Source organism: Miscanthus floridulus, chromosome 1 (genome assembly GCF_019320115.1).
Source record: "Miscanthus floridulus cultivar M001 chromosome 1, ASM1932011v1, whole genome shotgun sequence".
Classification (NCBI taxonomy): Eukaryota; Viridiplantae; Streptophyta; class Magnoliopsida; order Poales; family Poaceae; genus Miscanthus; species Miscanthus floridulus.
In genome coordinates this window covers 55,066,139-55,210,317 of record NC_089580.1, presented here as the reverse complement: position 1 = coordinate 55,210,317, position 144,179 = coordinate 55,066,139, and the positions used below count along the sequence as shown (strand labels likewise).

General features: G+C 44.9%; 4 protein-coding genes and 2 pseudogenes across 5 annotated transcripts; 2 read left to right on the top strand and 4 right to left on the bottom strand.

The window, feature by feature from the left end:
- The first annotated feature begins 20,297 nt into the window (after positions 1 to 20,297).
- On the top strand, positions 20,298 to 26,599 carry LOC136521233 (putative E3 ubiquitin-protein ligase RING1a). 2 transcript variants are annotated; one of them, XR_010775525.1, is made up of 11 exons: positions 20,298 to 20,562; positions 20,694 to 20,775; positions 23,014 to 23,072; positions 23,555 to 23,636; positions 23,827 to 23,947; positions 24,024 to 24,065; positions 24,993 to 25,523; positions 25,602 to 25,709; positions 25,780 to 25,953; positions 26,027 to 26,141; positions 26,239 to 26,599. XR_010775525.1 is itself a non-coding variant. In XM_066514963.1 (10 exons), exons 1-10 carry the CDS (start codon positions 20,367 to 20,369, stop codon positions 26,057 to 26,059), a joined length of 1,428 nt encoding a protein of 475 aa, XP_066371060.1. In that variant the 5' UTR covers positions 20,298 to 20,366; the 3' UTR covers positions 26,060 to 26,599. The 2 variants fall into 2 exon arrangements, 1 of the variants encoding a protein (XP_066371060.1); XM_066514963.1 differs by having other exon boundaries at positions 26,027 to 26,599.
- On the bottom strand, positions 26,330 to 33,118 carry LOC136521334 (probable sodium/metabolite cotransporter BASS1, chloroplastic; annotated as a pseudogene).
- A 1,608-nt stretch (positions 33,119 to 34,726) lies between these two features.
- Positions 34,727 to 36,465, bottom strand: LOC136484286 (dormancy-associated protein 1-like). The gene is made up of 3 exons (XM_066481537.1): positions 36,273 to 36,465; positions 35,853 to 36,072; positions 34,727 to 35,229 (listed from the first exon to the last, which is right to left on the bottom strand). Exons 1-3 carry the CDS (start codon positions 36,376 to 36,378, stop codon positions 35,193 to 35,195), a joined length of 363 nt encoding a protein of 120 aa, XP_066337634.1. The 5' UTR covers positions 36,379 to 36,465; the 3' UTR covers positions 34,727 to 35,192.
- Positions 36,466 to 53,133: 16,668 nt separating this feature from the next.
- On the bottom strand, positions 53,134 to 54,808 carry LOC136521154 (F-box protein At5g07610-like). The gene is made up of 2 exons (XM_066514878.1): positions 54,478 to 54,808; positions 53,134 to 54,393 (listed from the first exon to the last, which is right to left on the bottom strand). The coding sequence occupies exon 2, from the start codon at positions 54,330 to 54,332 to the stop codon at positions 53,478 to 53,480; it is 855 nt and encodes a 284-aa protein (XP_066370975.1). The 5' UTR covers positions 54,333 to 54,393; positions 54,478 to 54,808; the 3' UTR covers positions 53,134 to 53,477.
- A 76-nt stretch (positions 54,809 to 54,884) lies between these two features.
- LOC136521060 (uncharacterized) lies at positions 54,885 to 57,987 on the top strand. The gene is made up of 2 exons (XM_066514811.1): positions 54,885 to 55,674; positions 57,432 to 57,987. Exons 1-2 carry the CDS (start codon positions 54,968 to 54,970, stop codon positions 57,679 to 57,681), a joined length of 957 nt encoding a protein of 318 aa, XP_066370908.1. The 5' UTR covers positions 54,885 to 54,967; the 3' UTR covers positions 57,682 to 57,987.
- Positions 57,988 to 60,442: 2,455 nt separating this feature from the next.
- On the bottom strand, positions 60,443 to 135,246 carry LOC136457084 (ABC transporter G family member 50-like; annotated as a pseudogene).
- Between the last annotated feature and the right edge of the window lie 8,933 nt (positions 135,247 to 144,179).

Here is a 144,179-nt window from a genome sequence, read left to right as displayed (position 1 = left end):
CGAACACCACGATCTCACCTGGTTGTGGATCAGGGTACCCTTCGCCCTCCGGCACATGCCATCCTGCGAGCTCCTTGTTGTGGAGTACTCCCATGGCGACAAGGTCTTCAATCGTTTGCTCGTTGCTTCTCGATTTCCACCACTCCTTCGCCATGACTCCTGCTTTCTTCTGTGCGTCACTTTTTGCATGAATCTGGCCTTACTGATGAACGAGGAAACTATGGAGGATTGATTGGTGGTGATTTCGGAGGTGTTAGGGTTGGCAAGAGGAAGAAGAAGGCTACGGTTGCGAATGGTAATGAGGTTCAGTAAAAAGTAACTTCCAATTCTATACTGTATTTAACCAAGAGTTCTGCTGTTTTGTCTGCCCAAGATTCTTGGGAGACGTGCGCACGCGCCGCAGATGGTTGTTTTCATAGCCTCGAGATCTATGCCAATATATGCGCCTCTTCGTTATCAGTGTATGCGCCTCTTCATTACTAGTGTGAGCGGGCCCATGCTGACGCACCTACTTACAGGTGCTAGGTAACTGTTTGCTTGAAAGGACAAGAAGGCAGTATGACATGCTATACCCGTCTACTTTTTTGACCAGACATGTTAGACTGGACTTGACAGAGCAAGTAAATAAATAAATACACAGAATAATAGTACAAGTGGCATTTGGTTTTTCATCGCACCTCTTGTGCTCGGGGACTGTCTAGACCACCATCATGCTCGGGGACTGTCCAGACCACCATCATACTCAGGGACTGTCCAGACCACTATCGTGCTCGGGGACTATCCAGACCACCATCGTGCTTGGGGACTGTCCAGAACACTATCATGCTCGGGGACTGTTCCGACCAGTATTGTGCTCGGGGACTGTTCTGACCACTATCGTGCTTGGGGACTGTTCCGGCCACTGCTCGGAGACTGCTCTCCTCGGCTACATGTGATTTGTACTCACATACAGTCGACAGACATTTATTTAGACCTTGCTACAAGGCTTATACTTCGGCTTCCAGCAAGCTCGTGGACTATATCGGTACGATGCACCTGCCGGTGCATCTCGTATTGCTTGTACGACGATTGGATTCTTAACTTCAGTGGAAATTCTTTTTAGACCCTAGCACCACGTGCCTATGTCACCTACTACCAGGCTCGGGGACTAAGTGGGCACACTTCACCTTGTGGTGAATGTGCTTATTTTATCGACCCCTACGCTTTGACTGTTTGCCAGAACTACTATTGTCCAAGGGTCACTTACATTTCTTTTCAGAAATACAAGTGGGCACACTTGATAAGGAAAGAAATCTTTTTCTTTTTTCTTTAGAGCACCATGCATTCTTCGAACAACTGGAATCTTCGGCTATAATCATGGTCTACTGCTCTCTGTTCTGATCAGAATCCTGGCACATTCGATTGGTCAATGTTTCAACCAGTTGGAGATGACATGAAGATGGATCGCATTAGTCGAAGGAGATCGAACGGCGTGTCGCAGCATAATACATGGTGCTCGGGGACTAGCTGTGGGGGTATTGACCCCTATACCCTTACGGCTAGGCTTGGGTCAGCCCAGATCAGGGGGTCTGGCCTACTAGAAGACGACGCGCAGACCGGCCAATCTGTTCGGAATCCCACGCAAGGAATCAAGACAGATTTGGAGGTCAAGCAAGATCCTGGTCGGTTAGAATATGAATCCTTATCCGGCCACCTATGGTAATTGTAACTGGCTAGGATTAGTTTCCAGATCTGTAACCCTGCCCCTGGACTATATAAGGTGGGTAGGGGACCCCTCTAAAAAACATCTCTTATTGACATACAGCAATACAATCAGACGCAGGACGTAGGTATTACGCCTTTACGGCGGCCGAACCTGGATAAAACCTCATATCTGTCTTGCGTCACCATCTTGTTTGTAGCTTGTGCATCTGTCTGCCGACAATCTACTACCTTGGGCATACCCCTAGGTAGACTGTCGACCATATTTCGTCGACAGCTCGCGACAATCCCCTCCTGCTGAGCATCAAGTTGCTCCTCCTCTATAGCTGCTATGCTCCTAATGGTCTCATCCTGTTGAGCTGCAGTCTCTAGCACCTCTGGATGTTAGCTCGGCTGGCTAGGTGTCCTCACTGCACTATGTCAGATCATCTGAGTCATGTTGTATGCAGGGAACTCTGTAGTAGCACCACTATACTCTACCAGCATCTCTGGTGGCCTCATAGTAACTGCCCTGTGGATAAGGAATGTAATCCAATGAGCATATGGCAGCTGCCTATGACCCCTAAACCTCTCTGTAATAGTATCCTCCATCTCTGATAGAAGGAGATCCCAAATGTCAAACACTGTCTGCTGCATTAGAGTGTTCAGTAACCATAACTGTATGCGAGTCAAGCCCTCATGATACCCCATCCTCAGAAGCAATGTCCTCCTCATAATGGCATCAAGCACTCTAGCAGTGGGAGTGAGATCACAGGGTGTCCTGCTAGACTCCTCGCCGAATGGCTCTGTGAAGCAATAGCGGACTAGATCTATAGGGGGCACCATACCGCCAGAAGGGCATCTAGGGGGCACTGTCTGTCCATAGCAAACCTCATGTAGCTGGACGGGCTGCTCCTGAAGCCTGAGTATCTCTCTAACCCTAGTGCTCGTCAGCCTGTAATCTCTGCCTCTAAATGCAAAGTGTATAAATCTGTGCTGCGGGTCAATCCAGAGTGTAGCATAGAACTGACGAACCCAAGATGGAACATATAGGCCTGTCCGTCCAAGTAAATCTATTAGCCTTGACAGGTAAGATAGGTAAGGGCAAATATGCTCTTCAGCTGCTGCTACAATGGTCTCAATGTTACACACCCTCTAAGATCTAAATACTACCCCACTGTTAAGATATGCATTATAAAAGTCTTCCTATAGTGGTGTGTAGAAACCCTCTGAAGCACAATCATCCCGCCTCGGTAGAAACCACTGCTCAAAGTCCACAAATCTGAGCTGCTAAATCTGCTTGGCCGTGGCGGCCCTCAAATCCAAGTGAGTCACTGGAGACAGACCCTATGGTCTAGGCGGTGGGCAAGAACCCCTTCGCTGTGTCTCTGACCTCAGTGTGACTGGAGCACGGGTACGACCAAAGCAGCGAAGCTATGGCTGAGGTGCCTGCTCTGTCTCCTCGGCCTGCTCTCCCTCTTGAGTCTGCTCTGCTGGCTGTGGCTACTGCTGTGACTCCCCCTGAGGCTAACTCTCATCAATAGCCACACGCCGTCCTTCAACCATGAGGGTCCCAGCTAGACCACCATGACGGCACTCAACCTGCTCAAGTGTAGTCCTCGTAGATGGAGAAAGCTGATCTGCAATAACAACACCACTCCAAGTTCCTCCTCTCTCTGCGCGCTCTGCGGCCTCTACAACTGTGGCTGCTCTCGCTATATCTGCATCAGGGTACTTGCGCTTCCTCGTCGCGAGCTTCTTTGTCGCCTTGCCTTTTGCATCTGTAGGCTGGTGAGGTGGGGGCCTCGGATCCTCATTATCGGGACCACCTCTGACATTCTTGACACGAGCTGTCGATGAAATATGGTCGGCAGTCTACCTAGGGGTATGCCCAAGGTAGTAGATTGTCGGCAGACAGGTGCGCAAGCCCCAAACAAGACGGTGACGCAAGACAGACACGAGGTTTTATCCAGGTTCGGCCGCCAAGAAGGCGTAATACCTACGTCCTGCGTCTGATTTGTATTGCTGTATGTCAATGAGAGATGTTTTTTAGAGGGGTCCCCTGCCCGCCTTATATAGTCCGGGGGGTAGGGTTACAGATCTGGAAACTAATCCTAGTCAGTTACAATTGCCATATGTGGCCGGATATGGATTCCTATTCTAACCGACCAGGATCCTGCTTGGTCGCCAAATCTGTCTTGATTCCTTGTGCAGGACTCCGATCAGGTTAACTAGGCCGCACGTCATCTTTCGGGTGGACTAAACCCATCGATCCGGGCCAGCCCAAGCTTAGCCGTAAGGGTATAGGGGTTAATACCCCCACAGCTAGTCCCCGAGCATCATGTATTATGCTACGACACGCCATTTTAACCTTCTCCGACAAGCAAGGCTTGAATTCTTGACGCCTCCGACCACCGTCATCACCGGAGAAGTAGGTTGTTCGAAGAATGTATGGTGCTCTTAAGAAAAAAGAAAAAGATTTCTGTCCTGAGAAGTGTGCCCACTTGTATTTCTGAAAAGAAATGTAAGTGGTCTTGAAGCATAGCATCCTTAAACATCAGAAGCGTAGGGGTCGAAAAACAAACACATTCACCGCAAGGTGAAGTGTGCCCACTTAGTCCCCAAGCTTGCTGGAAGGCAAAGTATGAGCCTTGTAGCAAGGTCTAAAAGAAAAGTCTCTTAACTGTATGTGAGTACAAATCACATGTAGCCAAGGAGAACCATTATTCAAGCAGTGGTCGGGGCAGTCCCCGAGCATACTAATAATCCTCATAATCATTCAAAACACAAGGGTCGATTTAAACAAACACATTCACCGCAAGGTGAAGTGTGCCCACTTAGTCCCCGAGCCTGGTAGTAGGTGACGCAGGCACGTGGTGCCAGGGTCTAAAAAAGAAATTCCGCTGAGGTTAAGAATCCAATTGCCGTACAGGCAAAACAAGATACACCGGCAGGTGCATCGCATCGACGTAGTCCCCGAGCTTGCTAGAAGGCGAATTATGAGCCTTGTAGCGAGGTCTAAAGAAAAGTCTCTTAACTGTATGTGAGTATAGATCACATGTAGCCAAGGAGAACCATTATTCAAGCAGTGGTTGGGGCAGTCCCCGAGCATACTAATAATCCTCATAATCATTCAAAACACAAGGGTCGATTTAAACAAACACATTCACCGCAAGGTGAAGTGTGACCACTTAGTCCCCGAGCCTGGTAGTAGGTGACGCAGGCACGTGGTGCCAGGGTCTAAAAAAGAAATTCCGCTGAGGTTAAGAATCCAATTGCCGTACAGGCAAAACAAGATACACCGGCAGGTGCATCGCATCGACGTAGTCCCCGAGCTTGCTAGAAGGCGAATTATGAGCCTTGTAGCGAGGTCTAAAGAAAAGTCTCTTAACTGTATGTGAGTATAGATCACATGTAGCCAAGGAGAACCATTATGCAAGCAGTGGTCGGGGCAGTCCCCGAGCACGGCCGTGGTCGGAGCGATCCCCGAGCACAAAAGTGGTCTGGGCAGTATCCAAGCACAACAGTGGTCTGTGCAGTCCCCGAGCACATTAGTGGTCTGGGCAGTATCCAAGAATAGTAGTGGTCAAGACAAATCCACGATCACTTGCGCTGCTTGTACTATTGTTTTGTGTACTTTTCTCTATTCTCTGCCAAGGCCAGTCTGACACGTCTGGTCAAAAAAGTAAATAGGTATAGTACGTCATTCTGTCTTCTTTTTTTTTTTGCAAATAGTCGGTTGACACCTGTATTGAGGTGTGTCAGTGTGGGCCCCCTTACACCATCAACAAAGAGGCGCGTACACTGTTAACGAAGGAGCGCGTTTATTGGCGCAGATTTCGAGGTTGTGTGAACAACCGTCTGCGGCGCGTGCGCACGACTCCCAATATTCTCGGGCGGACGAAATGACGGTGCTCTTTGTTTTATATAACGCAGATCTGGTAAGTTACTCATACCATTCCCCATTGTCATCCGCCGCCGCAACCTTCTTCTTCCTCCGGCCGAACCCTATTCCCCCAAAAATCATCACCAATCCCCTCGGTCTCCCGCATCCACCCACTTAGTAAGTACGAACTAATGGCGAAGAGAGACGCCCAGAAGAAAGGCGGGGTCATGGCGAAGGAATGGTGGAAATCGCGGAGCAACGAGCAGACCATCGAGGACCTCGTCGCCATGGGAGTGCTCCACAACAAGGCACTTGCGGGATGGCGTGCACCGGAAGGAGAAAGCTTCCCCGATCCACAACCAGGTGAGATTGTGGTCTTTGAAGATTTCTTCAAACGGGGTTTTGGGATTCCAGTGCACCCTTTCCTTCAGGGTCTCTGCTTGTACTACGAGATTGGGATTTGCAATCTGCATCCCAACTCGATTCTTCTTGTCTCCACCTTCATCCATCTCTGCGAGGCTTATGCTGGCTTCCAGCCCCATTTCGACCTCTTTCGCCACCTATTCTGTCTTCGGAAGAAAGGGAGCGGTGGCTCGAAGATCGCCGGTGGTGTTTACCTGAACCTGCGTGACGGCATGAAGGCTCAATACCTGCACTGCCCCTGGAACACCTCATTGGACGAGTGGTACAAGAAGTGGTTCTACATCCGTGAAGAGCCAAACACCATCACTCTGTGCGATGTGGGACTGATTCCAGAGAAGAAAAGCAGCTGGTCGGAGAGGCCCGAGAACTTGGAGCAGATCGCCGAACTGCTCGGGATGATCCCGTGGGGAAGGCTTGATGGCCCGAGCGTTGTCGGCAACTTCATCAGCCGAAGAATCCAGCCCTGCCAGAAAAGGATTCACCCCGGCTTCGAGTACCAAGGAGGCGCTGATCCGACGAGGACCAGGAAGGAGCCGCTCGACAAGATGGAAATCAAGGCCAGGATTGGAGAGCTGTTCAACCTGGCCGATCCCAATTATGTTGCACTGAACGCCATCGAACATGCCTTCAAGCTGGCTCGCCCTCCCCCAAAGGTAAATGACGCCTCCTTTTAACTGTAGAGTCATGTTGCATCAAGAAAATAACTGTCTTTTCCTTCATTTTGTGTCTCAGTGTAATGGCCGTGACCGGGCAGGAGTGTTTGTGTCGCCTCCCCCCGGTGTAGAATGGCCACAAGCTACTGGGCCAGCCGCCCAGACCAGCGCCAGGACCGACGACGTTCACTGGGCGGTACTCGAGACCGTAGAGGACGCCTCGACCAGAGCCGCTGGCAAGCGTCCGGCTGCCAGCAAACGATGTCAAGCCATCTTCCCCCTATCGGACGACGAAGCAGAGGATGCGGACATCTTCCGGCTCGTCCCCCGAAAGAGGAGAAGGCAGGTGGGACCGTCGGAGCAGGGTGGCTCCTCTGTGCCAGCAGTAGTCACAGCACCGACCACTGCAACACAGAGCACAGACGAAGGGAACATGCCGCATCACACTCCGACGCCCGTACCGGAGGTTGAACAAGTCCCGGTGGAAACTGCCAAGCAAGCGGAGCAGGGGCGGTCGAGGAGACGTTCCTTCGCCACATCCTTCCGCAAGTCAAAACTGTAAGTATCTATACTTTTGATGTAAGCTTTGCGTTTTGCATTGGATGCTATTATCTTCTGAATTTGTCTCTGAATGTATTAGATCGGCGTCCACCGAAAGCCCCGACCAGCTAGCTGGGTGCGGAACGTCCTTACCAACAACGGCGGGACAAACTGCTCAGCAACCAGCCGTGGAGGAGCCCATGGCAGGGACTCTGCCTGGGCCTCAGTAGGTGGACGACCAGACGCCAGTCCCCGAGCAGAATACAAGTGCTCCAAGCACGAACCCTGATGAGGCGGATACCACGGCGCCAAGGGAGCTAGATCTAGCCGAGGGGCAGCAGCCAGAAGTTGCCTGGAACATGGTTGCCGACGCGACGGCTCGTGGGAAAGCCCTGGTGGTCGTGGAGTCTGCGAACCCCGAACCAGTGCCGCCTCCCGAACAGGAGGCTGAAGAGGATGAAGTGGAAGAAGTCCTGGGCCATCCCCAAGATAGGCGACAACATGTATATGTGTCGCGCTATCGGAACGACGAATGGGTCATGCACGAGGAAATCCTAGAGGTCGAAGAGACCTTAAGAGTCGAACGGGCGGCCAAGCGTCTGGTGACTGAAGTCCAGGTATATTTGGCTTTAGTCCTTGACCCTGTTGTGTAGTCGAACTGTCTGACGTAGCTTGTCTGTGTGCAGGACTTGATGAAAACTGCAAGATACCAAAAAAGGTGCTTCGACCAGATAGAAGGAATCGTGATGACCAATAAGGAGCTGACGGCTGAAGTGGATCGCCTACGGCGCCAACTTGAAGCCGCCGACCAGGAGAGGACAGACCAAGAAGCACAGAACCAAAACCTGGTCGGTCAGCTCAAAAACAAAGAGCAGGAGAAAACAGGTAAGTGTTCACCGTATCATAGCAAGTGCGGGACTTGTGTTATTTTGTTCTTGACAGTAATAGCTGTAATGCAGGTTTAGAAGCTAAAGTGACCCGCCTCCAGGGGGAGAACAGTCGTGCGCTTGCAGAATGTGGTCGCCTGAAGGAGGACAACGAGAAACTGGCACGCCGCCAGTCGGAACTCCAAGACCACACTAACAGAATGAAGGACGACCTGAAAAGTAAGCACTCCAGACCACCTTTCTCATTCAATTGCCCACATTGCCTTGTCGTGTCATCACGTTTGATGTCTTGTACTGTTTTCAGTTTTGAAAGTCAACGCCAAGAGGCACCTTGAGGCCGTGATCAAGGAGCGTGACGACTGGAAAGCACAATGCCTTAAGGCCACCGAGGAGCGGGACACGTGGAGCAAGCGGTGCCAAGAAATGGCAACTGGCATTGTGCCCGTCCTCGACCTTATCGACCCGGCGCTCACAGAGGAAGAGCTAAGGACGCCTCAGCTCAGACTGGTCGAGAGATGCAAGCAAGCATGGGGATGGTTCCAAGACTTCGTGAAGGAGGCGGGTGAGTACACGGGTGCCCATGTGCTAAGCATGGTGCGTGCTCACTACCCCCTGATCAATCTCAAACGCTTGGAGGCTGGGTACCCGAAGGAGATAGACCCAAACAAGGCCGAAGAGCTTCGGACGGCCCAGCTGGACTTGTCGTCAAAGATAATTGGCGATATTAACCTGTGCGGAGGTGGGACAGCACCTGTGCAGGGTATGCCATCGACAAGCCAGCTGGAAATGCCATCAGCTGCAAGCCAACCAACGAAGCCTGCGGTCTCGACCAGCCAGGCACCGGCGGGGCCATCCCCTTCAGCTTGACTAGCTCTAGAGTCCCCGAGACTCGAGTAGGGTATCAGAGGCGGCGAGCAGTAAATGCCATGCGCCCCGACCGGCCAATGTAATAGGCTTAGAGCTGTAGAAGGAGGACATAGTTGTGTTATTGTAAACTTGAGCCTTTTCAAGCAAGCTTGTAATAACGTAACTGTATATCATTATAAGCTTGTTTGTTTTATACAAAACGCACTTTAAGCTTGAAATTTTTTGTTGGTGTAACTAAGTGGGAACGTGTTAACGTTCTGTTTAGTTGTACCGTTTTGCTCGACACGTCACCCTAAAAAGTTTGTGCGGCCCTAGTCTGGCATGTGGTCGGAGTATGAGGTACTATGACCTGTGCACACGTGGACGCAGACAAGTCAAACCAGGGGGGGACCTGCCGATCACCCGCAACGTAGAGAGCGGATCCTGTGCACGTGTTGGGAGGAACCGGAGACAGGGCCTGCTCCGAAAACCGTAGAAGGAGTGGTGGTCGGCTTGTACTGGCTTAAGTTAGAATAATCATAAAATTCGGAGTGACACATTAGAGTGGTCGGAGAAATCATAGTTGCTTTAGTAAAGTAAATCGAAAATACAAGTAGAGTACATATCTCAGTAGTTAAGCATAGAAGCGTCTAAGCTTGTCGATGTGCCATGAGTTCGGTACGTCCGTGCCGTCTAGATGAGCTAACCTGTAAGACGTTGGACGTGTGACTTCCTTGATCATGAAGGGTCCCTCCCATGGGGTTGCGAGTTTGTGGACACCAGCCTGGTTCGTCTTCCACTTCAGGACTAAGTCCCCGACCACGAAGAAACGCTCTTTAACGTTCTTGTTGTAGTACCTGCACAAAACAGCAAGGTATTTGGCCGTGCGTACGCAAGAATCAAGCCTTTTCTCTTCTGCGCTGTTGACCTCTAGCTCCCGTACTTCGTCGACCTTGCCTTCGTCGAAGTTCTCTACCCGTGCTGATATGAAAGCTATATCTGGTGGGAGGACTGCCTCAGCGCCGTAAACCATAAAGTATGGTGAGACGCCGGTGTTACGACTGGGCTGAGTTCGGAGGCCCCAGACAACGGCTGGTAACTCCTTGAGCCATCTTCCAGGAGCTTTATCGTTTTCTCTGTACATCCTCTTCTTCAATGCGTCCAAGATCATGCCATTTGCCCGCTCGACTTGTCCATTAGCTCTAGGATGCGCCACCGAGATGTATTTTACAACTATGCTCCTTTCATCGCAGAAGTCCCAAAAAGCGTTCCCGGTGAACTGAGTACCCAGATCAGTAATGATGCTGTTGGGCACACCGAAACGGTGGATGACCTGGTCGAGGAATGTGACAGCTTTCTCTGAGGATGCCTGTACCAGAGGCATGTATTCTATCCACTTAGAAAACTTATCAATTAGAACGAAGACGCATGTAAATTTCCCAGGAGCTGGTTTGAAAGGCCCGATCATGTCCAGTCCCCAGCATGCGAAGGGCCAAGAGGCTGGAATCGTTTGGATCTCATGTGCTGGTACATGGATTCTCTTGGAGAAGAACTGACAACCTTCACAGCGGTGGACTAGCTTCTCTGCGTCGGCCACTGCTGACGGCCAATAGAACCCGGCTCGGAAAGCCTTACCGACCAGTGTTCTTGAGGCCGCGTGGTTGCCGCAGGAGCCAGAGTGGATTTGGTCTAGGAGATGCTTGCCTTCCTCCTGGGTTATACACTTCATCAAGATTTCCTCCTTAGCATTTTTGCGCCATAACTTGCCATCGACGAGCAGATACTGCTTACTACAACGCATCAGGCGTTCATTTTCTGTTCGATCGATATAACCGCTACCGTCTGTTAAGTACTTGATGAAAGGTGTTCTCCAGTCCGGCTCATGAGTGGTCGGAAGCGGCTCGGTTGTGCTCGGCGCCGGAACCGTAGCCACTAATTGCTGGTCTGAAACTTTGTCGGTCGTTGAATCTTCGTCTTCAATGGAAGGCGTGAGCAGGTCTTGGACGAATACGCCATGTGGGATTTTGGCTCGGGATGATCCTAACTTTGACAACGCATCCGCTGCCTGGTTCTTGTCCCGAACCACGTGTATGTACTCGATGCCATAGAACCTGCCTTCCAGCTTTCTTATCGATTTGCAATATGCGTCCATCTTTTCACTGGTCGTGTCCCAGTCCTTGTTGAGTTGGTTGATGACCAGAGCCGAATCTCCGTAGACATAGAGACGTTTAACTCCAAGCTCAACCGCAATGCGTAGACCATGTAGGCATGCTTCATACTCGGCGGCATTATTAGATGCTGGGAAATAAATCCTAAGGACGTACCGGAGCTGCTCCTTGGATGGTGATACGAAAAGAACTCCTGCTCCCGCACCGTCAATGTTGAGAGAACCGTCGAAGTACATCGTCCAATATTTGTCGGATCCCGGAGAGGCAGGCGTGCTTAAGTCTGTCCACTCGACGATGAAATCGACGAGTGCCTGAGACTTGATTGTAGTACAGCTTGCAAATTCCAAGGAAAAGGGGCATAGCTCCATTGCCCATTTGACGATGCGCCCGTTCGCATCCTTATTGCGAATGATGTCCCCCAAAGGATACTCGGTCATGACCACCACACGATATCCGTCAAAGTAATGTCTCAACTTTTGGGATGTTATCAGTATGGCGTAGAGCAGTTTCTGAATCTGTGGGTACCTGGTCTTGGATTCGTTGAGTACCTCACTAATGAAATAAATTGGCCGCTGTACCTTGTAGGCGTGGCCCGGCTCGTCGCGCTCGACCACCATTGTAGTGGAAACCACCCGATCGGTTGCCGCAATGTAAAGTAGGAGAGTTTCGTCTTTTCTAGGAGCAGTAAGTACCGAAGGTGACGTGAGGTATTGTTTCAGCTGCGTGAAGGCAGCGTTTGCTTCCTCCGACCACTCAAACTTCTCGGACGATTTGAGCAGTTTGAAGAACGGTAGTCCTTTTTCTCCTAATCTTGATATGAAACGGCTTAGAGCAGCCATGCAGCCGGTGAGCTTCTGGACATCCTTCACCTTTTTTGGGGGCTTCATGTCTAAGACAGCTTTGACTTTCTCTGGGTTAGGGCGTATGCCGTCGTAACTGACGACGTTGCCGAGCAATATGCCAGAAGGGACACCAAAGATGCACTTCTTTGGGTTTAATTTCCATTGGAACGTATTAAGGGCTGCGAAGGTGCGTTCCAGATTGTCAACAAGGGTATGTGCTTCCTTGGTTTTGACAACTACATCGTCGACGTAAGCCTCGACGAGGCCGTCTTTTATCTCGTCGTTGAGGCAGGCCTGTATAGCGCGTTGGTAGGTAGCACCGGCGTTTTTGAGCCCGAACGACATAGTTGTGTAGCAGTAGGCGCCGAAAGGCGTGATGAAAGATGTCTTGATCTGGTCGTCCTTTTTGAGAGCGATCTGGTGATAACCAGAGTAGCAATCGAGAAAGGAAAGCAGCTCGCAACCGGCGGTTGAATCTACGACCTCGTCTATGCGAGGTAAGCCAAAGGGGTCCTTAGGGCAGTGTTTGTTGAGATCAGTGTAATCAACGCACATTCTCCATTCATTATTCTTTTTGCGTATAAGAACTGGGTTGGCTAACCATTCCGGATGATACACTTCTTTGATAAATCCGGCTGCCAAAAGCCGTGTAACTTCTACCCTAATCGCCTCATTTTTGTCGCGAGCGAACCGTCGTAGCTTCTGCTTGATTGGTTTGGCTTTGCTGTTGACATTTAAGGAGTGCTCAATCAAGTCCCGAGGTACACCGGGCATGTCGGAAGGTTTCCATGCAAACACATCCATGTTGCCCCTCAAGAACCTAACGAGCGCGTCTTCCTATTTGGGATCCTGGTCGGCCCCGATGAGGGCCGTTTTGCTGGGATCGCCCTCGACCAGCTGGATCGTCTTGTGCTCCTTGGATCTGATGTTCTTGCGCGGAGCCTCGAGCTCTGGGATCTCCAAGTGGTCGGCCATGGTCTTCTTAGCGTCGAGCATGGTCTCGGCCATGCGAATAGAGAGGTCGTGGGCCTCTGCTATTTTGAAGCTGTCGTCCTCGTAGGTATAAGCTGCGTATACGTTGCCCCTGAGGGTTAAAACTCCTTTCTCAGTAGGCATCTTGAGCACCAGATACCTGTAATGAGGTATGGCCATGAACTTGGTGAGCGACGGTCGACCAAGAATAGCATGGTAGGTGCCGTCGAAATCAGCAACCACGAAGTTGACGTAGTCAGTGCGGAAGTGGTCCGGAGTCCCAAACTGCACAGGTAGCGTGATCTGCCCAAGAGGTGTGGAGCTCTGTCCGGAGAGAATGCCCCAGAACTGTGCCTCGTACGGCTTCAGGTCCGCCTGGGCTATTTTCAGAGCGGGCAGGCTGTTCTTGAACAGTATATCAATGGAGCTGCCGCCATCGATCAGTACCCTGTCGAACTGAACCTTGTTGATACAAGGATCGAGGACCAGGGGAAAATGCCCTGGCTCGGGTATGGCGGCCCATTGGTCCTTCCTGCTGAAGTAGATTTCACGGTGAGACCACGGAGGAAGCCGCGGATCGGTAAGAAGGTTGTCGTTCTTTGCCACGTTCAAGCAAGCGTGGGCGAGCAGCTTGCGTTCTCGTTTGGTCTCAATGGACACCTTGCCGCCGATGATGGTGTGCACGCGATCAGTCGGCTTGACGTATTTATGACGAGGATCTGCATCGTCGTCGTCGTTGTCCTCGTTGCGCTGTTCCCTCACGTCATTAGGCTTGTCGGACATATCCGGAGCCTGTTGGTGCGTGTAGATAGTCTTGAGGACGCGACAATTCTCCATGGTATGGTTCGACTTGGGATGGAGCTGGCAGGGGCCCTTCAATGCTTTGGCATAGTCGTCCTCGTAGTTACGACGTCCGCCGCCCTTTTTCACAGTATTGACCTCGCCGTCGTCTTCCCGAGCACGCTTGCTCCTGTAATCGTCACGGCGGTTGCGCCGCTGATTACGTTGATCATGGTGGTCGCGGGAGTCATTGCGCTGGTTGCGGCGGTCAAAATTGTCGTTCCGACCACGGTTGCCGCGGTAATCGTCGCGGCGTGGAGGGTGGTCGGAGCGTGGAACCCTTGCTGCTTCTTCGACGATTATCTTTTTAGCGTCGTCAGCGTCCGCGTATTTCTTAGCGGTGGCCAAGAGCGCTGTGACTGACTCAGGTCTTTTCCAGAGGAGCTTGTCTCTTAGGGCGTCGTGGAAGCGGAGGCCGGTGACGAAAGCCTCGATTGCTTCGTTGTCGGAGATTGATGGGACCTTGATGCGCATCTCCGAGAAACGCCGAACGTATTCGCGCAGTGGTTCGTCTTTCCGATCTCGGATCCGTTGTAGATCGTACTTGTTGCCGGGTTGTTCACAAGTAGCGATGAAATTGTCGATGAAGGCCTGCTTGAGCTCCTGCCAAGAGTCAAAATAGTTCGCCGGCAAGCTGACTAGCCATTGGTGACCTGCATGACCAACGGCGACTGGGAAGTAGTTAGACATAACGTGCTCGTCAGCCATGGCTGATCGGCACGCGGTTTCGTAGAGCATGACCCATAATTCAGGGTTTTCCTTGCCGTCATACTTCTGAAGTTTCTCGAGCTTGAAATTCTTGGGCCATATGACTTGGCGAAGGTGTGGAGTGAACTGCTTTAGACCCGGCGGGCCATGGGCGGTGTCATACTCCATACGGCGATAGCTTTCATGGGATGCATGATCGTTGGCTCTCTGGTTGATGCGAGCATGCATATCACGTCCACCGAGGTAATGGCGAAGATCGTTATTGCTGTCGCGGCGATCTCGATTGCCATCTGGACTAGCCCTGCGACCGTGGTTATCACGGCGATTGTCGCGGTTATCTCGACGGTTGTCACCTCGAACGTCGTGACGGTTATCCTCTCGGCGACGGTTTTCGTCCCGACCACCATCATGACCACCGTTTCCGCCTTGACGATTGTCCGACGGGTCGTTGTTGCGCGAGCCACGTCGGTTGAGCGGCTGTGAGTGACTTGAGTATTGGCGGATGTGCCTTGATTCCACTGAAACGGATGGGGCCCGGGCTTGATTCATCTCTGCGGTCTGAGCCATAGCAGCCGTCAGATAAGCTTGTATGTCATCACGGACTGCTTGGGTTTCTGGAGTGTTGGGCAGCCGCTGCATTATCGCCATGGCAACGGCTACGTTGGCGCTTGGGGTCTTGAAGACTTGTTTGTCCCCCACCCTGTCGAAAGCATTGTTGAGGTCGCGTGGTTGGATCCTTATGCGCCGTGCCTCCTGGTCTGCTTCAGCTTCGATTTGCCGGCGATTAAATCGGTCAATGTTGCGTGCTTCGCGTGCAGTCTTTTCTTGTTCTGTTTCGCCAACTGCTGGCGGCTCGTCGTTGCTGACAACATGGATCAAATCCCCTCGTCTTGGCGGGAAAGACGGAAATTGGGGGAAACCCGAGGCGTGGTCTGGTAGATCCAGACCGTATTTGACGCCTTCATCTTCGTGACGCTGAAGCTCGGTGTGGACAGATGCGTTGGATGCGATGCCGGATGAGGAGCTAGAGTCACCCTCTCGGACTGTGTGGACAGATCCTTCTTGATAATCTTCAATCCGGACCATGTTGACGATGTTGCATGGCTTCGGACGAGATCGGTGTATAGGACATAGATCCGAGCGGCGTCGTAGGTTGTACGCATAGCTGAAGGCGGCGTTTCGCAAGCCGTAGGGCTGGACCTGGTGGTTCTCCATCGGGACTTCGTACTCGCAGAGTCGGAGGCCCGTCGCGAAGGCTGGCTGGCGACGAGCGGAGCGCCCCTCAGGAGTAGACACGACCACAAGATCTGTTCCAAGCCGTGCAGGACGACTGGCCCGAGCTGGTCGGATAGATCTGTTGTGGGGAGCTGTTACCTGCTCGTTAGGTTGGCTTTGAATCGTACTTACCAGAGCTAGGGTTTCAGCGAGTTTGATGCCAACCCGATCGATGGAGTCGAGCAGGTCGGTGTCGTCGATCTGCTTCCCTCCGTAGCGGGGAAGCGGATGACGGGTTGTCGGCGTGGCTGTAGGCATGGTCGGAGCCAGATGTACCGTGGTCAGAGCCAGATCCATCGTGGTCGGAGCCGTGTTCGTCGTGGTCGGAGCCGTGTTCACCGTGGTCGGAGCCGTGTTCACCGTGGTCGGAGCCACGTTCACCGTGGTCAGAGCCGTAGCCGATGCAGGTGAAGTAGTCGTCGGCGCGGGTTGAATACACGCCTCGGTCATGGTGATGGAGACGTCAGGGCCGGTGGTCCAAGTGATCTAGCCGATGGTGAACGTGAGGCCGTTGGGCGTAGCCATGGAGCCAGAGATGATGACCATCTTGTTTGCTTGGAGAGCAGTACGCACACCCCCTACCTGGCGCGCCACTGTCGACGAAATATGGTCGGCAGTCTACCTAGGGGTATGCCCAAGGTAGTAGATTGTCGGCAGACAGGTGCGCAAGCCCCAAACAAGACGGTGACGCAAGACAGACACGAGGTTTTATCCAGGTTCGGCCGCCAAGAAGGCGTAATACCTATGTCCTGCGTCTGATTTGTATTGCTGTATGTCAATGAGAGATGTTTTTTAGAGGGGTCCCCTGCCCGCCTTATATAGTCCGGGGGCAGGGTTACAGATCTGGAAACTAATCCTAGTCAGTTACAATTGCCATATGTGGCCGGATAAGGATTCCTATTCTAACCGACCAGGATCCTGCTTGGTCGCCAAATCCGTCTTGATTCCTTGTGCGGGACTCCGATCAGGTTAACTGGGCCGCACGTCATCTTTCGGGTGGACTGAACCCATCGATCCGGGCCAGCCCAAGCTTAGCCGTAAGGGTATAGGGGTTAATACCCCCACACGAGCCATCTGATGGATCTAAAAAGAATAGCTATCGCTGACGAAGATCAATAACCAAATGTCACTTCTGAGGCTTGGCCTCGATCCGTACTCGCGAGCTTGGCCCCGAGTTAACTGACAACTGCCAAAGGGACTACAACGGCATCGACTCGCTGCACGATAGAATAGATATGATATACAAATAAATACAATATATCTAAAGATACAAAATCCTAGGAAGCAAGCAGTTAGGAACGAAATTGGAAACGAGGGCTTGCTATCTAACGAACCGGCGAACCATAAAGCAGAGGAACGACACGCGGGGAACCACCAGGACGGCTGGGGTTGCAATACGGTGAGGATCGGCGATAGAGGATGCAAGACACTGCAATGTGGCTCGAGCACATGAAGTAGAGGCACGGGCATGGGCTAGGGCAAGAGCACGACGACGCTTGAAGCAGTGGCGCGAACGAGCGCGGCGGCGATGCTAGGGCATGGCACAGGCGAGCTGCGGCGGCGCGGGTGCTCGGGCAGGGCACGACAGCGGCGCTAGGGCACTGGAGCACACGGGTGAGCAGGGCACGGGGTGAGCGGTGATGTGGTGGTGCTTGGGCTCGGCAGAGGATGGCGCGGCGGAGCTTGCTGCATGGCTAGGGCTCGAGAGCGCGGGCACTACGGCGTGGACAGGCGGCGCTGAGAGGTTGCGGCGGCTCGGAGATGACGGCACGGCGAGGATAGAGATTAGGTCAACGCGCGCGGAGATTATATGGTGGCTCCCACGGAGTAGAAAAGGAAACGGATGAGAAGTCCTGAAACCGCACGTTTCCTATTGACCGAACGCTCCAGTGGCAGCGACCGGACGCTGCCACCCAGCATCCGGTCGATTCCAGAGAGGTCCAAAACCCCTGGAATCATGACCAGACGCGTCCGGTGAACCCCGACCGGACGCAACCAGAGTCCTGTGCAAGCTGTCTCCTTCGTCTTTGATCGACCAGACGCTAGATCACCATCTGACCGGACGCTAGGAAAGCACTGTTTCAGCGTCCGGTCACTCCTTCTCAGCAGCAGTTCACCTCCTGTGAACTGATCAGACGCTGGACTTCAGAGTTCGATGCAACGTCCGATCACTCTTTTTCTAGCAAATCTTCAAAGTCCTAAACTACTCTAAGTGTTTCTCAACTCCAATCGACACTTAGAACTAGTCCATCCTTAACCTTGTCGTCCATCCTTTAAAAATCGAAATGATTTCCATCGTAGGGGCATAACCACCATGATAGCCCAATCGATCTCCATTACCATGACCTAACTTAATTGCCTCTGCAAAACACACTTTAGTCATAGTAATCACGTATTGTCATTAATCACCGAAACCCAACTAGGGGCTTGGATGCTTTCAATCTCCCCCTTTTTAGTGATTGATGACAATACCACCTCGAGTATGTGAAAGAGTTGAGATTTTTAACATGCTTGGTTCATATAAGCTTTTGACAATAAGAACAAAAGAGTTAGGCAAGCTTATATGACCCAAGGCAACATGATGTACTCAAAAGATATGAAATAAGCATGAGTACAAGTAATAAAGCTCATTTGCATCGGAGTAAAACACGGAAGCAAAGCAAATGAGCATAACACAAGTGATATGACATATACAAGATTCAAAGTAGAGAGCACACATGTCAAATATCACGATCACGTAGATATCACTATCACATAAATATAGTTTGATGCACAAAAGTAAGCACACGAATGCATAATAGTGTATCACACATAAAAACCAAATATAATAGATAAACTAAGCTCCCCCTAAGTCGCTCCCCCTTATTCTAACATACTCGATCCCTTATAGCGGTAGAAAGATCACCTTGATGAAGCACGGTCACAATATACCCATATTTGTCAATGGGGAGGACACTCAAGATCTTTCTTACAACATTAGATGGTTGCATTTGAGTGAGTCCAAGCCCATTGACTTCCTCTACAAGAACATTCAAGCGTGAATATATTTCATTAGCGCATTCTTTGGGAAGCATCTCAAAAGAGTTAAGCTTTTTTATGACAAGATGATAGCGTTCCTCATGCTCACTCTTTGTTCCCTCATGGAGCGCACAAACGTCCGGCCATAGTGCATGGGCGTCTTTGTGGTTCCTCACCCGGTTGAACACATCTTTGCAAAGGCCTCTAAAGATGGTGTTTCGAGCCTTTGCATTCTATTTTTCGTAATTTACCTGTGCAGGTTCTCTGTGTATAATGTCATCTCTAGTAGGTGCCTGCAGTTTGGTTTGAAGATAGAAATCGAAAGAAGCAAGTTTGGGACTGATCTGCAGAAATCGTGTATACCGAACACGTCCGGTATTAGAGTTTAGGGCTGAATATTATTTGATCTCTGTTCTAACTTTGTGTTACAGGGTTGTAGCTTCTAGATATATTCTTTATACCTTGTTTACTCTGTGGCTAACTTGTGAGGAGTGGTATTACTCTTAATTTGGAGTTTCCATTTTTGGAACTCCCTTTTCTAATTGTTTCCACATTTAAAGGTGTTAATTTTCAGAAATGCATATTCACCCTCCTCTAGACGGCATCCTAGGTCCTTTCAGAGGAGGAAGAGATGGATGAGATGTTGGCCGCGCTCGGGTACAAGGTGCGTTCGTCGGATATGGCGGACGTCGCACAGAAGCTGGAGCAGCTCGAGATGGTCATGGGGATGGGCAGCGTTGGTGCCGCCGGTGCTACCGCTGATGACGCTTCATCTCCCACCTCGCCATGGACACCGTGCACTACAATCCCTTCGACCTGTCATCCTAGGTCGAGAGCATGCTGTCCGAGCTCAACATGCCCCCGCCGCCGCCGGCCCCAAGGCTTGCGTCCACCTCGTCCACCGTCACAAGTGGCGCCACCGCCGGTGCTGGCTACTTTGATCTCCCGCCCGCCGTCGACTCGTCCAGCAGCACCTACGCCCTGAAGTAGCTCCACGGACTCGACACGGGGGCCCAAACAGATGTGGACTGGCGTCGGCAACACGTCGTCTTCCTCTTCCTCGTCGTCATCCATGGATGGCGGTCGCACTAGGAGCTCCGTGGTCGAAGCTGCCCCACCCGCGACGCAAGCGTCCACGGTGGCAGCGTGAGAGGGAGGTGATGAGTGGGTGACGTGTGGGCCCCATATGTCACTGAGATGGAGGTTGGCATCCTACGTGGCGGTCAACACTAGCGTGCCGTGGTCAAACCTGCTCCACATAGGACAAAATATCCATGCCCGCGTTCAGATGCTAAAAGTAAATGGTTTTAACAGCTAGGGTATTACTGCCAGACGATTTTGTAGTTAAGAGTTAAAATTAGACGAACCCTATAATTGAGGACAAAGTGAACTTAATCCTATAGTTTATAACGACACACACTTAAGAGGCTCAAACCGCTCAAACCGGTTGCACCCACCCACATCTGCACCCACTCCGAAGCCAGGAGCCGTAGAAAAGCCAGCCCGCAGACGGAGAGATCCCCGTGCCAGCCCCGCCCCAGCGTAGCAACGCGCGCCCGCCCCCGCCCGCCCCCACCTCGCCGCCTCTCCACGCGACCCGCTCGACGCTGCCTGCCGCCGCAGCCCAAATGCCCGCCCAGAAGCGCCCGCCCCCGCCACCCTCGCCCTCCCCCTCCGCGGCCGCGGGCGCCGGCTCGCCCCCTCCCGCGTCTCCGCCGCCGCCGCCGACGGCCGAGCCCGCGGAGAAGAAGCCCAAGCTGGAGGAGAACGGCAGCGCCGTCGCCGGCGCCGGCGCCGGCGCCGAAGCCAACGGCAACGCCAACGGTGAGCGCTCGTTCGTTCGCCCGCCCTGCCGCCCCTCCCTCCCACGTCGACGGCGCTCTTCTCCTCGATCTCCACGCGCTGATGCTTGGTTTATTTCCTCTTCCGCCCACGTTGTTTGGCCTTGCTCGCAGATTCCGGCGCGAAGGCAGCGGCGGCGGCGGCGGCGGAGTCGTCGGAGTCTGAGTCGGAGGACGCGGACGCCGCAAAACAGGAGTACGTCGGACGCTCGCCAACCGTCCCGTTGCTTGCTTGCTTTACCGCTTTCCTTTCCCCGTCGTCGTGGTTTCCTTCCTGATGCGTGTGCTCCAGATGCGGCACCGCTAAGCGGCTTTGATCAGCTCTCGTGCCTAGGCCGAGCCCGTGGGTCTTTTCCTAGTTGACCATGGCTGGCTGCGGATTTCTGGGGGCTGTATGCGGGAAGGGAGGCGGCGAGCCATGGATGTTGCGTGCTTTGCCCTATTTTCTACTTGTAAGAAGCAGTATCTCTGTGATTTCCGTTGGTAGCAAGCAACACAAGTTGTGCAGATGCAAGCGCTAGCTGTGGTCATCGTCATCATCTGATTCAGAATTCTTATATCTTATTATTAATAGAGCCAGGATGCCTAATAAGAGGGTAATGAAGTTTGAGGCAGTCGTGAACAGTGCTAAAGTTTCCAATCGTACAGTCCAGTGCGGGTTAGGGATGACACTGCAGATCTTTCCATGCATATACAATCAGAAATGAAGTGGCTTAATTGGTGGTTAGATATTGATCATGTTCCTTATTTAAGAAAACCTGTTGACCCTGCCTCTCTCCAGCAACAAGTTTCAGCTCACACATCATAATGCCCTTTATTTCATCGCTACAGTGAAACTGAACATGGAGGTGTAGCTTTCAATGTGTACTTCATCATCCATTTATTTACTGCTTAATAATTAAGGATGCTATGCTAGTTGTAATATCTGAGCTCCATCCACCTATTAATTGAAACATACATTATGAACTTGGCAGCCTATTCAGAATTGGTAGGCTGAAGCTTTTGGCATACTGGTAGAACCCACCACCCCTAATTAATTAGAGCTTTGAACTAAAGTGTTTTTAAATGCATACATCTTTAGTCTAATTGCTGATATGCATACTGATGTACTGTAGTTGCTGCTAATGCATATAGATTTGGTACACAGATTGATTATGATAAGAGTATAGATCACATGGCTATTTCTGCCTAGTAGTGAAAAGATATATCAATAAACTTCTATAACTTAGATGTTAATTATTCTGGCAAAAGATAGTGATGAGGTAAGTGAACATTAGCCTTTTATTTTGTACTCTCGTTTCTCTGTGTTAGTGACGAGTAATGCTCTATGCATGTCTGTTATGGTATATGTGTCTGGCTGTTGCCTTATTTTGATGTCACACGACCAAATGCAGAGGACAAAAGCAAATGAAAGCCAAGTTTGCTTATTAGTTTGTAACATTCATCTTCAACTCAGCATTGGATTGTCATTATGTAGCCAGGACATGGCCTAGGCCTGAATTTTCTTGTCAGCAATATCATAGTGCAAGCTGCCTACCTAGGATTTAGATGGATCATTCCCAGAAAAATGAAAACAAGGTTAACTTTTCGATTTTGACATGTAATTGGGGCTGAGCTTGAGCAATGTTGTTTGCCTTTGGACTTTAGACGGCAGATTTTACAATGTGTTTGCCTAGGATATTCAGCCTGTTCGCTTGTTGGTTTCAGCTAGGGCTTATCAGCCATGGTACAGTGTTTTTCTCTCACAACAAACCAACACCAGCCGGGCTTATCAACCCAGAAACCAACCAGCGAACAGGCTGATTAGCTTCTCATAATTTCTAGCAAGTTGATGAACTATTTGTTTGCCTCAGTCATTTTCACATGCATCAACTGAAACGGCAGGCACATGCAGTGTTTCAGGATACATTATTAGTCCTGAACATACAGCGAAAGGGCCTCTACCTGAGTTGGTTAGGTGGCTTGAGTACCACTTCAGGTTTGACTCCCCGTGGGAGTGAATTTTAAAGCTGGGGTTAAAAAAATACCCTCATCTCTCCCATGCCAAAGCACAGGTCTAAGGTCTGGCCCTGGTCGTGGTCGCTCTCACATGGGCTACGGTGCCGTTGTTTATGGGTGGGGAAGGGGTTCGGGGGTTTTCTCGACCTGCGTGAGAAGGTTTTCTTCTTAATGCAATGCCCAGGGGTTGTCCTACCCCCCCGTAGGTCGAGTTTTTTTAGTCCTGAACATACAACTCCTTTGTAAGCTCTGACTATTTCTCAAATTACACCTTCAGGCTTCAGCACCACCTTGTGTAGCATACATGATCTATACTAGAGTCATCTAGTGCTTCACCTCATTTTTTTATGATTCTTATAATTTTATTACAGGATGTTCATTTCTCTTGCTTTCCCACCCATTTTAAAGAGATTGACACTTGCACTGACACCTGCAGGTTTGTACCAGTAAAATTGCTGGATGTACGCAAAGAAGTGCAGTGTCCCATATGCTTAGGTACCTACACTAACGCAGACAAACCTGTAATCTTTTGTATTGCACAAAAGAAGCTGCCATTTCTATATGGTTAGATTATTCATATACTGTACATTGCAAACACATAATGTTGACATTTCAGTATTTTGAAACCCACCTATACTTTCAGTTGGAGAGAATCCTTGTTACAAAGATAAGTATTTTCTTGGACATGCCATATATTAGGAGCTAGAGCCAATGGATGGTACATATTTTAGTCATGCTTAACTAAAACTAACTTTCTTCATTCCAGCAGTAAATAATGGTTTCTGTGAAGCTTTTGGTTTTCCATTTTTACTTTTGTAGCTTTTTTTAGCCAATATGTTTTTAACAGAAAGATGTTGCTTGCAGATATAACTCCTTGTCAATTTCATTCTTGGTGTCATACAAAAACTCTATTAACATGTTACATAACTGAATATCAACTTTAATTTACTGATTGTGGAACCATCTTATGCTGCTAGGCATCATCCGGAAGACTAGAACAGTTATGGAATGCCTACACCGGTTCTGTAGGGAATGCATTGACAAATCCATGCGACTTGGGTAATATATCACTACTTTATGGCATTGCTGTTGTGTTGCTTTGGCTTCTGAGTCAAGACTTACAGTTCTCTTCTTTTGTTCTATATTGTAACATGCATCCCTGCATGTTTCTTTGCATGTACACCAGACATTTTGTCAGCCCATGTTGAGTAGCACAGTATTGTTACTAACATATCCCTTTGCTATAAAGGAACAACGAGTGCCCAGCGTGCCGCACACACTGTGCGAGTCGGCGTTCTTTGAGAGATGATCCGAACTACGATGCCTTGATTGCAGCTCTATATCCAGATATTGACAAATATGAAGAAGAGGTATTGTACTTGGTATTTGTTTATTCATATTAAGAGATTGATCCTAAGAAATGTTTATGCATTGTCCCATGTCCAGGAGCTAGCGTTCAACGAAGAGGAGAATGACCGCAATAAGCAGGTTCTTTTCTTTTTCTGTTTTGCTGATATCAGTTTTATATCCACGTTCATGCGCATCTGTTGTGGTGTTCCGCATCAAATATTCCCTATCAATTTTGACTTAGATCTCTGAACCTGTGTTACAAATATGATTCCCCTCTGAACCTGTGTTACAAAAATGGTGTGATATGATTCCCTGCTACTTCTCGTAGTCGTAGGATAGTTTTGTCCCATGTGGACCTCCCTGCATTAGCATTTTCTGGATGGGTAGTAGGAAAAATCCCAGCTAAATTTCATTTCTAAGGAATCAAATTTGGTCAACTCTGTTACCCGTTTTCTGCTCGTTTCAAAAGAAAATGTTTTAACGTGTCCAAGCATCAATAGACAGGTGCCCTGGCTAAATTTCATTTCTAAGGAATCAAATTTTTGAACTAAGTTGACATCGTAGCATTGAGCAGGTTGTTTGGTCCAACTGCACTTATTGCAGAAGGATAATAATAAGTTAATGACAGAGAACTTCATAAAGTTCTTTGAAAGTAAAGAGAACTTCATAAAGGAACAAAAATGAAATAGAACAACTATTTTCATGTTAACTTTGTTAGTGCAGAACTTCATTATATTATTTGGAACTGTAAACTGTAAAGCCTGCTCTTTGTTCCAATGAATGGAAACTTATGTCAACCACATGAATAGTGGAGTCATGAAACTGCCAACTATGTCCTACCCTGTCAACAAAGTGCAGATAAGAATATTTAGAAGCCTTTTTCTTCAAGAACCCAGGAACATTGTTTTGATGTCTGTGCATATGCAAATGCTCTTGTATTCAAGTCTAACACCTATAAAGACCCGAACTAATGATTGACATATTTGTGTGCATCTGCCATTTTGTTTCCTCTCTTATTTTTACATTGAACTCAAGTTCATTTTCCTGATTAATGTACATGTGAAGATTCAAGCATCCATTGCTGAGGCTTTTCGGAAACAATCAGAAGTTATTGGGCGGAAGTCTACCGCCAAAGCTACTGCTGCTGCATTTGTAAGAAGATCACGCCGTAACATTCGGCCTAATGGGCAGAATACCTATTTTCGTGGCCGAGGTAGAGCCAGTTCCGATGATGTTGCTCTGGCCTGTTCTGAAGATGAAGAGGATGGAAACGGTGAAAACTGTAACAAAGAGTCCTCATCTGCTGAGGAGAGTTCCCCAGAGAAAAAGCAGAAACGACTGCCAAAATGGCCAACACCACGTTCTTCACCTGCCCGAGGAGCATGCAATGACGAGTCCGCTTCTGATGAAAAGGATGATGTAGGAATCTCCAGGGAAAATTTTAGCACATCTCCTCTACGAGCATGGGGAAAGAATGGCACTCGCAGTCAGACTCGCCACAGTAGCTTCAGTGGTTCAAATGGTAGGATGGTCAAGGGTGGGCGCATGATCAAGTTGGTTGAGTGCCTGCGAAATTCTGACGACAATGACAGCGAGGTGAACATAAAAATGCTCGTAATATTATGTTTCCTTATTCATTGCAGTGTTGCATTAGTTGCTGACTTTATTTGACAGCGTGACGTACATCTTTGTCTGCTTCCACTTGATGGACAAACGGCACCAAATCTGGAGAAGTCATATCTGTGCTGCGGCCCAACTCTCTCCATCAAACAACTTTGTCAGGTCAGTACTTATTGAAACACTTGTGTCCATTGTCAGAAATCAGAACTTACAGACGGATATCTTTGTGTAGTTTGTCGCCAGTCAGACATCACACAAAGATGAAGAAGTTGAGATGTATGCGCTGAAGCCTTCTTATAGCAATCCTGTCAGCACTAATCCATCTGGTCTTGACAAAGCAAGGCTCGCAGGGGAGGAACGCCTTTCAGACTTGCGCTCCTCGTTCACATTTCCTAATGGGGTTCTGGTGAGATCAAACACTTTGATTATCTGAATAACCTCGTTCACATTTCTTCTAAATGTTTTGCTCTTCATTTCAGGAGCTGGTGTATGCCATAAAAGTGGCGAACTAGATGTTGAATAAAGGCCAGTTAGTTCAAATGGAAGTATTTTGTTTGTACATATCTTCATCGTGATCCCTTGATGAAATGACAGGTTTGTGCTCTTGTATACAACTGAGAAGGAACAAAAACCTTGGGGGAGACCAATTGGTGTATAATTAGCATGTGAGATGTGAGATAATTGTGTGTAGGTCTGTCAACCAGTAGTTTCAAGAGTCAGATTGGCTTCTACAGTTCACCTCGCTGTCAACCCAAAATTCGGTCTGCACTGCCAGTATTCGGGGAGTTTCTCGGTTGGGTGAAGGCTGAGTTCTTTCCTCGTCTGGTTAAGTTCTTCTGTTCACCAGTTTCAGCTTTTGGAATTCATCCGTTCATATTCTTCAGACGGCAGCCAGCCCGTGCTGCGAACGACTTCCCAGCTATATGTAACAGAAATCTCATTAAAAAAAGATATGTAACAGAAATTACTTTTTGGTCGTTTCTTTGTATGACAAAAGGACAAAGTCGTATTTAACCTTGAGATGATTATACCAGAGCGTTACTGTTTTATTATGTCTGTACTTACTACAAGGCACTTGCGTGAGGTGGAAATGTATTGGTCCTTTGCGTATTTAACCTTGAGATGGTTATACCAGAGCGTTACTGTTTTATTATTGTTCCTTCAAATAAAACAAAATGAAGACTTGCGGCCCCACAAACACTGGTTAGCTGGAGGGGGAGAGTCAACAACTCTGGAAAACAGTATGCTGCTACGCCCTTGAGAAACTGACGTTGCACCGTTTAAAACCGAGATGCTGGACGTTGAAGTGAATGTGTGATAAACAAGCTGCCATGGTAGCATGGTGTATATCCATATCCATAGCAATCATGTACTCCTTCTGTTTCAAATTATAAGTCGTTTTGATTTTTTCTTTTCTTATTTTGATATGTTTCTAGACATATTATTATATCTAGATGCATAACAATAGATGTACCAAAAAAAAGTCAAAGTGACTTATTGTTTGGAACAGAGGAAGTATTCACCAACTACACTATCCGAGTCCAACGAAACCCTCATCAACAGACCTCCAGAAAACAAATGAACCACTAGCAGTCTAGTGCGAGCCTAGTTGTTTTATAGCGCACTCCACTATGTGGTGTTTACTCTGCAATAGGTCATACACAAAGTGCTGCTGCTGACAGTGCCATCCTATCAACGGTTTACTCCCACGGGTAAAATCCTTCATCGTTGGAGACCAGAGAATTCAGATGGTTGACATGATCATCGCATCATTCTCCCTTGTCCTTGGTGGGCATAGACCTCCAGATCCCAGCCAAAATGCTACCGTAGACCGAGTGGCAGATGCTCGAAACAGCACATGGAACAGCCGTGAGAGGGTTGCCGAAATGCTTGGTTGCAAGGACAAGGCCCAACACTGAGTTCTGCAAAGAAAGGAAATTCATTGAAATGTACAGCCGATTATACAATTGGAAGGCCATAAACTGATGGCGGTGTCGTAGATCCTTGGAAACATGAGAAAAAAAAGGGGAAGAACTTGGTTCACCAAGAGATCAAGAGTTGCTTAAATAGAACGAGATAAAAACTTTCAAATAATCTTTATCTTAGATAACATGATGATACAATATTTCTACATCAGTTACCTGCATGCCAACCTCAATAGAGATTGTTCTTGCTGAAGAGATATCAATGCCAAGTAATCTTGAAAGAACATAGCCGAAGAAAAAGCCAGATGCATGCAAGCAACCAACAAATAAAACCACTTGCGACCCAGATGCCAGGATTGCTGAAGCATTCTGTGCAATAGCATTGCCACATAGAACGGCTACTGTTGCTACAGCAATGAAGGGCATCAACGGGGACACTAATTGAACCAGACCATTGCAATACTGATTAAGTAGAGCACCCAAAAGGACAGGTGCGAGGACAACCTGTAAAAGATATATCAACATTAGCCAGGGGTCAAGAAATTAGATGTCAGGCAGACCAAATTTGAAATTTGCAGCACCTGAGATGTGGACACAAACAGTCCCATTGGATCTACTGCAACATATTGCCCAGCAAGTTTGGATGTCAGGAGAGGGGTCATGAACTGCATCAGGGAGCAACATGTGAATAAAAAGCAAAAGATAACAGCTAAGTTGAGGATTGGAGATGTGAGAGTAGCACATTACCGCTGCAGCGAAAGTGCTTGCTGCTGTCATCAGGACTGAAAGAGCAACATTTGCCTGCAATTTGAATATTAATTTATCTAAGTCTCTTTACTTTTTCAATACACTTCCCTATTCCTGAAATTTTGATTATTTGCCTCCATTGAATTTGAATTAGATGCAAATGCACTAACTTATTTCAAGTTAATTTTCAATACTAGTCAGTTATATCCACTGAAGAAGTCAAGATATTCATCACCTTGACATTCATTAATAATCACTTAAAATATATCATTCTGCCAACATTTCATGAATTGTCACCAACCAGAAGATTATTGTTTTAAGTTTTAACAAGGCTTGTGATGCCATTTATTCTTGGCATGACACTTTATTTTTTTCATTACCTTGCTAAATAGGTCACAATGTTGCTCGCTGTGCCTGCAGATACATTTTCCTTCTCAGTTCAAGTGCCAGTAGCCAATCTATAGAAAAAAAGGAAAGGAAGTGCATACACACCTCCAGGGCAACAGGCCACTAAAATTAGTCCAGCAGCATAATGGGATGGCAATTTCAACAGCTTGCTCACAAAAAATCCTGACAGTGGCATCACCTGTACATAAATCACTCACTCTGGATTTTTGTTGCACATGAAGGGAAAAACATAAAATACATATCCATGTCATCACCGATTAAACATGCTTATAAACAGAAGATGCGCTAGGGACGACTCTGCAGTTTTTTTTTGAGCCACAAATACAGCAGGGGAAGCCCCCACTGTTGGTATATAAATTCAAATAAATAAACTGTACAGAGAGAAAGGGAGATAAGCAAAGGACTACAGTCTACAGGCTGTACAACTGTACAGAAAGAGAGGGAGAGAAGAGAACAGCAAGAGGGAGTCAGCCTTGGAGTCCTAAAGAGGACAGAAAGGTTGCTCTTTTAGAATCACAAAGTCTATGGGCCTGCAATCTAGCTTCCTCCACAAAATTTTGCTTCCAAGAAACAAGGGAAGGACGTCCTCGGTCAAAGATAAAATTGTTTCTTTGTTTCCATATCTGCCAGGCTCCAATGATGAAGATTTCCATGAAGAAAGTGCTCGAGAACTGCTGCTTAGCTTGGGTTATCATTTGAAAGAAATCTGCACCAAGATTCCAATGTATGTCAAGTTGCTGCCAAGCAGCTTTGGCTGAATGGACAACCGAAGAAGAGATGAAAGGCTGTTTCTTCCATGTTTCTATTGCAGAGGCACACAGTTGTAGTTGTCCCCTTCTAATTTCAGCTTCTTTCTCTTAAGGATGTTCCTTGTGATCAGTCTATCCATTAGAAGTAACCAAGTGAAGACTCTAAGTTTATTACAGCATTTGGAGTCCCAAATCCAAATGAAGGGCTTAGGAGGTTGGATATTTTTGTAGGGAAGGTTGTAGAGCTTAGAAGAACTGTATGTATTATTTCCCCAGATGTACTGCCAGGTGTCTTTATCTTCTTGCTGAACCTGAATGGTTTGTAAATAATCTTGGAGACTTTGATACTCATGATAAGCTTGTTCAGAGAGGGGCAGGTGGAACTGAATTTCCAAAGTATTACTTGTCAGGAACTGAGCAACTGAGATGTTCTTGTTTTTTGCAAAGGTATAAAGCCTTGGATACTTGGTCTGCATACTATTGTCATTCCAGAGGTCAAGCCAGAAGAGGACAGTTGATCCATCACCCACCTTGCATTTAGCAATTCCACGAAACATATCACAAAGTTGCAAAACATCCCTCCACCAGAAAGAGCCTTTGTCAGAAGTGACATGGCTGCAGTTGTAGTAACAGTCTCATATATAATGAAGATGTAAGCAGTATGGTTTAATATTTTATATGGTTTTTCATCCACTTAAAACAACAATAATTATGATATTTTTAGTGTTTAGATAATTGCCAAAAAGTTTTTTCAGGATGCAGTAATGACTCAACCATGATGTCATATGTGGGGACCTGGGTGAGGCTCCAACTCGTTGAAACTTCCGCATAGTTCATGCCACAAGGAAAGTTTTTTCTTTTCTTTTTTGGTCTCTGTTATGCAATTCACTATAACTTATTTTAGGTTTTGCGAATTGTTCCCAGTATTGGGAACAATCAAAACAACCATGTTTCTTATACCAGATGTTGTGGAGTAGGTTTGTTGAACCGGCAGGCGTGGAAACTAGATATGTAGGTAACATGATCAACTCTACAGTGTGTTTGGTTTGTTGGATTGACTGGTCCAGAACCCCAACCGTGCAGGACATCTTCGGACGTTTTTCTTTGGGGTTGGTCCCCACAAAAGGCTCGCTGGTTGGCTTCAAATGGACGGGTCCATGATGGACACACGGAACCATGGATGCAAACCAAACAAAGTTACTAGGACTGGATGGTTCGATGGATCACCTGGTGACTCAATCCAAATACGCCACTAGTGAAGGGCTACATTAGCACTACAACATGGACTATGTACTGTAGCATACTATCTGACTAACTTCATTTGATTCCCTCTCTTCTAATCTGCTAGCCTCAATGATCAGGATTCAATCTTCACCATACCAAGTCACCAACTCATGTAGTCATGTGAGTTGAAAAAAGTCATGTAGTCATGTTGACCTCTAATGGAGCCTGCGACAAGGAAAACTCTAATCCTAACTACCAAATATACTAACATTATGCATCAATAGCGTAAATGTATGTGTATTTTGAACTCAGAGAATATGATTACAAGGATTCAGACATATGAAGAACAAAAAAAGGGGGGAACTGACCGTGTATTGCAGTATAAATCCAGCAGCTAACTTCCCTCGGCATCAATAATGCGGTTTTGAGGTCATCCAAAGTCAATGTCATTCCCATTCCTGTAGGTATAAATTATATATCAATTACCCAACTATAAATACAACGGTCCCCAAATGAAACCAGGGGTGAATAATATGTCCAGGTCCAGACACACGAAAGTAAACACTCCTCAGTTTGCACATATAAACTGACAACAGACGTGAGTAGGTTATGTTAATCGTAGCTACAGCAATTTGGTTTAATCCATGAACTGCAGAGTGCTCGAGAATTTGGTCCTGCTTCCTCCATCGTAATGGCACAGTAAAGAGAACATCTTATATAGAAACTAGAAAGCCAAAAACTCGTATCAAAGTGAGAATATGCAAAAGATGCCATATTGTACTAGAGTACTGAAATTGTACGGTTCTTTTTTAAATCTTCATCTTCTTTTCTCCTAATCACTTGTCTGTCCTTTTTCATTTCGGGATATACTTTCCTGGTATCAGCTTGTGCATTTAGTCAGCGATCTCATTGCTAGCAGCTGTTCTAATATCGTATAGAGGACATCAACAGAGCTAATAACCCCACAGGGGAAGTAGAGTTTGAGTCCACTTGGAAGAAGTGGCAGGAGACAGCACCATGAGGGGTAGAACAAGTACTAGCGGGGGAACGGAACTACGGAAGGGAAGGAAGGCGCCAACCGAGCATTGTGAAGGAGAGGCCGAGCATCTGCGCGGTGGGCCCGACCCAGAGGAAGGCCGGCGGCCTCCACAGAGCGAGCGCGCAGGCCGACGCCACCCACACCGGGAACCCCAGCGACAGAGCCTCCCCAATGCGCACCATCGCGCCACGCACGCCACCATCGCCGCCTGGAACTTGGGAGGGCGCTGCATCGGCATCGGCAGCTGCCGCGCGGCACCCGGTCTTTGACGGAATGCCGCGGAGCGGGGCCGCGGGGCGAAGGCGGAGGCAAGGCGAGGCGCGGTGGGGTGGACGTAGCCTTGAGGCGCCTGTGGGGAGTAAGGAGGATACGACGGGGGACGGTTACCGCGGCGGCAGGAGCCGGCGGCGAGGGGCTGAGGAGAAGCATGCCGAAGGACGGAGAGCGGGGAATGGAACTGAACGGCCGTTGACTTCTGATGACTGGGCAGAGTGAGAGCTGAGAAGTGGGGTGTTGTACGTAGATCAGGGGCTTAACTCATTTTTAGCTTTATTAATGGTCCGTCAACCGTGAAAAAATTAATATGAGCTACGAAAAAGCTGCTATGAGCTATAATTTGTGGTTAGAGAGTGTTTGGCGAAAACACTTTTTCCCTCTGTTTTTCTTGAAATAATTGTGAAATAACTCTCTATCTATAGCATTTCGAAAAACGGAGGGTTAAAAGCAGGATCAAGGTGTGTTATTTATGAAAAAGTAGATTCATATTTCATCTGTTTGGTTAGCTTTACGTTTTTTAATAGCAAAAGCACTCTTCACAAGCTCAACTAAACATAACCTAAGTTATTGGATTCAATATCACTCTAGGCCTTTTATCGCCGTTCTTTTCTTTCAACATAGGTTACCTGTTATTGGGCTCAACCTCACCACTTTGGGGCGGATACTAATATTCTATAGCATCCTTCCTCTATGAGAGCGAGGACGTCCAGTTAAAAAGATCCATCGTAATATTATTTTCTCCATTTCCACTTAAGAATCTTCAATGATTTCAGCAACCTAGCAGGTTTACAATGCTTAGCCGTCACTTTCTGACAATATCACATTATAGTCTTTTATCTATTTTCACAAAAAAAAGCTGTTTCAAATCTCGATATATCTTATACCCTGTTTGGAACAACTTTTCTAGACCTCCCTTGGAATCAAAGCTACACTTCTTCCACAACGAACTTTTATAAGAATCACGCGGAGAAAAAGCTTAGCGTTTGGTATGGCAGATTCTAGGGGGAGAAAGAACTCGACATGCTCGAGCTCTGACGAGGACGCAGAGAAAGAGGAGGGGCTCGATGAGGAGGATGTTGCGTAGGCCCATATGATGTCACACTGTAGTGCCGGCTTCACTGGATTCAGGTGCCACCACCAGCCTCGTCTCGCGGACATCACCCACCACAGTATCGTCGCCGGAGGCGGACATCACCCACCATATCGTCGTCGCTGGAGGCAGATCTGTCGGGTTCGACTGCTTTTGCCTCCAGTGGCAGGGGGGGGGGAGGGGGAGGGAGGCGGAGGATAGGACTCAAGGTGATCAGACATAGTGCCGAGCGAGGGGAGGAGGAGATGGGGGCTCTAGCGAGTGGAGGCAGACGCTGGGCTCGAAGCGATTTCGTGTTTATGTTGAAACGTAGCGGTGATAGAAACAGCGGGCAAAATATGCCACTGGAGAATCACAACGTTTGGCACCCTTGGACTTCTTTTTGCCAGGAAGCCGTCTAGAAGTGGTCCCAACCACGACCTTAGTCTCACCTAGATGCACCAAACGGCGAGTTTCCTTAAAATCCATTTTCACTCAGCATTCTGGGCATTCTTCAAGTCATAGTCTGATGGTAGCTAAAATCCATTTTTACCTCCGCATTCTGTAACACGCAAAGGTGGTCTCTGAAACAAGGGGGAATTCCTCGTGTGCCATTAAAAAAGATCGCAATGCCCTATGAGCCTCTTAAAAAATTCATCGGTCTTCAGCGCCACTGCTCCAACTTTTTTGTGCTCTTCATGCCATCACCGTCAGTTTGGGCACTAACGGTGTCAAGCTGCAGGTGTGAAAAGTCGAAAATACCCTTAAGTCTAAATATGTTATTAATTTTTTTAGCATCTTAACGACTTCAAATGAAAAAACTTAAAACAAAAAAGTTGTAGATCTCGTCGAGATCTATAATTTTTATATAAAAATTATCTTCATTTAATTCCGTAAAAAAAGAGATATGATTTGTTTTTTTACGGAATTAAATGAAGATAATTTTTATATGAAAATTATAGATCTCGACGAGATCTACAACTTTCTAGTTTTGAGTTTTTTCATTTGAAGTCGTTAAGATGCTCAAAAAAATTAATGACATATTTAGACTTAAGGGTATTTTTGACTTTTCACACCTACAGTTTTACACCATTAGTGCTCAAACTAACAGCAGTGGCATGGAGGACACAAAATAAATTAAGCAGTAACGCTAAAGACCGTTGAACTTTTTCAAAGATTCGCATAATATTACGATATTTTTTTAATGGCACGTAAGGAATCCCCCCACCCCGCACACACACCACCACACCACACAAACACACACGATAAGCAATAGTCAATTGACTAGTACTAATGCCACCACCCACTAGCTAGCCGATTTCGCTATCGAGGTAGGATGGCATAGCCGGATCTGATTGAATCCTCACATGGGTGCCCGATTGCGGTTACAAATGGCAAGTCACGGTCAGCACAAGCCCAACACGGCAGCCTGACGACGACGTGTCAACCATTTTTTAGTGATTAGTTAAGTTGAGTTAACGGGGTAACTTTTACCAAGGAGCCAAAATCGGGCCCCGTTACCCATCACGGTGCATTTTGTTCGCATTCCCCTGCCGCACAGAACATAGACCGATACAATACTACCGTGTCTGTATGGCGCGTGTATGTGTTTAGGCTAAGCAGCGAAAGAACGGATCCTTGTCTGAGTAATTTTGTTGTTATCCATGTCTTCAGCGCTGGTTTACTAACTGATAATACTATTCATCAAGATTAGGAAAATTAAAATGCAAGAAACAGGCACGTAGAAGTACACTCATCCATTGCTCACCGGCAAAATATTTACAAGATGGAGAAAAGCTAGCACACACCCACACGTACCACACACACAGAGCTCCCTTCACTGGCCAAGCCGAGTCAGAGGAGCTACTCAGTACTCACTACTAGGAGTGACTGCATATCATTCTCACTCCATAACATGACATAACATATAGGACAAATTAAACGGCAAAGTGTTTCGTCCTGTTGGCTTGTCTTAAGATATACTTTTTTCGAGCTAACGAAAAATATTTTTCTCCACCGACAAATCTAACCGTCATGACTTATCAGCCATACAATCAGCGCATTTATCAGCAAAAGCAAAGCAGAAGTACTACAATAGAGCATGCATGCGACTTTTAGATAACCACAAGGACCAGCAAGCATGATGGCCTGACAGAGACCGCCGGGCCCTTCATCATCATCCACCATGTCCGATCTCATCAGTCCGATCTAACGGTGGTTGCTCCTGGTCTCGTCGCTGTACAGCCTGAAATGAAATACGTATTATACACATGACAACATTCTGTGCCACGATATTCGTTTGCTAAAAGTCCAAATGACACCATTGTTTAACTAGCTAGTAGTACTAGATAGTTTTCACAGGTTAAAATATTACTATATTAGAGAAACAATTCAAGAGGAGTTTATTTATGATAATTTTGGCCACCAGCGTGTGTGGCCTTATCCGTTCCAACAAACACTCGAACATAGCACTCGATCTATGTCACTGTCTCACTCTCCTCGGTCGTGCTTCTGGATTGGCATGCCATGTGAGCAAATATCATCATGTGGCGCGCTAAGTGGATCCAGTGTTGCTTTTGTTTAATATTTTTTGTGCTAACTTCACTAGTGCATATGTATCGTCTTGATTATAGATCTTTCTGGGTGCTTGGAACAGAAACTAATTAAAATCAACCATTCATTTAGTTAAACAAGACTCGGAGAGCAGGAGTGCAGTGGGAGCAGCACAGCAGCCAAGTCTGTGCTCGATTAGTTCGATGCTGGATCTTGCTGTTGAGCAGATCACGTAGCCACGTAGGTTCTTTTTTTTAAGCTATAACCATGCAAGTGAGAGATGGAGGGATGAGACGATGCATATATGCGGCTTACCAGTCGTAGACGGTGGGGGAGTTGGGCTGCGGGCGGTCGAAGAGGTTGGCGCCCATGCCCTTGGTGGCCAGGTTGCTCCCCGGGTGGAACACGCTGCGCCACACGTTGCCGGCGCCGCGCGGCGTCGTCGTCGACGACGACGGCGTCACCGGCGTCGTCGGGGTCGACGGCATCGACTGCGTCCGCTTGTAGCTCCCCGCGGCTCCGGCGTCCGCCGCGTCTTAATAATTTATTAGTAGTAAAAAAACGGCGGTCAGTACGTTCTGAGTCAGTGAGCGAACCGGGTAATAACTTGTGTAGTGGATTTAGTTTACTAGAGCACGCAGTATGCTTAATTTTAGACCAATCTTGATTATTTCTGACTCTCTGTTCCCGAACAACGTAAATAATGAGAGATTCATTTGCTTGCCGCTGGTATACCTTTGTCGATGACGAGCGGGCGGGCGGTGGTGGCCTTGCGGAGCTTCTCGAGGCCCGTCTCCGGTTGAGGCCCTGCCACCACGTCGTCCCACAGCTTGTCCAGCATCTTCGCTCGCCGCTTCTTTCTCTCGAACTCACTCACAGGATGGATGGATGGATCTAGAGCTCCGGCGAGAGCAGCGCGGCGTACAGGTGCAGCGAGCTGATGGGCCTCTCTTAAATCACGGAGGGGACGAGTGTCCCGACACCGGCCTGGTCAAGGTACCACGGGTCCACCGCCAAGGGCGCGATGGAAACCGGACAATGCGGTTGCGACCTGGCGTGGCCTCTGGATCTGGACTGCAAATTTCAGCTGGGGAGCGCGGTGAGCGGACCTCCCCAGCCTGCAATGACGCAGCAAAGTAGATAAGGATGGAGCCATTTTTTTTTTCCAATCAATCAAACAAAAACAAAAAGATGAAGCGGACTGGCGCCGGGTCCCGCATCTCCAATGGATGATATGCATCTGGCCACGCCAAAATATCCTATCCCCAGCAGCAGCCCAACCCGATCTTGGGCAGCGTGCGTTGGTTGGAAGGCCTTGTTTAGTTGCTATCTAAATTCTAAGTTTTTTCACTCTTTTTTCATCACATCAATTTTGAGCCACTTGTATGGAGTATTAAATGTAGGTAAAAAAAAACTAATTACACAGTTTAGTTGGAAATCACGAGATAAATTTTTTGAGCCTAGTTGGTCCACGAACAATATTTACCAAATAAGACGAAAATGATACTATTCATCCCCTACACCTCGCAGACCGCCACGCGTCCCTACCCTCGCTTTGGTGCTTGCACCCGCCTGCCTGCGACTGCGACTCCGCGAGCGCCAGGTGCCAGTCTGCCGGACCGCCAGGCTACAGATTCCTCCGGTCGCCGGACCGCTAGGTGCCAGTAAGCCGCTAGCCAGCCCGCTCTTGCCCGGCATCGGGCATCCTCCGTTGTCCGTTCCAGTTCCACGGTGTTGGCTGTTGGGCCTGCGGGTTTACCACCACTGTGTAACATCCTCCAGTAGATGAGATTAGTTGCACTTTTGGGCCCAGTGGCGCCTCTTCCAGACCAAACTACTCTTAGAAAAAGCCCACGCTTGTATCACATCCTCAGACGGCAAATAAGCCTTTTCTTATCCAAATAGCTTTTGTAATCTACTCCGTACTATCATTCTTGGAGATAAATTCTATGTACATCCGGACAAGAATACTAGTAGATTCCAACAAAAATCTACCACCCTTGAAAGTAATTGTTGGAATCTTATTACTTGAATAAGATTCAATTTCATATGATCCAAATGGGCCCTTGGCATAAACGTCTTCATCCTCACACAAACACATCCTTGTTAATCTCATGGCCTACTGCCTGGCGCCTGCACATGAATGCCATGAAAAAATGACAGAGAAAGCCAGCGAGAAAAGGCCACGTGAACTACTTTACCTTCCTTCTTTTCTATCTCTTCTTCTGAGACAGCAGTCTTTTGATACTGAATAAAAGTAAAATTTCACAAATGACACACCATCTGTCGTAAATCATTCTATCGGAAACACGATGGTGTTATGCAAAAAGTCCAATCCATGTCTAGATGAATGCCTAGCGGAATAAAAAAATATGACAGAACACAATTGTCACAATTTATTTACCTATTCAACATTGACATCCTAAACTCAATTGATTTACTTCTACACTTGTCCATTCCTTAGTTATTATTCTTAAAAACAGAAGAAATAAATTTCCACTTAGCTTGTCCACGAATCATCATCGAGTGTTTTGCTAATACCATACCTTGAACTGAATATCATCGTTAGGTACTATTCATGAACATTGTTGGATAAACCACTGCTAATTTATTGGGATTTTTCTTTGAAAATATCAATTTTAAGAAAATAGAATAGAATTGGGCTTTCCATATCAGAAATAGCAACCTTTGTTCTTTCCTTAGAAAAACAAGAAGAAAAACCGCATCACTGCAGTCATCACAAGGGAGCACTATATTGTATAGAACAAAATACCCAACAATAAGGTCCTATTTGGGACAACTTATGTCACTCACGCCTTGAATCAAAGCTGGATTTCTTCTACCACAAGCTTCAACAAGAATCTCAGGGCAAAGAATCTTACCATTTGAAGACTCTGCGGCCGTGTCTGTCTACAATGCCATAGGTGATGCACTGCTCAAGCTCGAGGGTGACTCCTCCGACGAGTCCTAGTCACCACGCCCCTCATCTACCACATTGCCACATGCTCCCATACCCCACTGCCACACGCTGCCATGTCGCTCACCACCACCCATTGTAATGCAACCGACACAGGAAGGGTGATGATCGGCAGCGACGTGGAGGTAGAGTGCAGGGAGGAGACCCGACGGTGGTGTGGATGAAGAGACCGATCGCGATCACCCAGAGGAGCATGAGGAGGAGCGCCGCACAAAGGACAGTTCTTGGCGGCGGTGCTGAGGACAGGTGCCGCACAAAGGAGGAGCTCGGCGTTAGGAGGAAGAGCACGAGTGATGGAGAAAAGCTGGAGACGAGCCTCGATAGAAAAGCCCCTTTACGTTGTATTTAGGAATCCACTAAACCATAGTGTGACGAGAATCTACTCCGAAGCGGTGCGTTTGGGGATGTGAATCGCTTTTTCTCACTACAATCGAGCGCACAAGACGACGTAAATATTAGGGGCATTATTGGTTGGGTGAATCTATACCAACCTGGCTCGCGTGATGCTGGCCGGTCGAAGGCTTGGGCATGGCATCCTAGCTCCACGGAAACATAGTTTTTTTAGAAACCGGGGATATATATTACATAGACTTCTTAAAGTTTACATTCCACGTCTTATAAAGACACACATGAAGACAACAAAAATTGCAGCTTAGTCCTTGCAAGATCCTCCCGGTCATCCTCGTCACCGACGATCGGAGCAGCCAAGTGCAGCTTGAAGCCGATCTCCTTCCAGACGATGGAACTTCATAATTTTTTGATGCCACCAAGATCCGCACGCCGAAAACATCGACATGCTGTATACTTGCTGAACGCCGGCTGAAGAAGATGGCCACCGTCCATCACATCGCCGGGAGACAAGGGATCTGGCGCCTCAAAGACCGCCAACAGCCCTGACTCACCGGAGAACGACACAACCCGAAGGGGAACAAAACCACCAAAGAAGGTGGGAACTAGGCACCAACCCGGAGCGAGTTGGTAAACAAACCCTAGCCAGGGGAGAAGAACAGGCCCCATCCCAACCGCACATAAAGATAAGCAAAAGGTACCTCGAATCCGTAGCAGCAACGACACCGGAGGTCATCACCGATGGCAACCAAGTTGAAACCGACGCCATCTCTGCGGATGACAGGTACGGAGCTGGAATCTGCATCAACACCACCACCGATGCGGAGAACATAAACCCTAACCTAACTAAACAAACACTAATAGGAGAGGGTATGTACAACGGCCGTCGGCCATCGATTCTGCGGCCCCTCCTCCTCCGGCACCGAAGCTAGGGATTCCGCGGACTCCTTAATGTTACTTCTAATCTCACAAATTTTGTAGAAGAACATGTTTGCTGTGACATAATCAGTTCCAGAAAATAGTGTTGATATGTCACTAAATAGTTTAAGCCTTTCTACAACATAACCAGCAAATTCCCATTCTTGCTCAATAGGGCAGCAAGTGTATTGCCTATCCACACGACTTGCTCTAATGAAAACAGCCTTGTAGGATAGTGCAGTACTAAGCATTGTATAAGTTAAATTCCATTGTGTTTTGCAATCAAGGCCTATCTTCTTATCAATCTTGACATGAACATACTTTGCTATCTCCTCAAACTTCTCAACCCTTTTTGGTGTTGTTGTCCAGTAAGCTACACTATCACAAAAGTTTTTAATTGCATCTTTTAGCATTTCTCATCCATCCTTAACAATCAGATTCAAGATATGAGCACAACAACGTATGTGTAAGAATTTCCCTTCACCCAACAACTTACTTTTTTCAATTTTCCTGACCAGATAAGGAATTGCACTATCATTTGTACTGCAATTGTCAAGGGTGATAGTGGATACATTCTCATCAAGATTCCAATCAACAAGGGATTCATATAGTTCATCGCCAATGACATCATGAGTGTGAGGAGCTGGCACATAAATAAACATGTACAAGAATAGACAACATTATGAGTGAATCAATAAAAATGCAAACAAATTAAACTGTGCGCTGTGATCTAGATCCAGAATGCTCACCTCATGATAATGTTTCTAAGAGTCCAAGATTCATCGATAAAGTGTGCTGTGATGGCCATGTAACCTCTCTTTTGGTTGTCAGAGGTCCACATGTCACTAGTGATGGCCACTCTAGATTTGATTCCAGCCATGTACTAAATGGCCTTCTTCCTCTCTACCTCATATTGATTAATGATGTGCTTCCAAAAAAAAATAACACCTTTAGATATGCATTAACAGAACTTTAGCAACATAAAAAAATAACTTGCACCTATATACCTTAGTGTGTTTCTGGTCCCAATCTTGAAGAGTGGTTGGAGTGCATGTACAAATCTCCGAAAGCCTGCATGATCAACCATAGAAAGAGGGTATTTATGCAGCACCATCATAGCACCAAATTCTTTTCTTGCTATATCTTGATCAAATGTGTAGTTCTCCACTGAAACTTTCCTGAATCTGTGGCAGTGAACCTCAATGACGCTTGTGACAATGTCTTATTTCCGGATAGATGAATCTTTCTAAGTGTACAAATCTTTAAGTGATCATGAAGGTGCTTAGTTCCACTCCTTGTTTCTCCTACAAGCTTGCTGGAGCAATACATGCACTTCGCCTTTATTTTGCCATTCCATCTCACTCTCTTGAATTCCTTCCAAACAATTGAGGTCAGCTTCCTCTTCGAACCCACCTCGACACCATCTTCTTCTACCTCTTCAACCTCCTCTTCTTCGTCATCATCTATTTCAATTGCTTCGGATTGATTTGCTTCAGATTCATTGAAAGATTCAGGATGTGAATCAGTTTCTGGCTGTGAGCCAATAGAAACTGGAACTTGGCTGCTACTACCTTCTGACATCTTCTTTTGCTTCTGCAGCCTGCAGTTAATTAAACAGAAAATACCATTAAAGGTGTTTCTACCAACAATATAGTTCTGTTTCTACCAACAATACTCGCTAATATAGTTCTGTCTCTACCAACAATATAGTTCTGTTTCTACCAACAATACTCGCTAATATAGTTCTGTTTCTACCAATAATATAGTTATGTTTCTACCAACATATATCAAATCAACAATATAGTTATTTACTTCTATTTCTACCGTTTCTACCAACATATATCAAATCAGCCTATTAGCTATATCAGGATAAAGTGACATGAATACCAATTCAAAACAAACAATATGGGCCATTCAATCAGTTTCTAGTTGCCTAACTATTTAATTAAAATAAGTAACAGAGTAAGTAATAGACAACAAAATAAATCAAATGCAAGCTTGTGTAGTGTACTAACCCTAGTGATTGAATAATATTGCGCCCTCTCTACAAGCGGCGGCGCTTTGGGTCGGCAGGTTTGGCCACAGGTGGTCGAGGAAGCCGCTTGGGGTCACCTGCAACAATGGCAGCTTTGATGCACGACAATGTTCTGGTCTTCTTCGCTCCGGCGCCGACGGCCTTCACTGCATCCTTCACTCCCGCTGCAGCGACCTCCACTACATCCTTCGCTCCGGCGACAGCGGCCTCCACAGGGTCATCAAATCCAGCGTCGACGACCACGGCGACCACACCCTTGCTTCTCTCGGTGGGATCGGACGGCGGCCGGTCGGAGGTGTCGTCGTCCCTTGAGAGGTGGGTTCACGGTTGGGAGGTTCTGGGTCAGTAGACAAACAGGACACTCCAATGGGAAGGGTTAACGATGGGAGAAAAGGAAGAAGGAAGAAGGATTCACTGGCAATACATGGTGCATCCTGTTATTCCTGTATCCATGGGGATGGCCGCCGTCGGGCCGGGAGAAGAACAGAAGATGAGCGTAGCGCACTAGTGCTAACCGCTGGGCACCTGCGGATGATAGGGATTGAGATTGACTGACAGAGTACGGACTACGGAGAGCGGAGTCGCCTGCCGGTCTACCGCCTGCCGCGTGCGGCGTGTGGGAGCGGGATGGCAATGGGGAGAAGAAGAAGACGAGGGACAGAGGAAGATGGAAAAACAGCAACCGGTGGCAGGGAGATGGAAAGTCGCGCGACGATTCAGGGATTCGTCAACTGGCGGCGGCGGCGGGCGGACTCGGGGAGGCAGGGCGTCGCGAGTCGCGACTAGCAGCGCTAGTAGCGTGCATAGCGCTACGCAGACAGGACCACCAGATGCTAGGGTTGGTTTCGTGGGCTTGGCTGAATTGTTGGGCCGGTATTGTTACTCGGGCCCCCGACGGGTAACGGGGACGGTGAGGAGTGAAACGTTCTCTGATCCGCTTCACCCGATGGGGATCAAAATTGGCCCATTAAGCTCCCCGTGGGGGACTAAAAACAACCCATTTGTATCCCCTAATGGATGAATTCTCCACCGGGGATCGAGTATCTGGGCCCCATTGTCATCCCTAGTAGCGGCGTAGCGCTACGCAGACGGGACCACCAGACGCTAGGGTTGGCTTCGTGGGCTTGGCTGAATTGTTGGGCCGGTATTGTTACTCGGGCCCCCGGCGGGTAACAGGGACGGGGAGGAGTGAAACGTTCTCTGATCCGCTTCACCCGATGTGGATCAAAATTGGCCCATTAAGCTCTCCGTGGGGACTAAAAACAACACATTTGTATCCCCTAATGGATGAATTCCCCACCGGGGATCGGGTATCGGGGCCCCATTGCCATCCCTAACCGAAGCAGCCACCGGGGGCAAGAAGGGACCAGCGAAATCGACGCCGGAAGCAGAATCACCTATCGGTCGCCCTATTTTACTGTATCGTGGGGAAGGAAAGGTTGAGAAGGTTCTCGGCTGGACAACTTGAGCCCCACGGAAACATAGTTGAAGTCCGTTTCCCGCGAGCCGGCTCGGGCGGTCCAGGTAAGGCAATTGATAGCTAAATCTAGCCCACAACCCGGCAACCAATTCCCTGCCAAATCAAGCCTGGCCCGAGTGAAGCAGTTTAACCAAACAAGCCTGCTTGCATGCGCATGGGCTGGCCACATTTAGCCTGGTTCCCAATCCACATGCACGCTGGGCCATGTCACGCCCTAGGTCAATTATGTAGAGAAAAAGGTCAGGTTCGGCTTACCCCATATTCGGCTTGTTTAGCTTCTTTTTTTAGCCGAAATAGCATTTTTCTTTCACAATAATTCAGTCGGAACAGTATTTTTCAGTCAAGTTTCAGACCATCGAACGGGGCCAAAGAGAGAGCCCGTTATGATAATACGTTTTATAATAATTGAATAATCAGCAATAAAATTAACGTTTCCTAAAAAAAAAGCAATAAAATTAACGATACTAGATGCAGTTAGATCGTACGTGAGTTGCTGACTCCCTGTGTCTTCCTTGGCACAGTCAATTCACTCTGCAAACCCATGTCATGCATGTTTTCGCTCCAACATCTCCACTTTTTAGATTGACAATTTTTAACTCTGACTTTGTATTTATATTTAGCTATGAATTGACAAAAAAAAGGTGAGTTAGGAAACATTTTTTACACTTTCATCCGATTCTGATCATTGTCACCTCTACCTTTCCAACACCAAATCTTAGGTATAAAGATGTGCTATGGACCTATGGTCCTGAAAATGATTGTTTCTACAGAATACGCAAATGCGCATAACTATCCTAGTCCCAACAAATATAAATATATATAATAATTAGTTAAAAGAAGCAGAGACAAATTTATAAGTAATTTTTGTATACTTAAGCTGCAGAATCTTCATGGTTGACAACAGCTGTATTTTAATGTCCATTCTTCACAACTAATTACCAATTACCATTTGTAAAACTGAAAATGCAACAATTTGGTTCTTCTAAAATGATTTCACCTAGTGAGGAACTGGGGATACATCTTACTCGAAAATGTAGGTGGTCAAATATATCCATCAAATGGACTACTCCCTCTGTTCTATAATATAGCGCATTCTAAAAATTTTAAGACAATTTAAGTGAATATTCAAATGACGCATGTACCTATAGATGAAACCCATTTAAGGAGTTTCTCCTCAAATTATGGTTTCTGTTTTAGCAAACTTTGCGAAATTTAAGTATGGACACCACATATAATGTATTATATACCCGTACAAATTTTAGAAGTCACAACATACTATATTCCAAGATGGAGGGAATAGCTATGATGGAGAATTAGATGAATGCAGTCAAAATATGGCACTGCAGACAACCTCTTTGTGATTGTCGATTCATAGCAATTCTTCAAAACAAGACCAGGAATGTATCATACCACCATAAACAGACTATGAAAAGAAGAGAAAATAAAGTAGATAACCTATCCTCATCATTTAATTTGGTCACAACCGAAGTCCCAGCTCATGAGAAGACATCCATAGCATTTTGTAGCCACAATTGTTGATCTTTGTTACGAAATGGTGCCTGTCTACCGACATACATCTATTCAACAGATGATCTCATCCATACAAGCAAGCAGTTAGGATTAGAGATTAGATTAGCAGTTAACTTTCCCGAACAGTCATGTCCGTACGACGTCCGTACGACGTCCGTACAACGTGACCCTTCACTTGTATATATATCTAAGAGATCAATGAAATAAGTTGTTGTTCCCAAATCTTGTTCATTTTCATTCACTTTCAACACGTTATCAGCACTGCTCTACTGGACAAGAGAATAGAGAACGACGACGCAGAGGCGACAAAGGCCTCTGAACCCACCGGTAAGCATGACGAAGATTGACTTACCGTCGCATGTTGTTCGTCAACTGTTCTTCGCCCTTCGCCGCGTCGGTGGAGTTCGCCGTGGCCCGATCCGCCACCACGGCCACCATGGACAATGTCGCAGCGTCTTCGAGCGCCTTGGGCCTCGTGTTCGCCGCGATAGTGCCCATGGTCATGGCCATGGTCCTTTTGGCCGCATCTTCGACTCTGCTGTTCGTGGCCTCCGTTCCAATACGGTGCCTCGCCGCCGATGGATTCCTGTTCGTGGCCGCCATGCTTCTCTTCCACGCGATCTTCGTCTGCAGAGCCAGCCACCATCTCCTCGCCTTGGCTTGGACGGTGCCGGCCCCAGCAACGCTGCGCCACCAGTCCAGGAACCCCCGGCGCCACCAGTCGTTGAAGCCCCGGCGCCGTCCGTTGACGAAGTGGTTGCCGAGCCCATCGCTGTCCCCGCGTACATCCCAATGGAGCCGATGTCGCCGGCACCGTCACCGCCTCGCTTCTGGTGCGACTTCTGCAAGGAGTTCACCTCGATCGCGCACACGCTCGAGTACTCGTACTCGCTGCCGACGCCCACACCAGCCTCTTCGACTCCAGTGGCGACAGGCAATAGCGTTTCCCCGCTCGATCCGTGGTTTCTGAACACGCGGGCTGCTCCCGCGCTTGATGCCACGAAGATTGAGGAAGAGGACGAGGATATGGTGGCTGCCCTCGGCGTCGGCAACCTCTTCAACCCCGGCGGCACGCTCGCCGCCAGCACCGGTGTCCCGTAGTACAGCTTCTTCGACGTGGCTGGCCCCTCAGCTCCTCCTCCGACGGCGACCCCGACACCGGCTTTTCCGCCTGCGACTCGCGCGGAAGCCACCGCTCGCATGAAGGAGCAGGCACTCCCGGCGGCTCCTCCAACTTCTGCTGAGGGCAGCGCCACCTCGCCCCCCACGCTCCGGCGCCTCTTCGGCCACAGGGTGGCGGTAGTTGACCGGCGCCCCGGCATCCGTGTAGGCTCCTGGAACCCGGTGGCCCTTGGTCTCCAGAGCGCGGAGGTCCTCAATATGGCGCTGGGTGGCGGCGGCTTCTACTCCCCCGACGAGGGGGAGTCTTCGTCGACTTGAAGATGGCCAGCACGGGCGGCGCAGGGGAGAGGAGCAGCGAGGTGATTTTTGCGGCGGCGGCGTCAACCAGTCAAGCGACGGCGGTGGTTCCTGGCTTTTGTGACTGCTGGAAACCCTAACCGCCCGACCAGGCTTTTCATGGCCCGTGCAAATGGGCTGGCGGCCCAAGGCTTGTGCCCTGCCCCTCCATCCACTCCCTTGTGCTTGCCTGCATGGGCTTTTCTGGGCCCGAATTCGATGTTGGCTTTATTTCCTAGTTCTAATCGGTCCAGAAGACATAGTGTCTATTTTATTTATTTTCAGCATTAATTCATCAATGACTATGTTAGTCTCTTATAATTATGTGCTGTAAAATTAAGTACTCTTATGTTTAGTCACTGACTTTAACTATAGTTGTACTTGTGATATTTTATCATTGTAAAATATCCTATTTATGATATTATTCAAAGTATTTGTCCCTGTAATGTATGACAAATCCAATAAATAATATCCTTGTTATTACGACCATGATCTTGCAAATTATTTATTCATTAATCAATTTTGCAATCGATCATTTTATTTAAGCCCCTTTTATGCTTTTGACTTTAAAGCACTACGCGCTTAAATAATGGATGCGATATTATATATATATATTTTCTCATCAATTGTATAACGCGCATGTTCCCTATTTGTTTGTTGGCCATACACAAGGTAGCACCATTGTTGCTACTGTGGGATCTACACTAAGTAAACACTTAGTGACTATCCTCAACGTGCGTACCCAACATTACAAATGAGAACATTTGGTCTACATCTTTTCACAAAGATGACTACCATTAATTCGCATTCCTATTGGCCATACACAAGGTAGCACCATAGTTGCTACTGTGGGATCTACACTAAGTCCATAACTTAGTGACTATCCTCAACGTGCGTACCCAATTCGTTTGCGAATTGACTAAGGTCTACATCATTCTTGATGACTACCTTAAGACGTGTTTATACAACTTGCATAATTACTTGGCATCTACTGTTAATACAGACTATGCCCAATTTGAGGTCTACACTTTTATGGTGACTACCTCCATTATTTTATTATGCACATGAGATCTTTACACCATTAATAATACAAGATTTATCTTGTCTCTATCTTGCATCCCATAATTACAACACACCACAACATTTTAATAACTTAAAATGTTTTGATAGTTTGCCTCGTGTAGGATCAATGACCAGTCAAAGAGTTTGATTCGCTTGCTCTAGACGGCCACAATTATCCCACATGGGCTGTGGACGTAAAGGTTAGTCTTGCGTCCCGTGGACTTTATCGAGCTGTGTTACCACCCGAAGATGGTGTTGCACCTCTTGATGATCAACATGTATACATGGCCCTATATCTCATTAGGAGCCATATTCATCCTGATCTTAAGGCTGAATACTTGTTGGAAGAGAACCCACGAAATCTATGGAATTCTCTTAAGCAACGCTATGAACAACAAAAGGCACTTGTCCTGCCTGCGGCCAACTATGAGTGGACGCAACTTCGCTTACATGATTTTAAAACTGTGAGTGATTACAACCATGCTGTTCATAGGATTTGCTCAAAGTTGCAATTCTACGAGAAAGAACCTACAGACGCGGATAAAATAGAAAAGACTATGTCTACTATGCTTCCCTCTGAAAGGATTCTTCAACAACAATACCGTGAAAGGCGTTTCCAGGTTTATTCTGAGCTTATACAAACTTTACTTGAGGCCAAAAAACATTCTAAACTTATGGTTTGGAATAATCAGCAGCGCCCCAGTAGGGTCTGCTCCATTGTCTGGAAGTACATGCTTACACTCAGAATAAACCCAAATTTGATGGTGGACTTTCTAAGACCCATCCTCAGGGAAATCCTAAGAAAGGTAAAAAACAACGTAGACGCAATAAGAAATCCCAAACTCGTGTTCCCAACAAGGGTAAGAACATTTCCAAAAACAGGAATGACAAACCTGTCTGTCAGAAGTGTGGTTGTTATAGCCATACTACAAAGAAATGTCGTACCCCAAGTCATCTTGTTGATCGCTACTTAAAGTCTGTGGGTCGCGGACGTGCTGCACCAGGACAGAAGTATGAAGCCCACTTCAACATTCGACCTGACACCACCAGGAATGAGGCTAGTTGTTCGCAACAAGTTCCAATGGAACCAAGCAGCAACAACATACGAGGAGGCGAGGATCTTGTTGATACGGGGAATATGATCGTGGAATATGCATCCAACGACATATTTGGAGACTTTGAATAGGCTCCCAATCCCTTAGATTCTAGTGTCTTTATGTCCTAGTGATTATAATAGTTAAAATAATTCATGTCCTATGTGTTGTAAATATTTAATAATGTCATCACTATTTGGTTTGAATATCCAATAAATGTAATGAACATATTTGATATTCAATAAATAAAGTATGTATTCTATATATTATCAAAGAGTTTCATATCAAATTCTTTATTTATATATAGTTTCTACGGGGGTCAATCTGATGGAGGAGGAATTATGCCCTAGTGGACAGTGGTACCACTAATTCTATACTTAGAGAAACAAAATATTTCCAAACTCTTACAAAAAGACAAGGAAATGTTTTGACAATCGTCGGGCGCGATGCTACAATAGTTGGCTCTGGTCGTGCCACTATTGTACTCCCCCATGGGTACCCAAATTACAATTGAGGATGCATTATTGTATCTCGATTCAAAGCGTACCTTATTAAGTTATAGAGATATCCGTCAAAATGGTTTTCATATTGAAAACCCGTGATGACAATAATGAGGAAATTCTCCTCGTTACTAAGAATAGCGGAATATGGCAAACGAATTGTTGAGAAAATTCCCTCTTTTCCGTCCGGATTGTACTACACATACATCAAACCCGTACCGCATGTTGCGTACAAGGTAATTTTTCAGAATGTTGACGCATTCAAAATTTGGCATGAACGCCTTGGCCATCCTAGGTATAGGGATGATGCGAAAAATTATCAGCAATTCTAAAGGTCATGAGTTAATTACTGCTAAATTCCCGAAATCTTTAGATTTTATGTGCACTTCATGCGCTACAGGGAAATTGATCAGTACGGCCATCGCTCGTTAAGATCCAAAACGAGCCACTAAAATTTCTTGAACGCATTCAAGGAGATATTTGTGGCCCCATACAACCAACGTCTGGACCGTTCAGGTACTTCATGGTTCTAATAGATGCATCTACTCGATGGTCTCATGTGTGTCTTTTGTCCACACGTAACCATGCATTTGCAAAAATTATTGCTCAAGTTATTAGACTTAGAGCACATCATCCTGAACATCAAATTCAATCAATTTGAATGGACAATGCTGCTGAATTTTCCCCAAAGGCTTTCAACGATTATTGTATGACTTTGGGAATTCAAGTTCAGCACTCTGTCCTATATGTCCATACACAAAATGGTTTAGCAGAATCTCTTATTAAGAGAATTAAACTCATTGCAAGACCGTTATTACAAAATTGCAACCTACCAACTTCATGTTGGGGTCATGCAGTCTTACACGCTGCTGACTTAATTCAATTACGACCAACTGCATATCACGTAGTCTCTCCATTGCAATTAGTATGTGGGAATATGCCAAATATTTCCCATCTGCGAAAATTCGGTTGCGCTGTATACGTACCGATCTCACTGCCTAAGCGTACTTCTATGGGTCCACAGAGGAAACTTGGTATCTATGTAGGATATCAATCTCCATCAATTATCAACTACCTCGAGCCTCTTACAGGGGACTTATTCACGGCCCTGATACGCTGACTGCATATTTAATGAGGACCATTTCCCGGCATTAGGGGGAGATTTCAAGTACCAAAATGAATGCCAGGAAATCATCTGGAATGCCCAAGGCATTTCCCCCCTCAGATCCACGTACTCTAGAGATTGAACAACAAGTTCAGAAAATCATAAACTTGCAACATATTGCAAATAACCTGCCAGAAGCATTTACTGATTATAAGGGTGTCACTAAATCCTCTTATTCCTGCTCGCAATGCGCCCGAAAAGAGTGGAGGTACCAATAAAAACCATTCAACTCCCACTTCCAAAGAAGAGGGGGAGAAGTACGGCCGCTCCTAAGGATAATGCTACAAGTAAGCGTCCGAGGAGACCGAGGGCTAAATCCTTCAAATCAGTAAATCCAAGCCAACCTCAAGTTGGTAGACACCCAATAGTAGATAAAAATCCAACATCAGGACCAAATCCACAACCCGGATCAACGGTGCATCCAAATTCTGATCCTGGGATATCAGAACACCCTGACTCCATAGTTTTTGGAAATGTTGAGTCAAATAATGGGATGAAAGAAATTTCCATCAATTACATAGATTCTGGAGAATCATACGATCGTAAGACTACTGTTGTCAACATATACTTCTCCGCAGTAATTGCAGAAATCTTTCTCAATGATCCAGATCCCAAGACCATGGCAGAGTGCAAAAAGCGCTCGGACTGGGCTCAATGGAAAGAAGCAATTCAAGATGAGATAGCTTCGCTCACTAGAAGAGGGGTATTCACATTTGCAATACCTACACCTTCCAAAGTCTTTCCTGTAGGCTTTAAATGGGTTTTCGTCCGGAAACGGAATGAGAACAATGAGGTGGTGAGATATAAAGCGAGGCTAGTAGCACAAGGGTTCACGCAGAGACCCGTCATTGATTACAATGAAACCTATTCTCCAGTAATGAGTGAAATTACTTTCCGATACTTAATATCATTGACAGTTCAAAATCATCTATCTATGCAGTTGATGGATGTGGTGACAACATATCTATATGGGTCACTTGATTCGGACATATACATGAAGGTTCCCGATGGAATCCAAATTCCGAATCCAAACGCAAATCGCAACATGTATTGTGTAAAACTACAAAAGTCATTATATGGCTTGAAGTAGTCGGGACGAATGTGGTACAACCGACTGAGGGAATTCCTTCTAAAGAAAGGATACTCTAACAATGATGATTGCCCATGTGTTTTCATTAAGAAATCTCGAATGAGATTTTGTATTATATCCGTGTATGTTGATGATTTAAATATCATTGGCAGCCCAAAGGATATAGATGAAGCACGTAAACATCTAAAGAGAGAATTCGAGATGAAGGATTTGGGTAAGACCAAGTATTGCCTAGGCTTACAACTTGAGCACCGTCCTTCAGAGATTTTAGTGCATCAATCAGCCTATATCTAGAAAATATTGGAGAAATTCAATATGGATAAATCATACCCTAATAAAACTCCGATGGTTGTTCGTTCATTAGAAATAGGGAAAGATCCATTTAGACCACGGGATATTAGGGAAAAGATGTTGGGACCAGAGATCCTATATCTCAGTGTCATTGGCGCACTTATGTATCTTGCAAATTACACCAGGCCTAATATCGCATTTGCAGTGAACTTACTAGCTAGGCATAGTGCGGACCCAACTCGTCGTCATTGGACAGGAGCGAAGTGTATCCTCAGATACCTTAATGGCACAAAGGATCTTAGTTTATTCTTCAAGAAAAATCATGATCCCAGTATGATTGGTTATACTGATGCTGGTTACTTATCTGATCCTCATAACGGAAAATCTCAAATAGAATTTGTATTCCTACATGGAGGTACAGCTATTTCATGGAAGTCTTCTAAGCAGACTCTAACAGCGACCTCTACTAATCATTCTGAAATTATTGCTCTATACGAGGCATCACGAGAATGTGTATGGCTTCGCAGAATGATTAACCACATACAACAGTCATGTGGTATTGGTTCAATCGAATCACCTACAATTATCTATGAAGATAATTTCGCTTGTCTTACACAGATACAATCAGGTTACATAAAGAGCAATATCACTAAGCATATTATTCCTAAACTATTTTATCCTCATGAATTACAACCAAACGAGGAAATAAACATCTTGCAAATCAAGTCATGTGATAATCTCGCTGACCTATTTACTAAGTCCTTACCAACTTCTGTGTTTTAAAAATTGGTACATGGAATTGGTATGCGGCGACTTCGAGATTTGCTAGAATCAGGGGGAGACATCTCCTAAATGTTGACCTGTACCAGCATCATATTATACTCTTTTCTTTCACAAGTTTTACTTATAAGTTGTTAAAGTTTTTAATGAGGTAATATTAACATAAGCATGTGTCATATTTCCTATTTTCCCCACCGGGGTTTTTGTGGGAAATATCAAAGACACATATTATCCTCATAACTCATACATGGTTTTTCCCTGAAAAGGTTTTTCATGTGAGTTATCCAAGAGGCAATACCAATAATATGTCGTCATATTTTCTCCTAATTTTTTCCACTGGATTTTTACAGGAGTTTTAGCGACGCATCACTTTATATTGCTTCTCATATTTTTCCTGAAAAGGTTTTTGGGGAAGTAATCTATATGTGGTATCTCCAATATTTTTCCCCACTGGGGTTTTTAATGGAATACCAATGACATAGTGATTTATTTAAATCACTCATATATGTTATTTTCTCCTTATTTTCCTATAAGGTTTAAAGGAGTTTTTATAGCGTATCTATACATACATATTCCTCAGATTTTTCCCACAGGGTTTTTCGAGGAATTCAAACATACAACTACATTGATCTCAAAGAAGATTCGATCAAGGGGGAGTGTTACGAAACGGTGCCTGTCTACCAACAGACATCTATTCAACACATGATCTCATCCGTACAAGCAAGCAGTTAGGATTAGAGATTAGATTAGCAGTTAACTTTCCCGAACAGTCACGTACGTACGACGTCCGTACGGCGTCCGTACAACGTGACCCTTCACTTGTATATATATCTAAGAGATCAATGAAATCAGTTGTTGTTCCCAAATCTTGTTCATTTTCATTCACTTTCAACAATCTTCACCTTTTGTGTTGTGCTTCTAGTTTTGATCAGCCAGTGAGTCTGAGAAAAAAGGAACATATGGAAAATATGGTAGAAATGCATCATAAAAAGGCTCTGTGAGACTACATATAACACAAACTTTCCCATGATCCATGTCATATGACATTAGCAGATTCCCACATTTCCAAACAACGAAAATCACATTGCACTCTGGGTGGATTGCGATTAAAGAATAATCCCGCTCGAACATGAGATCCGCCTCTCCGCAAAGCTGGGAAGTGCTAACATTATACTTAAACATCCATTGACCCGCACTATAGTCTTCAAGAATCTAGACTGATATTTTAGAAGTGAGATGTCTCCTAGTATTTATATAGCACAAGCGCCCCTGTGATTGACCAATAAAAGCAACAGGGCCCTTAGCAAAGTTTTCAAAACTTACTTTCCAGCAAAGGAATGGTCCTCCATGCCTTCCCTTGTCAATTGTCAGTATAGTGGAATCAACGGCGATCAAATGGAGTATTCCATTCATAAAGACACCTCTTTCCCCGACCGGCACAACCTCATTGCTCCAACCATTTTCCTTGTGACTCCACGCTCCAGTTTCCGATGAGTAAATTTCCAGGCCAGTGATATATCCGTACTGATCTTCCTCTAGGAGCCAGAACACATGGAAGTGAGAGGAGACAGCCGGGTCGAAACCCAAACGCATTGTAGACACTGGGCTGTTGTTGTCAAGGGGCTCAGGCAGGACCACCCATTTATCAGCAGCAGGGTTGCACACCACATAATTGAATTCATCTCTGGGATTCATCTTCCAGCACATGTTGAGGAGAAGGCCACCGCAGCAGTCCTTAGGACGGATCCACCTGTAGCTAGGCAAGAAAGGCAACGAAGGGTCCAGAAATGGAGGTTCTTCGGTCCCCCTGATGCCGATGAATTCGGGAATTGCTGTGATCTCGTTCTCTTGGTTCAACAGGTAGTGAGGGTAGAAGAAGCCAGATACTGTCTGGGGAATGTTCTTGCGGTGCTCGGGGTGAGAGATGAGGCCGTGCCAGTGACGGGAGACGCACTTGAATCGGCAGATCGATTTGACCGGCAGGCGAGACAGTATCTCGACGACGAGGTCATCGGTGAGGTCGGCGGCGGCAGTTGCGGCTCCGGCCCTCTTATTGGAGGAATCCATCCGTTCCGTGGGGCACAGGTCAATCAATAATCAGGCACCACTCACCACCAAAACTGCAGACCTGCTCAGTTCTACGTTTCAGTAAAAAGAATCCAGCAAGTCAAACTGAATCAACTGATAAAAACACGATACCCTATTTTCTTACCTGAATGAAGACGCATGGCGATTGGAGGCGGCGGCGCCCCCAGCATCAAACTTGGGCAGCCAACTACGACTACCGCCGTTTGGACATTCGCCGTTGCCCCCGACGCTCGGCGCTCGCCTTTTCCATGGCCACGACACCCACGATGACGAGTCGGACGGGGCGAGTTTTTCCGGACAAACTCCAGCGGCGGCGTCTTCTGTCTTCCGTCGAGGGGAGGAAGACCTGGACGAGTGCTGGCGAAGGGCACCCTACCGCCCGCTGGCCCAACAGCACAATAATGGGATTCCCGTTCCCCTTCGGCAAGGAGCCTGGGATGGGCCGATCCGTCTGGCCCATGTGGCCCATTAATGATCCAACAAGGCTGCCCCGTCTCCACACTGGATAACGAAGGGATAAGCTGGGCAACGGCCACTCCCATCCCCGCACTTCACCGGCCTCCGCCTCCCCCCTCCCCTCCATCGCCGTCGCCGGGGCGTCCTACAACTCCAAAATGGCGGCCACTGCCACCGCCATGGCCATAGCAACTATCTCCCCCTCCGCCCTGATCCCATCCGCGCCCTTCCCCTCTCTCGGCCTCCGCCTCCGCCCTCAACCCCTCCTCCTCGCTGCCTCCCGCCGCCTCCTCCTCCCTGTCCCAAAGGCCTCCTCCTGGGACGACTCCGTCGCCGAGGAGGGAGGAGACGCGGAGGAATCTGCCGCCGCTGGGGACGAGGAGGAGGACGACGAGGACGAGAAGCCGCGGCCGGAGCCGGTGTCCTCCTCCGAGTTCCAGTTCGCGGCGCCCCCCGAGGGCTACGTCGAGCCTGCGGCGTTTGACGAGCTGCCGCCGGAGTCCCCAGAAGACGTGGCGGCGGCGTACGAGTCTCTCTACGGGCCGGCCTTCAGCGGCGAGTCGTTGCTGGGGAACAACGTCTACGAGGTCAAGGTGGTCGACCCCATCGACATGGACCGGGAGCAGCGCCCCAACGACGATTTCACCGAGCGCGTCGTGCAGGTCAACCGCGTCACCAAGGTCGTCAAGGGAGGCAGGCAGCTCTCCTACCGCGCAATCGTCGTCGTTGGAGACATGAAAGGCCACGTTGGCGTCGGCGTGGGAAAGGCCAAGGAGGTCACGGAGGCCATCACCAAGGCCGCCATGAACGGACGACGCAACCTTGTCACAGTGCCGCTCACTAAGTACTCCACGTTCCCGCACAGGTCAGTGACATTGTCCAGCACTACTTAAGATTCGCTTGTTACTTGAATTGCTCCCAAGTCCCAAGATGGTTAGCCTACACCTAATCCTTGTTAGTTTGAATTTAGTGAGATATTCCGTACATTGAGCGGTCAAGGTTAACTGTGCCTGCCAACTGATAGAAATAAAGCTGGTTTTAGACTTGCTTTCAATTTATTGCACTATTCTTCTACCTTGACTGAGGCCTAAGAAAAACATACAGTAAGCTGTCTTAAGAAATGAGACTAGTGGCTGTAACATCAAGTGTTACTGGTTCTCTTGTGGTACTATTCTTGACCCAATGTGGCTATTTTGAAGCTAACATGACTTTTGAAAATTGTTCCTACTAGTCCATTTCTATTTGACAGATGCACTAAAGTGTCATGGTCATTTATCTTTTGTTTGATCTTGTTTGATGGTAAACTCAATCTGAATTTTTTCTTCACTAATTAGTAATTCTTTGCATTGACAGCAAACTCCATGCTAGCTCCACTACTGTAGTTGTGTCTCCTTTTCTGTAGTCTGAATGTTCCTGTTGTGTGGATAAGCCTATAGTAATTCACTTGTTTCAGATTAGCATGGTGTCATAATCATAATTATGGTGTCATGAAGGTTGCTTGCCATTGATGGAGTTCATTTTATATTGACAGATTTGAAGGGGATCTTGAACAACATGGCTGAGAAAACTTAAAATAAATCATTTTAATTTACTTTAACAGTTTAATGCAGAGAAGTTAAATTGAGGTTTATACAGTTCTTAAATGATATACAGCCACGAACTAGTATGATTTGTTTGTAACAGTGTTTGTCAGCGATGAATATTTAAGCTATCATTTTTATGAATCCAAAATGCACTAAGTAGTTTAGCCCTGTTCGCTTGAACTACTTCAGCAGTACTTTTCAGCGAATAGTGTTTTCCTCTCACAACAAATCAGCATAAGCCAAATTTCAGCGAAACGAACAGGCATACGCCGTTTCGCTGAAATTTGGCTTATGCTGATTTGTTGTGCACATACATCTTTGTTTTTAGACAATTTAATGCACTGTTTTGGTCTTTCATTCTGTTAGTACTAATTATCAGAAGAAGTTTCTTGAGCTGTGCTTTTTCAAGTATTATTTGTACTATTTGCAAGGTCGCATCAATTATATCTGTTCTTTGTGCTAATTCTATTGGTATGTCTTACATTTTCAAATTCAAAACATGAGTAATGCTCGTGTTTGAATTTATGCTTCTATAGAGTTTTGAACATGTCTTGGAGTTAACTATAGCACTTTGTGGTTTTAGAGAAAAAAAGCTTCTGAACCTGGTTTTGATAATAATGGAGCAATGCTACAAAGATGCAGCCTACCTTTCAACTGTTCCATGTTGGAAAATAATGAATATTGCATTTTACCCTGTCATTTTGATGTTGGTTTAAAAATTAAAATCGACATGTCGTGCCATAATTTTGCAAACTCTTTAGTCACTACTGAAGTCTGTGCTCAACTTATTTCAGTTTTATGCCTCCTGAACTTACCATTTTCTTTTTTCTCTTGGGACACATTACTGGTACTGTTTTATTCCCCTTGAATGTTTGCCATGTTATGAATTGGTGAATCTTGTGGCACCCCAAGCAATAATAGGATTCTCCCACTCCTTTTTCTATGATAGATGGGTCTATATATAACTGTAAAAGTTGAGCATGTATTGAAGTTATTGCAATCTGAACATTTGTCTTGGTTTTTGCTGCAATGCGAGCAGAGCTGATGCGGACTATGGAGCAGCCAGGGTGATGTTGAGGCCTGCTTGCCCTGGATCTGGTGTTATTGCTGGTGGAGCTGTGAGGGTTGTGTTGGAGATGGCTGGTGTTGAAAATGCTCTGGGTAAGCAACTGCGCAGCAAGAACCCCCTGAACAACGCACGAGCCACCATCAAGGCGACGCAGACGATGAAGCAGTTCAAGGATGTCGCTGAGGAGCGTGGTATTCCAATGGAGGAGCTATGGAAATGATAAAAACAAATCGAAACCAAAACCAACTCCTTTTGTAGCATTCTTTCTCCTTTCGCTGTATTTTTCTTAAGTTCTTCGTTTTTTCTACTAAAGGGCGGGCCTGGTGCAAGCGGTAGAGTCTTACCGCCTGTGACCGGAAGGTCCCGGGTTCGAGTCGCGGTCTCCTCGCATTGTACAGGCGAGGGTAAGGCTTGCAACTAACACCCTTCCCTAGACCCCACACAGAGCGGGAGCTCTCTACACTGGGTACACCCTTTCGTTTTTTCTGCTGTATCTATCTATGGGATAACCCCGCCTCATGATTTCTTTTTTTGCATATCCCTTCTGAGATCTGTGAGTAGTGGCAACATTTACACGCAAGTTTCCGATGAAAATTGAATCCATGGAATCTGACCCTGTATGCATACTCTTCACATCTGTACACTAACTCCTGGTAGAAATTCAGACCAAATAATGAACAGATTCAGCACAAAAATGCATCTTTGTCTGTACAGTCCATGTAAGTCAGGTATCTAGCTTCATCTGGCACACCGACTACTAGATGAAATCCGTATCAAAGAATGAACAAATTCAGCACGAATGTGTCTGCCCGTATAAGAGTACATATCTATGTAGCCTCGCACGCCGCGCCGACCATCTGTTGGAACCGGTCGACGCCGCATGGGATCCTCAGCACGCCTGGCTGGGCATAGCCGAACCGCTGCGCGGCCATCTCCAGAACGGCCGCCATGCATGGCTCCTTGAGCATCTCGACGTGCACCATGATCCTCTCCTCGCTGCCCTCCTCATCGTCGCCGACGAGCACCATGGGGACGTAGCCTCTCGGGGTCCTCCCGTGATCGCCGTCGCCGGGCAACAAAGCTGCTAATAAGGCTTGCCGCCGCGACGGTGCTGCGGCGGACCTGGGGCTCCCGTTCACCGGTTTCTTCCACACTGCCGCCATCGCTATTGTCGCAGACACAGGATCGGAGCTAAGGCTTACCGACACAGGATCTGTACACTAATAAGCTGAAGCTGCAGCAGGTTAGTTGCTTGCGAGAAGAAGGGCGCGCAGCGTGATATGATCACTTGCCGATGCACAAGTGCAGATGCTGCTGGCCGACTGGCCGGCCGTGGGGGTTGGTTATATATATATGCATCGGTTTTACAAAGGGACCGGATCACCGGAGGAGGGACCGAGGGAGGACCATCGACCATGGTTTCGTACGCAAAACGCGGGGAGGTCTTGGAAGAACTCAGGGGACGGTCCAACCAAACGTGGATCGTGCGGTGATGTGTGTCTGGTGAGACGTGGACACGTGGAAAGGGTCACCGGAAATGGTCTACTTGGGTATACTTGTGGGCCCGGCCGGTTCAATCGCTATGTCGCTCCGTCAAAGCATCTTGGAACACCTACTATTAAGATTAAAGGAATGTTATGTGAGCACCTACTAGAACGTGACGGGAAGTGAGGATTGTTATGAACACCTACTAGAACGTGATGGGGAGGTTATAATAACAAAGCAAAGCTCTATTTCTGGTGATGGAGTGTTACGAACGCAAGAGTGTGAAAAGGTGTATCAATCAAAGTGTTATTAAAAATTGAAGGAGTGTTTCGGATACAAAGGTTCCACATGTCTCGATCCTCTCCTAGACCCCCTACCATTTGGACGTACGATTGGGCATGGTACCATCATCTGACCAGGACATCTCATTGGAGCAATGGTGGATCAATTCCATTACAAATGACGAAGCGAGAGAGAACAAAGAACAACAGCGGCGCCCATCTTGATATACACGTGCTGAAACATCTCCAAGGAGAGAAAGTGAGAAACAAGAGAAATTTTTAAGGAGGTATTTTTTTTGCGACGAAAGAAGAATTATATTAAATAATAGCTGGGTACATCAACACGTTACAAGCACTCTGGATTACACAAATATCCAGAAACTGATTTTTATCTAAATTATACCCACGCCGTGAATAGTTTCAGATCTTAAAACCAAACCTGTACAACGCTTTGCAGTATGGATGACCGCACAGGCAAACACTCGGCAAAAGGCCTGAGAACATATGCCCAACGAACGACGGCCAACATTCATGTTGGTGGAGTTGAGAAACTTCTTCTTTCTGGTGTCTTCCTTCTTCTTCTTTCTGCCACCAAAGAATGAGGGAGACCGATCTGAAACTTAATTTCCCTAATCCTTCATCGTAGCCAGATCTAACAAACGATAAAATAGAGAAGAGACCGGAGAAAATTATTCCATGGCGGCGACACCATCTCCGTCTTGATGTCGTCGTCCAAAAATAAAAGTCTTCATGTCATACTGATGATGATGCTAACGCCGTAGTTGTCGCCCTCATCTTCAGCAGATCCACTATGGAGAAAACGATTCCATCATGCCGGAGGTATCAAGATCTCGGTGCATGATGTCATCTATGCCTCTCTATGGATAGCTTAGGCCCTGTTCGGCTGGCAGAATTTTGGCTGAAACTGGCTGAAAACACTGTTGTGGCTAAATTGTTGTGAGAGAAAAATACTGTTTCGGCTGAAAAAAGAAGCCGAACAAGCTGAATATGGGTAAGCCGAACGGGGATGTTTAGTTCTATGCTGTCTTTTATATTTATTATATCAAAATGTGTTAATGTAACTAAGTTTTGTATAGTCTTGCATGATGCCATGCGTCTATGCCTATATGGATTAAGGGCTTGTTTAGCTACATTTAATCCACTTGCGTTGGAATAGATTGGGATAAAAATTGAACTTCCACTTCACAATCCACATCAACAAATATGGACTGAGGTGGATACGAGCGCAAATGAGTATGACCAGGAAGAGTACATTCCTGCAAATTTCTCACGGTACATTATAATGCGCTCTGTTGTACTGAATGATATAATTGACATATCACTGTAAACACCAAGTTGTATGACCCCCATATACATTGAACCAAGAACATTGAATAGATCCTGCTCATTGTTTCTTGGAAGGAACAAGAAAAACACAGCGATTAGCCTATTGAATTTGCGTATAGATCCTGCTCAACTTCTGTATAGTGTTGTACATGAGGGAACTGTGGAGGTCACCAGTAGAAATTGAAAAACAGAAGTGGTGAGTTGACTTACAACATCTTTGCATGTCTCCAGTACAATACTCCCAAGATCAACGTTGTAACACCCTAATTTTGCATTTTGAAAAAAATAGTCAAATTGATTTATTTAAGCAATTTATGTGAGCATTCAAACATAGGAAAGTAATAATTTTTATAAAACTAAAATCAAATATAAGATTAGCTACAAGTGATGCATACATGCTGCTGCATATTATTTTGTGAATGTTTGGTATTGATTAAAGATTTCAAAGAGAATTGAAATTTGAATTTAAAAATGGATTTGGAAAATTGTTGGAAAAAGGAAAAGAATTATTTTTCCTCTCCCTCCCTTCTTGATTTTCGGCCCGCAGGCCTTTCCTTCTGCTGGCCCAGGTCCCTCCCGCTGGCCCAACCGGCCGCTGGCCCATTTCCTTCCCGCGGCCCAGCTCGCGCGAAGCACCCCACCAGCTCAGCACCTGCGCCGGCCCAGCCCCGCTCCGACCCAGCCTCCCGCGGCCTTCCAGCAACCGCCGCGCCTCTCCCTTTCCCCGGCCGCTGACCGACCGGGCCCGCCTGTCGGCGCCGTCCCCTTCCTCCTGCGCGACTCGAAAACCGCCCGCGCGTGCGCCTGGGCAACCGCCGCCCACGCCTCCGATCGTGGGAGCGCCTTCCCCCGCGCCCGGCCTCTTTTTAAGCGAAGCCGAGCCTCCCCCGCGCGTCTCTCTGCTGTTCCCCGCTCCGTTTTCGCCTCGCTCTCGCCTCAGAAGCCCCAACAACCGCTGCACGGAGGAGCTCCGCCGACTGCCGTTCGCCGTCCACGTCGGCCATCTTCCCCGAGCCGACTCCGACCCTGATTTCCCCGCTGTGAGCCTCCCCTTGCTCTCCTCTTTCTCCCCGGCCTTTTTCTTTGGCGTTAGGTGGTTTCTAGCGCCGTTGTCACGAGCGCCGTTGGCCCTTGGACGCCGGCCATGGCGACCGCCGCCACGGCAGCACCCTCCGGCCACTTCTTTGGCCTGGCCGAGACCCCCTACTTCCCCCGCTAACTCCGGTGCTCTCGGTTCTTCGATTGGTGAACCCTAGCCCCCTAACCGAGCTCACCGGTGAGCTCTCGCCGCCGGCAATGGAGAGCCGCCGCGGCTGCCACTGTTCCGGCCGGCCACCCTCCTTCTCTCCCCCCCGGATTTGTTTCTGGCCGTTCCTTTCTAATCCGACGGCTCTGATTGGCCGATACCTCTTCGGGGGTCAATTTGCTAAAGAGACCCTGTAAATTTCTAAGTCCTAACCCGCAGTCCAAAGCGTATTTCCCCGAATACGCATTCTCGTTTTGAAAGCGTAAAGTTCACTGCTTTAGTCTAAAATACGTTTTCAGTATTTACAGAAATGTCATTTGAACTGTTTTGCTTATAAAATTGTCGTTTTAGCTCCAAATTGATCCGTTCAAATCGCGTTAGCTTCGTAATTTCATAATCTACATGTTAGAATCACTGTTAGTCAAGTTTGAAACTTTTTAATTTCATGGTTAGATTTAATTAAATATATTGCTATAGAAAATCCCGTTTAAATCATAACTTTCGCATTTTAGCTCCGTTTTTTGTGAACTTCGCGTTGACGTGATTGTAGTGAGATGTAGATTATTTTCACAAACATTTTATCTTGTTTTCTATACTGTTGGTGTACTGTTCTAATGATAGGAATGTTTGCTTTGCATGAATGCTTTTGGGAATGTTGTATGTTGCCGTGTTGGTCGTGTTCAGACGGTGAGGAGAATGTTGGAGACCAAGAATTCTTCGATGACCAGCAGGACCAGCAAGAGTTTGTGAACCAAGGCAAGTATAGCATGGGCCTACCTTGATGTCCTATTTCACTTTAATCAATTACTCATTTGCATGTGTCTAATTTGATACCCGTAAGGACATCCTAGTGATTGTTTATCCTATTCCTTGTCTCCTATGGGGTAATTGCATATGGGTAGATTGCTAGTGCTCTAACTGAACTTGATCTACATGATGATGAATGATTCTATGGAACTAAGAGTTTAACATGATTTATAACAACTGTTCCATAGGGTGAAGGTGCAAATGACCTTTGATCATGTTGCTCCCAGCCCTCCATAAGGACTTATCTGTCGGCAAAAGTTGGGACTGACAGTGCAACCGGGAGAGTCATATGGCTCTGACTTTAGCTCAGTAATAGAACCTTTTCTAGCTAGTTAGAGGTTACCTTTTTGGCGCAAATGGGGCTTGCCACGTTGGACATAGGGCTACCTCTGTTCCTATGAGTATAGCCGCGATGGATATGTGCCATAGGAAAAGGGGGTTCCTACATCTGCCTGCCAAGGAAACCTAGCGGCCCTAACTTGTTAGAGAAACCTATGAAATGGCTTCATAGTGAACCCTGCCCGCTCACCTTGACAGTGACATGGGAGTAATTAACCCGGGCATATGGGAATTACGACTCGCGGTGAATGTGCACCACCTATGCAGAGGGTAACAAACTGTTATAACAGCCGTGCTCACGGTCACGAGCGGCCCGGAAAACTCACAGAATAACTGGTTACTTGTTGATGATCATTTAAGTTGTTTTATGATGATATATGGTACTCTTGACCCTGATATATGTTCTTATGTGATTAAATGGGAGCTTAAGCATAATTTGATAATACCTATGAATAAAAGCTTGACTTACTAAAAATGCTAACTACAGTAAACCAGAGTCAACCTTTTTGAGCTTCATAACCCCATGTTAACTTGTTAAGTATGGGATGTACTTACGCTTGTTTATTTTCTTTATTTGGATAAAAATTCCGGATGGGTAACAGATGACCACGGGTATGAGGAATTCCCGGAGGATTTTTAGGCTTGTGGTCAACCAGTTGACCTTTCCTGTGATGAAGCCCCACGAGAGAGTTACCTTTTATTTTCCGCTGTGATGTATAAGACTAAGTGATATTATGATTATGATGTATGAGACACCGTGATGATACTTTATATAATTTGTCAGCTTGTGTGTGTGATTGATTCCTGGGCACACACGAGTTTTGCGCATTCAATTTTATCCTTAAAATTGGGTGTGACAAATTGGTATCAGAGCCGTGTTGATTGTAGGACGCAAACCTAGTTAGAAAACGGTCATTTTAGCATCTTTGCTCCTCTGGTTTCTTGCTTACTGTCTTATTCTTGTTATTTTATTAAAACATTTATGCTTTTCATACCTTAATCTATTATTTAAAATTGTTGATTCTAATTCTATCTTACTTTAAATCTATAGATGTCTCATAACCCAAAGACTGCTCGCCTCAGCACTGCTGGCTATCGTGCCCTGTTCACCCCACGTGTCCCATAGGCGGAGAAGGAGATTGTCGTGCCGGTCTATCCTGTCGTAGCTACACCTGAGGAGTCGACGGCTACTTCCCCTACACCTGCACCATCCCCAGCTGTCCCCATAGAGGATGAGGAGATTGGCTAGAAGTGCAAGTACTACTTCAAGCCAGCTCCAGAGACGGCCTACTACCACACCCTCCTCACTCACGTGCTGAACGACTACTACCCTGACTTGCATGCCTCCATCAGCTACCACTGTGCCGAGTACCAGCATCCATTGGAGGCTACCTTCTGGAAGGTAGAGCTGGTGGTCACCGCCTGGAACGACATCAAGAATGGACATGAGGTGGAGACTGTCCACTGTGCCCCTGCCAGGAGAGCCCATGCCTTGGATGGCATGGAGGATGCAGCACAGAATGCCTACATCCACTACCATAGTCGTCGCTTTGAGGCCATGAGGGAGGATCGCTTCAGGTTCCTTCCTCGCAATGATCATGAGGGTGTTTGGCAGGTCTTGGCTCCACCAGAGAGTGACCCAACTCTGAAAGCAACAGTGCAGCATGTCCACACTATGCAGGGAGTGGATGAGGAAGTCAAAGGAGAACTGCGTGCATCTCAGAGGGCTCAGAGACGCCTCTAGAAGCAAGTGGATGAACTTCGAGCACAACTTGGGCAGCCTTCGATCTACAAGAAGAAGCGCCGGTCCTTCACCATGATTGACACCGCTCCATAGGTGTTAGGTGCCTTGATCTAGATTACCACGCCGTTAGTTCGTGTTTCATATTTAGCTTTGTTTGGTCTTGTGAACTTGGATGATTAGTTGTTTTAATTTGTAAACTTGGTTGATTTCGTATTTGTTTGATTGCTGGAAGTTTGTGGGCATGTCCACAACTTCCTTAGATTGGAACCTTAAGTTTAGAATGAAATCTTAATGCAGATGTTTCGCTTTATCTTATCTCTGCTGTGCTGATTTCTAGAGCAGCCTGTGTTCTTTATCTGGTATCTTGAAATCTGGGCTGTCAAAAATTCTGAAATTTTTGTGAAGATAACTAGACCTCTGTATCTTTCAAATGTCTCTGGAATCACGTCAATAGCTATTCAGGTTTGTGAGATCTAGCTGACACAAGTTGATGTCCCTGCGCTGTCTGGAACCCAGAATAGTTTCGGTTTAGCTCTACTTTTGACCATGTGTGTTTCAGAATCTGTAAAAGTGATCTAAATAAAAGTTGTAGCTGATCTCCTAAGCTTTCTAACAAATCTTGGTGCACCTCTGTTGGATCTCTGAAACTCGAGTTATAACAGTTTTACTGAACTGCTGAATTTGAATCTTGTCCAGAAAATTCTCAGCATTGTTTCTTATCTTTTGTAAGCTCTCTATAATTTGGAAAATCTCTAAATTTTGCACATTTGTTGGAAAACAGATGGCCGCAAGAGGAGGAAGAGGCAGAGGCCGTGGTTGTGGACGTGATACTCTCATAAATCCACCACCACCGCCACCTGTGACCATGGAACAAATATTGGGAATGCAAGCGTAGCTGATGCAAGCTATGATGCAGCGCTTGGGCAATAAACCTACAAGAGGACCACCGCCTGTTCAGGTCAGAGATAAGCATGGAGAGTTTATGAAAGGTCGTCCACCGGTGTTCACCCATGCCTCAGATCCTATGGAGGCAGATGATTGGTTGCGTGCTATGGAGAAACAACTGAACATAGCACAATGCAACGATCTGGAGAAGGTGTTGTACGCTTCTGGGCAACTCCAAAGAGCTGCTCAGGATTAGTGGGAATCATTCCAGTTTGGACGTCCCAACAATGCTCCTACTATCACCTGATAGGAATTCAAGGACAATTTCCGGTCATACCATATTCCCGATGGACTAGTGGAACTGAAGCAAGAAGAATTTGGGTCCCTCAAGCAAGGATCCATGATTGTGGCGGAGTATCGGGACAAGTTCGCACAACTATCACGCTATGCCCCAAATGATGTAGCGGACGACAAGGATAAGCAACGCCGTTTCCTTAAGGGACTCTATGATGGACTGCAGCTCCAGCTGATGTCTAATACTTACCCTAACTTCCAGTCCTTGGTGAATCACGCTATCGTGATTGACGATAAGCGCAAGGAGATGGAAGCTAAGAAGAAGAGGCTACAAGGGCAAGCTTCTGGAAGCAACACTCGCCCACGTGCTTGTCCCCAGCAAGGTTTCCAGTAGAGGAATCAAGGACCAACTCACTAGGGAAACCATGGTCAGTATCCTCAGCGGAACCAGTTCCAGCAACGCCCTCAGTACCAGCAATAGTTTGGAAATCAGCGTCCCCCGCAACAAACCAGCAATCCTGCAACACGCTAGGGAGTGCCCAATAATGCTCCTGTGAAGAGTGGTGCACCCAACAATCCCAACGCCTGCTATCGCTGTGGAGAAGTAGGTCACTATGCTCATCAGTGCCCTAAGAAGCAGAATCAACAAGTACCTCAGAACCAGACCGACAATCAGAAGTTCAACGCCCGACCACCTCACACTGTGAAGGTGAATTATGTGTCATCTGATGCAGCTTAGGAGATGCCTGAGGTCATGTTGGGTACGTTCATCGTCAACTCTATCTCTACTACCGTACTTTTTGATTCTGGTGCTTCGCATTCTTTTATCTCCCAAGCTTTTGTTAGAATGCATAGCATACCTTTGTGTGGCATGAAAAACCCCATACTAGTAAATTCCCCAGGAGGTAGTATGCCAGCTTCTTATTGGAGCCCCTCAACTAGCATTTCCTTAAGGGGGTAGACTTCAAAGTGAAGCCTATTGTGTTGAGAACAGCGAGAATTGATCTTATTCTGGGAATGGATTGGATGAAACAACCCCGGGCAGTGATTCAGTGTTAGGAGAAATCTGTGGTTATGACATCACTCAATGGAGATAGAATCTGTGTAGAAGTGGTAGTGCATGCTCAGCCTACAGCCACAGTGAACCAGCTAGATGGTGAAACCAATGAACAAGATCGTGTCATGGAGGAGTTTCCGGATGTCTTCCCTGATGACTTGCCAGGTATGCCACCTGACCGAGACATTGAATTCATTATTGAATTATTACCTAGAACTGCACCAATAGCTAAACGTCCATATAGAATGGGAGTTAATGAATTAGAAGAGCTTAAGAAACAACTAAAAGAGTTGCAAGAAAAAGGTTTCATACGCCCCAGTTCTTCCCCATGGGGGGCACCTGTGATCTTTATGGATGAGAAGGATGGTAGTCAACGGATGTGTGTGGATTACCGTTCACTTAATGAGGTTACAATCAAGAATAAATACCCTTTGCCTAGGATTGATGATTTGTCTGATCAGTTGAGAGGAGCCCATGTGTTCTCCAAGATTGATCTCCGCTCTGGTTATCATCAGCTTAAGATCCGAAACTCAGACATACCCAAGACAACATTCACTACACGGTATGGATTATACGAGTACACCGTTATGTCTTTTGGATTGACCAATGCACCTGCATACTTCATGTATCTGATGAATAAGGTGTTCATGGAGTTTCTGGATAAGTTTGTGGTGATATTCATAGATGACATACTGATATTCTCCAAGACTAAAGAAGAACATGCTAAACATATAAGGATGGTCTTGCAAAAGCTTAGAGAACATAAGTTGTACGCTAAGCGGAGCAAGTGTGAGTTTTGGTTAAAGGAAGTCTCTTTTCTGGGTCATGTTGTCTCCAATGGTGGAATAGCAGTGGATCTAGGCAAAGTGCAAGATGTGTTGAATTGGAAACCACCAACCACTGTAAGTGAGATTCGTAGCTTTTTGGGATTGGCTGGATACTACAGAAGGTTCATTGAAGGTTTTTCCAAGCTAGCCAAGCCTATGACAGCTCTGTTGGAAAAGAATGCTAAGTATGTATGGTCAGATAAATGCTAGGCAAACTTTGAGGAGCTAAAGAAGAGATTGACTACAGCTCCAGTATTAATTCTGCCAGATTTAAGCAAGAACTTCTCTATATATTGTGATGCATCCCGTTTGGGCCTTGGATGTGTGCTTATGCAAGAAGGAAGAGTGGTGGCATATGCATCTAGGCAACTAAGGAAGCATGAGTTGAATTACCCTACTCATGACTTGGAATTGGCACCTGTGGTTCATGCTTTGAAGATCTAGAGACATTATCTAATTGGACATAAGAGTGATATCTATACTGATCATAAGAGTTTGAAGTATATCTTCACCCAATCAGATCTGAATCTAAGGCAACGTCGTTGGTTAGAATTGATCAAAGACTATGATTTGGAAGTGCATTATCACCCGGGAAAGGCAAACGTCGTAGCAGATGCACTTAGCAGAAAGAGCTATGCCAATGGACTTCAGATAACATCTATGTCAGTAGAGTTGTGTGCTGAAATGGAGTATCTCAACTTGAGCCTTGTCACTAATGCAATGGAATTGGTGATAGAGCCTACATTGGAGCAAGAGATACGAAAAGGTCAATTGGAGGATGAAAAACTTAAGGAGATAGCAAAGAATGTAGTGCTTGGAAAGGCACCCGGATTCAGAATGGATGAGAATGTCACTCTTTGGTTCGGAAAAAGGATATGTGTACCTAAAGTGAAAGCTATCCGTGATGCAATTCTGCAAGAGGCCCATGAGTCTGCTTATTCTATACATCTCGGAAGTACCAAGATGTACTTGGATCTCAAGGAGAAGTATTGGTGGTATGGTTTGAAGAGAGATGTGGCAGAATATGTGGCTTTGTGTGACACTTGTCAAAGAGTGAAAGCTGAGCATCAAAGACCTGCAGGGTTACTACAACCAATGAAGATTCCTAAATGGAAATGGGAAGAAGTTGGTATGGATTTTATCGTAGGATTGCCCCGCACTCAAAGAGGCTATGATTCAATATGGGTAATAGTGGATCGACTCACCAAGGTTGCCCACTTTTTACCAGTCAAGACTACCTATACAGGTGCAAGACTAGCAGAATTATATATGGAAAGAATAGTGTGCCTACATGGTGTTCCCAAGAAAATTGTGTCGGATAGAGGCACTCAGTTTACATCACAATTCTAGCATAAAGTACATAGATCTTTGGGGACAAAGTTGAATTTTAGTTCTACTTACCATCCGCAAACTGATGGACAGACTGAAAGGATCAACCAGATTTTGGAAGATATGTTGAGAGCTTGTGCACTTCAGTATGGTGATAGTTGGGATAAGAGTCTGCCATACGCAGAGTTCTCATACAACAACAGTTATCAGAAGAGTCTCAAGATGGCACCTTTTGAGGCGTTGTATGGACGTAAATGTAGAACGCCTTTGTTCTGGAATCAGACTGGAGAAACTCAAGTGTTTGGACCCGATGTCCTTAGAGATGCGGAAGAACAAGTGAGAATGATTATAGACAATTTGAGAGTGGCTCAGTCCCGACAGAAGAGTTACGCTGATACTCGTAGAAGAGAGCTGACTTTCAAAGTTGGTGATTATGTGTATTTGAAGGTGTCGCCAATGAGAAGTGTGAAGAGATTCAATATGAAGGGAAAGTTAGCACCAAGGTATATTGGACCTTTTAAGATCCTAGAGAGACGTGGAGAAGTAGCTTATCAGTTGGAACTGCCTGAGAGTTTGTCAGGTGTGCACAACGTGTTCCATGTTTCCCAATTGAAAAAGTGTTTGAGGGTACTAGAAGAGCAAATTCCTTTGGAAGAACTTGCTATTAAGGAAGATCTTACTTATGAAGAGTATCCAATAAAGATCTTGGAAACTACTGAAGGAGTTACGAGAAGCCGAACCATAAAGATGTGCAAGGTGCAGTGGAATCGTTATACAGAGGATGAGGCTACTTGGGAAAGAGAAGAGGATCCGAGAAAGACTAATCCCCAACTGTTTGAGTAAGCAATCACCCAAATCTCGAGGACGAGATTCATCTTAAGGGGGATAGAATTGTAACACCCTAATTTTGCATTTTGAAAAAAATAGTCAAATTGATTTATTTAAGCAATTTATGTGAGCATTCAAACATAGGAAAGTAATAATTTTTATAAAACTAAAATCAAATATAAGATTAGCTACAAGTGATGCATACATGCTGCTGTATATTATTTTGTGAATGTTTGGTATTGATTAAAGATTTCAAAGAGAATTGAAATTTGAATTTAAAAATGGATTTGGAAAATTGTTGGAAAAAGGAAAAGAATTATTTTTCCTCTCCCTCCCTTCTTGATTTTCGGCCCGCAGGCCTTTCCTTCTGCTGGCCCAGCTCCCTCCCGCTGGCCCAACCGGCCGCTGGCCCATTTCCTTCCCGCGGCCCAGCTCGCGCGAAGCACCCCACCAGCCCAGCACCTGCGCCGGCCCAGCCCCGCTCCGGCCCAGCCTCCCGCGGCCTTCCAGCAACCGCCGTGCCTCTCCCTTTCCCCGGCCGCTGACCGACCGGGCCCGCCTGTCGGAGCTGTCCCCTTCCTCCCGCGCGACTCGAAAACCGCCCGCGCGTGCGCCTAGGCAACCGCCGCCCACGCCTCCGATCGTGGGAGCGCCTTCCCCCGCGCCTGGCCTCTTTTTAAGCGAAGCCGAGCCTCCCCCGCGCGTCCCTCTGCTGTTCCCCGCTCCGTTTTCGCCTCGCTCTCGCCTCGGAAGCCCCCAGCAACCGCTGCACGGAGGAGCTCCGCCGACCGCCGTTCGCCGTCCACGTCGGCTGTCTTCCCCGAGCCGACTCCGACCCTGATTTCCCCGCTGTGAGCCTCCCCTTGCTCTCCTCTTTCTCCCCGGCCTTTTTCTTTGGCGTTAGGTGGTTTCTAGCGCCGTTGGCCCTTGGACACCGGCCATGGCGACCGCCGCCACGGCAGCACCCTCCAGCCACTTCTTTGGCCTGGCCGAGACCCCCTACTTCCCCCGCTAACTCCGGTGCTCTCGGTTCTTCGATTGGTGAACCCTAGCCCCCTAACCGAGCTCGCCGGTGAGCTCTCGCCGCAGGCAATGGAGAGCCGCCGCAGCTGCCACTGTTCTAGCCAGCCACCCTCCTTCTCTCTCCCCTGGATTCATTTCTAGCCGTTCCTTTCTAATCCGACGGCTTTGATTAGCCGATATCTCTTCGGGGGTCAATTTGCTAAAGAGACCCTGTAAATTTCTAAGTCCTAACCCGCAGTCCAAAGCGTATTTCCCCGAATACGTATTCTCGTTTTGAAAGCGTAAAGTTCACTGCTTTAGTCTAAAATACGTTTTCAGTATTTACAAAAATGCCATTTGAACTATTTTGCTTATAAAATTGTCGTTTTAGCTCCGAATTGATCCGTTCAAATCGCGTTAGCTTCGTAATTTCATAATCTACATGTTAGAATCACTGTTAGTCAAGTTTGGAACTTTTTAATTTCATGGTTAGATTTAATTAAATATATTGCTATAGGAAATCCCGTTTAAATCATAACTTTCGCATTTTAGCTCCGTTTTTCGTGAACTTCGCGTTGACGTGATCGTAGTGAGACGTAGATTATTTTCACAAACATTTTATCTTGTTTTCTATACTGTTGGTATACTGTTCTAATGATAGGAATGTTTGCTTTGCATAAATGCTTTTGGGAATGTTGTATGTTGCCGTGTTGGCCGCGTTCAGACGGTGAGGAGAACGTTGGAGACCAAGAATTCTTCGACGACCAACAGGACCAGCAAGAGTTTGTGAACCAAGGCAAGTATAGCATGGGCCTACCTTGATGTCCTATTTCACTTTAATCAATTACTCATTTGCATGTGTCTAATTTGATACCCGTAAGGACATCCTAGTGATTTTTTTGCCTATTCCTTGTCTCCTATGGGGTAATTACATATGGGTAGATTGCTAGTGCTCTAACTGAACTTGATCTACTTGATGATGAATGATTCTATGGAACTAAGAGTTTAACATGATTTATAACAATTGTTCCATAGGGCGAAGGTGCAAATGACCTTTGATCATATTGCTCCCGGCCCTCCATAAGGACTTATCTGTCGGCAAAAGCTGGGACTGACAGTGCAACTGGGAGAGTCATATGGCTCTGACTTTAGCTCAGTAATAGGACCTTTTCTAGCTAGTTAGAGGTTACCTTTTTGGCGCAAATGGGGCTTGCCATGTTGGATATAGGGCTGCCTCTGTTCCTATGAGTATAGCCGCGATGGATATGTGCCATAGGAAAGGGAGGTTCCTACATCTGCCTGCCAAGGAAACCTAGCGGCCCTAACTTGTTAGAGAAACCTATGAAATGGCTTCATAGTGAACCCTGCCCGCTCACCTTGGCAGTGACATGGGAGTAATTAACCCGGGCATATGGGAATCACGACTCGCGGTGAATGTGCACCACCTCTGCAGAGGGTAACAAACTGTTATAACAGCCGTGCTCACGGTCACGAGCGGCCCAGAAAACTCACAGAATAACTGGTTACTTGTTGATGATCATTTAAGTTGTTCTATGATGATATATGGTACTCTTGACCTTGATATATGTTCTTATGGGATTAAATGGGAGCTTAAGCATAATTTGATAATACCTGTGAATAAAAGCTTGACTTACTAAAAATGCTAACTGCAGTAAACCAGAGTCAACCTTTTTGAGCTTCATAACCCCATGTTAACTTGTTAAGTACGTGATGTACTTACGCTTGTTTATTTTCTTTATTTGGATAAAAATCCTGGATGGGTAACAGATGACCACGGGTATGAGGAATTCCTGGAGGATTTTTAGGCTTGTGGTCAACCAGTTGACCTTCCCTGTGATGAAGCCCCACGAGAGAGTTACCTTTTATTTTCCGCTGTGATGTATAAGACTAAGTGATATTATTATTATGATGTATGAGACACCGTGATGATACTTTATATAATTTGTCAGCTTGTGTGTGTGATTGATTCCTGGGCACACACGAGTTTTGCGCATTCAATTTTATCCTTAAAATTGGGTGTGACAAACGTTATCAGTATTGTGATCACCATACGGTTCAAATTGTATTGAGGGCTTCTCCAGTAAATTATGTTCTGTTTCCATAAGCAAGCTTTGAATTGCCCCCATCCATTTTGCCGAAAACAACTGGAGAAACGCCAAGTTTTCTGAATTTGGTAGTGGAGTACTTAGTTGCTTAACAAGCTCTTGCCTCTCCCTACAAAAACAAAATAAACTTATTTATAACTTTGTAAGTTCAATGGAAATACTTTGTTGATATACTTTTTTCAGTATATGAATCTCACTTATTTGAGGCATATATGTTTTTCCCTCTGGATCATCAAATGCTGAATAGAATGACCATATGTACCTATGCAATGACGATTCTTGGTAGGTACTTGCGAAGTCTATATTGGATTGAGCCTCCATGGATGTTGATGTTACCTCCATCATCCAAGTAGCAGGGTTGCTATTTCTCTCTATTTTTGGGACTCCAGAAATTTTCTGTCGAGACAAAGAGGCAATAATGCACCCTATTAGTTCCTTGTTGGACCAGGAACTGAGCCTTACTCAGTTGGTGGATCCACAGTGCATACCCCACCACCCAGTTTAATGCCTCTTGAACTTGAATTTGGAAGCGTATTTCTGTAATAATACGATTTTACCAAATTACTCATATATTATGATGTACTATATCTGGATTGTTGCAGTGAGGACACAAACGCAGATATGACGTCTAGTCATAACCTACGGTTTTCCTCAAAACACTAGGACAGTACCACATTCTACATATACATTTGCCATGGAAAATATCAGTGCTATTTTTTTACTACATATAAATGCTGGACAGATATATACCATTTACTCATCAATTTTTAAATGCAAAATGCAAGGCTGAAAGCAGGATATACATATGTTGTTCACGTGAGTTGCAGTGAACCATGCTACATCACGGGTACAAACATCTTCAAACACAATGTTACTTGAGTATATAGGACTACCAACTGTGTGAAAAGAAAATCCACTGGAAACTGGCATTGTCTGATTACTAGCTGCTATGTCCTCATAACCACTTATAAAAATCATTTTCTTAGAGTCAGATATCATCAAGAATTGAAGTCCCACAAGAAAATTTTAATATGATTTGAATTCAAAAGAAAAGGATAAAACAAAGAACATAAAAATAGATACACTACACCATCAAGATTGAAGAATACTGACCTCAAAATACTCAACCACTTTGCAAGATTTCTCTCACTACTGGAGGCCGCGGCTTTGCCGAGTGTAGCACTCGGCAAAGTCCGCTCGGCAAAGGGTCTTTGCCGAGTGCTTTTTATCCGGGCACTCGGCAAAATATTTTTTTTGCCGAGTGCTTGGGGCGGCACTCGGCAAAATATTTTTGGCCGTTGGGGCGCCGGCCGTTAATGGTTATTTTGCCGAGTGCCCGACCCAGCACTCGGCAATTTTTTTTAAAATTACTTTGCCGAGTGCCCCAGCCCAGCCACTCGACAAAGTATTTTTTTATTTTTTTTAAAAAGTACTTTGCCGAGTGCCCCTGCCCATGCACTCGGCAAAGTATTTTTTTTTATTTTTTTAAAAAAATTACTTTGCCGAGTGCCCCTGCCCAGGCACTCGGCAAAGTTTTTTTTTTAAAAATAATTTCTTTGCCGAGTGCCCCTGTTTAGGCACTCGGCAAAGAATTTCTGATTTTTTTTAAAAAAAATACTTTGCCGAGTGCCGCGGCAAGGCACTCGACAAAGAAATTATATTTTTTTTTGAAAAATCTTTGCCGAGTGCCTTGCCCATGGCACTCGCCAAAGACCCCGAGAATTGTAATTTTTTTACATTCCATTGTAACAGACACAATATATATATATACACACACACATCAATCATCACATCTATATCACCAACATGCATTATATATCACAAGCACACGCATATTTAATAAATCCATCACAAATGCACCAAAGTTCAACATCACAAGTTTATTATTACAAGTTCAACATCACAAAGTTCAACATCCCTACTGCGGCGACGGAGACTGTAGGTGTGGCCCCCCAGACTACGGTGAAGGACCGAACTGCGGCGAAGGGTTGACGCGATCAGCCGCCGGTGACACGGTAGCGGGATTGTTTGAACCCGCCGACGGAGGCTGCACAAAAGAGAAGAGATTACATGTGTTAGACTCAAAATTGAAAATTTTGGCAGCACCTCCCCTGCACGGAGAGGTTTCCAACCTGCAAGAAACAACGACACAAAGGCCGACAATCCCAACGGCACGAAGGCCGAGAATCACAACGGCACGAAAGCCGACAATCCCAACAGCACGAACGCATTAAACTTTCATACTCACAGGAGTGAAGTGTCGAACTGGAGCTAGAGCTGGCAACTGCACTTGGACACCCGATGCTTGCCCGATGGTTTGCATGATCTAATACATGTCCGCCATCTGCTTCTTCGTGGCCTCTAGCTCTGCGGTCAGGTGCGCTTGCGTCTCCCTTGTCTCTACCAGCTCGGCCTACAGTGTTTCAATCACATGTTTTAGTATTGCAAATCTAATCAATGTGTGTAATGTTCAATGTACGACGAGTGAAACCAGAATTTCCTGAAGTTCGTCGACCCACGACAGTGTTGGAGTAGGCCGTGCACATATGGGAAGGCTTCTGGCCGTGCTCCGTGCCCTCACGTCGGAGAGAGAGGGTGCAGAGCTCGAGGAGTCGGCGCCATCTGCAATCCACAATCGCCCGTGCTTCCTGCCTTGCCCCAGCCTCACGATCACCTCTGTCTCAAGGGGCTCAGTGCTCAGATTGTCCTTAGACTTGTCAGTGTCCATGAGCGTTGCCCAAAGTGCCTCGACGATATTCTTTCTAGTGTGCATGACATCAATGTTATGGGGCAGTAGGAGGTCATCAAAATAGGGGAGCCTAGTCAAGCCGGACTTGTGAGTCCACATATGTTGCTCACCATATCCCATGAAACCACCATCTTCGTTGGGCACGAGAGCATCTATCTGAGCATGAACCTTCGCCCCAGTCCTCAAGCGCGGTCTAGGGTCCGTCACTTTAACACCTTTCGTAAAGTTTTTGACGTCTTCTCTGAATGGATGGTCAAGAGGGAGGAATTGACGATGTTTGTCGAACGACAAATACTTGCCACCCTTCTTCAACCATATGAACCTCACAACTTCCTTGCATATTGGGCATGGGAACTTCCCCTAAACACACCAGGCGCACATTAACCCGTACGCCAGGAAGCCGTGCAGGGAGTAGTGGTACCAGACGTGCATTTTGAAGCTAGTCTTCATAGCTCGGTCGTATGTCCACACCCCTTTGACCCAAGCATCGATCAACTCATCTATCATAGGCTCCATGAAGACACCCATATTACTCCCCGGGTGTCTAGGGATTATCAACGACAAGAACACGGTATGACGTTGAAAGGAGACACCGAGGGGGGGGGGGAGATTCAGGGGGATGACGAACATGGGCCAACATGTGTATGGTGCAGCCATCATACCATATGGATTGAACCCATCTGTTGCCAGCGCGACACATACATTACGAGCCTCCTCTGCTTTGAGAGGATGCCGCGAATTGAAGTACTTCCATGCATCAGCATCGGATGGATGTACCATCTTCTCAGGATTGTACCATGTGTCGTTTTTGTGCCATGTTATCTGTTTTGCAGATTCCTCGGTCATGAATAGCCATTGGAGCCTCGGCAGGAACGGAAGGTGTCGTAGGACTCTCATGGGGATCTTAAGCTGCCTCTTCTGGCTATTGCCTGAGTCTACCTCCACGTACCTAGAGGATTTACACTTCGGGTAGTACTTTGCATCTGCGTGTTCTTTCCTAAATAGGACGCACCCCTTCGGACACACATGTATCTTGTCATACGGCATCTTAAGTGCAAGAAGGAGCTTCTCTGACTCGTACAAGTTCTTCGGCATAATGTGTGTCTTCGGTAGCATATCGCTCCACATAGCCACCATCTTGTCGAAGCCTTCTCGACTTAGGTTTAACTCGGCCTTCAACCCCATTATGCGACTAATGGCATCCAGCTGAGAAACATTAGTATGATCGTGAAGGGGTCTCTATGCTGAGTCCAACATCAGGTAGAAGGCATCTGCGGCAGCCTCCATCTCCTCCTTGTCACGTCCTTCAACGAACTGAGCTTGGTGCGTGTCATCCAGCATGTCTGCTACCCGGCATCATCATCGAAAGCCTCAAGCCATGGTCTCACCACCTCCTCCCTGATACGATCGGCTTCACCATGGTGGATCCACCGGTGGTAGCCCGAAGTAAATCCAAACTTCACAATATGTTTACCCATGGTTAACCTATCTTTCCTTCTTCTGTTGTCACAACCGCTACACGGACAAACCACTAGAGAATGGCCTCCAGCACTCTCGCCAAATGCATGCTGTAAGAATTCTTCGACCTTGACTATAAACAGCAAGTCGTAATTGTGCTCGTCTCTCCGGAGCGTGTACATCCACTCACGGTCCTCTATCCTTTAATAGACATATCAGCACATATGAGTCACCATCAATTGCATCTACGCGGTGTCCCTACTCTCTAATAGGTGAGGATAGGTCCTAATCCCACCCGTGGATCCATATATGAGGTTAATTTCCATGCTCCGCTCCTATCCGAGATGGAATTTCGGCAGCACCTCCCCGCTGTTCTCCTAATACACGTCCTATAAGGGAGAGTGTGTATCCGGAGAACAACAGGGGGGTGATGCCAAAACATCGTCTTGGACCAAAGCGGACCATGAAAACTAACCCATCTACGCATCCGCGGGCTGTCCAAAAAACGTGGACAATCTGAAACAGAAACGCTCATAGATATGCAAAGACCTGCATAACTCTGTCTGTATCTCTTTCGAACGGGAGATGCCTAACTGGGACCAGCGACCTAAGACCATGATACGGATAGAGGGGTTATACCTAGGGTGCCGGTGGGGTCAGGCTAGCAGGGCTATGGCGAGTCGGTGCAGTGGCGCTGTGACGCGGTGCAGGCAGACCCGCAACGCTGATGAAGACAATCGGGGTCACCGAGGTCCCTCCGCTGGGGCCTCCTCCTGCATAAAAGGCAATACATTAGTGACAATTGAAAATTTCGGCAGAACCTCCCCTGCACGGGGAGGTTTCAAAAACCTGCAAAAAAGATCGGCACGAAGGCCAACATCCACAAACAACGGCTCGATGGCCGAAAACCACATACAACAACTATTACTACTAACAAGGGCTCGATGGCCGACATCCATTGCACGATTTGAATAGAAAGGGAAGGGCGAACCTAGTGTGCTCGTCGACGGTGGGTGGAGTCAGGAGCAGGGCGCCAAGGGCATGGCACCGCTGCTAACGAGGCGTGGACAGCGGCCGGGGCTCCTCCTCCCTTCTCCTCTCCACCTCCCTTCTCCTTCTTCCTCCTCCCTTCTCCTCTCCTCCCTACCTTCTTCCTTCTTCCTTCTTCCTCCTCCCTTCTCCCTTCTTCCTCCTCTTCTCTTCCTCCCTTCTCTCCCTCCTCCCCTGCTCCTCCTACCTCCCCTGCTCCTACAGGCGGCGCGGCCAGGGAAGGGACGGCCGAGACACGGCCACCGCTGTCGGAAATGGTGGCCGACACCAGCCAGCCACCTCTACGCGGCCGAGGCGAGGGGGGTCGGGCCACGGGGAGCTGCCGGGGCGGGGCGCGGCGGGCGCGGCCGGCGACAGGCGCGGGCACGGCCGACGGCGGGCACGAGGGCGGGGCTCGCCGGCGGCGGCGATTCACCAGCGAGGGCGCGGCAGCGGCGGGGGTGGGCGCGACGGCGGCTGGGGTGGGCGCGGGGGAGCGGGTGGGTGGCTGGGGGGTTGGACCGTGTGGGGGTTGGGCCGGTGGGCTTTTAGTGCCCAGTTTTTTTTATTTCAACTTTGCCGAGTGCCCCTTGGGCCGACGCTCGGCAAAGCCCACTTTGCCGAGTGCCCCCCATGGCACTCGGCAAAATATATATTTTTTTATTTTGGGCCCAAATTTTTTTTTCTGGGGCCTTGTGACAGTATTTCAAACTCTATTTTAAAATTTAGGGCAATTTTGACTTTTTTTAATATATTTCATTAGTTTATTTCGTTTCGTCGAATTTTTCGGGATATTTCAAATTTGAACGGTAGGTACATAGAATAATGGACTTTGGTCATCTAAAAATTGATACTCATGATATTTAGGGTATGTTTAGGCCGTATCCAGGAACTCACATGAAATCTCGAGCATCTCGTTGACGTAACATGTCGAGGTACTTGCCAGAAATGTGATTTTAAATTATATAAAATACAAACGAAGTCCGAAAATCACGAAACTTGTCGAGGCGTCGTGTTATCGCATGTGGAGGCTACGGTAAAAAATTGAGAAGGTTTCGAGCAAGTTGTGATGTCGGATGCTAAAAACCCAGACATAGAAGTTTTTGGCATCCGACGTCACAACTTGCTCAAAACCTTCTCAATTTTTTACCACAGCCTCCACATGCGATAACACGACGCCTCAACAAGTTATGTCTGGGTTTTTGGCATTCGACGTCACAACTTGCTCGAAACCTTCTCAATTTTTTTACCACAGCCTCCACATGCGATAACACGACGCCTTGACAAGTTTCGTGATTTTCGGATTTCGTTTGCATTTTATATAATTTAAAATCACATTTCTGATAAGTACCTCGACATGTTACGTCAACGAGATACTCGAGATTTCATGTGAGTTCCTAGATACGGCCTAAACATACTCTAAATATTATGAGTATCAATTTTTGGATGACCAAAGTCCATTATTCCATGTACCTGCAGTTCAAATTTGAAATATCCCGAAAAATTCAACGAAACGAAATAAACTATTGAAATATATAAAAAAAGTCAAAATTACCCAAAATTTTAAAATAGAGTTTGAAATAGTGTCACAAGGCCCCAGAAAAAAATTTGGGTCCAAAATAAAAAAAATATTTTACCGAGTGCCATGGGGGCACTCGGCAAAGTGGGCTTTGCCGAGTGCCGGCCCAGGAGACACTCGGCCAAATATGATTTTCAAAAATAATAAAAAAAATTTGCCGAGTGCCTGGCGCTGGCACTCGGCAAAATAAGTTTTAAAAAATTAAAAAAAAAATTTGCCGAGTGCCCAAGGCTTACACTCGGCAAAATATGTTTTTAAAAAATAATTTTTTTTGCCGAGTGCCTGGGTCTGGCTCTCGGCAAAATAAGTTTTAAAAAATAAAAAAAATTTGCCGAGTGCCATGGGCTGGCACTCGGCAAAATATGTTTTTAAAAAATAATTTTTTTTGCCGAGTGCCTGGGGCTGGCACTCGGCAAAATAAGTTTTTAAAAATAAAAAAAAATTTGCCGAGTGCCAGCCGTTAGGCACTCGGCAAAATCTGACGGCAGGTGGCCACCGTCATGGGCCGGCCAAAGCCCAGTTTTGCCGAGAGCCGGACTTTACCGAGTGCCTGGCACTCGGCAAAGCCACCTTTGCCGAGTGCTTTATTTTGCCGAGTGCGGCACTCGGCAAAATATTGCTTTGCCGAGTGCCCCGATAAAAAGCACTCGGTAAAGTCTCAGGCACTCGGCAAAGTCCAGTTTTCCAGTGATGTCTCCTATGGGTCCATTGTAGATTATATTTCCACCTTTTTTCATTAATATAAGCTGCACGAAATAATACTTGATTCAATGAAGACAAATTTCTTGTAGCAGTCATGTTACGAAAAAATCTTTTCCAGTAGTACTAGAAGGATCTGTTTCCTTTTTGGTCACTTGAAAGAAGAAATTTAAAATAAGTTATTCTAAGCATTTTTCTTTACATGCATATGAAACAAAGCAAGGAGATTAACAAGTTGAAAAACTATTTTATATATACCAGTTACATTTTCTTTACATGGGGAGGAAAACAGAAATCATGTCAGTATAACCAGAAAATAAATAGTTTTTTGGCTGATAGGAAAAGATGCTTGTTGACCACTTCAGCTTGAGCGCTGCCTCTCTGCTCAGGCTACATAAAAAGCACTGCCTGTTAAGCGTTTTCAGTGCTTTTGCGAGTTGGTTAGGCAGATAACCAGATGCCTATGAGCTTATGCAGCCAATTAACTATTCCAGGACCTTATATATATAAACAAAAAACTATTCCAGGACTCAACTGCCTATTTTCCAGCACTTTAGACACGTCCATCACATACTGTACCGAACACCTTTCACAATGGCAGGATGAGTTTATGAAAAAATTAGTATAGCAAGATAAGCACATAATGATGGTTTAAATAAATAACGATACGATTACGAGAAATAAATATACTAGGAACAAGTACAATAAATCCCAAGTAACTCCAATCTAGCAGTATGTATATATACTCCCTCCGTCCCAAAAAGCATTTTTTTTGTACTTGTATATATTGTTTCATATGTTTTAGTTTAAAATGAATTATTTAGAAAAAAATTAGAGCGTAAACCAGTTTTTTATTATTTTTAAAAAAATACAAAAACACCTTGCTAGATGGCCAAATTTGACTAGTATTGTTAATTGGGTGGTACAAGATTTATGTTTTTTTAGTTCATTGCCAAAACAAACTCGGGCAATGGTTGGATGGCCGGAAATGGACTTCTCCCTATTTGATATTCGTAATATAAGATAACATTAGGGGACCTTCATACCGCGCTTACCATATTTGGAAACATTTGTTTGAAAAAATAGACACTGGTCTTTAAAGACTCTTGATTTCTTTTTCACAAATAACTAATTTCTTTGTACTGGGTTGATGTAAATTATTAGAATTTTGCAATATATTGCAGAAACTTAAATACCTCATCAAAAGCCTCATAAATTTCAGTGCTAGGCTGATGAATTGTACATACTACTGTCCTTCCTGTTTCGGAAATATTTTTTACTGCACGTATAACAATTGCTGCTGATCTAGCATCTAGTCCTGTAGTTGGTTCATCCATTAGTATGACAGAAGGGTTTGAAACAAGTTCAACTGCAACTGTTAGCCTTTTTCGCTGCTCCAAGGACAATCCATCCATTCCTGGCCTCCCAACTAAAGTATCTTTTATTTCATCTAACTCAACAGTTTTTAGGACTTCATCCACAAATTCCTGTGTGTGAACAAGAAAAATGAAGATAATGGTCAGTTGCTTATGTATATGCAAACTTTTTATTATTACCCATTCAGTGATATGCATACCAAATTTCATTATTTATTTAAAAAAGATTAATATGTGATGTGAGGATCCAGAGATCTTACAGATCTAGTTTTTTCGTTAACCTTCGAAGGCAGGCGGAGCCAAGCTGAATAAGTTACAGACTCTTCAACTGTAAGCTGTGGAGAATGTATGTCAACTTGCTCACAATAACCCAAGATTCTGACAAATGTTTCTTGCACCTTGGGATATCCATCTATTCTTATGTCTCCTTCAATATATCCTCCGGTTTTCTTTCCTGCCAATACATCTAGTACTAGTAGAGTTGTCTTTCCAGCTCCGCTGACACCCATCAATGCAGAAAGAACACCAGGACGAAATGCACCAGTTACATTATTAAGTAGTTGGAGTCTTCTTGTTGTGCAACCTTGTTTTAACATTTCCTGCAACATGGGTACAATTCTTAGGTAGCCACACTTCAAAGAAAAGCAGGCAAGCACTATGAAAGCATCAAGAAAAATTCGAAATGGGGATTTTCAAATTACCGGTGGTGTATCAACATAGTAGTTCAGATTGCAGAACGTAAGTGCAAGTCGCATAGTTGGCATAGCCATCTTTGCTGCAAGAAGATAAAGATGTAGGAGATTGCATATTTGCATGGATTCTGCTTTTGAAAGACAACTATACTACCTTCATATATCTATTATATTGGGAAGCTTATGTAGATTTTATATGTTGTTTTATGGTACCTTAAAAATATCAATGTAATCATTTTAGTAGGCTATACTCTACTATATCATCGCAGAGTGAGGACAGGCAGGAGGTTGGTTGATGGGATTACCTTTTTGGGGCACATTTGCATGATCATCAGATTCTTTTTTGATATTGGTCTCCATTAGTGGAGCACTTTCTTGGCATGTTGCCATGATATGCTTGAAATTGTATAGCTGAAACGATAGCAGCATGGTTTGTTTCTAAAGTAAACAATAATTTATGGCATGCTATGCATTTTTATTAGTGAACTTACGTTTTCTGTAAGCTAATGCTAGTCCAAAAGCTATGTAAAAGAAAATGGTGTATCCAAGTAGGACTCCAACAGATATCCAGTAAAAATCCCAGCTATAGTCGAGGCCATGGTTAGTCAAGATTTGGTTCCCTACCGCCTTGTTTTGCATAGTTTCCTGAAAAAAATTAAATGTGCTGGTGAGAAAGTTGAATGTGTGATAGAAGTCAACTATTGGTCACAAAATTTCACCTTTTGCCATCTTGGTGCAAATTCATTGATGGCTATGCTGATTTGTGCATAGGACAATGGAGATACCCAAAATCCCCAGCTTAACCATCCTGGCATAGAGGCTGGAACATAACGGTAGCATATAACAAATTTTAATGGGTGTATATGTTCTAAATGTGCCTTATATTATGATAGTTGTCTTACGTTTGGCAAGAATGAAGCCTCCAAACAATTGTAAGAGCGCTACAGACATGAAATGGTAGAGAAAAGACAAAATATGTGTTTGAGCATGAGAAGCAATAAATCGGTATAATGATGTTACTGATTGATGGAGAAGACAAAGTATCAGAAATTGGTAGAATAACCTGGTAGTGATTTGAAAGAAAGATTCCCCTTATTAGTCATAGACTCATATAAATTGGTTCTCAGCAATGTAAATTTGAGAGTTTTTTAATACAACATTTACCTGGAAGCTGTCCAAGTGTAACCAATACCATAATAAGTGATGCATATCCATACAAGTGAGTCTGATAGGGAGAAAGGAACCTTCAGGATTGAAGCGGGCATTGCATATGCCCATGAAGGATAGAAATGATATCTTCTTTGTTTGTAGAAACTTGGTAGTCTTGCAATTTGCATGCTTATCTCTGGTATGCCATTTAGCATAATGATTAAAATGGAATAAAACAACGCTCCCATGTAGTAATTTGCTTGAGTCAAATCTGTTGTCATATGAGTCCGGTAGAATACAGACATTGTAATGACTGCAACAATGGAAAGCTGAATAAAGGAGTAAATATTAGATTCAATATGAATGTATTAGTACAAAAAGTAGTGACTATCATATTTTGTATGAATTAAGTTCAATGGCTATACAACCTGCACAGTTTTGAAGGCATAAAAAACATATTCCTTTTAATCAAAAGTGTTTCCCTTGCTCCACAAGCTTTGAATAGTTCGAGTGTTGATAGTGAATAGTTATCGAAAGATAAAGATTCCTTTCCCAGCTTGATTTTCTGAGCTACAGAAGGATTTTCTAATTTGTTCATCTTCTGATATTTCTTAAACATGCTTGACAACTGATGAGGAGAAACATATATGTAAGATTCATCTGTACCGGACCAGTACTTCCTTTGGTCCTTTTGGTGCAATACCTAATGATTCCAAGTCAGAAAAAGTAGATCATTGAACTTGCAAAGTATATTTTGGTTTTCCTTTTGCAACTGTTTTAGCGGTATACAGCTAATTACCTCTTGCAGAAAGTCAGCCATCCCTTTTCTCTCTGGACATCTGAAACCTGATTCCTCAAAAAAAAAAAAAAATGTGAGCTTCGTTTCGAGGGCCATGGTAGATAATCTTTCCTTCTGCCATTAGTATCAGGTCATCAAATAGATCAAATATCTCAGGTGTTGGTTGAAGAAGTGAAATAAGCATGGTGCATTCATTGATGTTGGCCAATTGTTGAAAGCACTTTATTATTCGGAAAGTAGTAGAGCTATCCAAACCATTGGATATTTCATCCATGAAAAATGCTCTTGCTGGTCCAATAATCATCTCCGCTGTTGCATGTAGGTGAAAGAATATTTAGTGATCATTATAATATATGTTTGCTAACCATATTTTCATTTCTCTTTTTTTCCCCATAAAATGCCAACCATATTGCTCTAATATACCTGTTGTTAGTCTTCTCTTCTGACCCCCAGATATGCCTCTTCTCATTGCATCCCCAACCATGGTGTCTGCACATATGTCTAGCCCCATGATCTACCAAAAAATAGCTTTGTGGTAAGCCTATAATTTCCTTTGTCGAGGATTGGTTTCTTTTAGGTAATGTGTATACCTTCAAAATATTGTCTGTATGTAGCCTTTTCTCTGAAGGTCCAATTGATGTTGCCTACATAAGCCACTTTACCTTTTATTTCGCACAGATATTTAATTTACACAGCTGAAGTATCAATTAGGGCTCGAGAAACTATTCTTTTGATCCACATTGCAGTGTTTCATTCTTTCAAGACATGACTATGCATTATTGGTAAAACAAATAAACTAATGTCGGTCCGTTTATAAAAGGGATTAAAATTTTACCTTCATTTGTAGATCTATATCATGGCCAGGTATTATCCCGGCCATCTTCTCCCTTTTGTTCACTTCCTCAAGTATTTCTCTGGACAAATAAAAACACAATATTGTTATTACATAGGAATGAACTAACTTTTTTGTGATTATGACATATGAAAATTTGTGAAAAGGGGATTACCATCTCTACTTCCCACACATTGGCACCGTGCAGAGAAGTCTAAAGTTTCCCTTACTGTCATCTGAGTATTTGCAGATCATATTGGCTAATATAAGCAGCAGTTTTCTCAGGTACAAATTCATCAAGTCCATAACCATTGTAAGAAATCACTACCGGAAACAGAGACTTTGCCGAGTGCAAAATTCTTTGTCGAGTGTCAAAAATCGGGCACTCGGCAAAGACCTTCTTTGCCGAGTGCTGCACTCGGCAAAGAATTGCACTCGGCAAAAAAATGCACTCGGCAAAGGACTTCTTTGCCGAGTGCCAGACTCTCGGCAAAAGCGCGGCACTCGGCATAGGATGACCTGCGTAACGGTGGTCGGCCACGTCCTTCTTTGCCGAGTGCCTGCTGTTAGGCACTCGGCAAAGATTTTATTTTTTTTAAATTTCTTTGCCGATTGTCCCAGATTTGGCACTCGGCAAAATTGTTGTTTTTAAAATACTTTGCCGAGTGCCCCTGGCACGGCACTCGGCAAAGATTTAATTTTTTAAATGTCTTTGCCGAGTGCCCTGTGAAGGCACTCGGCAAAGAGGAATTTTTTAAAAAAAATCAAAACCCTCTTTGCCGAGTGCCTTATTCGTGGCACTCGGCAAAGACCCTCTTTGCTGAGTGCCATGCCTCGGCACTCGGCAAAGTTTTTTTTTGGCCTCCAAATTTTTTGTGCATCCCTTTTAAAGCACCAGGAACTCCTAGTTAGAATTTGGGGATTTTTTATGACTTTTTGATATATTTAGTTACTTTATTTCATTTACTTGAATTTTTTCGAAAAATATAATTTTGAACTGCACGTGGTACGAATAATGGATTTTAATGATTCAAAAATGATAGTCATGTTACTGAGTGTAGTGTGAGGCCGTATCCAGGAACGGACCCAAAATTTCGGACATCTTGTTCACGAAACATGACCGCGAACTTACGTGTGAAGTGTTTTTAAATGCTATAAAAAGCAAACGAAGTCCGAAAATCATGAAACTTGTTGAGATGTCGTGATATCATATGTGGAGGCTATGATAAAAATTTCAGAAGATTTCGTGCACGTTGTCACGTACGATGCTTACAAACCAGGACATCTCTGCATGATATCTGATTTCTATCGTGATATCATACGCGAATTCATTTATCTATTGTGACGCTCAGTTCTGCCTGATTTCTAATCATCGTGCTGTCTTTCTCCTAGTCGGCGTCACATAGTGACCAGGCTTGCTCGGACTTCTAGGCATGGTGTATGGCCCACAAGGGCAAGGCGACGTCCGACGTCTCCTTCAACCTGGAGGACCCGCCCGAGGCATACATGAACCCGAGCGTCCACTCCCACATCAGTGAGTACACTGAGGTGGCGAGGTTGCTCCATGGGCCAGACCACGATCCGAGCACGCAGGACTTCGATGGAGAGGCCATCATGAGGGCGGGGCAAGGCAAGAAGCATGGACGGTTCTGGCTTGGCGACGGCGTCATCGACACGGCCTCTACTCCCTCTCTCTCCCAGATCTGAGCACGGAGCACGAGCGAGAGCCCGGCCATTCATACACGGCCGACCGCTGCACAGCACCGGGTCGACGCACTCGAGGTTATTCCTATTTTACTCGTCATACATTGATCTTTACACACCTTAATTAGCTTTGCATTACTGAAACATTGGAGTGAAATATTGCAGGCCCGGCTGGAACAAGAAATGAGGCAACGTCAGGAGCTAGAGGCCGAGCAGCAGAGGATGGCAGCCCAGCTGGAGGCTGAGCGGGCCGAGCGGCAGGCCCAGGCGCAGAGGCTGACGGACATTATGGATTTCCTACAAGGACTTGGGTAACGTGTGGGTTTCTCTCTATCACCTAGACTGTTGGTTCCACCTCCGCCTCTGCGTCCTGCAGCTACAGCTACTCCTGTGAGTATGAAAGTTTTTTTACTTTCGCTTGTGCTTTGCTTGTATGGCCTCTACCTTCCTAGATTAGCTATCCAAATAATTTTGTCTCACATGCAATCTTTTCTCCTTTGTGCAGTCTCCATCTAATGGTGGTTCGAATAATCCACCTCTTGCACATCCGAATGATGGAGCTGGGCCTTCACCATAGTCGCCTTGGTCGAGATGAGTGCACGTTGTATTTTTTTTCATTTGTTGTTTACTTTGTGATATACTTGTGATGCACTTGTGGACTTTGATGGACTTGTGTATTTATTTGGAGGGACTTGAGCACTTATTATTAACAATGTGATATATATTGTGATGGATGTGATATGTGCGGATGGATGTGTGGATGGATGAGATATATATGTGATGGATGAGATATATATGTGATATATGTTTGTATGAATTTATTTGTCATGATGGAATGTAAAAAAAATAAAAAATTGCAGTTTTGGGTCACTTTGCCGAGTGTTACACTCGGCAAAGAACACCTTTGCCGAGTGCAATGGTCACCGCACTCGGCAAAGCTGGAAAAATTGGTGTGCAGACAACCATTTTTCCAGCTTTGCCAAGTGCTGTGACCATGGCACTCGACAAAGAATTTTTTTTAAAAAAAATTTCAAACTTTGCCGAGTGCCGGACAGAGGGCACTCGGCAAAGATTTTTTTTTAAAAAAAATTTAAACTTTGCCGAGTGCCGGACAGAGGGCACTTGGCAAAGATTTTTTTTAAAAAATTCAAACTTTGCCGAGTGCTAGACAGAGGACACTCGACAAAGAATTTTTAAAAAAAATCCAAACTTTGCCGAGTGCCGGACAGAGGGCACTCGGCAAAGATTTTTTTTAAAAAAAAATTCAAACTTTGCTGAGTGCCGGGCAGAGGGCACTCGGCAAAGAAATTAAAAAAAATTCAAACTTTGCCGAGTGCCGTACAGGAGGCACTCGGCAAAGAAATAAAAAAAAATCTTTGCCGAGTGCCTGAAGGTTGGCACTCGGCAAAGAAATTTTGTAAAAAAAAAACTCTTTGCCGAGTGTCTGAAGGGTTGGCACTCGGCAAAGAATTTTTTTTAAAAAAAATAAAAAATCTTTGCTGAGTGCATGTCGGGTTGGCACTCGGCAAAGTGACCGTCAACGGGACCGGCGCCGTGACGGTTGCTTTTCTTTGCCGAGTGTCCCCGGGGCACTCGGCAAAGAAGGCTTTGTCGATCAATTTTTTGCCGTGTGTTCTTTGCCGAGTGTCGCACTCGGCAAAGGCTTTGCCGAGTGCAATCTGGCCTTTGCCGAGTGCCTGAGGCACTCGACAAAGAACCTGAATCCAGTTGTGAATACCCCCTGTGACCTGTTGAAGGTTTCCATCTTGGCATTCAGATTGACTACAGGTGGAATAATTTATCCTTCTAACCTTTGTTTTGTGAGTAAATATTGAAGCAGTGCATTATGAAAATGTGTGTTGAATACTCTATCAATGATGAAATACAAACATGTCAGATGCATATATTTCTACCATGGACTATATTGGTTGTATGCATATATAAGCATTAAGTGAATCCTTTCATTATGTAATTTATATTTGTTTTATGATCTTCACGATGAATAATGTATACAGTGCTTTATAGATGTTTGATGAGATTTTGTATATTTTTTTCTCATGTGTGTATGCATATTTGTATGTGCTATCAAAAAGAATTTTGTTCTTAAAGGGAAGAAAAGAAATAAGCAAATTGCATGTGCTTGTATGTTATGAGCTCATACATATGAGCATGTATATATTCACGTGTGCTAGGTGTATGATGATATGCTAAATACTCCTTCGGCTCCAAATTATAAGATGTGTTGGGGTTTTTAGATACATACCTTTTGCTATGCATTTAGATATATACTATGTCTACATACATACCTTGTACACTATGCACTTAGAAAACATATTTCATAATCAATTCGATGATACTTATTTCGTATCATAAATATTAGTATCTTTTTTTATAACTTTGGTCAGGTTGATAGGATAGATAGACGTACTATAAATAGGGACAAATATGTTGCTAATGCGGTTATATAGTTCCACTTGATGAGATTAACATTGCATATGCATTAGGGTCAAGTGGCGCAGTGAGAATTAAGTGAAACCTTTGCAAAATATACTAACTTAGTGCTAAAGGTATTGGTCATCTTAGGGAGGCCTATTAGAGCTAGCCATTTGAAAAGGTTTGAGAAAAGGAGGTCGGCGGTGGCTATTTTTAACCTGAAGCTCTGTGGCTAAAGGTATTGATCATTGCCCAGCCTCTGTGGTTCTTTAGCGTGGCAACCTTAACTTCCGGTGGCACCAAAGAGGTGACCACTAAAGCTTAGGCACAGTACACAGGTACACACGAGAAAAAGTTTGAAATTCGACACCAAAGCTCTCCGGTGACACCACAAGAGCTCCATACTGGAGCGTCGCAATGCAATGGATACATGTTTTTGTGCGTGGGGAGAGAGGGGCTCTAACACTCATCAGAGTTTTCTGGTGATCACAAGAGAGCACCTACCAGAGCTTAGAGCACAATAACAGCTAATTCTAACACAATGTCAGTACAGGTTGAGGGAGCTCCAATGGTAAACTCTAGTGACCCACCAGAGGTCTCTGGTTCTATCCTGAAAGGTACAATTTGTCCCCAATGGCTCTTTTCTTGTGTGGGGCTAAATAGAGGACGTGGCTGGGCTTGACACTTCTTTTGGACTCCCTTGCTGATATTCACACACACTAGAGCTCAAGTTAAGCCTCCACTCACATTTGCTTGCTAGAGATTGCATTCTTGGTGAGATTGGAGTGATCCAAGTGTATTTGCTTTGAGAGATTACATTGAGTGGCACTAGGGATCCATTGACTACGGATTTTCTTGTTACTCTTGGTGGTTGCCACCACCCAGACAGCTTGGTGCAACGAAACTCTGTCGAAGCACTCAATTGAAGATTGTGAGGTGCTCTGGAGGTGATATGTAAGAGCTCTTGTGCTCATCCTTGCTAGTTGGAAAAGAGCAACTTAGTGAAGATAGAGGTGTTGAGAGTGCCTTGTGATCGGGCCAGCTTAGAGACCAAGCCCTCAAGTGGAAGAGGCAACCTTGCAGGGTTGAGTCTTGGTAGAGAAGCGACAATCCTTTTTGGACTCACGTCAACATGGATGTAGGTGACCTACAAGTCATTGAATCATGGGGATATATCTTGGTGTTTTCTTTGTGTGGTATGGATCACTCTACTCTTGTGGATTTCATTGTGTTCTTACATTTCAAGAGTAGAGATATTAGTCTTGTCATCCTAGGGAGAAAACCTAGCTTAGTTTTTCATATCTAGTGAGATAGCTCAGTCTCTATCTTGATCACTAGATGAACTGCGTAGGTTGCTCTCAACCTAGCCTTGCTAAATTGTAGCTAGAGGTAGTGCTTTTAGGGTCTCCTCATTGTCTAACACATTTTCCTAGTGTTTGTGCTGGCAATATAGTTACGCTATTCACCCCCTCTAGCCATCCCAAGATCCTTTCATTTTTGTTCTGGACGTATGGAGGAGAAGCCAGAGCGAAAGGAATACATGTATCATCCACCAACCATAGGAGTAGCAAGATAAAGCCACAAGAAGGGTTGTGAGTTTCCACCACACTATCGTTGGAGCTAGCGCCGACATCAACCACCACGACGCTACCACTGGAGGCCCAGAATCAACACTGCCTATCGTCATGCATAGCATGCCACCACACAAAGGAGGTGAGTCTAGACGCCATTAAGAATGGCTCTACATCTACACCAACAATACCGCCGCATCGAGGAGGCGAGCCTAGACGCCATCGACATTGAGAATGGCTCCGCATCTATACCAACAATGTCGCCGCACCAAGGAGGCGAGTCTAGATGCCATTGAGAATGACTCCGCATCTATACCATCACGCCACCACGCCAAAAGAGGCAAGTCCACATGCCATCGCATCTGTCCAACCACATCTACACACATCTCTAGTCGAAGGCATTTGCACGCCAGGAGGTCTTCTCAAAGAGAGAGCAGGCAAGTGGCGCGAAACGAAAATCAAAGCATCACGTTGCATGGCTGCTTCAACCACAAGGGGATCAGATTGACGGAACAAGGAGCGTAATTTGGTTATTTGTCCACCTGAGCCGTCGACAATCTTCGAATTTCATCCATCAAACACTGGGATCGGACCTCCACCGCCCACACATTGTGCATCTCCAGCTCTTCGGTCTCTGCTCGCTACTACAAGAAATCTTAACCAAGGCGTTTGACAAAGGGGCTCGGAGGTGGGCGGGCATTTGAACCGCCTCGGTTAATGCCTAGGATTAACCGAGGCGATCATTTTTATTAACCGAGGTGGTTACAATCAACGGCCTCACAAAATCGAATTATGAAGGCGATTACCTAAAATCTATTAACAGAGGCGGGCCTCTTAAAAGGCTCGCCTGGGAAAATAGGGCTATTTTCGGAGGCGAACCTCTTAAGAGGCCAGCCTCCGTTAATAAGGCCGAGTTCAATAGAAGCCCATCTCGGCCCGGATACAAGTCACGGTATATAAAGAGATGAAACCCTAGATCCCTCACTCAGCCTCTCTCTCCCTCACTCAGCCTCCCTCCCTCACTCAGCCGTCTCTCTCCCTCCCTCCCTTCCCTGAGCACTCTCTCCCTCCCCCCCTTAGCACGGCGGCCGGCGGCGGTGCCCCTCCCTCCACTCCGGCGCGGCGCCCCTCCCTCCCTCCATCTCTCAGGCGGGCGTCGCTCCTCCTCTGGTGCTCCTACTCCACCTCTTCGTCAACTCCGGCGCCGGGAGGCCAGATCCGATGGTTGGGAGACTAGATCCGGTGGCTGTCAGGCCGGATCCAGCGAAAGGGAGGCTGGATCCGGCGAGCAACGGCGGCAGCGCCGCTCCTCGTCTGGCACTCCTCCGCCGACGCTCCTCCTCCTCCGGCGCTCCTACTCCACCTCTTCGTCAACTCCGGCATGGGAGGTTGGATCCGGTGGCGGGGAGGCCAGATACGGTGGCTGGGAGGCTAGATCCAGCGAGTGATGACAGCGGCCCGTGGATGGGCTCGGCGGGCCCGTGGGTGGGCTCGCTGGGCTTGTCCACGGGTTTTCAGTTTTTTGTTTTTTTATTTGATTTACCGAGGTGAGCGACCAACCGCCTCCGTTGAGACTGGATTAACCGTGACCTTTGCGCGGAGGCGGATGGGATGCCCGCCTCGCTCGGTTAATTGTTTTTGCCCTCCTCAAATAAGTTTTCTGTAGTAGTGGTTGTCTAGCATACAAGCTGGGCCGACCAAGAAACAAGAGGCATAAGATGATATGGCCACCAGTGTTGCATGTCTACATATATATAGGTGTGCATCAGGATGATGGCCAGGTGGAACAGCTGTGACAACATGGTGTTGAGCCGTCAAGACTTCAACATCATCATGGCTCCCGGACATGCATGCGGACCGGAGCAAGGATCACGTATGGGGGAGCAGTAGGCATGTACATGCACATCTATTGTACCAAAACACAAGCAACAAGATGAGCCGAACGAACGGGGTCATCGGGTCAGATCCCTCTATAACCACTATTACAGAATTGATTTTTGCAGACAACTCCTATTTCTAATAGAGGCAGATGACATAAGAAACCATCCGTAACTACGGCAGGGAGCACTGTAGCTCACATCACAATCCTAGTCTTCGCGTCATCAACTACCTCATCAACTCTACTTGGAACAGACTGTTCAGCGTAACCCAACGATGCTATACTGTTGTCATGCATGTTCAATCTACTATAACAACCACAACTGCGTGCGGTTACGAGGCGAATGTCGCGGGCGGGATAGTTGATGTTCCAGCTACGCTGTACGGGTCCATGGATACTGACGAGGCTATGGATCACGCTGACACTATCTACGCTTACACCAACGCACATGTATGGAGACATAAAGCGAAGACGGATGACAATGACCACACCAGTAGAATCGAAGGTACTCTGTGAGTCTAACTCTTAGGGGATCATTTTGCCCATTCAGATCGTTCGCTAGCAGGCTATGGATCAAAGCCCACATGTACCTAGGAACCTGTATTTGTATTTTGTTAAATATAAATAAATTATGTGTTTCCTCCTTTTATTTATTTTGTGTACTGTAGTACACTGGCACGTCCGTATTATTTTTCTTTAAGAGAGATCTTGGGGATGTTCTAGCAAAACAACAGATATTATCTGTGTCTGTCCAAACAAAAAAATGCAAAATAAGTCAACTAAAAGCAGAGTTATAGATGTTTTCTCACATAATCACTACCACGGAAGCACCCATCTAATTCAGCCCACTGGAGCTCCACAATGTGCACTGATATTGGACGCATTTGTGCCGACCCAAAATAGATACTTACTATATGGATTGGCAAAGATACTAGCAAAACAACAGATATTATCTGTGTGCTGGCTTGATGAATCGGTACCGAGAGTATCCCTACCAGCATTAAAACATGGATTGGCAAAGATACTAAGCTTATCCATGCCAACTGAAGGGATCATGAGACCCTAAGACCTGAGGGGGTGTTTGAACTAGGATCTTTAAGAACTAAGGTTAACTTTGCACATAAAAATCTACTCCCTCCATCCTAAAACATAAGTGATCAAGAGTTCCAAATTTGTACCAAAATACAAGGTAGTCTGGATACTCAACCCCCCTCTCTCCCCTGTCTTTTTTGGTAGGAAATATTGATATTGCTTTTTAAACTTAGCATCACCCAAATAGCCACCCAATAACTAAGAAAAATATAACAACTGAACTACTTCCTCCATCCTAATTAGTGAGAGGCAAGGTAGTCTTTGCTAGCCTCCTAATTTTAACGCTTGGATATATACTTTGTATTTTAGGACGGAGGGAGTACACAATTTCTATACAAATGTGCAGTACTTTTTTTATGTGTTGTTATCACTGTAGCACAGAAGTTTTGCACCTTGGGTTCTTGTACTAACAAGTAAACATGAAGTTTTAGTGGGAAAGAAAAGGCACATAAACAAAGGTGCAAGAGCAGTTACGCGGAAGGCAAAGAGGGATACAAAATTCAAACTTCCACACAACAAATTTTGCCAAGGTATTTAAAGTCCCACACTTTTGGCTAGTCCTCATTGGAGCTCCCTAAGGGTTCAAGCTCCTAGTTGATTAACTATGTGGGAAGTTGGCAGGCTTCCCCATGTACAAGTGATTCTACGAAGTGCCTCTCCTAGAACACTTGTCTTCATCTGAACTAGGTAGAGCTTAGGCCAAAATGCTAGTAGGTTCCCCTCCTTCTAGTCTCACAAGATTTACAATGCCACCAGATTCTTCATGCACGCAAAAACCATGATAAAAGAAGGTATGAAAAGCTTACCTAACACTAGGCTAAACACATAGCAACATACACTAAAGGTCTATTCTACCACTAGTAAAGTCCATAATATTGTGTTAAATGCCTTCGATATTCTCTTTAATACTTTGGTGGTGGAAGCTCTCAAATATGTACCTTTCCTCTAGCCTGAACAATACCAAATTGGCTCGGTGACACAAAAATCTAGTTGTTGCACCAACAATCATATTTTTGAAGATCCAGATGCTTCACTATATGCTTTACTAGAACCACCAGAATATCTTATTCAAAACTAGTTGTTGGAAACCTTTAACACACTCAATAGATGCTTAGAGATCAATAGAGATACTTGCATTGGAATGTACAATGACTATAATGCAATGCTATCTATTTTAAATACTCATAAGATACTTGCACGTGATAAGTTTGGTTCTTTTTTGGGCCTAATGAGCACCAAATTAAATGGTTCACCAGAATGTCATCTAGGGTGTTTTTAGCATTTTTGTTTTGTATTTTGGGCACCAATTGTTGATAATTTGTTGATCTTGGATTCCTTGGAAAGTTTGTTAAGTGCTCTTCAACTTGAACATGAAAGTTTGATATATCATACCAGTTGAATGAATCCAAATTCTTGAGATGATTCCTATTGACCCCTCTCTTTGTCCTAGTTTAGATGGCTTCTTTAAATCTTTTCATGTATTGGTTGTTCTTGTGATCTTTTAATGTCTTCACATGGTTACATATGATATTCATATGAGTTGTTTGCGTATCCAAATCCATCACCTTGCATCCATGAGACAACACCTTGTACACTAACAAACGATTTTAGTCCCATCGGACATGTTGTCATTGACCACTAAAGCCCTAAGAGTCATTGATCTCTTCACTATCCCTTGTCAAGTGTTGGCATAGATAGCATCTATTCTAACACTATTCGGGGTCATCCAACATAAATGTCTCCATATAAGCACACCACCAGTCCCTTAGATTCCATTCCAACCACTAGCTACCTTACCTTACTATTCTATCTCTAACCTTAACTCCTTCCATACTTGCCACTGCCACACCACAACACACCGCATCTCGTACTCCTACCCCTCACCACCACCACCATTACCTCCTAGATATCAGCCCCTCTTTTCAAGGATGGATGACTCCACCTCGTTCGAGCAAGTGACCATGGTGGATCCCTTGGAGCGTGCCACTATGGAGACGACATTTGTGGGAGAACCAATGCCCACGAGAGTGGATCTTGAGATCATGGCATCAATATGTTAAGAATGCCATTGCTAGGCCCTACGATGGGTGCTGCCACCATGGAGGCCCCAATGTAGGTTCTACTAGCGCTACCGTCGTCACTTAGCTAGTGCCGCTCAGCGGCCTTCCTCATAGCATCATGATGCCTCACCAGCTCATGCGCAAGGCATCTCTTGATGCAAACGTAAGCATCATGGAATTACCTTTTTAGGCTAGCTGTGATAGGTAATTAAGTTATGTACTTAGTTTGTGAACTTGCTATTGAAACTAATGAACTAGTTTTGTTTGATAATTAGAAGACAGTGACATAGAATTGAACGTGTGATGGCGTATTCATCGGCTGATGTGGGAGTGGACTGCATGTTGATGGCGGTGGGTTGGAAATTGGCTTAGCCTGCTGGCAACTACTCCATCCGTTCCAAATTATAAGTCGCTTTAACTTTTTTGGTACATCTATTTTGCTATATATGCATCTAGATATAATGATATGTCTAAATACATAGCAAAATGGATGAACCAAAAAAGTCAAAACGACTTATAATTTGGAATAGAGGGAGTAGATTTTTTTTTGTTTTTTTATTATCATCGCCGGCTAGTATAAGGAGCCAACGGTGATCATCATTTTCACCATCAATTTTAAACCGGCGGTGTTGAAGTTTATTATCACCATATACTTTAATCGTCGAATGGAAAAACGAGTGGTGTAAGGGTTTTAGAAACCCAATGGTAATCAACTTTCTGTAGTGATTGATAATGATCTAGTTCTAGAGTATATTTCCCCGAGAACTAGTGATTAACAATGATCTAGTTATATAATTTTGATCCATTACTATTTATGATCTAGTAGCCGCATGGAGTATCAATGCCTGTTTTGTTATGATTTTGAGACCAAATGAGTATAGGGTATATAGAGTTATTGTGAATGACTAGCGAGGCTTTCATATTCTATGCAAATGTGTATGCGTTTCAGGAAATTCATTCATAACAAAGATAAATGAGTACTCTAGTGTGATTAGGGGTGAAGACTGCCGGAATAAATCCTGTTCCAATTCCATCCCGGTTGCAACATTTAACCCACTCGAATTTGTATTGATTGTCATCCTGATCGTTTTCTATTTTCTGTTTTTGGTAAATTTGAAAACGTGACCAAAATATTATGGCTGTTTTTGGGGGCTGTTTTCACCTTTTTTTGCTGTGATACACCATTTTTATCCCATAAGATATCCCGTTGTAGGAAGTGCTATAATGCAGCATAGTCATCTATGCCATGCTGTAGTATCCTTCACTTCGTGAAAAACAGTTTGTAGCAACGGGACTTTTTTTAGGGACAGCTGGCATTGGAGCAGCCTCTACAGTGATGTGCTCAGGCTCCAGCACAGCTACCACCCCTACAAATGGCACAATAGGGGCAGCTGGTAATACGAGCCACCACTACAAATACATCGATTTGTAGGGGCGGCAGCCGCCCCTGCTATGTCCATTTGTAGGGGCGGCTGAATCACTAGCCGCCCCTACAAATGCCCGCTGTATATATAGCAGACACCTTCTTTCACCTCGAGCCACTCCAACCCGAGCAAAAAAGGTTGTGAGGCTTTGGGCTCCTCCCAAAAATTGCTCTACTAAGGGGGAGGTTTTGATCTCAAATACTTTGGTGGAGAGATTGTACAAGGTAAGAAAATGCTATTCCAAACCTTTATTTGAAGTTTTAATGGTTGGTTAGTGATCGTAATTAGAGTTTTGTTTTTCTCTCTTCTATGGTGCTTGAGCTTTGTATGAAGCAAATTAGACTCTAGTTTTGAAGCTATTAGTGTAAATTAGTTAGATAAATGAGATTACACCATTTATTAGTCGATCTTGCTTGATTTTAGTTCAGATTACACCCTAGTTTCATATATGTTTCATGTATATGTATATTTAGATCTAGATCTAGGGTTTTTTTAATTTTAATTTTATAAATTTATGTTTCATGAAATTAGAATAGGGTTTGCATGAAAGGTAGTGGGTAAAATATTAATTGTTGCAAATTGTTGTCTTTAAAATTATTTATTTTAATTAATAAATATATATTTTTAATTATTTATTGATAAATAGGCCATTAATTAATTACCCTCTACCATGTTGTGTGTTTGATATGCTTCATGTAATTTTATTTTATATTTATATTTATATATATCTGAAGTATATAGAATTATTGTCAAGTAATTAATTATTAATTTGATTCCTTTACATATATATCTGAATTAGTAGTCCTTTAATGTATTTTCTTTGATTGTTGTGTTTTAAAAGATGGAGTACAGGAAGTCTTGGATGTGTGGTTCGTTAAGGTTCATGGCAGGTTTTCGTGAAGAGGTGGACAAATTTATTGAAACCGCAGAGAAGCATGCAACGACGTTGACAGAGAATAAGGATACAATTATTTATCCCTACAAAGATTGCAAGAACCTTATGGCATGGACATATGTGAGTATCATCAGAGAACATTTGATTGTGCGAGGATTTGTTGAGGACTACACAGTGTGGATTCATCATGGTGAAACAACGGTTGTTGATAATGACGACGATGATGAAGAAGATGACGCCGAAACCCTAGAATACCTGTAACAATACTCAGAAGAGCTTGATGTACAAATGGATCTTGAGTTTGGCAATGAACAAGGTGGTCATGCTGGTGGTTGGGATGGTAACGACGAAGGTGGTGCCAATAATGATGGGGGAGCACGTGTTGGTGATGAAAATGATTTTGATGATTTGGAGGAAATGATTTGGGTCCTTAGACCAGAGATTTTACTAAAGAGCCCGAAAGGTCTAGAAAATTTAGAAAGGGTGACAAAAGCATCGAAGGAAACTGTGTATGGTGTTGAAAAGGGCTGTCCAACACATTGGATATTGCTATGTTTTGTACTTGAGCTACTCATCCTAAAGGCTAAGTACGGCTAGTCAGACTGTAGTTTCAATGATCTATTGCGTCTCCTGTCATGGGTGCTGCCACAACCAAACTCAGTTCCCGCCAACACATACCAATCGAAGAAGGTCATCAGTCCATTGACAATGGGGGTTGAAAACATCCATGCATGCCCCAACCACTGTATCATTTTTTGTGGCAAAACATTCAAGTCATTGGATAAATGTCCCCAGTGTGGGGCCAGTCGGTACAAGAACAATAACATTTACGATGGGGACAAAGCCTCCACGGGGAAAAAGATGAATAAGAAGGGTACAAAAAAGGTAGTACAAGAATCTCAGCCCCTAGAGGACACTCCATTAGGCAACGATGCAAAGCAGAGAAGAATTCTTGCCTTGGTAATATGGTACCTGCTAGTGACCGACCGCTTGAGACGTATCTTCCTAAACCCTAAAGAAGCTGCACTCATGACATGGTGGATGATGAGCGCAAGGTGGATGATGATAAGATTGCACACTTGGCTGATTGTAGTCAGTGTCAAAGGATCTATGAGAAGCACAAAAAATCCAGCGATGACCCATGGAATGTATGGTTTGTCTTGAGCACCGATGGAATGAATCCCTTCAATGAGAGGATGAGTGACCACATCACTTGGCCAGTGATCTTGACCATGTACAACATCCCAATGTGGTTGTGTTAGAAGAGAAAGTACCTTCTCTACACTATTCTTATTTCTGGCCCTAAACAACCAGGCATTGATATAGACGTGTTCCTCGAGCCTTTGATGTAAGAAATGAAGAGGCTATGGAGGCATGGGGAGCCGATGTACGATGCGTTCTGAAAGGAGGACTTCATATGTAGAGCAATAATATTTGTTACTACCAATGATTACCCCGTGTTGTTTGCTTTGTCTGGACAAATCAAAGGGAAGACAGGATGCTTAGTTTGCTTGGATGGTACTACATGGGTGTTCCTGGATGCATCCAAGAAGATAGTTTACCTAAGGAACCGATGCTTCTTAAAGACAAGTTACAAGTACCGCAACAAATTGTTCTTTAGATTTTATGACAACACCCCGGAGATTGAACCCCCTCCGGAGAGACATCATAACGGAGAACATGTGTACAGAATGGTGAAAAACATATACGTCATCTATGGAAAGAAGAATCTAGATGAGATGAACAGAGATAGAAGCACACCTCCTATCGAAGGTGTACCTTTCAAGAAACAATCGATCTTCTTTTAGTATCTACCTTATTGGCCAGACTTGGAGGCCCCCCATGCCGTTGATGTTATGCACGTGCAGAAGAATGTCTTTGAGAGTCTCATTGTTACCTTGATGGACACAGGCAAGTCAAAGGATGGTTTGAAATCACGAAAAGACATGGTGCAGCTAAACGTGATGCCACAGCTTCACCCGGTACCTGAGGCTAATGGAAAATATACTCTACCCGTGGTGTGCTTCAACCTAACACTAGAAGAGAAGAGAGCTATATGCACTTTCCTGAGGGGGGGTCAAAGTCCCAACTAGGTTTTTAGCGAATGTGAAGAAGCTAGTGTCGATGAAGGACTTGTCAATAACACACTGCAAGGCTCACGATTGTCATGTGATGCTGACAGTGTTTCTACCTATTGCAATCAGGGCTATAAAGCCAGAGTTCTTCAAAATGGCCATCACCCGCATGTGCTACTTCTTTTCGAAGATCTCACAAAAAACGATTGGCAAGAAAGAGCTGAGTGACCTACATGAATTTGTGGTGGAGACACAAAACCAACTAGAGATGTGTTTACCTCCTTCTTTTTTGATATAATGCCACATCTCATGATTCACATGGTTCATCAGATACATGCATTGGGCCCTTGCTACTTGCATGAAATGTGGTCCTACGAGCGATTCATGTCGGTTCTAAGCCGATACGTGCATAATCGAGCATACCTAGAGAGCTCCATGATAGAGGGTTTTAGTACTGAAGAAGTCGTCGAGTGCTGTCAAGAGTACCTAAAAGTACAGAAAGGGATTGGTAAACCCGATTCTCATCACAAGGGTAGGTTGGCTGGGAAGAGCACCAATGGTAGAAAAATGTTCATCAACCATGATTACAAAGAAGTGAGTCGAGCGCATTATAGTGTCTTGTAGAGTACACAACTGATGCAACCGTACAGTGATGAACACTTGACTATCATTATGGCGAAGAGAAATGGTCGTTTAGATAATTGGGGCATGAAATCGCATGAGCAACGACCAACTACATGGTTGAAGGACCAAAATATACCGCATGGAGAAACCATAGACTCTATTACCATTAGTAGGTTGGCGGAGGGGCCATCGAGACAAGTGACATCTTGGAAAGCTTATGACATCAATGGGTACATGTACTATACCCACGCAAAGGATAGTAAATATGTGAACCAAAACAACGGCGTTCGAATAGAAGCTCTCGATGGAGTGGGGCGAAAGATCCAATACTTTGGCATCATTGAAGAGATATGGGAACTTGACTATGGAAGGGATATAACGGTGGCCCTATTTTGATGTTGCTGGATCAAACAACACTAACTGAATGAGATCGGATTGAGAGTCCTAGACCTCAAGAATCTAGGCTACCAAGATGACCCTTGGGTGCTCGCTTCACGTGTCACATAAGTTTTCTATATACCTGACCCACAAAGTAACCTCCCCCCGAAGAAGAAGACAAAGCACGTGGTTGCCTTCGGGAAACAACACATTATCAGAGTTGATGGCGTGGATGATGTTGAAGCTTACAATAACTACGATGAGATGCCGCTATTCACAGACTTTCCTAAGAAGATCAGTGTTGTGCAAAAGAACCTGCCCAAAGACATATTGCCATAGGAACGAAAAGGTGTCAAGGGAAAAGTCGTTACAATAGGCTAGCTAGTTGTTGAACGTGGAGTATTTGTGTAAGTGTGTGTGTTTGTAAGACTTCATTTATGCATGTGTGTGAGACTATATATTTATGTATGTGTGTGAGACTATATATTTATGTATGTGTGTGAGACTATATTTATGCATGTGTGTGAGACTGCCCTTTGCAACATCCATATGAACCTATTGCAACATCCACTCTATTACTACTAAAACAACTGTAACACGCAGACACTTGAAACAGACACTTATTACTACTGCAACATGTTCGGACTACTGTTGAAACACTTAAAACAAACACTTAACACTTTATGAAATGAAGAAACGACCAAAATAAAAGTTGGAGATCTTGACGAGTTATACAACTTTTATATTCATCACCTTTACAGCTGAAATCATTTAGTGGTTGAAAATCAGGTTTGAAGTTATCATTTTCTAAAATTCAAAATTTGAATTATCCAAAATTAGTGACAAAGATAGATGACAAGACTAAAATGATAGAGCATGATTTTAGAAAATTTTAGGAAAAAAAACTATCACATTTGGAGTACTATAATGGAGAAAAACTAGTTACAAGTTTCAGACACATATTAAAAAGAGAAATCACACTTGTTCATCATTGATCATCACGAACATTTGTGAATTTTCTATTTAATCTCTGGGTAAAATTTGTAACTAGTCTTTCTTCCCTCATAGTAACTCCAAATGTAATGATTTTTTCCTAAAATTTTCTAAAATCATGCCCTATCAAGTTACTATATTGATTTGGTCATTCTTTTCGTTTAACAAAGTTTGAGCAATTCAAATTTTCAAATTTAGAAAATGACAAGTTCTAACAAAGATTTTGAAACACCAAATAATTTCAGATAAAAAAGTGATGAATACCAAAGATGTATAACTCATCAAGATCTACAACTTTTATTTTGGTTATTTCTTCATCTGACAAAGTGATAGTAAATATTGTTCATAAATCAACATGTCTCTCATATAGTTCATGAAACTATGAGTGATATGTGAATTTGTGAAGAATATTTACTAATACTTTGTGAAATGAAGAAGTAACCAAAATAAAAGTTGTAGATAGTGATGAGTTCAACAACTTTTATGTTCATGACTTTTGTAGTTGAAATCATTTATGGTTTCAAAATCTTATTTGAAGTTGTTATTTATTGAAATTCAAAATTTGAACTATTCAAATTTTGTCAAATGAAAAGATGACCAAAATAAAAGTTGTAGATAGTGATGTGTTCAACAACTGTTATGTTCATGATTTTATTATTTGAAATCATTTAAGGTTTCAAAATCTGATTTGAAGTTGACATTTAGTGAAATTTAAAAGTTAAACTGTTCAAATTTGGTCAAATGAAAAGATGACCAAAATATAAGTTGTACATCTTGACGAGTTCTATAACTTTGATGTTTACAAAATTTTCATTTAAGGTCATTTAGTGGAGATGAAATTGTTTTAGTTGTTTTAAATTTCAATTTTTCTATTTTTAAAATATTCTTTTTGTAAAGAACAAAATATATAATTATAACTGTATATATATATATATCATGAAATTGTTTATATATATATATTTATTTATACATATATAGAATAATAAAAAAGTATTATATAAATTTACATTGTGTTCTTTATATATAAATTACAAAATTATTAATTATAATAAATTGAAAAATATTTGTAGGGGCGGCTTACTCAGGAACTGCCCCTACAAATCGATTTATAGGAGCAGCTGGTGTTTTAAGCCGCCCCTACAAATGACCTTCGGTATATAAGCAAGAGCTCGCGGGAGGCCGAAATTATTTTAAGTCCTGGGCGCTTTCTTCCTCTCGAACGTCTGTAGGCTGCCGAATTTTTTCTCCGCCGCCCCCATTGCCGCCGCCACCATTTCCGTGGGCTACAACCGCCTTCTATGACCTCCTCCATCCTCACCTAACTACACCTCCTAACTACACCTCCATCCACCGTTCCCCAACCGCCGCCTTTCCACAGGCCACCGGGGCGGCTAGGGTTTGCCAGATCGAGCTCGCAGCGCCGACCGCCCTGCCACCGCCCTGTCTAGGACCTGTACCTCAGACTTCACCGGCCCGCGTGCGTGCTCTGACGACTTTGGCAGGGGCTAGGGTTTGAGCTCCACCGGTGAAAGGTTCTAATGGCTAGAGGGGGGGGGTGAATAGCCTAATAAAAATTTCTACAACAACACTTAACAAAATGGTTAGATAATTATGAGGCGAAGCAAGTGTTGCACTAGCCTACTTAAAATGCAAGCCACCTACCACAATTCTAGTTTAGATAGTGTATATTCACACAAAAGCTATGACACTACCCTATGTTAGTGTGCTCACAAAGGCTAACTAAAGAGCCACACCAACTAAGCAAGCAAGCTCTCACAACTAGCTACACTAAAGAGCTTGTCAACTAGTTTGCGGTAAAGTAAAGAGAGTGATCAAGAAGGTTATACCGCCGTATATATGAAAGAACCAATCAATCACAAGGATGAATAACAATGAAGACCAATCACCTCAGAATCAATGATGAACACAATGATTTTTTACCGAGGTTCACTTGCTTGCCGGCAAGCTAGTCCTCATTGTGGCGATTCACTCACTTGGAGGTTCACGCGCTAATTGGCTTCACACGCCAAACCCTCAATAGGGTGCCGCACAACCAACACAAGATGAGGATCACACAAGCCACGAGCAATCCACTAGAGTACCTTTTGGCTCTCCACCGGGGAAAGGTCAAGAACCCCTCACAATCACCACGATCGGAGCCAGAGACAATCACCACCCTCCGCTCAACGATCCTCACTGCTCCAAGCCATCTAGGTGGCAGCAACCACCAAGAGGAACAAGCAAAATCCACTGCAAAACATGAACACCAAGTGCCTCTAGATGCAAACACTCAAGCAATGCACTTGGATTCACTCCCAATCTCACAAAGACGATGAATCAATGATGGAGATGAGTGGGAGGACTTTGGCTAAGCTGACAAGGTTGCTATGTCAATGAAAATGGCCAAAGGTGTGAGCTTCAACTGGCCATGGTGCTTAAATAGAAGCCCCCACAAAATAGAGCCGTTATACCCCTTCACTGGGCATAACGTGGGCTGACTGGACGCTCCGGTCCAACTTACCGGACGCAGCACCAGACGCACCAGTCGGCATACCGCACGTGTCCGATAGCCCCTAGACTACCACATGTCCAGTTCAAACCAACGTAGCCATTGCAACTTAATCTATCGACGACCGGACGCTCACACCGGACGCACAAACACAAATGACCGGACGCTGAGCCGCAGCGTCCGGTGGAGTACAGTAAGCATCCTTGCCCGACCGGACGTGTCTGGTGATACCGGACCAGACACTGCCAGCGTCCGATCGACTGTCCTGCCATATACTGCTTTTTCTGATTCACATCGGACGCGTCCGGTGTGGCGACCGGACACGTCCGGTCATTGAGTTCATCGCCAAATACCGGACGTGTCCGGTCACCATACCGGACACGTCCGGTCACTTTGTAACCAGCGCGATTAACTCCTCTTCAACTCTATCTTCTTCACCCTTGCTCAAATGTGCCAACCACCAAGTGTATCACCTTGTGCACATGTGTTAGCATATTTTCACAAACATTTTGAAGGGTGTTAGCACTCCACTAGATCCTAAATGCATATGCAATGAGTTAGAGCATCTAGTGGCACTTTGATAACCGCATTCTGATATGAGTTTCACCCCTCTTAATAGTACGGCTATCAAACCTAAAATGTGATCACACTCTCTAAGTGTCTTGATCACCAAAACAAAATAGCTCCTATGGTTTATACCTTTGCCTTGAGCTTTTTGTTTTTCTCTTTCTTCTTTCCAAGTCCAAGCACTTGATCTTCATCATGGCATCATCATCATGTTATGATCTTCATTTGCTTCACCACTTGGAATGTGCTACCTATCTCATGATCATTTGATAAACTAGGTTAGCACTTAGGGTTTCATCAATTCACCAAAACCAAACTAGAGCTTTCAATCTCCCCCTTTTTGATAATTGATGACAACCCTTTTACAAAGATATGAATTGAAATTCAATTGAATCCATGTTGCTTGCCCAAGCATATTTACCATGTGTAAAAGGATATGGACAAGTTTCATCAACCCCAAATGGTAGCAATTGCTCCCCCTACATATGTGCTAAGAGTTTGGATTGTAGCTTGCACATATGCTTAGATAGGAAATATAGGAGTCAATGTCTACCACATGATGCTAAGGTATAAAAGATGAACCTTTGAAGCGTGATACCAATCGGAGTGCACCAATATACCATCCTTAGCACCATGGTTAGCTCAATACCACTTTAGAAATATTTGGAAGTGAAATCACTAGATACCCTATACATGCTAGTTTTCATTTCATCATTCAAACTGACAACTAGCATACACCACACAAGCATGGATATTGAATTTTAAAACTTGTGCCATGCAAGCAAACATATGAAATGCACATTCAAATGCACCATACAAGTTCATGAGCTTGCTCCCCCTACTTGTGTGCTCAAAATTTTAGTTGATCCATTTCCTTTGTCATATCTCTCCCTTTATGATATTTCTCCCCCCATTTTCACTATCTTTACTACTATCTTTGTTTCTCTCCCCCTTTGTCATCAATGACCACAAAGGTTCTAAATATAGATAGTATTACTTGTAGGGTCGAGATTATTAATGTCAATCAATGGGGTGAGGATCATTTTCCCAAATTTGGTCCAATCTAGATCATTTGCCAAAGATATTTAACTTGGTTTGATCCAAGGACAAGCTTCTTCACACCTCCAAATAAGGGTTATCTTGTACCATATTGAGTTAAATACTTAGAGCACATTTTCTAGATCAAACACTAGGTTTACAAGCCCATAAACATGTCATATGCCATCACTAGATCAAGTCAAGCATAGAAGCAATAGTGATACCATATAGACATCAAAATCATTTGATTTTCATGAATGAGCCTAATAAAATAGAACCACTTGAAAGGTCCTAATAAGATTGAAAATATGACTAGATGCACTAAACATGTCCTTAGCAAGGATGTATGCCATGCCAATCAACTTTTACCTTGGATTGCTCGAAGGAGAGGCATGTCATATGAGTGGAGGTGCATCAACACATATTTGAGAAATCCAATATGTTCAACTCATTCCTTAGCTTGCAAAACCTTTTCTCATCCAATGGCTTGGTGAATATATCGGCAAGTTGATCTTCGGTGCCTACACTCTCAATGCAAATGTCCCCTTTTTGTTGGTGATCTCTTATGAAATGGTGGCGGACATCAATGTGCTTTGTTCTTGCATATTGAACCGGATTGTTGGTTAGCTTGATTGCACTCTCATTGTCACATAGCAATGGCACTTTCTTGAACTTGATTCCAAAGTCACTTAAAGTGGCCTTCATCCAAAGTACTTGTGCACAACAACTACCGGCGGATATGTATTCGGCTTCGGCGGTTGATAATGCAACACTATTTTGCTTCTTTGATGACCATGCAACAAGTGATCTTCCCAACAATTGACATGTGCCCGAGGTGCTCTTCCTTTCAACCTTGCATCCCGCATAATCCGAGTCAGAGTAACCAACTAGCTCAAACTTTGCTCCTTTGGGATACCACAAACCAACATTTGGTGTATGCTTCAAGTACCTCAATATTCTCTTTGTAGCCTTCAAATGACTTTCTCTTGGTGAGGCTTGAAATCTTGCACACATGCATACACTAAACATGACATCTAGCCTTGATGCGGTCACATAGAGTAGGCTTCCAATCATAGACCGATACAACTTTTGATCCACCAAATTTCCACTTGCATCACTATCCAAATTGCCATTGGTTCCCATTGGTGTGCGAATGACTTTGCTATCACTCATGCCAAACTTCTTGATCATGTCCTTGATGTACTTGCCTTGACTCACAAATGTACTATTCTTCAATTGCTTGATTTGAAGACCAAGGAAGTAACTCAACTCTCCAATCATGGACATCTCAAACTCATTAGCCATCATCTTTCCAAACTCATCACAAAATTCTTGATTGGTTGATCCAAATATGATATCATCAACATATATTTGCAACACAAATAGATCTTTTCCAATCTTCTTGATGAAAAGAGTGGTGTCAACCTTGCCCATGGTGAACCCTTTAGAGAGTAGGAAATCCCTCAATCTCTCATACCATGCTCTAGGTGCTTGCTTCAAGCCATACAATGCCTTCTTCAACTTGTACACATGGTTGGGCTTCTTGTCATCTTCAAAACTGGGAGGTTGCTCAACATATACTTCTTCATTGATGTAGCCATTAAGAAATGCACTCTTAACATCCATTTGATAGAGCTTGATGTTGTGGGCACAAGCATAGGCTAACAAGATTCTAATTGCTTCCAATCTAGCAACTGGGGCATATGTTTCTCCAAAGTCAAGACCTTCAACTTGTGTATATCCTTGTGCTACCAATCTTGCTTTGTTCCTTACTACTATCCCATCTTGATCTTGCTTGTTTCTAAAGACCCATTTGGTTCTAATCACATTGTGTCCCTTTGGTCTCTCTACTAATTCTCATACTTGATTTCTTGTGAAGTTATTCAATTCTTCATGCATAGCATTCACCCAATCAACATCCTTCAATGCTTCATCTATCTTCTTTGGTTCAATGGATGACACAAATGAAAAGTTTTCACAAAAAGATGCCAATCTTGATCTTGTTTGTACACCTCTTGAAATATCACCAATGATAGTGTCCAAAGGATGATCTCTTGCAACATTGGTTGGTTGGAGGATTGGAACTTGATTGCTTGCACTTGCTTGACCATTGGGTTGAGATGATGTACTAGCCACTTGATCTTGTTCATTGTCATGAGATCCACTTGCACTATCTTGATTTGTATCATCTTGCACATTTGAGTTAGAGAGCACTTGCACTTGATCTTCTTCATCATTATTCACTTGCCTAGGCCTCAATTCACCAACATCCATGTTCTTCATGGCATTTGAAAGTTGAATGCCTCTAACATCTTCCAAGTTCTCATTCTCTACTTGTGAACCCTTGGTTTCATCAAATTCAACATCATGAACTTCCTCAAGAGTACCACTATCCAAATTCCAAACTCTATATGCTTTGCTTGTAGTGGAATAACCAAGTAGGAATCCTTCATCACATTTCTTGTCAAACTTGCCCAATCTTGTGCCTTTCAAGATATAGCATTTGCAACCAAAGACCAAAAAATATGCAATGTTGGGCTTTCTACCATTCAAGAGCTCATATGGTGTCTTCTCTTTCAATCGGTGACAATAGAGACGGTTGCTACAATAGCAAGCCATGTTGATAGCTTCGGCCCAAAAAGATTGACTCACATTGTACTCACTAAGCATAGACCTTGCCATATCAATGAGTGTTCTATTCTTCCTCTCAACAAGGCCATTTGATTGGGGTGTGTACTTGGCCAAGAATTGATGTCTAATTCCAAATTCATCACACAACTCATCAATTCTAGTGTTCTTGAACTCACTACCATTGTCACTTCTAACTCTCTTGATGGTTGTTTCAAACTCATTGTGAATGCCCTTGACAAATGATTTGAATATTGCAAACACATCACTTTTGTCCACTAGAAAGAATACCCATGTGTATCTAGTGTAGTCATCCACTATCACAAAGTCATATTTGTTACCACCGATACTAGTGTATTGTGTTGGCCCAAACAAATCCATGTGCAATAACTCAAATGCTTTACTAGTGCTCATCATGCTTTTCTTAGGATGGGTGTTTCCAACTTGTTTGCCGGCTTGACAAGAGCTACAAAGCTTATCCTTTTTAAACACAACATCTTTCAAGCCTCTAACCAAGTCATGCTTAACCAATCTATTTAATTGTTTCATTCCAACATGACCAAGCCTTCTATGCCATAACCAACCCATGCTAGACTTAGTGAACAAGCATGTAGATAATCTAGCTTCACTAGCATTGAAATCAACCAAGTATAGATTTTCATATCTAAAGCCTTTGAAGATCAAGTTAGAGCCATCTACACTTATGATCTCTACATCATCTACCCCAAATATGCATTTGAATCCAAGATCACACAATTGTGCCACGGATAGCAAATTGAAGTTCAAGCTCTCTACTAGCAACACATTGGAAATGCTCATGTCATTGGATATTGCAATCTTACCAAGCCCTTTGACCTTGCCTTTGCCATTGTCACCAAATGTGATACTATCATAACCATCATTGCCATTGGTGTTGATTGAGTTGAACATTCTTGCATCACCAGTCATGTGTTGAGTGCACCCACTATCAGGAACCCAATGCCTTCCTCCGGCTTTGTAATTGACCTACAAAAGAAGATCAATTCTTTTTAGGTATCCAAACTTGCTTGGGTCCTTGAAGGTTAGTCACTAAGCTCTTTGGTACCCAAATGGCTTTCTTCTTTGAGCCCATCCATGGTTTACCAATGAACTTAGCCTTTACACCATTTGTACCCCTCGTAAGCATATAGCATGAGTCAAGCTTAATGGAGGATACATTAGTATTTTTGCTCTTGTTTTTGCATTCTTGCTCTTTGTGACCCACTTGCTTGCAACTAGTGCAAAACCGACCATTGTTCTTCACAAAACTAGTCTTGTAAGGAGCAAAGGCCGCTTTGCCTTTCTTGGGGGTATAGCCCAATCCCTCTTTGTAGAGAGAAGCTCTTTGGCTACCCAAGCACATAAGCAAGCGATCCTCACCACCATAAGCCTTAGCTAAGGTGTGAGTGAGCTTAGTGACCTCCTTCTTGAGGTTCTCATTCTCAACTACTAGTGAGGCATCACAAGTGAGACCATCACTACTAGATGAGGTAGAAGTAGAAGTGCTACAAGAAGGGTTAGTAGGAACAACAATGATAGGCATAGATAGTGATTCATCAATTATATCACAAGTTAAACCTACATTGCAAGTTTCAACATGCTTCTTTTTATTTTGCTCTTTAAGCGAAGAAGAATGAGCTTTTTCAAGCTTTTTGTGAGCTTTGCCAAGCTTCTCATGGGCTTCCTCTAGCTTCTCATGAGTTGCTTTGAGCTCATCAAGAGCTTGCTTAAGGGCTTTTACCTCCTTATTCAAGCTCTTGCATTCCCTCCTCTTAATGTCAAAGTGTTCTTTAGCATCTTCTAGCATGTCAAATAATTCGTCCTTAGTAAGTTCATCATCATCACTATCACTATCATTTTCATTTTCATGTTCATTATCATCAACATGTTCTTCATCACTTTCATCATCACAAGATTGTACCTTAGTGGCCTTAGCCATGAAGCATGATGAAGATTCGAAGAGAGAAGGCTTCTCATTGATGGCAATGCTTGCAAGAACCTTCTTCTTGGTGGTCTTGTGACCATCACTATCGTCATCATCATCACTTGAGGAAGCATCACTATCCGAAGTGACTACATTTGAACCACCCTTCTTCTTCTTGAATGCCATCTTATCCTTCTTCTATTTCTTTTCCTTCTTATCCTTCTTGTTCTTCTTGTTGTCATCATCATTGTCGCTATTGTATGGACATTGGGCAACAAGATGATCTTTGCTTCCACACTTAAAGCACCTTCTTGACTCTTCTTTGTTCTTGGATGAAGACTTCTTTCTTCTAGCATGATAGCCCTTCTTCACCATGAACTTGCCAAATCTCTTTACAAAGAGAGCCATCTTTTCATCATCATCATCATCCCATGATTCATCTTCTTCACTTGATGTTTCTTGCTTTGCTTTGCCCTTGGATGATGTGGCTTTGAATGCCACGCTCTTCTTCTTCTCATCCTTCTTCTCATCTTTCTTCTCCTTCTTTTCTTCCTTCTCATCATCATCTCTATAAGTATCATCGGTCATTATATCTCCCAATACTTGGTTTGGTGTCATGGTGTCCAAACTGCTTCTTACTAGAATGGTGACCAATGTACCAAATCTTGAAGGTAAGCATCTCAAGAACTTGTGGGAGAAGTCCTTATCCTTCACTTCTTTTCCAAGTGCTTTGAGATCATTGATAAGCACTTGAAGCCTATGGAACATCTCCGGCACACTCTCATCATCCTTCATCTTGAAGCTTGCAAACTTTTCTTTGAGAATGTAAGCCTTTGCACCCTTCATGGCTTGAGTGCCCTCAAATGACTCTTCCAACTTTTTCCATGCCTCATGAGCCATCTCAATATTTTTGACTTGCTCAAATGTTCTTTCATCAATTGCATCATGAATAGCACTTAGAGCAATGCCATTGTTTTGGAGAAGTATTTCTTCGGCCACGGTGGGATTCTCCGGATCTTCAATCTCAATTTTTGCTTCTACCACCTTCCAAACCTTCCTATTGATTGACTTGATATAAGTTGTCATCTTGGCCTTCCAATAGGGATAGTTGGAGCCATCAAATTGGGGTGGCTTCTTGGTGTTGTTGATTTGAGCCATTTTAACACCGAAGGTTGTTAAGCCTCAAATAACGGTGACCTCGGCTCTGATACCACTTGAAAGGTCCTAATGGCTAGAGGGGGGGTGAATATCCTAATAAAAATTTCTACAACAACACTTAACAAAATAGTTAGACAATTATGAGGCGAAGCAAGTGTTGCGCTAGCCTACTCAAAATGCAAGCCACCTACCACAATTCTAGTTTAGATAGTGTATATTCACACAAAAGCTATGACACTATCCTATGTTAGTGTGCTCACAAAGGCTAACTAAAGAGCCACACCAACCAAGCAAGCAAGCTCTCACAACTAGCTACACTAAAGAGCTTGTCAACTAGTTTGCGGTAAAGTAAAGAGAGTGATCAAGAAGGTTATACCACAGTGTAGATGAAGGAACCAATCAATCACAAGGATGAATAACAATGAAGACCAATCACCTCGGAATCAATGATAAACACAATGATTTTTTACCGAGGTTCACTTGCTTGCCGACAAGCTAGTCCTCGTTGTGGCGATTCACTCACTTGGAGGTTCACGTGCTAATTGGCTTCACATGCCAAACCCTCAATAGGGTGCTACACAACCAACACAAGATGAGGATCACACAAGCCACGAGCAATCCACTAGAGTACCTTTTGGCTCTCCACCGGGGAAAGGTCAAGAACCCCTCACAATCACCATGATCGGAGCCGGAGACAATCACCACCCTCCGCTCAACGATCCTCGCTGCTCCAAGCCATCTAGGTGGCGGCAACCACCAAGAGTAACAAGCAAAATCTACAGCGAAACACGAACACCAAGTGCCTCTAGATGCAAACACTCAAGCAATGCACTTGGATTGACTCCCAATCTCACAAAGATGATGAATCAATGATGGAGATGAGTGGGAGGACTTTGGCTAAGCTCACAAGGTTGCTATGTCAATGAAAATGGCCAAAGGTATGAGCTTCAACTGGCCATGGGGCTTAAATAGAAGCCCCCACGAAATAGAGCCGTTATACCCCTTCACTGGGCATAACGTGGGCTGACCGGACGCTCCCGTCCAATTGACCGGACGCACCGGTCGTGAATATTGGACACATCCGATCGGCATACCGGACATGTCCGGTAGCCCCTAGACTGCCATGTGTCCAGTTCAAACCAATGTAGCCGTTGGTACTTAATCTGCCGAGGACCGGACGCTCACATTGGACACACAAACACAAATGACCGGACGCTGAGCCGCAGCGTCCGGTGGAGTACAATAAGCATCCTTGCCCGACCAGACTCGTCCGGTGATACCGGACCGAACGCTGCCAGTGTTCGATCGACTGTCCTGTCGTATACTGCTTTTTCTGATTCACACCGAACGTGTCCGGTGTGGCGACCGGATGCGTCCGGTCGCTGAGTTCATCGCCAAATACCGGACGTGTCCGGTCACCATACCAGACGCGTCTAGTCACTCTGTAACCAGCGTGATTAACTCCTCTTCAACTCTATCTTCTTCACCCTTGCTCAAATGTGCCAACCACCAAGTGTATCACCTTGTGCACATGTGTTAGCATATTTTCACAAACATTTTGAAGGGTGTTAGCACTCCACTAGATCCTAAATGCATATGCAATGAGTTAGAGCATCTAGTGGCACTTTGATAACCGCATTCCGATACGAGTTTCACCCCTCTTAATAGTACGGCTATCAAACCTAAAATGTGATCACACTCTCTAAGTGTCTTGATCACCAAAACAAAATAGCTCCTATGGTTTATACCTTTGCCTTGAGCTTTTTGTTTTTCTCTTTCTTCTTTCCAAGTCCAAGCACTTGATCATCATCATGGCATCATCATCATGTTATGATCTTCATTTGCTTCACCACTTGGAATGTGCTACCTATCTCATGATCACTTGATAAACTAGGTTAGCACTTAGGGTTTCATTAATTCACTAAAACCAAACTAGAGCTTTCAACCAGCTCGGCCGTGTGCTCTAGCTAGCGTCCCTGCCACCAGCGCTCCCTCTTCGACCTTGACCACCGAACTCACCGGCCCACATGCGCTCTCTGGCATCTACTTCTGCCACCTCTACCTCCCATGCTCTCTGGCATTCGTGCTCTCCAACATCAAGATCCCTGGCCACCGCGCACAGCCACCGACATCCCTCTTTGTCAGGTCTTCTACAGGTACTCCCAACCCCTTCTCCATTCCCCAGCCCTACAGGTCTTGTGTGATGGATTTCAGGTGACATTTCTCAAGTTTGTAGTGATTGGCAGCGACATTTCTCAAGTTTGCATTGTTTGCCTAGTCTGAATTGTTGATTACGTTTCTGTTGCTATCAACCAGTTGTATTACTTAGCTTGTGAAGTTGGGAAATGTCTATCTAGTTGCATTTAGGGTATCTCTTTGATCCCCTGAGCATGGTTGGGCCTTTGGTTACCTACAATGATGTTCTATCATGCATCCATGTACACACACAAGTAACCATGCCAAACAAATGTGGGCATGGTTGTTGCGGTGCACACGAGCAGCCTCGTAAGAACTCATTGCTGGGTCCTGAGTTCAATGAGTTTGAAGACCATCCACCGATTTTAAATACTAGCTTTGCTTCATTGGTATCAGAAATTAGTAGCATTGCCTGGATGAGAAGTGGTATGCAAAGCAGTGATGCCAATACCTTGTTTCAGTTAGTTCTGCCAACCTGACAAAGTAGGAATCTTATGAACTTGCATTATGGAATATTTTGTAGTTGTTTGTTATATTCAGACATAGTGATGTCAGGTCATTAATTACAATCCTGAGGTTCACTATCAATAGGCAATGATGCATTTTCTTTTGTAGTCATTAGTTTATATTTATTCCGGTGTTTCCACCATAATATACTTCTATCTGAGTCTAAAGTAGATATTGTATTATACCGCATGTGGATGTGCTGCTTAAGGTATTGGCCATGTTTATTTCATTGTAGAGAAAATGCATGCTATTTGTTTGATGTATGTAGTTGTCTTCAGTTCATCATAGGGCATTGAAGTAAAAGAAGTAAGCAGACAAAATATGGACCAGTTGTCTAAGGAAACATATCTATGAAAATAAATTTAGGAGATCCAAGCTTAGCATTGTTGGTGGAAGCTGTAGGGGAGCAGTCCACCTGTGGGTTTGATCCCTGGTGCTCGAAATCATGTTGTATAAAAGCTTCACGGTCCCTTTCCAAAAACTGAGGTGATTTGCTAATTTATGGCTGTTATACTTAGCTTACGATAGAACTGTGCTATTGCAGATAATGTAGTAACGGAATAATGATTTGATAATGTTCTTCCCATGATGTCTGCTTGTGCAATCAGTTTGTTCCTTGAGTCATTTCTATGCTGTTTTATTGCTTGTTTGTTACTTTCTCCACTGGGTCATGATTATCTAGTTGGCTTGTGCATGATAATTCAAGCTTTCATACAACATATGGTTTACTTGAATGTGTTTTATGGATTCTCGTATAGATTGTGTCTTTTACAATAGTTTCGTCTATCATTTGTGGTACACTATAGTTTAAGGCAGCAACAAATTTGACGATGCCATTTGTGTAATCCACAAATTTTTTGGTTGGGTAGAACTCTAGATATGAATTTATGAAGTTTCAGCTTAGGTTCTGTCCATGTATGTGCAGTAATGCTTCCTTGTGCTTTTGGGCCTCTATAAACTTAGATTTATTTAAATAACTATAATGTTGTTGTCTAGTGTTTGTATTTTATTTCTTGGCTATGTATGCAAAAGCTTAGCTAATATTTCCTATAAGTATCTAAAGCAATGTGCTAACCATGGCTCTTCTCTTCTCTCCTCTCTTATCTGTTGCTAACCATAGCAGTGTGCTCTCCTCTCTTATCTGTTGCTGACCATATAGCAGCAAATCTCCTCTCTATTTTTTTGGCAAGCAGCAGCTGACCATGGATGATGTTGATGACTTGCCTATGTATAATTGAGCACAGGCCCTTTGTCGGTGATGCTTTTTTACTAATTTGAGAGTACCTCCCAAAAATTGCTTCTACTACTACTCTCTTCTCTCTAATCTACTACTACTCCTCTCTTCTCTCTTCTCCTCTCTACTCTACTACTCTTTTCCTCTCTATACTACTACTCCTCTGTACTCTACTATTCTTCTCTCTATGTTTGTTAACAGTGAGCATATATATTTTTGGCTATTTTTTCCATCAACTGCTGCTCTATGTTTGCTAAGCAACTGTTGTTTTTTTTTGCCAAATCTCCCCTCTCCTTTGTTTTGCCGATGATGAAATTGTCCAAGTCCATACATTATATGGAATATGAGCTGATGATCAAGAACTTGTGAGGAACTTGGCATCATTACCAGCCACCCCTACATTACCTTCTCCTCTCTTCTCTGTTATGATGCCTTGATGCTCCAAGTTCATGGTCAAATGATGATTGACATGTTTCTAAAGCCTCTACTACTACTACTACTCATTTTTTATATATTATTGTTTTATAGGACTACTTTGGTTTATAGACCTTTTCGATTTCTTATACCTTCTCGCGTACCTAAAGCACACTTTCTTGCATCGATTAGAACAAAGTGCGAAATAATGTTGCGGACACCAGACAGTGCAGCCCGATGCCCCGAGCATGATGAGTAGCCAACCTATGAGGAGCAAGCACTAGAGGACTAGCTTACTCAAGAGCAGTTCGATAACGAGTTAGAAAAGGATCTAGAAGTGATGCTTACTCAGGAGTAGTGTGACGAGGAGGAAGGGGGAGCAGAAGAACGAGCAGGAGAGGCTGCTGAAGGCGAAGAAGAAGAGGATGATGATGATGATGAGGACTCAGAAGAGGGATATGTAAGTCCCGAGGATCCTTTCCCACGTGAAGCCAGAAGGAGGCCAACGGAGAAAGATTTGGACAAGGATTTTGACCCGAACGAGGAGGTTGGGATAAAGCCTTAGCTTGTAAATTTTGCTAAAGCTTTGATTGTGTTACCTCTGCGAACACTTTGACCTATCATATATACAAGTCCCTCCTAAAACTCAGAAAAGACGACTTCAATGTTCGTGACATCTCGCCGGATGTCACACCCAATTTTAAGGATAAAATTGAATGCACTAAACCCATGTGTGCCTAGGGATCAATCCCACACATGAGCTGACAAATTATAAAAAGTATCATCACAGTGTATCTTACATCACGATTAATAACATAACATAGTCTTACACATCACAGTGGAAAAAAATAAAAAGATAGCTCTCTCGTGGAACTCCATCACAGGGACGGTCAATTGGTTGACCACAAGCCTTATAATCCTCAGGAAACTCCTCATACATGTTGTCATCTATTACCGATCCGGGATTTTTATCCAAAAATAGAAAGTAAACAAGCGTAAGTACTTCCCGTACTTAACAAGAGAACATGGGGTTATGAATCTCAAAAAGGATGACACAGGTTTACTGCAGTTGGCACTTTTAGTAAGTCAAGATTTTATTATCAAGTTATGCTTAAGCTCCCATTTATACCCACATAATCAGCTATCAGAATCATTTGCATCATATTATCATCGTATACCATCATAAATGAACCACAATGAGTAACCAATTATTCTGTGAGTTTTCCGGGCCGCTCGTGACCGTGAGCACGGCTGTTATAACAGTTTGTAACCCTCTATAGAGGTGGTGCACATTCACCGCGAGTCGTGATTCCCATATGCCCGGGTTAATTACTCCCATATCACTGCCAAGGCGAGCGGGCAGGGTACATTATAAAGCCATTTCATAGGTTTCTCTAACAAGTTAGGGCCGCTAGGTTTCCTCGGCAGGCAGATGTAGGAACCCCCCCCCTTTCCTATGGCACATATCCATCGCGGCTATACACATAGGAACAGAGGCAGCCCTATACCCAACATGGCAATCCCCTTTTGCGCCCTAAAGGTAACCTCTAACAAGCTAGAAAAGGTCCTTTTACTGAGCTAAAGTCAGAGCCATGTGACTCATGGTTGCACTATCAGTCCCAGCACTTACCGACAGATAAGTCCTTATGGAGGGCCGAGAGCAACATGATCGAAAGTCATTTGCTCCTTCGCCCTATGGATCAGTTGTTATAAAGCATGTTTTACCTTTAGTTCCATAGAACCATTAACCATTGTATAGACCATGTTCAGTTAGAGCGCTAGCAAGCTACCCATATGTAATTAACCCATAGGAGTCAAGGAAACATGTCATCAAATAACTAGGATGTCCTTATGGTTATCAAAGTTAGACACATGCACATGAGTGAATGATTAAAGTGAATAGGACATCAAGGTAGGCCCATGCTATACTTGCCTTGGTTAGCAAACTCCTGCTGATCCTGCTGGTCGTCAAAGTACTCCTGGTCACCAACGTTCTCCTCACCGTCTGAACACGACCAACACATCAACATACAACATTCTAGGAACATTCATGCAAAGCAAACAATACTACAGTTAGAACAGTACACCAGCAGTATAGAAAACAAGATAAAATGTTTATGAAAAGATTCTATATCTCGCTACGATCACGTCAACGCGAAGTTCACGAAAAATGGAGCTAAAACACGAAAGTTATGATTTAAACGGGATTTCCTATAGCAATTTATTTAACTAAATCTAATCTCAAAATTTAAATGTTGCAAACAGGGTTAATAGTGGTATTAACAAGTAGAAAACTTAATTGTGAACCTAACGCGATTTGAACGGGTCAAATCGGAGCTATAACGACGATTTTATAAGCAACACAGTGCAATGGCATTTCTGTAAATACTGAAAACATATTTTGGACTAAAATAGTATATTTTACGTTTTCAAAAGGGGAAACGTACTCTAGAAATGTGCTTTGGACTGTGGGTTAGGACTTAGAAAAGCTCAGGGTCTCTTTAGCAAAAACCGACATGCGAAGGGGTATCGGCTTACGTGAACCGTTGGATAAAAACGGGTCGATCTGATTAGATCAGGGGGGAAGAAAGAAGGAGCCGGCCGGGAACAGTAGTTCCGGCAGTGGCACAGCCATGGCCGGCGGCAAGAACATGCCGGTGCGTGCGGAACTCGGTCCATGGGCCATGGTTCGAAGAACCGAGGGCACCGGGAGATGGCAGGGGTCAAGGAGACCATGGCCGGGCCAAGAAGGCGGCTGGAGGAGAGGTCTAAGGCGGCGGTCGCCATGGCCGGTGGCCAGAAGCTCGCGGGCGCACGCAAAAACGGTCATACAAGCCACCAAATGCCAAGGGAATAGGTCGGGGAGAGAGAGGAGAGCACGGCGAATCTCACCACGGTGAAAATCAGAGACGGAGGCAGCCCGGGGACGGCGGACCACGCAGAGGGGCGGTCAGCGAACCACGGCGCTACGGTGCGGCGGTTTCCTCGTGCACGGGTGAATGCAAGAGGGAGCGGGGAGATAGCAGGGGTGCGGCGGGGGTCACGGCTCTGTTTTGTAGTGGCCGGGCACGGGTTGGGGACGCTCCCACGACCGAAGACGTGGGCATGGAGCGGCGGTTGCGGCTGACGCGCGCGGTGCGGGAGGTTGGGGGCGGCTCTGACGGGCGGGGCTGGGTGGTCAGCGGCTGAGAGGGAAGGAGGTGCGCGGGCCATTGCCGTGCGGTGCTAGGCCAAGGGAGCGACGGCGGTTGCCAGTGTGTGGGAGAGAGCGGGCGCGGGTTGGGCCGGCCCAAGAGAAAAACAGGAGGAGGGGAAAAGAAGGGCGCGCGCAACTGGGCTGGCGGGCTGGGCCAACAGGCCGAATTGAGAGAGGGGAGGGAGTGAGAAGGATTTTTCCTTTTCTTTTTCCAAATAGATTTCCAAAAGCACTTTCAAATAGATTTTGAATTCATTTGAACTTTGAATCAAGACCAATCATCACAAAATAAATATGCAGCAGCATGTATGCATCAAGAAGTTTCTAACCTTATGTTTGATTTTAATTCCCTAAAAATTATTATTTCCCTAGGTTCAATGCTCACAAAAATGCTTAATAAATCATTTTATCTATTTTGGAAAAATGCAAAATTTTCAGGGTATTACAATTCTACCCCCCTTAAAAAGAATCTCATCCTCGAGATTGGTTGATCGCTTACTCGAACAGTTGCGAATAAGGTTTTCTCAGATCCTCTTCTCTTTCCCAAGTAGCCTCATCCTCTGAATATCGATTCCACTGCACCTTGCACATCTTTATAGTTTGGCTTCTTGTAACTCTTTTTGCAGTTTCCAAGATCTTTATCGGATACTCTTCATATGTAAGATCTTCCTTAACAGCAAGTTCTTCTAAAGGAATTTGCTCTTCTAGTACTCGCAAACACTTCTTTAACTGAGAAACATGAAACACATCGTGTACACCTGATAAACTCTCAGGCAGTTCCAACTGATAGGCTACTTCTCCATGTCTCTCTAGGATCTTAAAAGGTCCAATATACCTCGGTGCCAACTTTCCTTTCATATTGAATCTTTTCACACTTCTCATTGGTGACACCTTCAGGTACACATAATCATTCTCACTTGTTCTTTTGCGTCTCTAAGGACATCGGGTCCAAACACTTGAGTTTCACTAGTCTAATTCCAGAACAAAGGCATTCTACACTTACGTCCATACAACGCCTCAAAAGGTGTCATCTTGAGACTCTTCTGGTAACTATTGTTGTACGAGAACTCTGCATATGGTAGACTCTTATCCCAACTATTACCATACTGCAGTGCACAAGTTCTCAACACATCTTCCAAAATCTGGTTGATCCTTTCAGTCTGTCCATCAGTTTGCAGGTGGTAAGCAGAACTGAAATTCAACTTTGTCTCCAAAGATCTATGTACTTTCTGCCAGAATTGTGATGTAAACTGAGTGCCTCTATTTGACACAATTTTCTTGGGAACACCGTGTAAGCACACAATCGTTTCCATGTACAACTCTGCTAGCCTTGCACCTGTATAGGTAGTCTTGACTGGTAAAAAGTGAGCAACCTTGGTGAGTCGATCCACTATTACCCATATTGAATCATAACCTCTTTGAGTGCAGGGCAATCCTACGATAAAATCCATACCAACTTCTTCCCATTTGCATTCAGGAATCTTCATTGGTTGTAGCAACCCTGTAGGTCTTTGATGCTCAGCTTTCACTCTTTGACAAGTGTCACACAAAGCCACATACTCTGCCACATCTCTCTTCAAACCATACCACCAATACTTCTCTTTGAGATCCAAATACATCTTCGTACTTCTAGGATGTATAGAATAAGTAGACTCATGGGCCTCTTGTAGAATTGCATCATGGATAGCCTTCACTTCAGGCACATATATCCTTTTTCCGAACCAAAGAGTACCATTCTCATCCATCCAGAATCCTGGTGCCTTTCCAAGCACTACATTCTCCGCTATCTCCTTAAGTTTTTCATCCTCTAATTGACCTTTGCGTATCTCTTGCTCCAAAGTAGGCTCTATTACCAATTCCATTGCATTAGTGACAAGGCTCAAGTTGAGATATTCCATTTCAGCACACAACTCTGCTGACATAAATGTCATCCAAAGTTCATTGGCATAACTCTTCCTGCTAAGTGCATCAGCCACGACATTTGCTTTTCCCGGATGATAATGCACTTCCAAATCATAGTCTTTGATCAATTCTAACCAACGACATTATCTCAAATTCAGATCTGATAGGGTAAAGATATACTTCAAACTCTTGTGATCTGTATAGATATCACTCTTATGCCCAATTAGATAATGTCTCTAGATTTTCAAAGCGTGAACCACAGCTACCAATTCCAAGTCATGAGTAGGGTAATTCAACTCATGCTTCCTCAATTGTCTAGATGCATATGCCACCACTCTTCCTTCTTGCATAAGCACACATCCAAGGCCCAAACGGGATGCATCATAATATATAGAGAAGTTCTTACTTAAATCTAGCAAAATCAACACTTGAGCTGTAGTCAATCTTTTCTTTAGCTCATCAAAGTTTGCCTGGCATTTATCTGACCATACAAATTTAGCATTCTTTTCCAACAGAGCTGTCATAGGCTTAGCAAGCTTGGAAAACCCTTCAATGAACCTCCTATAGTATCCAGCCAATCCCAAAAAACTATGGATCTCACTTACATTGGTTGGTGGTTTCCAATTCAATACATCTTGCACTTTGCCTGGATCCACTGCTATTCCACCATTGGAGACAACATGACCCAAAAAAGAGACCTCCTTCAACCAAAACTCACACTTGCTCCGCTTAGCGTACAACTTATGTTCTCTAAGCTTTTGCAAGACCAACCTTATATGTTCAGCATGTTCTTCTTCGGTCTTGGAGAATATTAGTATGTCATCAATGAATACCACCACAAATTTATCAAGAAACTCCATGAACACCTTATTCATCAGATACATAAAGTATGCAGGTGCATTGGTCAATCCAAAGGACATAACAGTATACTCATACAAGCCATACTGTGTAGTGAATGCTGTCTTGGGTATGTCCGAGTTTCGAATCTTTAGTTGATGGTAACCTGAGCGGAGATCAATCTTGGAGAACACATAGGCTCCTCTCAACTGATCAAACAAATCATCAATCCTAGGCAAAGGGTATTTATTCTTGATTGTAACCTCATTAAGTGAATGGTAATCCACACACATCCGTTGGCTACCATCCTTCTTATCCACAAAGATCATAGGTGCCCCCCATGGGGAAGAACTGGGGTGTATGAAACCTTTTTCTTGCAACTCTTTTAGTTGCTTCTTAAGCTCTTCTAATTCATTAACCCCCATTCTATATGGATGTTTAGCTATTGGTGCAGTTCCAGGTAATAATTCAATAATGAATTCAATGTCACGGTCAGGTGGCATACCTAGCAAGTCATCGAGGAAGACATCCGGGAACTCCTCCACAACACGATCTTATTTATGGGCATCACCATCCAGCTGGTTCACAGTGGCTGTTGGCTGAGCTCGCACTACCACTTCTACACAGATTCTATCTCCATTGGGTGATGTCACAATAACAGATTTCTCCTAACACTGAATCACTGCTTGGTGTTGTTTCATCCAATCCATTCCTAGAATAAGATCAATTCCTGTTGTTCTCAACACAATTGGTTTCACTTTGAAGTCTACCCCCCTTAAGGAAATGCTAGTTGAGGGACTCCAATAAGAAGCGGGCATACTTCCTCTCGGTGAATTTACTAGTATGGGCTTTTTCATGGCACATAAAGGTATGCTATGCATTCTAACAAAAGCTTGGGAAATAAATAAATGCGAAGCACCAGAATCAAAAAGTACTATAGCAGAGATAGAGTTAACACTGAACGTACCCAACATGACCTCAGGCGTCTCCTGAGCTGCATCAAATGACACATAGTTCACCTTCGTAGTGTGAGGTGGTCGGGCATTGGACTTCTGATTGCCATTCTAGTTCTAAGGGGCTTGCTGGTTCTGCTTCTTTGGACATTAATGAGCATAGTGACCTACTTCTCCATAGCGGTAGCATGCATTGGGGTTATTGGGTGCACCACTCTTCATAGGAGCATTGTTGGGCATTCCCTGGTGTGTTGCTGGATTGCCAGTCTGTTGCGGGGGATGCTGATTACCATACTGTTGCTGGTACTGAGGGCGTTGCTGGAATTGATTACGCTGAGGATACTGACCACGGTTTCCCTGGTTAGATGGTCCTTGATTCCTCTACTGAAAACCCTGCTGAGGGTAGGCACGCGGGCGGGTGTTGCTTCCAGAAGCTTGCCCTTGAAGTCTCCTCTTCTTGGCTTCCATCTCTTTGCGCTTATCGTCAATCACAATAGCGCAGTTCACCAAGGACTGAAAGTTAGGGTAGGTGTTGGACATCAGCTGAAGCTGCAGGCCATCATAAAGTCCTTTGAGGAAGTAGCATTGCTTATCCTTATCCTCAGCTACATCATTTGGAGCATAGCATGACAGTTGAGCAAACTTGTCATGATACTCTGCCACAGTCATGGATCCTTGCTTAAGGGATCTGAATTCCTCTTGCTTCAATTCCACCAGTCCATCGGGGATATGATATGACCGGAAGTTATCCTTGAATTCCTGCCAGGTGATAGCAAGAGCATTGTTGGGGCGTCCATACTGGAAAGAATCCCACCAATCCTGAGCTGCTCCCTGGAGTTGACCAGAAGCATACAACACTTTCTCAAGATCATTGCATTATGCTATGTTAAGTTGCTTCTCCACAACACGCAACCAATCATCTGCCTCCATAGGGTCTGAGGCATGGGTGAACACCGGTGGGCGACCCTTCATAAACTCTCCATGCTTATCTCTGACCTGAACAGGTGGTGGTCCTCTTGCAGGTTCATTATCCAAGCGCTGCATCATAGCTTTCATCAACTGCGCTTGCATTCCCATCAATTGTTCCATAGTCACTGGTGGCGGTGGTGGTGGATTTATGAGAGCATCACATCCACGACCACGGCCTCTGCCTCTTCCACCTCTTGCGGCCATCTGCTTTCCAACAAATGCGCAAAATTTTAGAGATTTCCAATTTATAGAGAGCTTATAAAGATAAGGAACAATGCTGGAAATTTTCTGGACAAGATTCAAATACAGCAGTTAAGTAAATCTGTTATAACTCGAGTTTTAGAGATCCAACAGAGGTGTACCAAGAACGGTTGGAAATCTTAGGAGATCAGCTACAACTTTTATTTAGATTACTTTTACAGATTCTGACATACACATGGTCAAAAACAGCGCTAAACCGAAACTGTTCTGGGTTCCAGTCTGTGCAGAAACCTCAACTTGTGACAGCTAGATCTCACAAACCTGAATAGCTATTGACATGATTCCAGAGACATTTGAAAGATACAGAAGTCTAGATATCTCCACAAAAATTTCAGAATTTTTGACAGCCCAGATCTCGAGATACAAGATAAAGAACACATGCTGCTCCAAAAAACAGCACAGCAGAGATAAGATAAAGCAAACCCATCTACATTAAGAACTCATCTAAACTTAAGGTTCAAATCTATGGAATTTGTGGACATGCCCACAAACCTCCAGCAATCAAACAAACTCCAAATCATCCAAGTTCACAATCATAAACATCTAATCACTAAAGTTCACATGACAAGACAAGACTAGACATGACACTCGAACTAACAACGTTGTAACATTAAACAAGGCACCTAACACCTATGGGGCGGTGTCAATCATGGTGAACGACCGGCGCTTCTTCTTGTAGATCGGTGGCTGCCCAAGTTGAGCACGTAGTTCATCAACTTGCTTCTGGAGGCGCCTCTCGGCCCTCTGTGATGCACGCAGCTCTCCCTTGACCTCTTCATCTACCCCCTGCATGGCATGGACATGTTGCACTGTTGCTTCTAGAGTTGGGTCACTTTCTGGTGGTGCCAGGACCTGCCAGTTACCCTCATGATCATTGCAAGGAAGGAACCTAAAATGATCCTCCCTCATGGCCTCAAAACGATGACCATGGTAGTAGATGTAGGCGTCCTGCGCTGCATCTTCCATGCCATCCAATGCGTGAGCCCTTCTGGCAGTGGCACGGTGGACAGTCTCCACCTCATGTCCATTCTTTATGTCATTCCAAGCAGTGACAACCAGCTCTACCTTCCAAAAGGTTGCCTCCAAAGGATGCTGGTACTCTGCACAATGATAGCTGATGGAGGCGTGTAGATCAGGGTAGTAGTCATCCAGCACATGAGTAAGGAGGGTGTGGTAGTAGGCCGTCTCCGGGGCTGGCTTGAAGTAGTACTTGCACTTCTAGCCTATCTCCTCATCCACCACAGGGACAGCTGGGGATGGCACAGCTGTAGGTGAAGTAGCTGATGACTCCTCTGGGGTAGCTACAGCGGGATAGACAGGTGCAACAGCTAGAGTAGGAGCAGGTGCAGGTGTCGGGGTAGCCATCTCCTCATCTTCGGAGATGATCACAATCTCCTTCTCCGCCTGTGGAGCACGGGGGTGAACATGGCGTGGTAGCCTACAGTGCTGAGGTGGGCGGTCTTCGGGTTACGAGACATCTATAGATTTAAAGTAAGATAGAATTAGAATCAACAATTTTATATAATAGATTAAGGTATGAAAAGCATAAATGTTTTAATAAAATAACAAGAATAAGACAGTAAGCATGAAACAAGAGGAGCAAAGATGCTAAAACGACCATTTCTAACTAGGCTTGCGTCCTACAGTCAACACGGCTTTGATACCAATTTGTCACATCCAATTTTAAGGATAAAATTGAATGCACTAAACCCATGTGTGCCTAGGGATCAATCACACACATGAGCTGACAAAGTATAAAAAGTATCATCACGGTGTATCTTACATCACGATTAATAACATAACATAGTCTTACACATCACAGCGGAAAAAGATAAAAAGATAGCTCTCTCGTGGAACTCCATCACAGGGACGGTCAATTGGTTGACCACAAGCCTTATAATCCTCAGGAAACTCCTCATACATGTTGTCATCTATTACCGATCCGGGATTTTTATCCAAAAATAGAAAGTAAACAAGCGTAAGTACTTCCCGTACTTAACAAGAGAACATGGGGTTATGAATCTCAAAAAGGATGACACAGGTTTACTGCAGTTGGCACTTTTAGTAAGTCAAGATTTTATTATCAAGTATTATCAAGTTATGCTTAAGCTCCCATTTATACCCACATAATCAGCTATTAGAATCATTTGCATCATATTATCATCGTATACCATCATAAATGAACCACAATGAGTAACCAATTATTCTGTGAGTTTTCCGGGCCGCTCGTGACCGTGAGCACGGCTGTTATAACAGTTTGTAACCCTCTGTAGAGGTGGTGCACATTCACCGCGGGTCGTGATTCCCATATGCCCGGGTTAATTACTCCCATATCACTGCCAAGGCGAGCGGGCAGGGTACACTATGAAGCCATTTCATAGGTTTCTCTAACAAGTTAGGGCCGCTAGGTTTCCTCGGCAGGCAGATGTAGGAACCCCCCTTTCCTATGGCACATATCCATCGCGGCTATACACATAGGAACAGAGGCAGCCCTATACCCAATGTGGCAATCCCCTTTTGCGCCCTAAAGGTAACCTCTAACAAGCTAGAAAAGGTCATTTTACTGAGCTAAAGTCAGAGCCATGTGACTCTCACGGTTGCACTGTCAGTCCCAGCTCTTGCCGACAGATAAGCCCTTATGGAAGGCCGAGAGCAACATGATCGAAAGTCATTTGCTCCTTCGCCCTATGGATCAGTTGTTATAAAGCATGTTTTACCTTTAGTTCCATAGAACCATTAACCATTGCATAGACCATGTTCAGTTAGAGCACTAGCAAGCTACCCATATGTAATTAACCCATAGGAGTCAAGGAAACATGTCATCAAATAACTAGGATGTCCTTATGGTTATCAAAGTTAGACACATGCACATGAGTGAATGATTAAAGTGAATAGGACATCAAGGTAGGCCCATGCTATACTTGCCTTGGTTAGCAAACTCCTGCTGATCCTACTGGTCGTCAAAGTACTCCTGGTCACCAACGTTCTCCTCACCATCTGAACACGACCAACACATCAACATACAACATTCTAGGAACATTCATGCAAAGCAAACAATACTACAGTTAGAACAGTACACCAGCAGTATAGAAAACAAGATAAAATGCTTATGAAAAGATTCTATATCTCGTTACGATCACGTCAACGCGAAGTTCACGAAAAATGGAGCTAAAACACGAAAGTTATGATTTAAACGGGATTTCCTATAGTAATTTATTTAACTAAATCTAATCTCAAAATTTAAATGTTGCAAACAGGGTTAATAGTGGTATTAACAAGTAGAGAACTTAATTGTGAACCTAACGCGATTTGAATGGGTCAAATCGGAGCTATAACGACGATTTTCTAAGCAACACAGTGCAATGGCATTTCTGTAAATACTGAAAACATATTTTGGACTAAAACAGTATATTTTACGTTTTCAAAAGGGGAAAGCGTACTCTAGAAATGTGCTTTGGACTGTGGGTTAGGACTTAGAAAAGCTCAGGGTCTCTTTATCAAAAATGACACGCGAAGGGGTATCGGCTTACGTGAACCATTGGATCAAAAACGGGTGGATCAGATTAGATCAGGGGGGAAGAAAGAAGGAGCCAGCCGGGAACAGCAATTCCGATGGCGGCGTAGCCATGGCCGGTGGCAAGAACATGCTGGCGTGTGCGGAACTCGGCCCACGGGCCACGGTTCGAAGAACCGAGGGCACCGGGAGATGGCGGGGGTGAAGGAGACCTCGGCCATGCCGAGAAGGCGGCCGAAGGAGAGGTCCGAGGCGGCGGTCGCCATGGCCGGCGGCCGAAGCTCGCGGGCGCACACAAAAACGGTCATACAAGCCACCAAATGCCAAGGGAATAGGTCGGGGAGAGAGAGGAGAGCACGGCGAATCTCACCACGGCGAAAATCGGAGACGGAGGCGGCCCGGGGACGGCGGACCACACGGAGGGGCGGTCGGCGAACCACGTCATTGCGGTGCGGCGGTTTCCTCATGCACGAGCGAACACGAGAGGGAGCGGGGAGATAGCAGGGGTGCGGCGGGGGTCACAGCTCCATTTTGTAGTGGCCGAGCGTGGGTTGGGGATGCTCCCACGACCGAAGATGTGGGAGCGGAGCGGCGGTTGCGGCTGACGCGCGCGGTGCGGGAGGTTGGGGGCGGCTCTGACGGGCGGGGCCGGGTGGTCAGTGGCTGAGAGGGAAGGAGGTGCACGGGTCATTGTCGTGCGGTGCTGGGCCAAGGGAGCGGCGGTGGTTGCCAGCGTGCGGGAGAGAGCGAGCGCGGTTGGGCTGGCCCAAGAGAAAAACAGGAGGAGGGGAAAAGAAGGGCGCGCGCAACTGGGCTGGCGGGCTGGGCCCACAGGCCGAATTGAGAGAGGGGAGGGAGTGAGAAGGATTTTTCCTTTTCTTTTTCCAAATAGATTTCCAAAAGCACTTTCAAATATATTTTGAATTCATTTGAACTTTGAATCAAGACCAATCATTACAAAATAAATATGCAGTAGCATGTATGCATCAAGAAGTTTCTAACCTTATGTTTGATTTTAATTCCATAAAAAATATTATTTCCCTAGGTTCAATGCTCACAAAAATGCTTAATAAATCATTTTATCTATTTTGAAAAAATGCAAAATTTTTAGGGTATTACACCGGACAAGACGGAGTAGAGGAAAGGAGAGCAGAGGCAACAGCCACAGAGACGGACATTGAGGCCTCTGCTCCACAACCTCAAGGCACAACCACGAACACGGCTACCAAGCCAAAGAGGAAACGAGGGGATAGAAACACAAACCAATATCCAGATAAGGCATGCTATATGATAACGGAGGTCGGGCCAGCAAGGGATAACCAATATCCAGAAACACAAACCAATATCCTTGAGCCAAAGGAATTCAGAGGATGATTCCATAATGCGATTGGGGCCCTAGTAAGAGATATATTGAACCCAGCAATCCCTAACTAGAAAGAGGTACCAGAGAAGAAAAAGGATGAACTATGGGATAAGCAGTTGAAGCTTAATTTTAGATTTCCGGAGAGAAAGCAAGAACTGGTAAAAAAATGCTTTCAAGATCATGGGAGAGTCATTCCGACGTTAGAGGTCGGAGCTCCACAAGAAGTATATCCAAAAGGGGTTAACTCCCTTCAACGAGTTTGGCAACATAACTCCTAGTCAATGGGAGGAGCTCGTGGCTCAGAAGACTTTACCGGAGGCATTGGAGCTTAGTGCCCGTAACACCGAGCTGGCGAAGAGGAACAAACACCACCATCATCTAGGCCTTGGTGGCTACTATGCCAAGGAAGAGCAGTTTAAGAATATGGATGAAGAGGCCGTAGCTTTTGGGAATATCGATGTGAAGAATTTGAAGGTACACTCAAGGAATTGGGTATATGCGAGGAGTACAGAATCATCCGGTAGTAATCTTAAATTTGATAAGCCAGAGACCCAAGAGGCAGTATCAAGGATACTGAAATATGCTGAAGACAAGGAGAAGGGCTCATTCAATCCTTCCAGAGAGAGGGACAAGCTTAGCCTTAGCTTAGGAAACAACGAGCACACAGGCCGCACCAGGGGGCTAGTGAAAAGGACGACCTAGAAGTACGGATTCGAAGAGGACAGGCACATGTACAAGAAACATGGCAGAGACCGGGAGGCTAATCTTGAGCTCCAAGTGAAGGCTCTAGTTGCGAAGGCGCTGGAGGAGCAAGGACTATCTATGGAGCCACGGACATTAATGGCACCACCAGGAGAACTAGCATTAGTTGGCAGCCCTCCAGAAGTTCCTAGCAGCCAAGGTTCCACTGCAGCCACAACCCTCGTCGATCGCATACAGGAACCAACTAGTTGCACCTTGATGTTTCTCAGCAACCGGCAGAACATTGTGATGGAGGTGGCAACGGGTGTGGCACATCCTCCCGGTGGCTTACACCACAATAATAAGATATCGCTGGACTAAACTAGGGTGGAGGTGCATACCATGAGCCCGAGTTCATGCAGTGGAGGATAGACTATGCAACTCCTGAGGGGTTGGTGTTACTCGAAGACGTAATGGGGCAGTTCATCCTCTAGCACAAATGGGATATTATATTGACTGCTTCTTCGCTGCCTCCCCCTCTCTCAAATTTGGAGCGAGTTGTTGAGGACGGGGAGATATTTTCACTATCTTGTGACCACCACATTCCTGAGATGCCAAATTCTTCCCCGCCTCCTAGCAAGCATGTGCCTGATAAGCCACAACCTTCTCCAGCTCGTACCAAGCAAGTGCATGATGAGATGCCACAGTCTTCTCAACAAGCGCAGCTGATACATGAACAACGAGTGCCTCCTAAAGAAGGTGATGCATAAGAAGATGAGGATGTGCCTGAATGGGAACTTCGAAAGAAGCATCCAATCATCATAAGGCCAATTTATGTTCCGATGAAAGACGTCTCGTCGGTGCACAATTGGTATGCCCATGACCAGTTCAAGCCTGAGAACCAAGTTAAAAAAGTCCCAACACAGGCTTCTGAGGAGGCCGTCACTAGCAAACTCCACCAAACAGCAAAGAAGTATCCAAATATTGTTGCCATCAAATGGTCAAAGGATTGCCCAAAAATATATGAAAGAGGCAAGCCCTTCCTACCAAACCTGGACATCCTGCGTCTACCACTTGGAATGAGAAGGTTCCATGATTGGTACTTGCGTGTTCTCCTAACGAGCATAGACCTCGTACAAGCATGCTTCCCCACCGACACATTTGGAAGCCCAGACGAGAAAATTATCTTTGACTTTAATGACATGCAGACATGCTTTCACCTCGGAGCAATGGAAATGAATCTAATTCACACGTGGTGCCTGTAAGTCCTTGCCCTCCCGATATGATATGAATGTAATCTTTGGATTTTGTTGTAACAAACCCACGTCGTGATTTGTAGAATGCAAGTGCACATTGTAAAACAAATGCCAAGTGTGAAAGTCGGGTATATAGACCCTCAAGCTATAGCACAAACAAATTTTAATTACCCTAGATAGTGAAAATTGGATGCTAAAGAGCTAGCTGCTAGAAAGACCCTTCGGGAGAAAGAGGACATCCGTGCAAAGAAACTAAGGCAAGAGTCCCTTAAGGTTTCAGCATACACTGCCCTGGCTTTTAAAATCTGCAACAACACTCTACTATATGGCTACCATACAACTTCGAGTAAGTTCAACTCTATACTTAAAGCTTTGTTCGATATATTTTATTCGATGCAAAAGAGCTTATCTAGTTCTATGATTAAATTCATGCAGCAACCACTGGATTTGTATAGGCGTCGATGTCGGGAGGAGCATGGCATGGGTCTTTGATTCAATAGATAGGGACCCAGTGACATACAAAGACTTCATATCGATTTTCAAGACGTATACATATCGACAATCCTCATTAGCTTATATGTTTGTATACATACTTGCAACGTTCACTTTTGGAAACTAACAAGTTGCATTTGCTAAAATAATTCGAACAGGGCATTCAGATTCTATGTCAATAAACATCACGGAAGGCATGATTCAGTAAGGAAGGAAAGGCTGGCTATAAAAACACTATGTGCGGTAAGTGTAACTTACTTTATTACTCAATTACATGGCTATCAAAAGCATTACTTAACATTTTCATATGCAAAACACACAGTGCGCCAAGTAGAAGCCTGGGAGTGTACATTGTGGATACTATGTATACTTTATGATGAGTAACACCGGTGCCTATAGAGACACCCCTTAAGGGTAAGTTTGAACCTCTTCACCCATAATATAAAAACTTCACACATGATATGAAATACTCAACCGAAACTTATTCTCTTGTAGTGGAAAGAAGAGAAAGAAATGAAAAGAGACCCATACAAGGATGACCAACTCTTAGAGCTCGTCGGTGACCTTTGCAACTTCATATTGGACCAGATTGTACAAGTCAAAGGCACCTACCATAACCGAGATTCTGACTTACGTAGAAATCCTCAGTACCAACACCTTCGTGAGACTAAAAGGCTAGCTCTAGGCCGTTGATAACAATGTGTATGGAATTTGACATTGGTCTTACCTTGTGGGACGGTTTGGTCTTGTGGAACGAATTAGACTTGTGAATTATGTCTATTTAATGATAGATTGTATATATTCTTGTGAATTGGACTTGTAATGGTAGTTTATATAATACTCTTGTGCTTGTGGTCAGATTTGAATTATATATGCATATATATATATATGTTCTAGTCGAATTTGAATTGTAAATTTGAATTTTTTTGGCGAAAAAATGTACTGTAGGGGCGGTTTTAGACTGAACCGCCCCTACAAATAGATATTATAGGGGCTGTTGGTACTACAGCCGTCCTTACAAATACATGATTTGTAGAGACGGTATGGTAGGGGCGGCTGACCGAGCCGCCTCTACAAAGCCTCACCAGCCGCCCCTAGAAACCATTCATGTAGTAGTGCTTGTCCATGGTAGACTAGTGGTTAGCTTGCTATGTTATGATTTGTGGTCTTGCATTGTTATACTCTTGTCATCTTACGAACTTTACAATATGTATTAGAATCATTTATATATGTGTTGGTAGTTTTGCCATACCAAGTCGGTTGGTTAGTATCTGAAGTCATGTTTCTTGGTTATGTGTTGATGTTCCTATTTTGACTTTCCATATCCCGACCGTTATCTTCATGTTTTAAAAAATTGATCAGTTTTCGATTTCCGGTGAATCTCATTTTCGTTCCGTTTGCAGCCTTCTTGATTTTGATTTAGTTTTTGTAATAAAATGTAAAAGTGGAAATGGGAGAGGGTTCATCCTAACCGACCCTGTTCATTTTCATCCCTAGGTGTGATGGCCTTGGTAGATGAATTTGTGTAGATGAAGAATTTTGAAATGATAGACAAAATTTGTGAGATGATGTAAGTGTTTTCATTCATTTAGTTATGAGTTCTCTGATCTGATGGCTTTGGGTTGTGTAAATAAATTGTATTATAAATTGATAGATCAAATGCATTGTAAGCAAACTGAGCGAGCTCAGCTAGTTGGGTTACTTGTAGAAGGAACCTGCCCATATTAATTTAACAACGTTGTTCTTTTAGTAGTAGACAACATGCTGGTCCATATTGTAAATTGTGTATACTGTATGAATTGTTACGCATTGTTTTATTTTCTCTGGCTACCGTAATGGTTTGTATACTGTTAATGGTGTCGGCATGCACTTTGCACCAATATCACTTTTTGTACTCCTCGCAAAAAAAATATCACTTTTTGTACCTTTAGAGATTTATCAAGTTGGCCAGCAAGAGCTTTCAACAATGTGCTTTTTCCACATCCAGGAGGTCCTAATAGAAGAGTCAATCTGCAAGGATATTGAGATAACTTTAGAGATTCTAGATATTATTATCCTTTAATTTCCAGATTTCAACAATGTATACCTTTAGAGATTTATCTACTATTATGAGCATTCTAGATATTATTATCCTTTAATTTCCAGAAAGAAAAAAAAGTGTAACTATTCTTGGTGTTGACGTACCTGCAGGGTTTGATGATTCCGCTCACATCTTCTAGGATGTTTATCTTTACTTTATCAGACTTCAGCCCAAATAACATGATGAAACCCTATGGACCAAGAAAGTCTAGTAAGCACATTTTTATTGTCTTCTAAATTTGGGAAGAATGCATGTTGCCCAAATTAGTTGCAGCTTTGGTAACCTCAACGATAGGCTAGGTGTTTCATTTACATAACCAGAGGTTTTGGAAATTAATGAGAAAGAATAATACAGGGTCAACTTTTGTGATTTTAGTATTAATTTCTGCCACATGATTCCTAGCTACCATCGTCTCAAAAAGTATTTTCCGCAAAGATATACAGCAGAAGGTTAATATGTTGGTTAATATTCTTTGATCCTAGATCTAATTGGTAAACCAAGTGTTTTGCCTTACTGAGTAAGCACCCTTGATGCTGTTCCACAGAGTTGGCAGGTGAGTAGCACTAGCACCACTGGAGTATCTGCATTCTGCTTCCACGCAAAGTTTCTCATACCTCACCTATATTGCCGGAGGCTTCACACCAACCCTACCAAAACGAATCACAATGCGAAAACAATCATGTAGAGCACCACGTAAGAGTACTAGCTGTAGCTATAATATAAACAAGTAAACAACTAGTAATATTGTAAGTAGATGTTATGCTACCGACAGGACACACGAGTAGAAAACTTGCCTTTCATTTCTTTCCTTTTGTCTCTGCAGGAACCAGAGGTTGTCATCGTCAAGCAACATGCTCTCGCGTGCTTCTTCGGCAGCTCCATTTGTGCTCTTCTGCTACCACTTCCAATTCCGTGTCGCTGGGGCCATCTTTGTTTGCAGCCCAAGATGAATTTTCATGCTGGGACGATAGACATGATGCGTGTCTTCCAGGGAATTCCATTTCAAGATTGGTCGTCTCTTGAACTAGCTTGGCATCACATACTTATAATCTGACCACCTGGATTGGGTCCCGACTCCCGGGAGATGCTCATACTTTTGTCAAATTATTTATTTAATTCATTAGTACTACACAATATAGCCGTTGACAGAATTCGCTTAATTAACAGTGGCTTGATATCAATATCGTTGACTTTGCTTGTGTATGAGCCAATTTTTTTACAATTTAGCCCTTTTTTTTAAAGTTTCTCACAAATAGACCCCTTGTGGAAAGAATTCCGAAAATGGACCCTTAGCTCGGCGCCATTGATGCTGGCGCCGAGGTAGGCGCTAGCGTCTTTGGCGCCGAGCTACTGGGAACGGTGGACTCCCTGGCAGGGAGCTCGGCGCCAGTCACTACGGCACCGAGCTCGGCGCCAGTCACTATAGCGCCGAGCTCGGCGCCAAGATCTACGGTGCCGAACTCGACGCCATAGTGACTGGCGCCGAGCTCCCAGCATTTAACCCCGGCCCGACCTTCCTGCCTGAGCGTTCTTCCTCTTCTTTCTCCTTCCTCTCGGGTTTTTTCTCTCCCCACTTCACCATACCTCACGAATCGGCATATTGGACCTTGAAAACCTTGATTTGATCCGTAGATCTTCGAGAGCAAGGTATCCTCGCTCCCCTCCTAGTTTTTTCGCATCGATTCGGTATATATTAGTCGGATTTTTCAACCTAAGAATCGTCATCACTTAGAGTTTCATTGTATCCCTCAATATATATATTATACAACCATTGGATGATACCAAGGCGTGGAAAAAGCTAGCAAACCTAGGCGCATGTAGTTATGTTATGGGTTCATTGTTGTGCATCAAATGGGAAACCCTAGGTTTAGGGTTTAATGTTAACTGCTTTGGGTTCTTAGAACGAAATTGGTTGTATTGCAGTTATGGTTCTTATTGACAATTATTTGTGATGTTTTGATTTATGTTTGTTAAATTATATCCATTTTGTTAGATGCAAGAAATGTTTCGGGAGGAGTTTTGGCGAAAACAGGGTCGTCCTCGAGAATTATACCCCGACGCGTCTAGCAAAGATGCCCTCGTCCCTCCCGACCTCCCTGTCCCTAACTGTGACTGTGGTTTCCCGGCCCATGTTTTTCAATCGAAACATCCAAACACTACGGCGCGTTGCTTCTACACATGCAGTCGTTTTAATGTAAGAAATTATTTTCACTATCCTTTTTCTTTATTTGTGTAAGTATGCTACTAATATTTTGTTGGAATCTCATTGTGTAGGACCATGAGAGGTGTTTTTTCTTTCAGTGGATCGACGGTGCAGACAAGTTTGATCCTAGGTACCTCCTTTTTGACGATTGGTTTAGAGGGAGACATCCACGTGAGCACTTCAAGCGGTGGGTTCCAACCCCCCTAACCCTCCACCAATGACGGCTAAGGAGAAGCACCTAGCCGCAGTTAGACGACTTGAGGAACCTCCTCTGTGCAATTGCGGAGATCGAGCTATGATAAACCCTGAGAATACGTTGGAGTTTGTGTGTCCAAACAAGCATGAAGTAAGTGCAAAGTGTATGTGTTCAAATCTTGAGCTATATGTGTTCATGTACTATGTCTCATTATTTAGATGTTTTCAATGGCGAAGTGTCGTTTCAAGGAATAGTTGTATGGTCCTAAGAACCAATGGCCGGAAGAACCGCGGAGGGTTAAGGAAAAGAAGAAAGAAAGGGTAATCTACAAAGCACCTCCTGTCATGTGCAATGTGGTGTTAAATCCAACTATGGCCTAGTTCCTTCGGAGCTTAGAATAGGCCATTATTGCGGCCATATGATTGAGTATGATGAGGTTCGTTATTTTTGTGGTAAACATGGAATCGTATTTTGTTTCTTTTGCTAAGACATATATGATATAATATTTTTTAACAGAGCACTAGAAAATGCAGGTGTGAATGTTATGATGGTCAAGCTAAGTTCTTGGATGAACTGAAGAAGAGGCAACTAATTGCACGGAAGAGGTGATATGGCCCTAACTACGTCAACCTATTCGTTAAACATCACAAAGAAAAGATGCGTGAGTTTGCTAGACAACGCGGTATTTGCAACTCAATCGATGTTGGGCTTAACAAATAGGGATTGGAGAGGCGGATGACATTAGAGGAGGAGAGGGCAAGGAATGAGGCAAGGGAGGAGACAAGAGTACAGATGCAGGTCTTGAACGAGCATGTTGCTATATTATGTGCCAGTGAGTGCTTGAAAGCCTTTTTTTCGTTGCCTGATTTTAAATGTAATATAATCACGTTGCTAACTGATTGCATTTTATACATGAAGGGATTGGTTGCAGTGAGGAACATGCCCTAGAGGTGGCTCGTGCAAGGTATGAGGAGAAGAAGTTAGATGAGCATAGATCGCGAGCTGGTCGCACCGTTCAATCATCGATTGTGTTGTCTGATAAGGGGGACGAGGATGAGGATGACACTGGCAGACTGAGTGAGCTCATTGCTCTAGCAGAGGCGGGCACACAGACGCAGGAGGCTGAGGATGACACTAGCAGACTGAGCGAGCTCATCGCTCTAGCAGAGACAGGCATGCAGGCGAAGGAGGCTGAGGACGACACTGGCAGACTGAGCGAGCTCATCGCTCTAGCAGAGGCGGGCTTACATGTGGAGGAGGATGACGATGCGTTCTTCACTCAGGCCGCAACGGCCACAGATGAAGCAGAGGCCACTTACTATAGGCGACAGGCAGGTCAGAGCAACGTAGGTGAGCCTAGTCATAGTAACAGGGTTGTGGTAGAGGATTGGTACTCAGATGATGAGTTGCTTACTCAATACGTTTCAGACTGAGAATTTGAAAGTGCATTTGCCCCTATGTCTACTGTCAGCACATTCTTCTAGTATTAATATGTTGTGTAATGTGGCATAGTATTGAACTTTTCATTATGTGGTTATTTTCATTATTTATGGTCTTAATATTCCGCTTAATGATACAGACGTATTGAAATGTGAACACTTGCTGCAAAAAAAACCTAATGATGTACGGCATTATATAAATTAACACACGAAACACATGAAATGGCATGTGACTACATGTACCGAACCTGGGTACAGAGTTTCCTTCGACTAAACCTAACATGTCTTAGGTAATTAAACCAAACAACAAACACATAGATGTGGTATGTGAAAAAGATAAAGTCATCCTAGTAGTGTGGCCACATAGCAAATTGTGTTGCACCTTCTCCATAGTAGCCTCCTGTTGTTGTTGTTGGTGGTGGCAGGGGTGACGGGGGAGGCCCCTTGTTGTTGTGGTTAGGGCAGGTGCAATATGGATCATTGTAGAGTGCCTCCTATGAATCAACACCATTGTTGTTGCCGTCCTGTCCGTCGTCCTTGTAACCGCTGCTAACTTCCCTTTCTAGATCGAAGATACGGTCCTGTAGGTAGTAGATGTACTCCGCATGCGGATAAATAGGTCGAGGATCGACCCACCTACTGAACCCACAGTTTTCTTCGGCCAAGGAAGACTACAATAAGTATGTCGTGTAAGTTATATACAAGAGAAACATATTGAAGAAACAAAAAGTAATAGCAATTACCCATGCTCACGGGCATTTGAAGAAATGACGACCTCCATCTATTCCCTCGGTGAACATCTGCACTAGGCAGTCCTCACCATGCATGCATTTTGGCCACTCTTCTTTCCTTTCATCGTATCCTCTTAGTGGTGCCTCTTTGGTGAAATCACTTTTGCTCTCAACTGGGAACCTCTCATAAAGAGCTTCCTCAAAGAAATCGAGACCAAGAGGACCCTCCCACCCCCAGGTAGTTCCCTTCCCCTTTCCTCTCCGTGCAACCCTATCTGGTAGAAGGTACTCGACAACATAGAAGCAGATTAGAGGGCACCTCATCCTATAGAAGTCGTCGTTGGCCCCACAAACATTGCTCAGCTGAAAAGGAAGTGTGTCCTCTCCACCGTACGGCTCCCACTCCACCTACAACATGTCCAAACAAGATGTTAGATGGTATACTAATCCTTTTCAAACCAGCATGGGAAATAAAAATTACTTACACTAGACGCCATCAGCGTGTCTAGCTCGTTGGTGAACTCAATGTACGCCCAGTCTAACCTCATGTACGAAACCCTGGCCTGGTCCCAAAGGTATGCCCACGTTGGCTGCCATCTTGGAGGCTAACCTTGGAACCACTCACGACGATCCAGAACCTCAGGACGACCAACTAGAAGATGAGCCCACATCCACAGCTGTAACAGGTACACGCATCCACCAAGTGACGGGTTTGACGAAGACCAACGACACCCCTCGCACAGCTACCGGTATAGAAAACACAAGACTATAGAGCCCCAGCTGTAGTGACCCGCCTGGTCCCAGTCACTGAGGTAGTGGATCCACATCCAGGACACACTGTAACCCGTGGCGTTACAGAAGAGAACATAGGCAAACAGGTGTAGGATCCATGCCCTGCAGTAGTACCCAACTGTCTCCTCATCTGCCTCCTCGGGGCACTATGCGAACTCTTCCCATAGCCAGGAGATGGGAACTCCAGAAGTGCGAGCCACTTGCTCGCCAAGCTCACGCCCAAGGAAGGCCTCCACTCGTGCTCTCTAGCCCTCTGACCTGCACTGCCCGGTGACTGGGTTGCCGTGAATCCTTAGGCCTAGCATCTTTTGATAGTCTTGGAGCATGACTGTCATCTCCCCAAAAGGTAGGTGGAAGCTGTGAGTCTCCGACCGCCACCTATATTTAAGACAAAGCAATATTAATTGTCAAAAAGTCAATCGCATGAACAAATGGCCATGAATGGAGGCAATGATTCAATTTAATACCTGTCAACCAGCGCAGTTATGGCCGCTGAGTTGAACTTAGGCAACCCACGACGAACCTGAAAAGAGATGACATACAGGCCAGCTCTTTGCAGGAAAGGAGTGTACCTATCGTCGTACCGTATGTCCAAGAACCCACTATGGGTTCTAGGACGAAGGAGCGGAAGGTCATGCATCGAATAAAACATAGTCTCCTGTTACTTCACGAACACATGTACGTTCACCAAATTTTGAACAAAACTTATAGATTATTACCTGCCCCAGCGCTATGAGACGTCCTCGGTGGGTCGCCTCGTACGTCGGGTCGAGCAGGTGAAATTGCTCCATCCTACAAAAAAGTGAATGAATTAGAATTTCAATATACAATGAAACATGAACTTACAAATATATAAGTAATTGACACCAATACAAGCACAAAAAGAGACATGCATAATTAATTAAATGAAGACGACAAATATAAAATAATAAAATGAACCAATAGTCGCACCTCACTAATCTGCCAATGGCAACTTCGTGGATTGTGGCCAAGTCTACTGCACTTGCCGCACTCGTACTGCTCGGGGTCAGTAACAAATGGAGTTCCTCTCCCACGCCTTGTTCTTCTAGGTATCTGATCCATAACCATCCAATACCTCGTCCTCTGCCTTGATCCACGCTTGTTCCAACGGTAAGCTGGATCCGCAATGTACTTCGGCCCATCATATGGAGGCCACTCTATAGGGTCCTGGAAAGGCACGAAGTGGGGGCTCCATGTGTGCACAAGCATGTCAACACTGAACTCATGAGGTATCCTCCTCTCAATATTATAGTTGCTATGCCTAGCTGCTGCCACCAAATGAGAACATAGAAAGTGGTACTGCCTTGGTTTACCACAAGTGCACTTGAAATCTTGGAGGACAACCACATGTATCCTTGACTCTCGGACCTCGCCGTCAGACATTGTACCGCCCCTATACTCGACCTGATAAGTCCCTATGGCATGGTCAAAGCATGCAACCTCATGTGTGCCAGCCCTTTCTCTTGCCTTCTCTAGGTGTGCCTTTGGTTTCGAAGCCCATATCTCTCCATCACTCCGCAACTGCAATGCATGGGCGTGTCTATCGTTAAACCAGGCAATAAGCTTATAGAAGGTGAATTGAACGATTGCATTCACGGGCATACCACGTATCCCCAATAGCAACTTATTGAATGACTCTGCCATGTTGCTACACTGAAACTCGTACCTCCATCCACCGGTGTCATGAGCTCTCGTCCATTTCTCCAAATCCCTCATCAAACCTGTGAGCCATTGTCTGCCTTCTGCATTTGATGTGGTTCTGACCTGCTCCAACTTTTCCTTAAAGTACTTGTCCTCAAGCTATCGAGCAGCCTCCTGGAACAGATCAAAGTTACCCTTGACACCATCCTTCCGGAGTAGATTCTTGGCAAGGTGTTGAGTACACCAATGATGGTGCAAAGGTGCATACCCCTCTATCTGCTCTTGCACGGCATTAAGTATGCCCTGATGCCTATCAGATATGACGCCAACCTCCCTGCCAGGCCCAACCACGTGTATCTAGACTAGCCTCAAGAACCATCCCCAACTGTCATTGTTCTCCTTCTCAACCAAAGCAAATGCCAAAGGAACCAACTTGTTGTTCGCGTCACAGGATATGGCTATAAGAAGTGTGCCCTGGTATTTGTCAATCAAGAACGTACCATCAATGGAGAAGACGGGATGACAGTGCCTAAAGGCCTCAACACACTGAGGGAAGCACCAAAGGCATGGAAGAATATCTGCCTCCCATCCTTCCATGCATTAGGTTTTGGGATGTACTCATAATGCATTCCTGGATTCACCGCTTTGATTGCATTGAAAAGAACTAGCAGCTACTCATACCCATCCTCCTAGTCCCCATATATCATCTTCCACGCTCGTTGCTTAGCCCTCCATGCTTTACCATAAGTTATCACATATCCTTCATACAATGCCTCAACGGTCCTGATAATTGTCCTCACCTTCATGTTGGGTTCTCCCTACAAAATTCCCATCAACCGCTTGGCAATGAGGGTAGATGTCAACTGCCGATGCCTCAGTGTTAGCTCATGGTCAGCACAATTGTGTGGCCCGACAACTTTTGTTATCTTCTATTTTCTGATTACCTGTTGCTTCCTTGCACAAACCCTCCATGGGCAGCGTTCCTTGTCACACACAACTGTGTAACGACGCTCCGCATATGAATGCAATACCCTGTAAGGCCTCTTTCGTATCACTGCAAAAGCCTACAACCACCTCTTCAAAGCAGGGAGGTCATTGAACACCCTCCCATTCTCAATTACCATGTTAGGACCGGCCTCAGGAGCTTCTAGGAGCTCATCATCATGTCCTTCTACAAACGCCTGATCGGAATGAGCAAGATCGCTAAACTCATGAACTCTAGGATCACGGCGGCCGGGAAAGATACGCCTCATAATCTCAACATCACTCCCCGTCAGCTCTCCAACAGGGCGATCATCATTAGAATCAAGAGCCCTAGCCATCTCATATGGCTCCGAATCATGCATAATTTCAACACTATTGGAGCCACGGAATCCATCTCTAAAGTGCACTTGCGCACAATAGGGGGCACATCCACATTCTCAGGAATGTCTCCTGCAACATCAATATAGAAATGAGGAAAGAATGAAAGAAATAGATGTCAGGAACGGGGTAAGCTTCCAAAAACCATGCGGTTAAGACACTTACTCGGATAATTCTGTGTTAAAGGGATCTCATAAGGAGGATCTGCCACGAAAACACGAGTCTGACAACCATCTACAAATACTGCATTAGGGGCAGATTGAGCATCGGGAACCGTAGGTGCAATCTGCACATGTAGGTAAGGTTCTGGAATGGGAGGGTCGATGTGTGCCTGATGATCCATTGCTGGGGTAAACCCATGACGGATGGGATCAACTAACACCCGACGCACAACCACGTCCAAACATTGCAGCTGGCTCTTCATAGCCGATCTCACATAGTTCTCCTACTGATCCGCACAACCAATTGAGATCATTCGCCTGAAGATGTTCAGAGGAGAACCTAGGTGCAGTACACCATCAACTGCAATGTCATCATCTCCAAGGCAATGCAGCTCCTCTCGAGCCTTTGCAACCATCTCACTAAATGAAGACCTATCATTGAATAGCACAGGCACGCTTTGCATATCAAGAAACTCAACATATCCATAGCGATCGCTTTCAACTGTGCCTCCATGATATATGGTCACTAGGTTGTCCATCTAGTTCAAACACGTAACGAAACACATGTTCTTTAGTCAAAATTAGACGATAGATAGTACCTAACAAGTACTTCCTAGCTACAAACTAAGTAATCAAGATAATAACTAAGTGTGTGTGTGTATATATATATATATATAAAGTGTACTCACTAAATAGCTAGATCATATGTATTTAACTAAATATGTAACTACATATCTAAGTAGCTATCTAACTATATCTATGAACCTATGTATCTATGTTACTATCTATCTACATATATATATATCTCACTAGATCACTACTTGAGTCATCACATTAACTAGTAAATAACAAATGCCAACTAAGTAGGTACCTTACATATTCATAATTTTTACCTTTCCAACGACTGCTCCACGGACGTCGAAGGAGTCGCAGCGGACGATGGGCTTGGGTCAGGCCGACTATCCGGACCGGCGGTGGCACGGCCGGCCGCTGCAGGTGGTGGGGTCGGCGGTGGCGCGGCCGACGACAGCGATGGCGCGCGGCTTGCGCGGGATGCCCAGGGCTCCACGCGGCGAGTCCGACTCGACGGGCGCTGGAGGCACGCTGGTGCTGGACGGCGGCAAGGCGGGGCGAGGCCGGCGGTGGAGGGCGGCGGAGGCGGCGCGGCGCGGCAGCCAGCCACGGGCAACGGCGCGGCGCGGGGGGCGGTGCAGCCACGGGTCGTGGCGCTCCTGCACGCCGAGGCGCGATGCGGCGCGGGGCGGGGGCCGGGGGGCAGGTGCGGCGCGGGCACGAGCGAGGGCGGCGGCAGCGGCGGTGGCGGTGCGGCGCAGGCAAGGGCGGCGGCGGAGCTCGGCTATCCTAGGGCGAGAGAGGGAGAAGAAGAG

Bases quoted from the DNA above. Each gene is read 5' to 3' on its own strand.
- LOC136521233 (XM_066514963.1), top strand. From the start codon at position 20,367: ATGCCCGCCCAGAAGCGCCCGCCCCCGCCACCCTCGCCCTCCCCCTCC. The intron at 25,524-25,601 runs GTGAACATAAAA...TTTATTTGACAG, and splicing joins CTGACGACAATGACAGCGAG to CGTGACGTACATCTTTGTCT. The intron at 25,954-26,026 runs GTGAGATCAAAC...TCTTCATTTCAG, and splicing joins CATTTCCTAATGGGGTTCTG to GAGCTGGTGTATGCCATAAA.
- LOC136484286 (XM_066481537.1), bottom strand. From the start codon at position 36,378: ATGCTGGACAAGCTGTGGGACGACGTGGTGGCAGGGCCTCAACCGGAG. The intron at 36,073-36,272 runs GTATACCAGCGG...TAAATTATTAAG, and splicing joins CCCGCTCGTCATCGACAAAG to ACGCGGCGGACGCCGGAGCC. The intron at 35,230-35,852 runs GTAAGCCGCATA...ATTTCATTTCAG, and splicing joins TCCCCCACCGTCTACGACTG to GCTGTACAGCGACGAGACCA.
- LOC136521060 (XM_066514811.1), top strand. From the start codon at position 54,968: ATGGCGGCCACTGCCACCGCCATGGCCATAGCAACTATCTCCCCCTCC. The intron at 55,675-57,431 runs GTCAGTGACATT...CAATGCGAGCAG, and splicing joins TACTCCACGTTCCCGCACAG to AGCTGATGCGGACTATGGAG.
- LOC136521154 (XM_066514878.1), bottom strand. From the start codon at position 54,332: ATGGATTCCTCCAATAAGAGGGCCGGAGCCGCAACTGCCGCCGCCGAC.